This window comes from Oncorhynchus kisutch, linkage group LG8 (genome assembly GCF_002021735.2).
Source record: "Oncorhynchus kisutch isolate 150728-3 linkage group LG8, Okis_V2, whole genome shotgun sequence".
In the NCBI taxonomy this organism is placed as follows: domain Eukaryota; kingdom Metazoa; phylum Chordata; class Actinopteri; order Salmoniformes; family Salmonidae; genus Oncorhynchus; species Oncorhynchus kisutch.
In genome coordinates this window covers 58,282,849-58,427,027 of record NC_034181.2, presented here as the reverse complement: position 1 = coordinate 58,427,027, position 144,179 = coordinate 58,282,849, and the positions used below count along the sequence as shown (strand labels likewise).

The 144,179-nt window shown below is 41.1% G+C and overlaps 1 protein-coding gene across 2 annotated transcripts; it reads right to left on the bottom strand.

Moving 5' to 3' along the window:
- Window positions 1-41,759: 41,759 nt before the first annotated feature.
- LOC109895023 (cadherin-8-like) lies at window positions 41,760-129,585 on the bottom strand. Of its 2 annotated transcripts, none has more exons than XM_031830737.1 (12): window positions 129,361-129,585; window positions 126,573-127,030; window positions 91,034-91,328; window positions 68,815-68,934; window positions 62,451-62,618; window positions 62,066-62,253; window positions 58,254-58,501; window positions 50,603-50,739; window positions 48,633-48,754; window positions 47,884-48,001; window positions 43,931-44,182; window positions 41,760-43,797 (listed from the first exon to the last, which is right to left on the bottom strand). In XM_031830737.1, exons 2-12 carry the CDS (start codon window positions 126,825-126,827, stop codon window positions 43,316-43,318), a joined length of 2,385 nt encoding a protein of 794 aa, XP_031686597.1. In that variant the 5' UTR covers window positions 126,828-127,030; window positions 129,361-129,585; the 3' UTR covers window positions 41,760-43,315. The 2 variants fall into 2 exon arrangements, with proteins under 2 accessions (XP_031686597.1, XP_031686596.1); XM_031830736.1 differs by having other exon boundaries at window positions 41,760-43,803; window positions 129,361-129,584.
- Window positions 129,586-144,179: the final 14,594 nt, after the last annotated feature.

Genomic DNA, 144,179 nt, shown 5'->3' with positions numbered 1-144,179 from the left:
TTTAAACTTACACAATCAATAAGTAGACTAAATCATGACCAACTAATAGTCATCACCATGGTCAACCACTGTTTCTAGCAACAACAAGACTAAAATAAATATAATGAATAAAAGTCACACAAAAAATGACAAAAAGGTTACAATTTCCTAGTGTCAAGTCAAGCTCAACATCACGCACATCACAAAGTTTAACATGTTTGCGGAGACAATTCATTCACTCCTATTTCTATCAAGTGTCAACTTCCTCCAAACAGGACACCTGGCTGTGCTATTCAAACCCTCTAATTGAATGCCTGTCAATTCACTTTCTGTAAAGATATAATTCCGGCCTTAGTCTTTGTGATCCGACATTGTTTTCCTTTATGTTAAAAGAACAAAAATGTAATTATAACTGTATGGGTAACAATTGTTGGACTGAAGGACGTCCAATTCTTCAGGTTTTATCTTATCTTGCAGAGCAGCAAACCATTCATTAGATGTTGGAGTACCTGCATGGTGGGCTTGGGTGAAGATAGTGCTCAGGTCCGGGCAGTAGGGCTGAGAGGCTGGTGTGAGACTGGCACAGCACTTGATCACTGCACATTGGTAAGGTAGAGGCTATCTGAGGAAACCCCAGATGACCCTTGGGGGACAAGAAGAGTGCGTGATGCACCAAGAAGCCAGACGAATGCTCCTCTGGGTGAAACGGGGGCTGTCAGCTGCCCCTCTCCGCATGACCTGACCACCCTTCAGAATACAGATGCCACTCTACTCTCCCACCAAGACAGTTCATCAGCTTTCCCACAGGCCATCTGTAAATCTCTTTGACATTCAAGTAACTCATGAGACCATGGAAAGGAATAGATAAATAGCGAAGAAGGTAGACTTAGTTAAGCTCTGTTTCTTTTGACGTTGAAGGTTCGTACTCTCGAAAAGGGCAGTTGTATGTAACAAAACTGTGCTGTTTCTTGAATGCTCATTGACCCTTGCTGTGCCAGTCTCTAACCATGCCTCCAGAAATGTAAAAGCTCTCAACTACTGGTCTGCGGGAGACAATACATTCAAACCGAGAAGCATGTGTGATAAGGTAGACTTGCAAATGGACTTGGTGCATGCATTGCTGTATTTCATACACATGAATCAATCCCTATACTGCACATTCAGGTGTGCACATCGGAACAGTAATTGTCCATAAAACAGGACATTTGGATTATTGAATGTTTTCATGTGTGACGCGGTAAAGAAAGACTGATATGATGAGAATGGACAGTTTAAGTCCATATATATTGAGATTCAAGATATTGATTTCCTGATTAAAGGGTTGCACAAGAGACGTGAGGAGAGTGTAAACGACCTCCTTTTAAAATCTCAATTCAATTCTCACTTTGAAAAAGCACTCTCAATGTCAAGGCAGTGCTGTTTTCAGCTGTAAACAGTGACAAGACTCTAATAAACAATCTGCCACGGTTCACTCTGTATTAATAACTAACTTTCATCTACTGTCAATCTTAATACAAAGCTCCAATTATCCAGTCTTTACTGGAGTGGAAAGAATTGGTTTTATCCATACTTTCCAGAGAACTACAGAAGTCTACTAGCTCACTGGGTGAAATCATTTGACTTCTTTATAGTTGCTTCATTGGAATTATAATCTCACTGTTATGGCTGTTGGGAAGTACTGCTGGGAAGTAACAGACTTAATGTAGCTTAGTTGGTAGAGAATGGCACAATGCAAGGGTAGTGGGTTTGATTCACGGGACCACCCATAAGTCAAAATTGTATACAAGCATGACTGTAAGTCACTTTGGTTCAAACTCCTGTAGGTCTAAGCCCTTATATGGTGATATCTAGATAGACCATTTAGCTATCTGATTTAGAATTTTAGGACCCCTGTAGGTATAAAAAAAAAACATGTAAAAATGATTTGATCAGTCATTGAATTAGTAGTCCATAGAAACTCACTGAATACGTGGCAAAGGATAGTCCAAAAATAAATCAAAAGGAAGTATGGTTTGAAGTGTCTTACCTTAGATACAGGTATATAGGAAAGCATAACAAAAGGTGTTACATGTGTAACCCTGGTTCCTTTTCCAAAAAAATGGAACCACACAATCACTAGATGACCTTCTAGTGAGTCCTGTGAAGTGTGTGAGATTGAGACGCAGCCCATGCAAAAATCCGGAAGTCTCTAGCTTAAAACACAGATTTTGATGAACAGTACAGCGATGAAATGTTTATGCTAATTAGACTTAGACTCCACTTCCGCTAAATGGCGTACATTATTATATTATAATGATGACAGAATACATAACAGCAAAAAAGTGTAGAAAAGTTTCAGCTGACTGAAAAAAATGCATGGCGTTTGTTGTCTCAAGGTGTTCTCAGTTTGTCAGGATCTCCAAGACAACTTATTTGTTTTTGAGTCACTCTCTCCAATGTAATAACTACTAAGGGGATGTCACTGACAATATTGACAGAGTAGAAAAGGGAGCCTGGCAATCCACTGACAGTTTTTTAATCATGTCCTAATTAGAATATTCAGAAAATATGTTTTGTGTCGTCTTTACTCGACAGTTAACATTTGGAGATGTTAGTGGAGAGAAATGACAGATCCAATTAACCAAAGTGTCATATTCATATTCCCAAATTGTCTAAACAGTTTTGAACCTTTAATACAGGTGTATTTTGAGTCTTTGAATATATTGTTTTCTTGTCTGTATTGTGCCATGTAAGAAGGCTGTTACATGCATAGAATTAGTTCATTTAATTTATTATATTATATTAATTAATTAATTATCATCGAGAGTGATCTTTATAGTGTCATGTTGGGTGTAATTGGGTTGTGTTGGGTGTAATTTGGTGTTAATTACGTGTTTATTTCAGTAGTAAACACACCGATAGGTAAAACTTCATATTAACAGTACAGTTCCGAATATTGACTTTTGCCCTTCAAGCAGCCTCAATTTGTTATGGCACAGATTCTACAAGGTGTCGATAGCAGGTGTTCTTAATATTTCGTAAACTCAGTGTATGTGTGATAGACAGGTTTCTTTGTCTGGTCAAAGTGGAATACATAGACTCTCAAATGGTTTTATTAGTAGTTCAAGTGTCCATCCTTAAAGGTCCATATAATGTGGAGAGAAATGTAATTTACTGTGTGGGTTCAAGGCACAGTTTACGAAGAGGTGAGACTGTGAAAGAGTTGAATTAGCAGTGGTGTGATAGTGTACCCGTGCCCTCTTGAGGAAAATGAAGATCAGATATTCAAAAGCGTACTGATTTTTCATGTTAGGAACCCTTCATTTCCATGAAGGTTATATTCATAACAGATTCATTCATTAGACAATTTTACATGAATGACATTTTATGAACAAGTTTGATTTCATTAAATACATATTGTATAGTCGCTGAAAAATAACACAAATCACCGAATAATGGGTTGAACAATTTTATGATTCAGTGCTCCTAACATATGCTGTACTCCATTAGGGAAACTGAATGCAGTCCTTAAAGAGAGACATGACTGAAAGGATTACCATTGAATGTTGTCTGTACAAAGGAACATATCATTGTATCAAACAGAAAGAGAGTGAGAGATTAGGATCTGGATTTCCTTCACCAGGCAACCAGCAGGTAAAAAAAAAAGAAGGACCGATGATGATGGGGTTCAGTGATTTTCAATGCCATGCAATGCTTGGCACATATTGCTGGTACAAAGTGAAGGTGAAGAAGATTCTCCATCCAAAAAGAGATTATACGAACATAACAGCACAATTCCACAGATAGCCTCTGTGGAGTATAGAGACACAGAGGTGAGGAGGACCATGTTTTAAAGAAGCAATGGCCGAGAATAGTATTTGTCATTTTGTGGATACAGACAGCCTTCAGTGATGAAATACTGGTGACTGCCAAAACAGTACTGGATGTGAAGTAGAAATAACCCCTATGTGTTTTTCAAACAGTTGAAAGACCATTTAGTTTTGTTGATGTGTAGCATGGTCAAAATGTACACGCTGTAGGAGTGTGATGCTTTCGGCTGTTTTCTGGCTGCCTGCCTCTACCATTGCAGTGGCCCAGCTGCCACCTGAGATATTCCACGTACGACATTTATCCAGGGGAGGGCATTGACAGATGCTTCAAAGCGGATTTGTGCCATGGCCAAGAAAGGCCCCCTAGTCACATTAGATAAGGCAGGGGACAATCATATTAACCTGTGTGTGGCACTGCCATGTTTGAAACACACATCCCCCCCCCCCCCCCCCCCCCCCCTCATAGCCTGCAGCATCCGCCTCCCAGCACATAGGGCTACCGAAAACTGTTTTGACAAAATGCTGTAGACCTTTGTGTTCACAGGGACAGATTGGTCTTTGCTCGTATTATAACACGACTGATATTTGTGGTAATATGGATGACCTTTGTTGTGTGTCATGTCATGTTAGTTAGGTGATGCTTATTTTTAATCATGGTTTGCCATGTCCCTATTTTCTATGAAATGTCCTTGCATTTTTTCTGTTGTGCACCACAGGCTGGCAAACGGTACCAAATCCAATATTCTTGTTACTATAAAGCAGACACAAAATAATACAACACAACACTTGTTCAATTAAAAATCATATGCCCGAGTGCTGTTCTGACAGGGGGCAAGATAAAGCAATGAACAAAACACAAACCCGCTCGCAAACAAAACCTACGTTCGGAACATGACTCATCAATAACTCCTAACTCATGACAACATCTATAACATTCCTTTACTGTAAATGAGCTGCAAACTGAATGTCAGATTGTCATGGTGAGAGGAGCAGTGGGCTGCTCTCTGCGCTAAGGAGAGAGCCACTTTCTCCGGCGGTATGTCAAAGTCAAAGTAATCAATCCTGTCTTTATTTCCTGGCTTTGGCTCCATTTGGCCCAGAGTAGTGCTCCATCCATGCAGGACCCGTAGCCACTAACTGCCCACCCAGCATCTACGCAGCGATGTAGACTATTTGATCAGAGGCTGTCCAGGGGTAAAGACGTCGCACTGATTTTTTTCTGTGTTTACTTCCTGCCCTATGTGCCCTCTACAAGCTCCTGTCTCTATTGATCAGCAGTGTTTGTCGAGTGACATCGTAAACCTAGTGTCGTCCACGGCATTTAGTATGCCAGCTCCAGTTGACTTTCTAGGGATGTTTTGATGTTGCATTGATGTTGAGGGCCATGGCAACCCACATCAAAGGTCAAACGCTGTTGAGCATTGCCTACATAGCAAAACGACAAAGGACAAGAGTTGCAGTGAAAATGTAGAAACTTCCATCCAGTTCTTTGAACTGTCACTTAGAATGTGTTTGAAAAAGAGAGTCGAGGACCAATACATAATTATTACTGAGAAAACAAACTATTTTTTCCCACCCCTCTCCTTACTCTCAACGTGCTTTTCTTTCGGCCACACAGACATGGATTGTTATGCATAGAGTGACACGACCTGCAGGCATTGCTCCGATTCTTATCGCCATGCTCACATCTGATGAGAAAACAGCGCCTGACAAAGGCAGGTGTGCCTATATTCTGCTCATATCTGCTTTTTAACGATTCCATCAAAGCTGGATAAGCCGGATGGCAATAGACAAGATGGTAATATGTAGACAAATCTCGACAGCATCTGCTCACAAGAAAGCCCGATTCGAAATGCTGTCTGAACCGTTGAAGAAAGTGAAGAAAATGATGAGAGGGGAAAAGATATTGGCCATCAAAAGCAGGTCCACCTTTGAAAATGTCACTGCAATGCTTTGTATAGCTTTCTAATCTTTCCATAGATTCAAGCTGCCTTGACATTTCTCGATGTAATTAAATGAGGGATTTATTCAATCAAAATCCACATTGCAGTATTTACATAGTAGTATTGCTCTTTTTCCCATTGGTAGATACAATCACAACTGGCTTGGTAATGTAAAAACATTCTGCTCATTACTCTTAGGTAGACTACGCTGACAAGTGTGCTTCCAGTTATCTGAATAAGATATGTGTCTGCGTGGGCAGTAGTTTTGTATGCATAACATTCGCACATAAACAAAGACACTATATGGAGCAAAGAGTGTCACCGTCACTAACAGTCATACACTGACACACATTGCAGGAACATGCTGTACATTCCTTTCTGTTTCTATAGGTGCATTTTGGGGTTAAGGAAGTGTAATCATATTCTCAATAATACAGTAGAGATTTAAGAAAATAGAGGGTTACCAAAGATGAACTTTGCACAAAGATTCAAAGTCTGCCCCAGACTGTGATGCAGTGTTTATGGATGGATGTGTAATGTATTACAGGTAGTAATGTCCCATTGTTGGTCACCAGCAGTGTATTAAATTGCAGCTTTACACTCCGGTGCTGTGCACTGTTGGCAGAGTCACAGCGTCTGCCTCTCCGTGCCGCCACACGCAGACACATCCTGACTGACAGCACACTCCCCACAGAACTGAAGGTAATTGGCATTCAGGATCATCTGGATGATAGGGAGGGAAGTGAATTCGGGGGGACGTCGGCCCTGTTTTTTTATCCCGCACCACGAAGTTCTTCTCACCCACACCCATTTGCAGCAGAGACTGCTTTGCATGCAGTGAGTTGGCAGCCAGTCCCCAAGGGAGATATTGGCGGTGAGGGAGAACGGCTTTCTATGCAACAGAAATCTCCTTCAGGTTTGTGTTTCTCTCCCTGCATGTCTGTAGGGATTTATGACCCGTCGCCTCAGAACCCGCAGGGATGTGATCTCTCAACGTCACTCTCCCCCCCACGCGATGTGTCAATCTGCTGAGGGGTTTGCTCATTGAACCACGTCGCTGAAATCTCTGAAATTAACAAGGGACAGGGTGACAGAAGTTTATTGTGCTACCTCAGCTTCCTCAAATCTCATAGACGTACCACAAATATATTATTTGTTTTTGGTCTTATGTGGGTCATGCTATCAAGTTTGTTTCCCCTCTTCACACGAGGGGCAATCAAACAATATGAGGCTGTTTACTGAACAGTCTGACATCTGAATTCAAACCACCATATTCTCTATTAGTCTGTGGAGATTTGATGGAGGGTATTAACCTGCATTCTTGCCAGCTCAAATAAATGACTCAGCTGTACCTGTGCCCTAAGGTAGATCATTAAAATGGTTGATAGCTGTAATAGCCTTCTCCACTATACAACACTTTTGTGGCTTTGACATTCACGACAAAAGAACTTGCTCCAAATGAAGACCGAAATTAAGCTATCTGTCAAATAGAATAAACAATTATAAATGTGTCAGTGCAATATTTGATGTATTAGGTAAGTTGACAACATTTCCATTCTTTGGATCGCAATGGATGGAAATGATCAATACTTTTCACTTTCCAATTGCATCTATTTACTATGGAAATATAGCCACACAAGTATTAAGTCTTAAGAAAACTATCAACAGCTGACTTTGCTTGACTGGGTTAATGCCTGTCAGTAGTTGACCTCTGATGATAAAGACTTCCTTTTATTCCCGACTATCTGCTCAATAAAATCACAGAAAAGACTAATTTGAAAGACAGAAATCATGGAAAAGATATCAACTATGCCAGTACTATATACAGTATGTAAAATGATTAAGGGAATACCAGATAAATGCACAAATATTCCCATATAGCTACAGTTTAAAACATTCTCACGCCTGTCTTTTTAAATTCATCAGATTACTCAAACTCCTAATGTTAAAGTTTAAACACTGATGTAAACACTAATGCTCAGGCACTATTTGAAACAAAGAAAAACATTACAATCAATACAAAGAATCCTTTTTGCCTTCCAAGGAATCATCAACCAGGAGTTGTATTGTATGGTACACAGCAATTTGGCAAGTTCTACCTAGAGTTAATTTTTCAGTGTAAAAATGTCTAGTGTTGATTCGGAGTTAAATTAACTTAACACTCAGTGGTGTAGCATACCGACCTGCATACCACTGCTGGCTTACTTCTGATGCTAAGCAGGGTTGGTCCTGGTCAGTTCCTGGATGGGAGACCAGATGCTGCTGGAAGTGGTGTTGGAGGGCCAGTAGAAGGCACTCTTTCCTCTGGTCTAAAAAAAATATATCCCAGGGCAGGGATTGGGGACACTGCCCTGTGTATAGTGCTGTCTTTCGGATAGAATGTTAAACGGGTGTCCTGACTCTCTGAGGTCATTAAAGATCCCATGGCACTTATTGTAAGAGTAGGGGGGGGGGTTAACCCCGGTGTCCTGGCTAAATTCCCAATCTGGCCCTCATACCATCACGGTCACCTAATAATCCCCAGTTTACAATTGGCTCTTTCATCCCCCTCCTCTCCCCTGTAACTATTCCCCAGGTCGTTGCTGCAAATTAGAATGTGTTCTCAGTCAACTTACCTGGTAAAATAACAGAAAAGTAAAAAAGCTCCAGTTTTGGTGTTAATAACCAGAGTTGAGTATGATCATGTCATTTTTACTCGGTGTAGAGTAAAATACTCAAAACCATATCCCTCATTATCATCTTTCTCAACATGCTCTATTGCACATTGATTTTCAAAATTGTTTGTTTCAATATGTGTGTTTTTGCATGTACATAGATTGGTTGATTAATGTTATGCTACACAAAGATAAATAAGGGCCCGTACAGATCCGAATGTGACTGCTGCAGTAGGGAGAGAAATAGAGACATCTTACCATTTATCCTGCTGTTCTTGTTGCTTTTCAAGAGAGTGGAGCTTGGCACGTATAGCTTGTTGTTGTTGTTGGCCAATCATAAGATATCAAAGCGGCAATAGGCTACAGTCATAGAGCCTCCATGTGTGGCAAAAGTTTTTCGATATCTAATCAATGGAAGATGGAATGAAAATACTTGAACTCAAAGTTAAAGGAGAAGGAAAGTCTGCAGCAACCAAGCGCCAAACAAGTAGGCTACTGCTTAATATTCTGAATGGAGTTGTTGTTATTTGTAACTGTAGGATGAGAAAGTGCATGCACTGCAGCCGCTAACGCTAGCTAGCTTAACTAGTTTTTCCCAGTTTGAGTAAGTAGTACGTAATTATATTTATGATAAATAACCTATTTCAGGCAGCTATTCGTCTACTATAGCACGAGTCGGCTTGGTTGGCTACTGTCTCTTGTCTCTTCCTCCTCCCTACCCCCTTGTCACTCACTCACAGTACCGCATAATAGGGCGGTACCTTTCTCTCCCTTTATCAGCTATGGTTAATAAAGTAGCTTAAAAAATGTGATTTATGCTGCTTCCCTCGCTCAGATTTGACCGGGTCTGGGTCCGACCAGGTCAGAAAGTGTCTCTATATTTCAAAACTGTATTTATGCTTATCGGGTCCGGGTGAGAAAGCCGCAGGTCCATTTCGGAAGACCTCTACCTGACTGGTTGGATCCATTTGGAATTACACATCACTTTGCAAGCCAGAATAATGTGACTCTCAGGCCTTATGTGACCAGAAGTTAGGGCTTAACTATACCCTCAAAGAAAGGCCTTTTGATATACTGTATGTAATGTATTGTATAAAGAGTATAATTAGAAATGCTAATAAGGCTGGTGGAACCGTTCATAGAGGCTTCTAGGAAGAACCTTTAGAGGATAAAAGGGTTATTGGTGGAACATTTGTACAGGGTTCTAGGCAGAATCCTTCATATAGGGTTCTAGGTATAACCATTTACAGGAGGTTCTATGAAGAACCCTACATAAACCCTCTGCAAAGGGTTCTACATTAATACCAAAAAGGGTTGCCCTATGGTGACAAACAAAAGAACCCTTCATAGTTCTACTTAGTACCTTTTTTCTAGGAGTGTAAGGGATCTAGAAGACTCATTATCCATAGATGTCCATCAGTACCAAATTGATTGCTGGAGTGAGTATTTCTCTCTCTCTTACAGACTACAACCTCATTCTTCCTCTGTATTGGTAAAAAGAAATGGGAGCACAGCTAAATTATGCACAATGGGGATATCTATTTTCCTGTTTTCTTGCGAGATAACGGCTTGTTGTTCCATCCTTTGTTATCTATGGTGTTTGCCCATGGGATGATTAGTATAACAAAGGACGGGAGAATACAAACCTGCTTGTAGTTCAAAACAAGTTCTCCATCCTTTTGAAGATGCTTACTCACTCCAGGCAAAAGTGGGCTTGGAAATGGAGATATCTTGACACACACCAGAACAAGGTACTTATTAACCTGTGACCGTTTTGATCCGCAACGTGGTTTTTGCAACACACACGCAATTAGAGCACGCTTGAAAGGAAAAGTGCCTAAAGGTAAAGGTTATGAGAACAATGTTTTGCGAAGATATTTGATCCATTATACATTGTTTGTGTCTGCGCTGGCACAATGAGAAGGATAAATGTTGTATTAGCTCTGCGTCCTCTATTTCAGTCTCCTAGACAAGTTCACAAGGTTCTCGACAAGGGAGCCAGGGATACTCCTGCGGCTTCTTCACGTTCTCTTCAGTTTCAATTTCTCCTCATCAGAGAGATCAGTCAGTAAACGCCTAACGTTAACGTGCGACATGTGCACCTTCGTCAGGGAACACTAGCTTTTTTCATATGACCAATAAGCAAAATAGATTAAAAAGTATTTCAAATGGATCACGAGTTTGTTACCTCTCAAGGCATTGCAATTTGAAACAAAGGTGACACTTTAAATTACGTGTTGCTACTACTGTTTACATAATAATAATTACATTGTTAGGTACAGCGTAATCACAGTGTAAGAATAGCTTGTTATGGTTTTTCGTGACAACTATGGTTGTCACGAATATCACCGATGATGGCGGCTCCCCTTCCTGTTCGGGTGTTGCTCGCCGGTCTACTAGCTGCCACCGATCCCTTTTCCTTTTCGTTTGGTTTTGTCTAATTGTTTTCACCTGTTCCTTGTTGGGGTTTTCGGGTTGGTGTTATTTAAGTTCGATTAGCCCGCTTGTGTTTGTGCGGGCTTGTTGCTGTATATGTAAGAGGTGTATTATTTATTGTTTGGGTTTTCGATGTCCGGGTATTACCAGTGGTCCTTGGGTTGTGTTTGCGCCTGTGTTTTGGCTTCACCCATTTGTACGTGTTCCTGGTTTTTCCCTCGAATCTTCTGCTCTCTGCGCCTGACTCCACACCTATCACTCTTCAAGCGTTACAATGGTGAACAATATGCAACACTTTGATATTTCTAAAAACGTTTCAAATTGAAACCTCAAATGAACAACAAGAATCAAGTTCAAGAAGTAGAATTATTGTTCATGATAATGCATTAAGATGCCAGTGGGATTGATATGTGTTTACTTAGATAATGAGATTTGGAGGAGTTTAGCGGATTTATATTGGATATCCACTGCATCACATGATTGGGTTATGAGTTTAACCCTTGCTAGGTTAGTTAACTGAACATGTGCAGAACCACTCTGAGGGAAATCTGTTGGTATTTTAGTTGAGCTCTTGTTTTATGCATCTACACTTACAATGTACTATATCATCAATAACTCACTTACTGAAATGAATTGACCATTTTGACAAATAAGCAAATATTTGAAAATGAAATGATCTATTTGCTACTTCATAGTTTTTTTCTTTCCGTGCATTGGCCCAAAGCGTAAAGGGTCATGTTCAAGGTGCAATATATCCAAGAGAAATCCTGAAACCTGTTATTTACACATAATCCTTGACTACATAAGATAAGTAAAATGTAATTTCCCTGTGCAAATATGTGTGAAATTAAATACACAGAAAATGACAGCTCTACAGTACCACACTTGATTCTGACTAGATGTGCTTTATTGCATGTTCAGTTAAAGAGAGAGAAATATGGCAAGTAGGTTTATGACATTTCATATGTGGGTGATATCACATTTCTGTGTCAAAGCAGCTCTGTGAGAGATTCTGCATACTGGAGTCCAGTTTTGGCAGCGTCATACTTCACTATCACATGGTTAGAGAAGGGTTATGATCTCAACATCTGACAAATCATACTTTTATTTGTTATATCTTTATTTGGATCACCATTAGCTTTTGCAGAAGCATCAGCTACTCTTCCTGGGGTCCACAAAAAAAAACACAAAACATGTCAAGTAACAAAACACTGATACACTGATAGACAAGGAAGTCACACAAAAAGCCACTAAAATGTTGTTTGCTCAGGTGAAAATACACTTTATATACAAAAGTATGTCGACACCCCTTCAAATTAGTGGATTTGGCTATTTCAGCCATACCCCGGTTGTTGACAGGTGTATAAAAATCGAGCACACAGCCATGTGATCTCTATAGACAAACGTTGGCAGTAAAATGGCCTTACTGAAGAGCTGAGTGACTTTCAATGTGACACCGTCATAGGATGCCACCATTCCAACAAGTCAGTTTGTCAAATTTCTGCCCTGCTAGAACTGCCCCGGTCAACTGTAAGTGCTGTTATTGTGAAGTGGAAACATCTCGGAGCAACAACGGCTCATCTGTGAAGTGGTAGGCCATACAAGCTCACAGAATGGGACCGCCGAAGGCTGAAGCACGTAGCACGTTAAAATCGTCTGTCCTCAATTGCAACACTCACTACTGAGTTTCAAACTACCTCTGGAAGCAACGTCAGCGCAATAACTTTTTGTCGGGAGCTTCATGAAATGGGTTTCCATAGCCGAGCAGATCACCATGCGCAATGCCAAGTGTTGGCTGGAGTGATGTAACACTCTCCGTCATAGGACTCTGGAGCAGTGGAAACGCGTTCTCTGGAGTGATGAATCAAGCTTCAACATCTGGCAATATTTATGGACAAATCTGGGTTTGGCGGATGCCAGAAGAACACTACCTGCCCGAATGCATAGTGACAACTGTAAAGTTTGGTGGAGGAGGAATAATGTTTCTGGGGCTGTTTTTCATGGTTCGGGCTAGGCCCCTTAGTTCCAGTGACGAGAAATCTTAACGCTACAGCATACAATGACATTCTAGACCATTTTTGTGCTACCAACGTTGTGGCAACAGTTTGGTGAAGGCACTTTCCTGTTTCAGCATGACAATGCCCCCATGCACAAAGCGAGGTCCATACAGAAATGGTTTGTTGAGATCGGTGTAGAAGAAATTGACTGGCATGCATAGAGCCCTTACATCAACCCATTGGACACCTTTGGTATGAATTGGAATGCCGACTGAGAGCCAGGACTAACCACCCACCATCAGTGTCAACCTCAATGCTCTTGTGGCTCAATAGAAGTAAGTCCCCGCATCAATGTTCCATCATCTAGTGGAAAGCCTTTGCAGAAGACTGGAGGCTGTTATAGCAGCAAATGAGGTACCAACTCCATGTTAATGCCCAGATGTCCACATCATTTTGGTAATGTAGTGTATGTTGGTCAGGAGAAGGCATGCCCACTTAGACTCATGACCATGCATCACCAATTCAGTTTGTCTTCAGAATTTGTCTTCCAACATGTATTCAGACAACATATACTTTACTTTCAGTTTTCAGACACTGTAAGTGAACTAGAAAACAACATGGATTTGATTACTGTCAATAAAGCAACATTTCAAAATGACAGTGAGTGTGTGTAGCTTATGCTCATGTTCAATACCCATCCCTAGATGGGCTTTTGGGAAGATGACGAGTAGAATTCCATGGTGGATAACGGGTGGGGTGGATAAAAGCAATGCACTCAATAGACTCTGATGACCTTCATATTAGTCCCTCTTCTTCTTTAAAATGGGGCCGAGAGTGAGCTTTTAAGTGAAAATGCCCACCTTACGCGAAGCTTCTCTTGGTTTCAGACTCCTAAAAGAGCCGACAGGTGAACTACACAGGCACGCACGCAAGACAGCTGTGCATACAGACAGCTGTGCATACAAACATGAATCCAATTAGTAAATGTTTTATTTTATCAACAAATTTACCAGACATCATATACCAATCTGTTAAACTGTTTCCTTACAACAGTGGTTCCCAACCATGGGTACTAGTACCCCTGGCGGTCCTTGGCTTATCCACAGGGGGTACTTGAGAAGACTCATGAGACCATAGGCCTGCTGGTAAAATGCACACGAGGAGGTACTTCAGGGACACTCTGGGCAGAGCAAAATTATGTTGGTGGTACATTAACTGAAAAAGGTTGAGAACCACTGCCTTACAAAGACCATTCTGGACAAAGTCTACTTATGTATCACAGTGAAGCTACAATCTCTTGGCAGTTATACTGGGAATGTATTTTATGTGAATCCAAATGCCAAAATATGAAATATGTCACAGTACACTCAATTAATAATGTTGTGTGATTATAGACCTAATTTCCTAAGGGATCTTTTTGGAATGGTGTGCTAAGTATTCCATTTATGTGATTGATCAGGCCAAATGAAATGCAGAACCAATCAAACTTTAAATTATCTACTGTAATCCTTCCATACAACCTCAAAATCAATATTTCAACCAATGGGTATTCCATCTCCTGTGATATGGCATATAACTCCTCGATGGAAGCAGCATGCTACCAGTTAACACCTATCCAGGGGGTTTGTGTGTCTAATGTGTGCACCTCGGCACACTCCTCTGGCACTGCTGTGATGTGAGGGTCAGGAGATGACGAATCCATCTCTGCCTAGAATGCCCTTTCTGTCTGACTGCACCTGCTTTAGCACATTAAACAGTTCTCACGGGTTCCTCAGGCTTCAAGCTATAGGCAATTGCATGCTGCCATACACACCAGGCTTGGGGTCCTGCTGCTGATGGAAAGGAAGGTCCAGAGTAATAAAAATGATGTATTGAGTAAAGGTTATTCCGTCTTGAAAATGCTAATTGTTCTGTCAACAGCATTCATTTGCTACGGCTCCCAAAGGGCATGCATCCATTTTGTTTGTTTCAAGCAGATGGAGGGTTTGTGTCTGTGCATGCGTGCCTTCATGCATGTGTGTGTGTGTACAGGTCTGCATGTGTGTGATAATAAGACACACCTTGTTTGTCAAAACTGCCAACCAAATTTACAATGGGAGATGATCGGATGAATGGCTTTCACAGCTAACAATAGACAGTCCCTTTGTCACATCAGAGCTGTCAGCAAAGGTACCTTTCCATGTCTAGAATGTGGCAGTAATGAGGGATAATCCTGCTGCTGGGTCCTGCACTGTACATTTTTAAGGTTAAATGTTATGACAGCATTTAACTAAGTGTTTTAGCCTTAAATGTCAAATGAATATTTTATCCCTGACCATGCTGGATGTATTGACATGTTAATGTTAATGTAAATACCACTACAGCCAAAGCTGCGGGACAGCTTCAATGAGGGAGCTTTTCCAAAAGGTCATCCAGTCCCCCTCCCACCATCTCTCATCTCCACCTTACATGGCTTATGCAAAAAAAATTGTCACTATGTTAGGGAACATGGAAACACATCTCTTGGGATCTCTTAAAAGGATCTGCCCCTTTTTTTAAATTTTCACCTAAAATGGCATTACCAAATCTAACTGCCTGTAGCTCAGGAGCTGAAGCAAGGATATGCATATTCTTTATTCCATTTGAAAGGAAACACTTAGACATTTGTGGAAATGGGAAATTAATATAGGAGAATATAACAACATTAGATCTGGTAAAAGATAATACAAAGAAAAAAAAATGGAAATGCAAGAGAAGGCCATAATGTATTATTCCAGCCCAGGCACAACATATATTTTGGCCACTAGATGGCAGCAGTGAATGTGCAACGTTTTAGACTGATCCAATGAACCATTGCATTTATTTTCAAAATTTGGTATCAAGTGTGTCCAAATGTGCCTAAATGGTTTATTAATACATTTTCAAGTTCATAACTGTGCACTCTCCTCAAACAATAGCATGGTATTCTTTCAACGTAATAGCTACTGTAAATTGGACAGTGAGTTACACACCCTGATCTGTTTCACCTATCTTTGTGATAGTCTCCACCTCCCTTGACAGTTATGCATCATTATGTGTAGTATTATTTGTAGAGCATGCACCCAAAATGCCACCATGCCTTTAATAATAAAAATTAATATTTCAATACAGTTTGCAGTGAATGAAACATTTCTTAATTAATCACCCCCAAATACACCTTCTCACTGCATCTTTGGAGGATGGACAAGTTTGTCTGGGTAAAGTCCTTCATCTCAAAATAGCTGATGTACCTTGATAAAGATTTGCTTTGATATAGTGTTCATCAACAAATGTGGCGCTTATCAGAGAGCTGCACCTACTCCATCTTAATGACAGGGGGGAAATAATGCCTGCTATTAATGAGGCAAAGCTACAATCAATTACCTGGCGAATGATGAATGACGTTACAATAAATTGTTGTCTACCCCTGTTCCTCTAGGCTTTGTGCAGGTTTGCATGACATGATCTCCTTTGGCTCTTGAAGAGTGGAGATGATATGGCTATGGGTAAAACAGTAGTGGATAAAAATAGTAATGACTTGTGTTTGACATTCGCTCAGTCTCTGTCTCTGTCTCTGTCTCTCTCTCTCGTTCTTTCTCGCCTCGGTTATACCTGGTTGAAATATGTGTCCTGATTGTGTCCACATTTTCAGACATGGTATTAAAATGTGTCTATTTTCCGTCCACTATGTCCTCATTGTGACGAGATGAGCTTTGAAAAAGATCTGAAGTTAATGGTCAAAAGACCAATTGGGCTGCCTGCATGTGTAAACGCAGCGATTTAGATCTGATTGTGACGGACCTGGACTGTGAAACCATTTCAATCAGAATTATTCTTCCCTCTAAAATCATTGACAGGTGGCACCATTGACTTATGCCATCAATACGTGTCAACATAAATATTATTTTGAAAGAATATCTGTCAAATAACTTACGTAACTTGCCTGTGTAAACGCAGCCAACTTGTATTCTGATTGTCTACACCTGTCTAAAAATGTGGGCATTATCAGAATTTGGCAAAGATCAGGACAAAGGACACATGTTTGAACCAGAAATAAACAAACACAGTTTGTGTTTTTACTTTCTCTAAGCACAGTGGGGTACCCTGACCTCTCTCTCTCTCTCTCTCTCTCTCTCTCTCTCTCTCTCTCTCTCTCTCTCTCTCTCTCTCTCTCTCTCTCTCTCTCTCTCTCTCTCTCTCTCTCTCTCTCTCTCTCTCTCTCTCTCTCTCTCTCTCTCTCTTTGAGTAGTGTCAGCAAATCTTCTCCTGCGCTTCCTCATGGATGCAATCCAGGCTGAAACGCCACATATGCTAGGTGGTTGGGAAAGATGCTGACGGTGGTGTAAAAGCACGGAGCCCTGTAGAGCGCATCTGTGATTTCAGACCTCTCCGAGGCCATGTCACACTGCAAAAAAGGTACCCACTTAAGACAACATGCAACTATATAAGCGGTCTTTATTAGTTTGTATGCATTATCAGATACATTTATACATTTTGTTAGTAATGCTGACAGGTTTTAATTAAAATTTCTCAAAGCAAACGTTCAGTGTTAATTGGTTTCTTAATGATTTGATACATGTGTATTGTATGTGTTACTTTGATTGCGATTAAGATAAATAATTGAGATAAATAGTATTATCAGGTGAACAGTGGCTTGTATTCATGAATGCCAAGGGAAGCCAGGCTTCTGCCAAGAAAATGTACCATTACAAAAAGAAAAAACATAAAAGTATCTTTCGTCTATTTGTGTTTCATCATTTTCCTTCAATTCGTAAGAGGCTGAACGATTGTATCTCACCAGAGAAACCATCCATACGACCGAAACAGCGCCCCTCTTTCTCAGTATCTGTAGCCCGTCTATCTGATGCTGTCTGGTCAGAAAGAGTATACCAAGGCCTCCCGGTTGGCACAGTGGTTAAGGGCGCTGTACTCCAGCGCCAGCTATGCCACCAGAGACTCTGGGTTTGCGCCCAGGCTCTGTCATAACCGGCCACGACCGGGAGGTCCGTGGGGCAATGCACAGTTGTCCGGGTTTGGGAGGCTTTGGCCGGTAGGGATATCCTTGTCTCATTGCGCACCAGTGACTCCTGAGGCGGGCCGGGCGCAGTGCACGCTAACCAAGGTTGCCAGGTGCAGGTGTTTCCTCCAACACATTGGTGCGGCTGGCTTCCGGGCTGGATGCGCGCTGTGTTAAGAAGCTTGTGTATCCGAGGACGCATGACTTTCAACCTTTGTCTCTCCTGAGCCTGTACGGGAGTTGTAGCGATGAGACAACTCCCGTACGGGGGCTGAATAATTTTGCACGCCCAATTTTTCAGTTTTTGATTTGTTAAAAAAGTTTGAAATATCCAATAAATGTCGTTCCACTTCATGATTGTGTCCCACTTGTTGTTCATTCTTCACAAAAAAAGACAGTTTTATATCTTTATGTTTGAAGCCTGAAATGTGGCAAAAGGTCACGAAGTTCAAGGGGGCCGAATACTTTCGCAAGGCACTGTACTAACAATTGGATACCATGAAAAAGGGGTAAAAAAAAGAGTATGCCATTGTTCGTAGCATTGAATGCAAGTGAAGCCAGTAAGCATTTGGCCTCCCTTTGTATTTTTAAAACAATAATAGCCAATCAGCATTGAGCTAAACTGAGTGAGCTCAACTGTGAATGGCGCTGGTGCACCAAAAAAAAAAGTGGTAAGAGAAGCCAGTTTGTATTTGGCTTCACACCAATCACATCAAAAGCTAAATCTAATTGACAGAAAAAACTTGTTGCATCTCGTTGTGTCGTTATCCTCCAGTGGTTAGCTAGCTAACATTGTCCCTTTCCTAAATCATTAATGGAAGGAGATACTGTAGGTATTTTGACTTGTAGTTTTCCTTAATTATCCATACTGGCCAATGATTATAACAGCGATTCTGATCCAACCATAAATTCCTAGATTGTGCTCCTGGCCTGAAAGGATGGAAGTTCAATATGTAGCTATATGTAGTAGGCTAATGTTGACTAGCTGCCTAATCGTTGCCCATGAAAGGAAGTTAGGCTAGCGAGCATTTTAGCCAGGTAGCCTAGGACAACAAAAACTAAAAGCGTGTACTGCTTGACAGAGTCACGGACCATTTTGGCAACATGAAAGAGAGGAGGATGGCATTGCCGTTTCTCTACAAGTAGGGTGAGTCAGCATGTTTTTCTACTTGCACGCACGCACACACACACACACACACACACAGCGATAAATCAGGACCATGGACAGACACATCATATTTAGCTTATGTTGATTGGACTAAATAGCTTTTGGTATCTTTTAGTTGTCACTGTATTAGACTAAGAATAAGTGATTTGATGATGTAGAAATGTTGAAGTTGAAATGGTGCTGGAATAGTGCAGGCAGCTCCTGTTTTTCTGCCTTGGCTTCTCCAGTGATTTTACCCACTCACTGCTACTACAGGTGAATAGCCCAACATTTAAACGACACTATAAACCACAGTGGACAAAATGTACCCTGTATTTCACCTGTCTTTCTTAAAGATGCTTTGGCCGCACAGATTCAGATCAATAAGACAAATAGGGACAGTCTGGAAACAAAAAGAGAGCCGCCCGAGAACTCTATGAGCATATTTTTTAACCTGACTCCATCCATCGAAATAATGATCCTGCAGTGAGACTGAAGCATTCCTGCAATCTGTGATCCATATGTCTGCTAAATACCAGCACTGTTGGAACCATGCATGGAAGAAAAAATATATATTGGAATGGCTTCTAGTATGATTGACAGATTATTCAGTTGTGCATCTGGATTTCATTCATCTTTCAATGACAGGCTACCTTTTGTGTCTTAGAGAGCTTTGGTCAGCCAATGCTATCAGTTATATTTTCTTGAGCATTTTTTAACTCTTTAGGAATTAGTTTCCCAATATTGATGGATCGTTGGTATTAAAATGAACGATCAACTTAATAATGAACTTGAGCAACATACAGTATGTTAGAGTTGTACAAGTGTTTACTGACAAAACTGGGATTGACATGCTAGTTAAATTCGCTGTTAGCCCAACAAGGAATAGGAGTTCATTTGAATGAATTTGTCCAAGGCCACATGCAAATACAGTCCTTCGGTTAAAGATGTATAAGGTTAATGTTAAAATAAGTCCAATTCAAAACTATGAAGTACCTTCGATTCAAATTGAATAACTGTAGTAAAAAAACGCACAGTGCAAATATTTCACTTATGCCAGGAGTAATGTGGTTTTTCAGGGAAGACTAAGCACTTCAATATTAGCAAATTGAATAAATGTTATTTTCTTCACATCCCTATGAGGAACTAAATGCAGAACTTTTAATTTCACATTGTAGGTTTTGGTCTCTATTTCCATAATGTAGCCTTTAATGTAATTGGTTCTCTGAGAGTAGATTTTATATTTACATGTATCATTTGAAATTCAGATGGGTGCATTTGGAAACATGCTGACAAAATTGAAAGATAAAAGTGCAACACAAGGCTGTTTCACCTCATTTAATTAGAGGGAGCAGACATTGAGTGCCTAAAACACATAGAGAGTGGAAGGAAAAAGTCATACTCAGCTACTTTTTCATGGGGGGTTATCGAAATTAAAACCAAATAAGCAGCTCTATCTCTATAATGACACTATCAATTAAGCAAACATCCCATGCTCGCAGTCCCGCACAATTGTATTGAATGAACAATGCCTCAACCCTAATACAATATCATGGTAGAATGGTTACTGTGAAGGCTTTCAATGATGATTACACTATAGTTCAGTTATAGTTTATCCATTTATATACATTAGTATAACAAGAATGACAGCAGCATTGCTACATTTGAAACGAGATTGCCATTCTGTGAAATGTTGCAGTACTGACCATGAAGGATCATTTTTGAAGCTGGCTCACTGATTTATGTCAGTTTAGTCTTGGAAATTTGTCTGGAATTTGTCTGAACATAACTCTATAGGCCTTCAATTAAACATTCAGTTGTATCCATGGATATTGAGATGAGAGTTGGTATGCATGTTCCAATATATCTGCATGCTATTACTGCCCGCTAAATCAGTCACAATCAAAATGCACATGCACAGCCAGGAACACTCATTTACTGATAGTACCAAATCGAATGGCTTAATAGTGATTTTGTTCTTTATTAATGAGGCTTTACCTCAGAGTGTGCCGAGAATTTCAGACGTCCTGCCCGCCTCTAAATTGAATTGCAGGGTGCTTGGCTTAAGTTATGTTCATTCCCTCCCTAAGACAAGTGGTCCCACTCGAATAGGGTGCAATAACACAGCACATGCCAAAGACAGACAAACACTTTGCATACTTATCTAATCAGGGGACATGCACTCCAGTTCTCCAGTTCTGTTCTACTGCCTCGTGCACCAATGTCAATTTAGCACATTCCAAAACCATCTACGTGATCAGTTAGTACTTGTGCTGTCTAACTGCCAGGGACACTTTAAGAATGAATCATTTGCGGTCACTATGAATACTACTGAAAGGGGAGAGAACTCATTCTTGAGACATGTTGTTACACTGATGCATCTAACAGTGGTTTGGCTATGCAGTATGTTTACTGTCCTGTTTTTCTTTACAAAGTAAATATACTTTTTCTGCATGCACATATGCACACAACAGACATTTATCGTCACTTTGAATTGGTCTGTCTTGAACATTCACTATTTCTACCAGTAAATGATAACACTGACTTGTCCTTCAACAAGTTCAGAGAGCAGTCAATTGTGTTTAAGTACAATTTCTGCTCAACATCTGTTTGAAAGATAACTTGCATTTGCAAAACGTTTAAGGACAGACTTCAATTGGGGCTCCCGAGTTGCGCAGTTGTCTAAGGCACCACATCTCAGTGCTAAAGGCGTCACTACAGACCCTGGTTCAATTCCAGACTGAATCACAACCGGCCATTATTGGGAGTCCCATAGGTTGGCACACAATTGGCCAAGCATCATCCGGGTTTGGCCAGGGTAGGGTGTCATTGTAAATAAGAATGTGTTCCTAACTAACTTTGCAAAAGTTTAAATAAAAAAGGTTAAATAAAAATATATGTTATCGCAGTTAGTGGACCACGAGTCTACGTGTTGCTCAGGACCCGATAGTGTTCACTTGTTGAATATCTTCTGGGCTAGAAAGTGCAATCCCTGCTTCACCTAACGCTAACATCCATACATACATATTGGAAATCGATTCAACGTGTTCAATGACATCATACTTGAGGATTAATCCCATTGATGTGGCATTTAAGCAAAGAATTAAACCAATAAGCGAGACTAATTGGGTAAAAGAAATCGAAGTGTTAACATACATTTGAGTGGAGGTCTTTGGATGGGGACTGTAGGGAATTTGGGCATAATTGGGAGGAGTAGGTCTGTCTGCATCCGTCAGCCAGCAGCTGAAAGGAAGAGGTAGAGCTCACAGTGTCAGAGAGAAGTGCTGACGAAAGTCCCAGGGTCTCCTGGGACATAATTAGGTCTGAAAGGGCTAATCATCTGATGTAAAATACATTCTTTCTTCCTGTAATACCATGTTAACTCCCCATTCTACATTGGAACAAGGATCACTCAGTCCCACTCAGTCCAAATAATGATTTTGTTCTGTGTCTAATGGGTCTAAAAGGGAGTGCAAGAACATCCCACACCTATTTATCTCAATAAATGATTTTGTTATCCTGCATCACTCTATAAATATTGTTACATTCAAGTTTTTGGAAAGTGGTTGAAATGATCGCACTGGAGTGAAAATGTCAACGTGAAAGAAAATTGGGATTAGGCAGGTTATTCTACTCCTAGAGCAATAACCTGCCTACGTAATGAGCGGAGGGATATGTTTGGATGTTCTTGTGCGGAAGTGTGCGGAAGTGCTGTGGGTAAACATTCGTGATATTAGCCCACTGCTGAGGCAACAGCCTGGGTTTGAACTGAAATTCTCATGCAGTTTCACAGCCTCCATTAGTGTCTGTTTACGTTGTGGGAAACCTCCCTGATATCTTTCAGTCTGACTAGCTTGGCTTGCGAGCTTGTTCTGAATGCATTTGGACTGAGATCTGACACATCTCTATTTGAGTCATCCCTCTGCTCCAATTGAAAAGGAAGTATCAACCAATCAGCTCACAGGGGTGTCTTTGGTAAACCTCCCACTGGACATCCCACTTAAAAAAATGTATTTGACGGTGAATTCGGGTTGATTAACCTTGATCTTCATCTACACACATTGTTTTAGGGAAATAAAGCTTTCAAGTTGTCAGAATTACCTGTAATGGGATGAAGAGGTACCATATAAATAAGACTTACAACACAAAATAAGTGTAAAAAAAAGAGGAACACCTGCTCTTTACGTGAAATAGAATGACCATGTAAATCCAGGCTATCGCTATGAGCCCTTATTGTTGTCACTCAATTGACTTTAATCAGTGTAGATGAAGGGGAGGAGACAGGTTAAGTAATTATTTTTAAACCGCGAGACAATTGAGACATGGATTGTGTATGTGTGTCATTCAGAGGGTGAATGGAGAAGACAAAAGATTTAAGTCCCTTTGAACGGGGTATGGTAGTAGGTGCCAGGCACGCTGGTCTGTGTCAAGAACTGCAAAGCTGCTGGGTTTTTCACACTTAATAGTTTCCCGTGTGTATCAAGAATGGTCCACCACCCAAAAGACATCCAGCCAACTTGACATGATTATGGAAGCATTGAACATGGGTCAACATGGGTCAGCATCCCTGTGGAATGCTTTCGACACCTTGTAGATGTGGCGGTTCTGAGGATATGAAAAATGCAATATTAGGAAGGTCTTAGTAATGTTTTGTAAACTCAGTGTATATATAAATATATATATATATATATATATATATATATATATATATATATATTATGATCTTTTGGAATCGTGTGAGAACTCTGTTTCAGCACAGCAGGGCATAAATTGAATGCACTGGCAGTTACAGCTTATTGACTTGTCAAGACACATACCCACTTTGCAATCAATTATCCCCCGCACTCTATATTCAATTCTGCAAATGTTTTACTCCCTTGAATGCCAGGGCAAAATACCAACTTTACACTAATGTGAGCTATTTTTTGCAGACATCTGCATGACTTGCAGACAGCGATTAGAACGTGGGACATGTCTGCCTTAATGTCCACAATAGCAATCCTCAGGTTGTAATCTTAAATCTACAACGTGTTATCAAAAGAGAAAGGTAAATACCAGACTCTGTATATTGCCCTTCCTTTCTCTCTCTATTTCTACCTTCTCCCTCTGCCTCTCAAAATACAATATTTATCCCAGTCTGTTTGAGTTCACTCACCCTGATCATTGGGTCTACTCGCTCTGGCTCTCAGGTGGATTAGTATAGGACTCATTGACATTACATTGATCATGAAATATGCATGACCCGATCAACGGCGAGGGGAGAGTGAGGCTGCATCTCAACAAGACCTCTCAACCCGAAGTTGATGCAACTCATTCAATAATAAAGAACTCGGAACGATGCACTACTATGGACCACACCACAATGTAGCACGATAATGACTGAGCCTTTCTAAATATCAAAAAGGTTAACACACTTTAAAAGGTATGAATTAATTACAAGTGTGGCACAATAACTATTGATTTTGTATAGGGCCTTCAGAAAGTATTCACACCCGTTGACTTTTCCACATTTTGTTGTGTTACAGACTGAATTTAAAATAGATTTAAAAAAATATATATTTAACCTTTATTTAACTAGGCAAGTCAGTTAAGAACAAATTCTTATTTGCAATGGCGGCCTACCAAATGGCAAAAGGCCTCCTGCGGAGACGGGGGATTAAAAATCGAAATAAATTAAATTAAAATATAGGACAAAACACACATCACGACAAAACCCCATAATGTCAAAGTGGAAGTATGTTTTTAGAAATGTTTACAAATTAATTAAACATTTCAATTAAAGCTGAAATGTCTTGAGTCAAAAGGAATTCAGCCCCTTTGTTATGGCAAGGGTAAATGAGTTCAGGAGTAAACCGTTGCTTAACAAGTCACATAATAAGTTGCATGGACTCACTCTGTGTGCAATAATAGTGTTAAACATGATTATTTAATGACTACCTCATCTCTGTACCCCACTCATACAATTCTCTGTAAGGTCTCTCAGTCGCAAAGAATGGGACATAACTCAGCTGCCGGAGAGGAAGGAAACCACTCAGGGATTTCTCCATGAGGCCGATGGTGACTTTAAAACGGTTACAGTTTAAAGGCTGTGATAGGAGAAAACTGAGGATGGATCAACACCATTGTAGTTACCTAATTGACAGAGTGAAAAGGAAGCCCTTACAGAATACAATTATTCCAAAACAAAGTAAAACTGCAAAAAAAAATGTCAAAAACATCATCGAGTACCACTCTTAATATTTTCAAGCATGGTGGTGGCTGCAACATGTTATGGGTATGCTTGTCATCAGCAAGGACTAGGGAGTCTTTGATGATGAAAATAAACAGAATAGAGATAAGCACAGGCAAAATCCTACGGGAAAAACTGGTTCAGTCTGCTTTCCAACAGACACTGGGAGACAAATTCACCTTTCAGCAGCACCATAACACAAGGCCTTATTCTTATTATCTAAATTTGGGAGGTGAATTGATGTTGTGCAAGGTTATAATGTTTTTTGTTGATATTTCCTGTTTTACAGCTTCAATGCTCTAGAGCCTGGTGTTGTTGTCGCCAAGGAGCGTTCGGACTCAGTTGGGACCAGGTTTCAGCTGCTGCGCAACACTGACATCCTTCCTCCCATAGATGGTCTGCCTGTACAAGCACCACCTGGACTGGACACAGCTAGACAAACTTGTGTTTTTGAGAAGATATGGGAGTTTTGCAATGAAGAGTCTATGGACATAACATGCCCTGCACCAAAATCAAGGGCAGGACAGAAACAGGCTCTCCGAATATAGATTCACTTGTACATGCGTGGTGTCGGACGGACCAATCATCAGCACTATCTGCAGTGCCTCTATTCACATGACTCTCTCTTAACACACGTCAAATGTTGCTGCTATTTTTTATCCTGCTGCTCAGCCACTTTATGCCTGATTGTATGCATATAACTACCTCGTCTATCACTGATATTGTTATTGATATTGTTCTTGTACATACTGTATATTATTTTATTTATATTGACCACTATCTATTTCTGATATTGCTAATATGCATGTAACCTTTTGGCTGTACTGTTTACACCTTCTGTGGAGACCCATCCACTTGGCAAGATATGTCTGGGGGTTATAGTATTTCTTTCACATGACCCATCAATTTCTGTTACCTGGAATTTTTCCTTATTACAGGCTACTACTTTTACCATTTTTAGTCTTGATTTTACTACACTACTCACTGTTTAGCACATGACCTCACATGTGAATCATTAAAGAGATGGGTGGGGCTGGCTTAAGAGGTGAACGGCTGAATGGCTGTAGACAAAGGAGAGCTCTCCAGTAGTTACCAAAGCATTCAAAGGTCCTTTCCTCAAAAGTGAGTTTACAAGTTTATCAACTTTCAAAATATAATCACTTTCCCATTGTGCCTCAACAATGCAGAGTATGATATACCATTTTGCACCTCTGAGTCTCTACTTTTATTCAACGTACAATTTCAAATTTTCTACATTAGACCGATTTGAGCCCGTCGGTCACAAATATACGCTGGAGTTGTGTACCAAGATGATATTGAATGTTACTGAGTGGCCTAATTACAACTTTGACTTAAATATTGTAAGACTTGAAAATAGCTGTCAACAACCAACTTGACAGAGCTTTGAAGATTAAAAAAATAATAATGCGCAAATATGTACAATTCAGGTGTGCAAAGCTCTCAGAGAAAGACTCACAGCTGTAATCGGTGCCAAAGGTGATTCTAACATGTATTAACTCTGGGGTTTGAAAATGTACAGTTGAAGTCGGAAGTTTTCCTACACTTCGGGTGGAGTCATTAAAGCTCATGTATCAACCACTACACAAATTTGTTGTTAACAAACTACAGTTTTGGCAAGTCAGTTAGGACATCTACTTCGTACATGAAACAAGTAATTTTTCCAATAATTGTTTACAGACAGATTGTTTCACTTATAATTCACTCTATCACAATTCCATTGGGTCAGACGTTTCCATACACTAAGTTGACCGTGCCTTTAAAGAGCTTTGAACATTCCAGAAAATGATGTCATGGCTTAAGAAGCTTCTGATAGGCTAATTGACATGATTTGATACATACCTGTGTATGTATTTCTAGGCAAAAGGGGGAGGCTTGCAAGCCGAAGAACACCATCCCAACCGTGAAGCACGGGGGTGGCAGAAACATGTTGTGGGGGTGCTTTGCTGCAGGAGGGACTGGTGCACTTCACAAAATAGAAAGCATCCTGAGGGAGGAAAATTATGTGGAAATGTTGAAGCAACATCTCAAGACATCAGTCAGGAAATTAAAACTTGGTCTCAAATGGGTCTTCCAAATTCACAATGACCCCAAGCATACTTGCAAAGTTGTGGCAAAATGGCTTAAGGACAACAAAGTCAAGGTATTGGAGTGGCCATCACAAAGCCCTGACCTCATCCTATCGAAAATTTGTGGGCAGAACTTAAGAAAGGTGTGCAAGCAAGGAGGCCTACAAACCTGACTCAGTTACACCAGCTCTGTCAGGAGGAATGGGCCACAAATTACCCAACTTATTGTGGGAAGCTTGTGGAAGGCTACCCAAAACGGTTTACCCAAGTTAAACAATTTCAAGACAATGCTACCAAATACTAATTGAGTGTATGTAAACTTCTGACCCACTGGGAATGTGATGAAAGAAATAAAAGCTAACTATTAACTACTCTCAACTATTATTCTGACATTTCACATTCTTAAAATAAAGTGGTGATTCTGACTGACCTACAACAGGGTTGTTTTACTAGGATTAAATGTCAGGAATTTTGAAAAACTGAGTTTAAATGTATTTGGGTAAGGTGTATGTAAACTCTGACTTCAACTGTATCTAATCAATATATTTTAGTGCTTTATGTTTCATAATCTTTTTTTAAATGTTAGAATTTTTCTTTCACTTTGACATTACCGATTATTTTGTGTAGATTGTTGACAAAACAAATCAATCAAATCCATTTTCATTGTACTTCGTAAGACAACAAAATGTGGAAAAGTCGGGGGGTGACTACTTTCTGAGGAACGGTATGTGCTTTTTACAGTGAGCTCTTTACTCCAGCACTTTGGATTTTAAATTATATAATGACTATGAGGTTAAAGAGCAGACTTTGGGGGTATTTTCATCGATATTGGGTGAACCACTTGGAAATTACAACACTTCTTGTACATAGTTCCCCAATTTTAGGTGACCAAATGTATTGGAACAAATTCACTTATGTAGAAAAAAGTATTTGGTCCAATATTCATAGCACGTAATGAATATATCAAGATTTTTCCGATGCAATTACTGTTTGTTTATTTCTGTTTCAGATTATTTTGTTCCTATCACGACTTCCGCCGAAGTTGGCTCCCCTGCCTGTTCGGGCCGCGCTCGGCGGTCGTTGTCACCGGCCTACTAGCCGCCACCGATCCCTTTTTCGTTGTCTGTTTGTTTTGTCTTATTAGTTTCACCTGTGTCCTGTTGTATGTGCTTTAATGGGCATAATTATTTAAAGTACGTGTACCCGCCCTTGTTTTGTGCGGGATTGTATTTATGTTACGTGTGTGCGTTAGGTAGAGGTGATATATTTCTGGACCTGGCACCCTGTGTTGTGGGTGGTCCACATTATTGTCCGCGCCCAGTGTGTTGGGCTTGTTATTCTTTGTGCCACATTACAGTGCACCTTTTCCAGTGGAACTGCGCCTGATTCCTTCCTCACCCACCTAGACAGTTCCCAATAAAAATGAATGCTAAATAAAGTATTGTGTCAGTTTGGAGTCACTTTTATTGTAAATAAGAGTATAATATGTTTCTTAACAATTCTATATTAATGTGGATGCTACCATGGTTACGGATAATCCCAAATTAATCGTGAATAAAGATGGGTGAGAAAGTTACACACGCACAAATATCATACCCCCAAAAATGCTAACCTCCCCTGTTAGCGAGAGGTTAGCATGTCTTGGGATTTGTGCGTTTGGAACTTTTTCACTCATCATTATTCATGATTCATTCAGGATTATCCATAATGGTCCCTAAAGTGGGAGGTCTGTGTGCAAAAGTGTTCTAATTGCTAAACCGTTCATCCGATATGGATGAAAATACCATTTAAATTAAAGCTGACAGTCCACACTTCAATTGTATCATTTCAAATCCAGAGCCAAAACAAGAAAACGTTTGTCGCTGTCCCAATACTTTTCAAACTCACTGTATATCTGGAGAACTCTACCAGTGTACTTTGACTAGTGTCCCTAGTGTTACCTGGAATCCCCATAAAGATGACATAATTCCTTGTCAACCTGTAGCTCTCCGGTGGGGTTTTGTATGATCTTTCTAGAGATAAAATAATTAAAGGTACAATGCAAAGAGAGTGTAGTATTCAATTAATGGTGTTGGATCAATGTCTCTATTGAATCACGGATGGTGTGAGGCATCTTATCGTCATCAAGTTGATAAAATACTGTGACACCAAGATGAACTAAGTTCTGTAAATGCAAAGTAGTATAATGTTCTGCGGTTTGGGCTTATGGACCCACCCTCAGTCATTTAAGGGGCTCTTGAACGGGAGTAAGTGCTGCGGTAGAAGAGCTCTGACCAGACACTATTGATTTCCAGCATACTGCTCTTGTGAAGTGGTCGAGCTATACATCTATACAGCAGCAAGAACCAAGACTGCTTGCTTTACATTTCTCCCCATCTCTTGTAGATTCGATCAATTCGTAGTTTTGCTTAGGACCTTCCCATGTTTGAGCTAATCAAATCAAATCAAATGTATTTATATAGCCCTTCTTACATCAGCTGATATATCAAAGTGCTGTACAGAAACCCAGCCTAAAGCCCCAAAAAGCAAGTAATGCAGGTGTAGAAGCACGGTGGCTAGGAAAAACTAGGAAGGCCAAAACCTAGGAAGAAACCTAGAGAGGAATCTAGGCTATGAGGGGTGGCCAGTCCTCTTCTGGCTGTGCCGGGGGGAGATCATAACAGAAAATAGCCAAGATCTTCAAATGTTCATAAATTACCAGCATGGTCAAATAATAATAATCACAGTAGTTGTCGAGGGTGCAACAAGTCAGCACCTCAGGAGTAAATGTCAGTTGGCTTTTCATAGCAGATCATTGAGAGTGTCTCTACCGCTCCTGCTATCTCTAGAGAGTTGAAAACAGCAGGTCTGGGACAGGTAGCACGTCCGGTGAACAGGTCAGGGTTCCAAAGCCGCAGGCAGAACAGTTGAAACTGGAGCAGCAGCACGGCCAGGTGGACTGGGGACAGCAAGGAGTCATCATGCCAGGTAGTCCTGAGGCATGGTCCTAGGGCTCAGGTTCTCAGAGAGAGAGAGAGAGAGAGAGAGAGAGAGAGAGAGAGAGAGAGAGAGAGAGAGAGAGAGAGAGAAAGAGAGAGAGAATTAGAGAGAGCATACTTAAATTCACACAGGACACCGGAAAAGACAGAAGAAGTACTCCAGATATAACAAACTGACCCTAGCCACCCGACACATAAACTACTGCAGCATAAATACTGGAGGCTGAGACAGGAGGGGTCAGGAGACACTGTGGCCCCATCCAATAAAACACCCGGACAGGGCCAAACAGGAAGGATATAACCCCACCCACTTTGCCAAAGCACAGCCCCCACACCACTATCTACCACTACTACCACCAACTTACCATCCTGAGACAAGGCCGAGTATAACCCAGTCTTCAATATGAGTCATCCATACATCAATTGTCTTAAATCATGTATTTATTTCTAAGTAATTCAAGGAAATGCATAAACAAAGTAAATATGGTTACAAGAAATGATAGGAGAATGTGCCCTAGTGGGCTAAAACGGCATGGCGGCTTGTTAGACAAAAGGGGGAGTGGGGGTCACCTGAGAAGTCACTACAGTGTTGATAATTATAACAATTGAAATACTAATCCTTTGCACATGAACGCTCACTCATTCGGGAACAATTGCAATCAATATATATATTTACGCTCAGTGTGTCGTCTTGATCACTGTTGAAAAGTTTGTTTATTTTGTAGAATTGTCTGCCTCTCTCTCTCTCTGTCTGTCGTGGTTAGAGGGGACAGTTCAGAGCGACACTCATTCATGTTGTTGTAGAATGTATGTTTCGGCGGTTGTCGAATGATACCGAATTCCTAGCTGCAGACTAGTAATTAATATCAAAGACTTGTTCTTATTCTGTCGGTATCGATAGTCTAAGAGTTTAACCACGTGGTATGGTTAAAAGATTCAGCAATGGTCTGCAACCTTTGTCCCCTCGTAATGGAGAAAAAAATGGTCTACTGGGAATTTCTCAAAGTTGGGGTTTTATTCGGAATTGCGGAAAAGGGCCTGTCCCAGGATGTCCGACCCTAACTGGGCTCATGGGCGGTCCTCTGATTTAGTTAAACTCAAAAGGAAATCGGAGTTTCCTTCATTAAACAGTCCAAAATCACATTACACAATTTTGCAAACAGTATCATCCTCACTCATTCATCTTATACAACAATTAGATGTAAACCTCATATCTGAGGCTATTATATAAACAGTGTTGGGATAATGTGGCCGCACCATCTCCCATGAGCTTCACCAAAATGTAACAAACGGGTTGTTCGGACCTCAAGTTCTGTGAGGTGGATGAAATTTCTTTGTTCTCTATGAAAATTCACTCTGTCTCGAAACTGTGGCCATGAGGAGATAATCTCTTCGAGGAATTTACGACCTCTCTGACCACAGCAGCCTAGTTGTAGGAGGCAGGGAGAGGCAGGGAGAGACAGGGAGAGGGGGATAGGGCTTGCTGTACCCAAAGAGGGCAATGTCATGACACACACTTGCTCCTCACGGTCTCAAACTTATCTGTCATGGTTTGCAGATAGAGGTCTTGAGTACGGAGCGAGAGATTCAGTGATGAGATTTCCTCCTCTTGCTTAGAAATCAATATTTCCATCTTCATCACATGAGTTCTCTCATCATTCATTAGGTCAGCGACTTCAATGAGTTCTGCTGATTTGTCATCCAACTTTGTCATTGTGTTGATTAACTGATCGTCTTTGGTCTGCAGCATTTTGAGTAGAACCGTGTTACTTTGAGTAACATTCAACAGAACTGCATGCATGTTATCAAGTTGAGTGCTCCTGTTTGTAGATAACTCTTCAAATGTATCTAGTTTGGCGTGGACATCATCATATTTAGTTTTGGCTAAATCGAGATGTTCCTGTAGCATATGATTTTGTTCCTGTAGAAGACGATTTTGTTGAAGAGCTTGTGCTTGTTCATCGTCATACGTTTTTGCAAATACATTTAATTGTTCAGTTTTCAAGCGCAGTTCCCTAACTAGCACAATTTTTCCCTTTTGTATATTTGTCATTGGTTTCCCGGTTCTCTCCACCTGTCCCTTTATGTCTACCATTACCTGCTCGTGCTTCATCTGTGCACTGCGGTATTGGACAGATGCCAATCTCGGGTGACAAGACATCAGGGCTAGACTGGAGAGAACCTTTATGAGGCCTGCGCCCGATGGTTGATTTTGGAAAGCGGTGTTGTCTGCTTTTCCACTAATGGTGTAATTAGGGTTGGTATCGCTGCTGAGGTCAGAGATCAATCCATTTGCAGGTGGAGGTTCACTAATTAGTGGGCAAGTGGGGACTACCCCCTCTGATAGCTTGCACATTATTAGAACATTTGAAAGAAAAAAATGTTTTTCCTAATTTTCCAAAGTTTGGTTTTGCAATATATTGGGAGCTGCAAAGACGATTTTAATATATTTATAGATGTTTATGAACCATCAGTACTGGACAGTACTGTGGAAGTTGGACGTGAATGAATTTGCAAAAGCAAATGAAATTAATCAATGATAATGATTAATCATACCTGGATAGGCTGTCGGGAATTAAACTTAAAATTAAAGTTTTAAGGAAGTTGGGAAGTTGGTTCATCTAGGTTACTATTGCAAAGTGTCTTGCAAGGTGTCTCATTTAACTGGAAGAACCTAGAAAGGTATGTTCGACAATTTAAAGAAATAAATTGAATGAGACCCAAGCAATTGAGATTGCAGGAGTATTTTAACGTGATCCACGTTTGGATTTCCAACACTTCTTTTAAGAGATGTACTTGCGATTCTTCACCATCAGTGATGCAGAATGCTGAAATCAAATGTAAGTACCGAGGGCGGGACTTCCGTCGCGCAAGGCGCAGGAATTTAAATGGAACACAGGAAGTGAAAAATGTTCCCTCTCTGTTAGCTTAGCATCCCGTGCAAGCTAATTCTACATTGTTCAGAAATATCACTTCTATGCGCAAAATAGGGTCCTCTCACCATGGAAAGGGTGGGTTTACTAGTGACGTCGCACATTAAACCATTCGGCATACTTTGCTAGCGTTATGTTGACCTAAGCGACACGGTACATAAATACAGATATGCCTGTAGTCAGTCCACACTCATTTAGTACGGTAGGCGGACAAAATACTTCAGCTCGAACACCGAAGATCTATCCTCTAATTCCAAACCTTACTGGCTCTCTGCCCTTGCTCTAGAAGTTAATATTGACTGACAGAAATAGTACGTTTGGCCTAACGGACTAAATCTGGAATTTATCACTCATTGCACTGACGCTAACGACCACTACCGGAGGCGCTCTGTAGCCTCTTCAAATGGGAATACACGCACACAACCAATTTGAATGTATACAAAGCAGTCTGTTTGTACAATTCTGTTTGCACAATTGATATATAGAATTCCACAGCAAAGTCTAATTTTATTTTAGATTCCTCTTACGGGGGCGTCATATATGTCGTGTCTTTACTATCATTAAATGAAGACTTAGTTTTATCAAAGATTCTCTGAAATTAGTATTACGCGATTAAACTGATTAATCATGTAACTGTAATTAATTATGAAGTCGGGGCACCAAGGAAAATATTCAGATTACAAAGTTATAATTTCCTAATAACTTTTCAGATATTTTATATCTGATCAATTAGTCTTCGAATTAAGGAATGATTTACTTTACATCACGTTAGACTCATTCCAAACGTCGTAAATTGTTGGTTATCTGCACAAACCCAAATCAAATCAAATTTATTTATATAGCCCTTCGTACATCAGCTGATATCTCAAAGTGCTGTACAGAAACCCAGCCTAAAACCCCAAGCAGCAAGCATTGCAGGTGTAGAAACATGATGGCTAGAAAAAACTCCCTAGAAAGGCCAAAACCTAGGAAGAAACCTAGAGAGGAACCAGGCTATGAGGGGTGGCCAGTCCTCTTCTGGCTGTGCCAGGTGGAGATTATAACAGAACATGGCCAAGACGTTCAAATGTTCATAAATGACCAGCATGGTCAAAAAATAATAATCACAGTAGTTGTGCAAAGCTGTCATCAAGGCAAAGGGTGGCTACTTTGTTTAACACTTTTTTGGTTACTACATGATTCCATATGTGTTTAAATAAGTTCAGAAAACGTATTTGTACACAAGTGCAAAGTGAACTGCCAGGAATTAAGACTTGGGGTAATTTACATTGTCGAAAGGGCACAAAGAGCAAAGAAGTTTGAAGAAACTGTACCGGTATCTTTTCAATTAAACCAGAAAGTGTGAGCACCCCAGATTCCATCATTCTTACGGTGAATGATACGGACTCTCGAAGAGAATAGCCACTGCATCCAACGTAGCCAGACAGTTTTCAAGCAGGTCACTGCAGCAGTGACAGCAGTGCACGGTCCAAACTGCAGGACATCCAGTTTCAGCCGTGCTATCCGCCAACAGAGGTACTAATTAATGCTAATTACACGAGTGTGTCAATTACGCACTCCACAGTGCAGGATCAGTGCCACTGTGTTACGGCATTACCAATAACCACAACCATGCTCCTAAAAATAGATTCAATCAAAACATTCAAATTAAATAATACATTAAATGAGAACATAACCAAAGGTAAAATGCTCTTAATCATATAATGACTGCCACAATTTAAACTTAGTCTTGGCATGTGTATGCAGCCACCACCTACTACAGACAGTGTTGTTTGATGTTGTGAGACTGTTGATATACAGTAATCATTAATTGGCTTAACATGAAACCACATTAACGCTCTGGCCTAGGTGTCTGCTGTGACTACACTGTCTATGAATGAGCCTTTTCATATTTAGTAATAAATCCATCCTGTGATTGGATCTGTTCTCACATCCAGTGCAATCCAGTCACAGTAGACAGGATCTACTAATATCACCTTCCTGAGTTGGGCTAGGAGGCATTTTGGTCATTATACTGCCAAGTGTAAAGAAACCAGGGATAAACAGAATGGTAGTGATGGTATTGATAATATTAGTATAAATGTGGTCTATGGACAGTCAGACAGAAGGGTCATGATAGACAGATGGATTGGGATATTTAAAAATGCAAAACACACTATCTAATTCAAACTGTAGTCTAACATATTCCAACATTTGCATGTGCTGATGTTTTTGTGATGGAGGGCAGCACTTTAGGCAACGTAATTACAGTTTCCCCACACCATCAGGTGCCACCAGACAGTATTTAAACTCAGTAGAGAACATGTACAAGGTTGTCACCAGAGGGGCACTTCCATTACGTGACAAAATAGGGAAGATAATTAGATTTGCTGTTTAGTTAAGCAGCCTCTGTCAGACCTACAGACAAAACATAATTGTGACTGCAGGAACTGACTGCATGAACTGTGACTACATGAACTGTGACTGAAGTGAGCCAGTTTGTCTGCCGGGGTCACACAGGTTGGATTCACATTTCTACGGAGTATGTCAACACTAAGAAAAACAAATCAAGGAGACAAACCTCGTTCTAAATACATTAAACCAAAATATAAACACAAAATCCAATAATTTCAACATTTTTACTGAGTTACAGTTCATATCGAAAAATATGTAAATTTAAATAAATTAATTAGGCCTTAATATATGGATTTCTGTGGATAATCTGTGGCATTGTGTTGTGTTACAAAACTGCACATTTTACAGTGGTCTTTTATGGTCCCCAGCACAAGGTGCACCTGTGTAATGGTCATGCCATTTAATCAGCTTCTTGATATGCCACACCTGTGAGGTGGATGGATTATCTTGGCAAAAGATAAATGCTCACTAACAAGGATGTAAAAAATGTGTACATCAAATATGAGAGCTTTTTGTGTGTACGGACATTTTCTGGGATCATTTTATTTCAGCTCATGAAACATGGGACCAACACTTTACATGTTGAGTTTATATTTTTGTTCAGTATAATTTGCAGTAAAGTATACTAGTATTGCAGTATTTATGTGGTTTGAGTTAGCTTCATATTTAATGGTGAACTACTACAGTATATCCACATTTTTAACCGCCTATGAAGAATATAGGATTCAAATAAACAAAGACAAAAATAAATGATCCCCTACTCTCTTTCTGTGTAACAATATATAAATTAATTCAAGCACAGTCAGTAATTGACAAGATCAAGTTATTTTGCTATTCATGAACAGTCGTTGCAATATCAGATAAGATTGAACTCTAATCTTTCAGCAGGATTAACCACGAGAGAAGCTGACGCTCAAAATAAATCTCTCTTTTTAAGAAGATGTGAGTAAAAAAGGGAAAATTGCAATGCCTCTAAGCCTCTCTTTTGTTGTTAACACAATGAGGGACAGACTATTATTACTATATAACGCAGAGTTATAAAATGGAATTCAATTTCATTAATGTAATCAAGGTCTATTCATTCCATGAGGAACCTTTTTACATGAGTAGGTAACGTTCCCGAGATGGAATGATGATGGGTTTACTTTATTTGAAGAGAAATGAGTGGTGAGAGGTTACACATAAAGAACATCTGTTCAGTCTAATTGAAAAACATATTTGTTTAACAGACTTCACATTATTTATTTGCAGGTTGACGGGCTTTGGCAGATATCAAATTGAAGAAAATTGTCTAATGGCCTTGCATGTTCACCAAAACAGCTTTTTGAGACTGTCATTTTCATTTGAAATAATACATATTATACATGTAAAATACATATTCAAATGAGACATGAATAGGGGCACTTACTCATAAAAGGAAATTAGTTTAGTAACCATGAGATCGCACAGAACAGACCTAAATATGTTCCGCCCTCAGTTGCTGACGGTGACAACCTTAAATATCTGTATTCATACCTGAGTAGTCCTCTACACATTGTAATGGGACATGAGACATTTTTTTCATTGTAAATAGTTGAGAACATGTTGTGCAGAAATCCATTAGTCGCTTTTCTATGTAATGCCCTGGAACTCGAAATGGAATACAATATCTCAAGCCCTTGGAGGGATCTTTGTTATGGAAAGTTTCATGTTGTACCGTTGTTCAGAGCTGAGCTACCCAGTCTGACAATACAAAAGCTGTGAAGTTTACTTTTGGTTCCCATGTAAGTTCGTCACATTCAATAAACAAGCAAGTTATACAATGTATGTGATTTGTAAAGTTAAATCGACTTAATTCCATAATGTTAAACTGATAAAGTACTTATTTAAGACAGTATAGGTTGAGAACAATCCCAGGATCTTACGTGGATAAACACAGCACTTTTTAAAGAAAAGCTACTAGGAGCAACAAATGATAAGCAGTTGACATTTCCTGTTTTTTTTCTGCCTGCCGTTTACAATTTAGGTTCACAGTCAATAATCTTGATTGTAACATACTTTACTTTACTGGCTCAAATGTCAATGTTTTTCAAAAGACAGAATTCCTGAGGAAACACAGTCAGGCCCAAAATGATTGGCAACCAGGATAAAGATAATCAAAATGACTACATGTATTAAATCATAAAAATACTGAGCTATATGGTATTGTCACGTTCTGACCTTAGTTCCTTTATTATGTCGTTGTGTTAGTTTGGTCAGGGTGTGAGTTGGGGTGGGTAGTCTATGTTCTTTTTTCTATGTAGTATTTATGTGTTTGGCCTGGTATGGTTCTCAATCAGAGGCAGGTGTTGTTCGTTGTCTCTGATTGAGAATCATACTTAGGTAGCCTGTTTTCCCCATTTTAGTTGTGGCTGATTGTTTCTGTCTCTGTGTCTCTACCAGACAGAACTGTTTCGCTTTCGTTCGTTCTCCTTGTTATTTTGTTTTTGGTGTTCAATGTTAATAAATTATCAACATGGGCCACGCTGCATATTGGTCCGATCCTTCATACTCCTCGTCAGAGGAAGACGAATATCGTTACAGGTATGCATTTTTGGGGGGGTGAAAATTATATTATTTTGTACTAATATAATTGCTCAGAGAAAAAGATTCTGTATGCATGGCCAAAAAACTCTACATTGCTAAATGTCATTGGCACTTGGATTCGAAACATTTCCTGTGGACAGATGACGTGAAAATAGATATATTTGGCCAGGCACACCAGTGGTGGGTTTGGCATCGAAAGAAAGATGCATATGAAGAAAATAACCCCATGCCTACTGTATGGTGGTGCTGAAGGAGATGGCCGCCGTTTTACAATCCTGTAACCAATTGTGCTATTGTGTATGTTTTTTAAAGTTATTTGTAACTTATTTTGTGTCACGCCTGCTTCCGATCTTCCCCCCCTGGAGCTCGAGCGCACCAGGCTGTCCAGCTTTATGCGCTCCTGGCACTATCATTATGCACACCTGCCTTCCCTCGTCATGAAAATTTAAGATTTTGGACTCACCTGGACTCAATCACCTGTTTATTACCTCCGCTATTTTTGTCAGCTCCCCAGCTCTGTTCCCGCTGCAGCATTGATTGTCATCTGTCTTTGTGTTTCCCAGTTCTGACGCTGTTCCTGTCCTGTTGCATGTCTTTTTCAAATTAAATGTCAACTCCCCGTACCTGCTTCTCTTCTGCAGCGTCGTTCCTTACAGAATGCAGCAGCCCTCAAATGAAGCATCGGTGAGTGCTGGCGGTTCGGTTGGTGGTGACGTCGGGTCCGGGGGGTGCCGCCGATGGAACCAGGGGTGTCTTAGCTGGATCGTCGGGCTTCCATTCCCTAGCTGGCTCGAGAGGTTTCCTTGCCCCGGTTGGCTCGGAAGGCACCCCTCCCACGTCAGGCCTCAGCCGGATCATCAGGTTTATAAGCCCAGCCGGCATGTCATGCTGCTATGCCTCAGCCAGATCATCGGGCTCCCACAACCTCAGCGGGATCGACAGGCTTTAACATCTGAGCCGGATCGTCAGGCTCCTATGCCTCTGCCAGATTGCCAGGCTCCCACGCCTCTGCCGGTTCATCGTGATTTTACACCCAGCATTGCTGCCCAGCTTTACACATTCCTGCCACCATCATTATGCACGCCTGCCTTCCCTCGTCACGCGCATCAGCGATATTAGACTCACCTGGACTCAATCGACTGTTTATTACCTCTCCTATATTTTCCATTTCCCCAGCTCTGTTCCCCACTGCTGCATTGATTGTTGTCTGTCTTTGTGTTTCCCAGTTCTGACTCTGTTCCTGTCCTGTAGCATGTCCGTTCCAAATTACAGTAACTGTCAACTCCCCATACCCATTTCTCTTCTGCAGCATTGTTCCTAACAATTTTGTACATAATGTTTCTGCCACTGTGTCTTATGACCGAAAAGAGCTTCTTGATATCAGGGCAGCGATTACTCACCCAGTACTGGAGGAATTCCTCTTCAACGAGTCAGACGGGAAGGATTTACTCCTGACACCCGACAAGGACCTCATCCTTGTCATTCGCAGGAGGAAAAGACAGAGATGTCGTGGACAACGGTCGGCCCGGGTGTCTTGTAAGGATCCGTCGCCGAGAGGGTAATCTACCTTTACCATCGGCCTTATTAGCCAATGTACAATCAATCGATAATAAAATAGACAATTTACGAGCATGTATATCCTACCAGCGGGACATTAAAAACTATCAAATCTTATGTTTCACTGAGTCATGACTGAACAACGACATGATTACCATACAGCTGGCAGGTTTTAAGCTTTTTCGGCAGGATAGAACAGCGGCCTCTGGTAAGACAAGGGGCGGCAGCCTATATATATATATTTGTAAACAGCTGGTGCACGAAATCTAACGAATTCTCAAGGTTTTGCTCGCCTGAGGTTTAGTATCTCATGATAAGCACCTATATTCTTTGTATGTGTCTATATACCACCACTCCTCAACACTGGTGCCCCTCAGGGGTGTGTGCTCAGTCCCCTCCTGTACTCCCTGTTAACTCATGACTGCATGGCCAGGCACGACTCCAACACCATCATCAAATTTGCCGATGACACAACAGTGGTAGGCCTGATCACCGACAATGATGAGACAGCCTATAGGGAGGAGGTCAGAGACCTGGTCGTGTGGTGCCAAGACAACAACCTCGCCCTCAACGTGATCAAGACAAAGAAACTACAGGAAAAGGAGGACTGAGCATGCCCCCATTCTTATCTGCAGGGCTCTTTGGTTTCCACATTTTTTCTTAAATTAATGTTGGTTAAGGGCTTGTAAGTAAGCATTTCACAATTTGATTTGATCTTTGATGCTATTTAGCTTCCACTGCTCCCGGGCCCTTGTTAAAGCCAACGGCATCATGGACTTTACCCAGTACCAGGACATTTTAGCCAAAAACCTGGTTGCCTCTCCAGGAGGTGGAAACTTGGCCACAAGTTAATCTTCCAGCAAGACAATAACCCTAAGCACACACCAAAATCCACAAAGAAATGGTTAATTTACCACAAAATCAACATTTTGCAATGGTCATCTCAGTCTCCCAATTAAAAACCTGTGGCTGTCCATTCCATAAGCGCAGACAAAGGATTTCAAGGATATGGGCAGATTCTGTATAGAGCACTGGTCTAAGATCCCTTCCAATGTGTTCTCCAATCTCATTAAACATTTTAGAAAACACCTCAGTGCCATTATCCTCGCAAGGTGAGGTATTTAAAGGTAAAACAACATCTCTTTCCCTGAGCAACTGTATAGTATAGAAAAGACATAACAAATACCAAATCAAATTTTCCCCAAAAAATGTGCATACAATATAGCTCAGTATTTGTATTATTTATTTTATACAATGTTTTTGGCTTATTCTATGGAAGCCCTAAAGCAACATTGTTCTTTTTTGAATGACTTAGTCATTCAAACGAGATATTAAGTCATTCGAGATACTAAGTTCATCCTTCCGAAGGTCGCATGTTCAATCCCAGTGGAAGACACTTGTTTGATGTTTTTGTTTGAACCCTATCCCAAATCTTATCTCTTACTTTAACCATTCAGAATGAATGCCTAAACTTAAGTGTAGTTTTTTTTGTTGCCCTATCCAAAAATGTAAACCTTAACTTAAGCATTGAGAATTAAAGAAAGATGATGCTGAGCAACTCCAAAACGTTTGGAGAAAAGTGGATAAACGTCAGAATCTGAAGTCAAATTGGTAAAACGTGGGATCTTGTTTTCCCCACTTACAGGCCCTATCAAAGAACTGTCAATGAATAATCATATCAGTGGATGGCATCAGTAAATGAATGATTGCAGCAAAGGACAAACACAACTGGCCCTGCATCACAAAATGAGGCCTAATTAGACAATAACAATTAAGTCGTTCAAATTAGATACTAACTTGTTTGAACAAGATACCAAGGGTGCCAATAATTTTGGGTCTGACTGTAGGTTTTAAAACCAGTCAGTGCATCCACTGCCAAATAAATTCTTCCTAATTATAAGATATGTGACATGTTGACATATTGATATTGGTACTTCATGATGCACAATGACAGACATAGATAATTCAAGTAGGAACTGTGCAAAACTCGCTTATTCCAACCATCTTAGCTGCTGAAGAAAGCCAAACTCATTCAGCAATATTTATAAAAATATATTTCACAAAGTAGGAAACAATACAGGGTATCTTAGATTACATTACAGGGAGTAAATAATTAAACATACACATTTATAAGCGTTAAAGCACAGTAGAAAATATGATCTGCATGTAAGACTATTTCATATATATTATGAAGTCTACTGAGAACTGCCATATACTGTATCAGTACAAATTGAGTATGCACGCAGCTGTAGTGCCATTTTAGATTCTCATGTGCAAGAGCTAACGTGCATAGACAAAACCTACCACCTCAATGAAAGTTGAGGACATTATCAGTAACTCTATGTACATGTATTTTTTGTATAATATCATACAGTGTAGCACAATATGCAAGAGTCTGTATTTTATTTTTATGGGTTTTGTTACCCGTGGGTCCTAAATAAAATTGAGGGGTCGAATATTCACATCAATTAAATTATCCCAGCTATTGTGCTTATATGGTTACTGGTAACTCTGTATACAGAATAATGATAAACAGTATACATTAATTGTATGTGTAAAAGTTCCCTTTCCGTCCAATATTTTACTATACAGTAATTCGTGTTCTCTGTATACTATATTAACAGCAATATCTAAACAACAAGTTCAGCTGTGATGAAATAGCTTCAGTGGTGGAAAGAAAAGTTCTAGAATCATTCTAAACTCTCACTCACTTATAACCTGTAGCACAGAAACAAACGCAAATAAGAACAGATATATAAAACAAAAACAAATCATACAACGATAATGAGGAATCAACACGATCATTTTCAAAAAACATGTGAATACAATTGTATTTAATGCTTGCTTCTGTAAAAAGAAGGCCTCAAAGTTTCTACATTTCTCTTTTTTTGTCTTTCGCTTTAGTCTTTTATAGGCTAATAATATTTGCAAACCACACTTGGAGCGTGTAAATACAAATAGTTGTATAAAGCAAGCCGTCTGGCTCAGACAGTTTATAAATGTGGCCACCTGGTATCAAATGATATCTAAACTAATTAATTTTGAAGCCAATATTGTAGTTGTTCTCATTTCGCTTTTTCAAATCATACATACATTCAACATTGTAATGTCGATCAAATATTGCTTTTTCTTTTAGTTTCCTATTTTATCTTTGATTAGCTGGGTGGTGGGTAGAGATCTGAGATGAGGGCCACTCAGTAGTGCCATTGTTCTGTGGTTGAATCTCCACGTTGTCCAAGAAGGCTGTAGATCACACAATCCCTCTCTCTTCTTTCATCAGGCAACTACCAAGAATCCAGGTCTTTATGCTTCTGTCAGTCACAGCAAATGACAAATACCCAAAATACTGCTAGACACTCCACGACGGAATCTAAGTTACACTCCACAAGAATCATAGACCTCCTAATATAGACATTGTTAAGTTTGGCTCAACAATACAAAGCGCTTGATGTGATAGATGATGAACGTTATACTTCAATCTAAGAGTACGAAAGGTGGCCCCCTTTTTTAAACAGCTGTTTCTAAAAGCTGGCAAACCCTAGCATAATACACAAGTATGTGGACAAAATCAAAGGGTCTCTACAGATCAAAGGTCAAGTCTCCTTATCACTTTCACCCACTGAGTAGAGTTCCCCAAGTCTTCTGAAACGCGGACCCCACTCTCTGAGGTAGTCATAGTTCTGGTCTGAGTCTGAGGACGCAGTCTCGAGGGAGCTCAGAGACCCAGCAATGGAGCCCCGGCCCTCATAGCCATAGATCTGAATGGAGTCGTAGGGAGGGGCTGTGGGATCGTTGTCCGCCTCATGGAGTCTGACATTGATGAACTCATCCACGTCCACACCGTTAGGGCCACTACTCTGCCTTGGCATGAACTGCAGGTCCGGCTTGATATCCTTGCGGGGCAGGTAGCCATTGATTCCATCAGGGTTCTGCAGTGTGGCAATGTCAAAGGCCTCAGTGTCTTCTTCTCCACCCCCCTCATCGTCATAGCGGATGATGTTCTCCCTCACATCTTCGTCATCTTTGATGATAAGTGGCTTGTTCTTGTGTCTTCTGAGCGTCACAAACAGCACCACTATAACTGCCGAACAAGAGGACATGTCAAAGTCATGTGCTCACAAAGACAATGTTTGTAGAAGTTTACCAGTGTTGCACGTCGGTATTTTTCAGATGTAATCAAATGGCATAAAGTATCAGTATTATCTTACCTAAAAGTAGTATTATGCAGGCCAGAATGGCAATCAAAGCTCCCATGCTGAGGCCAATGGGTAGGACATAGGCCTCCACATTGCATGACTGGACTATTCCCTCCCTGCTGCATCCACACACCCGGATGGTCAACGTGTTAGTGCTGCTCATTGGAGGATTTCCATTGTCAGTCACAATTATGGGCAGGAAATACATCTCCTGTTTCTGGCGCCGGAAGGTGTCATGCTTGGCTAAAACACTGATGGAGTTGTCTGTGGGGAGAGAAAGCAGTTGTAAACAAAAAAACATCTAGCAAATTAGCTTCCGTTGAGTAAGAGCGTGTATTTTTGTAGTGACAAACCAAAATGTTTTGCAATCCAGTAACATTTTTTATTTTATTTATTTTATTTGGGCAATTCCAAATTGACGATAGAAAAACAGCATGTTGCATTGGCCTGCTATTTGTTTTGTGGTCTCACGTGTAGACTCTGCTGATGGCTTTCAGTCACCTTCCTCCTCACCATATTCTAATAGCAGAACTCTGTAAGCGATTGAATCCTATTCTGTCAAACCCATATTAAGATGTGGAAATGAAGAGAGGTGAGTGCGGCACTGACTTAGAAGATGGTACAAGGCAACTCCGAGAGGTGCCAGGGACTCTTTGATGACACTTCTGTGAGCTCTGTGTTCATTATCTAGCTAATAATATCCACTCACCCACATATTGTCAAACACTTTTATTCCTGTAAGAGTCTACTCAAGTTGGTGTAACGAAAAAAAAAGCAAAATGATTTCACGTGAAGGTTCACATTTGAAATCATGTGAAAATGTGCTTTTGGAACACTTTTATTTTTTTTACACGTGATCACATGTCAGCACGTGTAGTTTCATATTATCACATGTAGCCTTTACATGTTGCCGAATGTTATCACAATAACTTCACATGATATCACGTGTTCACATGTGAAATGAATGTGCTTTCTCCACGAGGGCAGTTCAATTGTCTACCCTCTGTCTGAGCATGCGTGACAGAGAGACGTGAAACATTAGCAATCAAGCCTGAAGGCCCACGTCGACTCCGATGCTTCCTACAGTCGTGTTGGCTGGATGTCCTTTGGGTGGTGGACCATTCTTGATACGCATGGGAAACTGTTGAGCATGAAAAACCCAGCAGCGTGACAATTCATTCAGTCATTCAACTGACTAGGTATTCCTCTTCCCCTTTCCCTTTCTTTTATTGACCCACTCAAACAGATGCATCTGGTACCCACTACCATACCCCGTTCAAAGACACTTCAATCTTTTGTCTTGCCCATTCGCACCTCTGAATAGCACACATTCACAATCCATGTCTCAATTGTCTCTAGACTTGAAAAAAATCCTTCATCTACAATGATTGAAGTGATTGAAGGGATCATAGCTTTCACCTGGATTCACCTGTTTTGTACAATCGGTGTATGTCTCTGTTGGTAGAGCATGGCACTTGCAACGGCAGGGTTGTGGGTTCGATTCCCACGGGAGACCAATACTGTAAGTTGCTTTGGATAAGAGTGCCTGGTAAAATGCTGGTTCCTATCGTGTCAATCTTAAGTGCACAGCGGTATCCCATTTATCACATTAGATACCTGAACATTTCTCTGAGGTATTGGGTTAAAGCCTGAACAGCTTGTGTGCAGTAGGATATCCTCGCTGGCTGACCCTGGCCCTGGCTAACCCTATCCTCTCCACAGCACATTCACTGCAATTAGAGTCACCGTCACAAACAAACCAGCACAAAGGGTCAAAGTTCAACGGGTCTGCTACTCTTCACTGGAGTGGCTTTGCCTGCTCTGTGCAGGTGGAAATAGTCGTATGTGCCTATATTTTTCATGTAGAATACTGACACTTCACAACAGCTAGATGTAGACATTTTTAAAACATATTTGTATTTATTTATTTATTTATATTGTATGTATTTATTTTATTGAATATCCGAAACATACAATATACTTGCAGTGAAGCCGCTCAACAACTACATGATACCAGTCATCCAACAGACTCCCATTCAGAGCGACACACAGAAGCAATGCCCTGCTCAAGGGCACGTTGACAGATCTCCCACCAGGCCAAAAAAAACGTGAACACGAACCCTCCAAGATCCCCCCCCCCCCCACAGTTCCCCAATAGCTGTCCCTCAACCATTCGAGACCCCTCCCACAGCCCCCCCCCAAGAAGAAAAATAATAAATACAACATTTAATGAATTCCATTCCCCACCCCCTAGAACCCCCCCAATGCTCCAACAACCAAGAGAATGAGGTAAAGAGAAAAAAGAAAAAGACAAGAAAACAGCAAACAATGCAAAAAAAAGAATCTACAAAAACATTCAAAAACAAAGGACATCAAGGACAACTAAAATCATAACAGTAATGCCAACTGTATATGTTTGTGTGCATGTCTGGCACTATTACATGTGTTCTTGTATGCATTTATTTGAATGAGAGTGTGTGTATATGCATGTGTACAAACACCTGCATGGCATCAGCCTCAGACAAACCGGCATCAGCTGTAAAAACACTGCCCGTCTGTCATTCAAACTGACTTTTTATTATGTTTTTTTAAAACAAAAAAACTTTTATCTTTGACCATCATTCTATCTCCCGCACAGCAACTTCACTCCCACTTCCAATTCCACATCGCAACCCTCAGCTTCCCTCAGCCCATCCCATCTATCTCTGCTGGTCACCCACTTTGTTTTTCTACTCAACACATACCATTCAACTATGCTGTGTTGTTTAACGTACAATTTCAATCTATCTAATCGAAACAGAATCCACAGATTGCGAGTTGAAGATAAATACTTTTCCCTTTTCAAACATCTTTCCCATAAATACAGGTATTTTATCAACCAGCACATTTGAGTTCAGCCATAATATTTGTTGTAATATTTGTTGTATCTTTTCAGGGGGATGAATTTGAAATTGTAGCGAGCTCTGCAATGCTTGTTTGAGAAAGAGAGATACTTTGGGAAAAAAAGTATCATTTTCAATTAATCGAAAATGAGACATGGCAATCTGCACAAAGGCAAAAAGGCCATTTTTAAACAATGGATGAGCTTTTCTTAGTAATCTACTTGAGAACCATTTAGGGTTTAAGTAAAACTTTTGAATGTAGACATTAACAAGAAGAGTGATTTCTTACACTATCAAATTTTTGCTGAGAAAATGTGATTAAAATGTAAAAACCTGTTTATTGTTATGGATAAGTATATATGTCTATTAGTTGTAGCAGTTGAATTCATATCATAATGATATCTACATGTGAAAATGTTGCTTCAATGTTGCCTGTGGTTTCTTATTTATTAATTCCTCTAGATTCAGCAACTTTTCCTATTTGTCTCTTAATACACCTGTTTCCATGGTGGCAGGTTTCCATTTAGATAAAGAGGCTGGTGCATTTAATGTCCTTATTCTATATTTTCCTTTTACTAACAACTAGACACAGCAGTTCCTCTTGCCTGCAGCCTTCGCATCAAAACAGTTGGACAGAACCAGATGAAGATTCTTCGCCCCAAGCTCTTTGAAAACATTACGCAACAACTTCAGGATGAGCGTGTGCTCTTCAGTGAGAGTAATGGAAAAGAGAGCGGGGGGGGGGGGGGGCAGACGGGGGACGGGGGGACGGAGGATGGACAGAAAGCCTGCTAAACCAATCACCGTATTTAGCAAACAAATGTAGTGCCATCTGCCATGCAGCAACAGCTCAAGAAGTCACCCTACAATGAGCTGCAAGACTACCCGCAGACGATTTGGATTCAACTAATTTACTTCCTTTCAAAATGCACTAGGGAGTAAAGAATAGCTGATGACCAGGCTATTGCGCATCTGCTAACCACTGGGTCCGGTAATCCAACTAGATTTCATCTTCAATTGGACTAATATGCTGCAGGATATAAGAAATGTTTTGTCATTCTAAGTCACATGTTCTGTCCTTACCTCCGTTGTTTTTTATCGTGAAATTAGGATTGTTTAACATCTCTGGGATGAGGCGGTATTCAAAGTAGTGTCCCTGTATTGGGTCATCCTTGTCGACAGCACTGACTGTCTGTATCACCTGTGGAAACACAGACAGAAAGAGAGGAGCCCAATACCATTAGAGAGATAGGTCATCCATTACTTTTTTTTGCCATCACAAAAAGCCTGACCGTGACATTGGCTAAGAGAAAATGAAAAATATCCTCCATTCATTCCAGGAATTTGAGATTGTTATCAATGTGGTGCTGTCTCACCTGGCACACTTTTGGTTTCTGGGTTCATCTATTTACCTGCCATCATAGTTATTATCAAGCTGTATGTCTGTGATTGATTAGAAATGAGAATTCAGCTATCTCGGTCATTGGTCTTTTTTTGTATTTATTATTGTAGTCGTCTGAATGAATAGGATTGATGTGAAGGAGAATGCAAAGCACTTGTCCAGAATTTTGGCCAGAGATCCATTGTGCCATCTGGAGGAGGACATGAAAGACAACTCTGAATTATGATTCACTCTGATCAATTCTGACTGCTCTCATTTTCCCTCCGTCTCTATGTGCTGTGTCAGGGGAGGAGAGTGTCTCAGAGAAAAGCCACACTCCTGCCTCTGTACTTTCCCAGTGAAATAAATAGGCTATAATTCACCATGGCTGATCATTACGGAGGAGATGCAGGGGGAGACGACAATAGCAGCCTTGATGAATGCCCCCTACCTGGCCAGGTTTGCCATTTTCACAGAGGAAAGCCTCGTATTCCGTCGCAAACTCTGGGGCGTTGTCATTTATGTCCAGCACTCGGATGGCCACGGTAGCCCGTGATATCTGGCTGTGGTTTCCTGATAAACAAAAAACCCAACAACAGACAATGAATACAATGACATTGGATACTATATACAGCGGGAAATTAAATCCCAGGTAAATTCCGTGACCCAGATTTTTTTTCTCCTTCTGTTATTTAAAAAAAAATAATCCCCTTGGCTGATAGAAAGGCAGATGAGAAGCCACATCAATCTGAGTTTTAGCTAATATCAAGAATGCAAAACAGAAGTGGTGAGAGAGAAGAAAAAAAACACATTCAAAGTGCTTTTGAAATCCCCTGAACACGCTCATGTTTCATGCATGAGGGTTAAAAAAAATGCATATTAATGAATCAACGGCAGCAGAAGTCTAAAAAGATAATAAAGGGCAATTTAATTAGATTTGATTTTTATTGGGATTATTCATCGCCCATAATTGACAGTCCCTTTTGAGATAAATGATCGTGTTTAATAAGTGTTGCAACCACTAACTTGTTAGCTAATAATTTGGTCCATGAAGCAATAGATGTCGTTCTGGCTGTTGACATCTTTCCTCTTTTTGTATGTTTGTGAGACCATACACATAGCTAACATTCAAAACAATGATGTGCATGATGCATGTTGTCACATAGAAAACAGAAAAACAGAAAATGGTTTTGAGATATAACACTGCAGCAAATGGAGGATTTTACACTTAAGAATGCTTCAGGACAAAATGCCCAGTGGTGAGCATAAGAGAGGAGAGAAAGAGTGGGAAACAGAGAGAAACTAAAATAGACAGTTTGCTAGAAGGTGATAGATGGACAGAGTGGGGAAAAAGAGAAGTGTCCACATTTTCTTTGTGCTCTGTTAAAGTGACTTTCACTCCACCGCAGCAAGAATTGCAATCTGATTAGTCAGATGTCAACTGGTGCAAGCAGTAGAACGCGACACCGTTTGGGTGGCAAATGGCAATGGAATTGGACTGGGAACACATTTCTTCCTCTTCACGCCAGAGAGGATTCCTGCTTGGCTCCAATCCACCAAGAATAGTAAACAGACATTTATTTTGGTCAATTTCGATTAAGTGCGTTCATTGATGCTGCTGTCTTGAGTCACAGTCACTTTAGCATAAGTCATGAAAGGCACAGTGAAATGTCTAACACCAGACATGACAAAAACTAGCATGAATATCAACAGAGACGCATTGCATTTACAATAACATGCCATGAATGTATGCTCTATAGCATCACTTTGATATAAAAAAACTGGGATATTTTTATTTTTATTTTGTTATTGCTGTGACAATTAGTGTTTCCCTTTGATTAAGAAGGGCGAGGGGGAGCAAGTTACAAGTATTTTACATTTCTCATTTAAGGTGTGCACTACATTTTATAACAACATATAGTCCCCCTGAAACAATCTGTTATGCAAATAAAGTTGTACATATGGTTTGAGTTGTTTGTCGTTCTACCTCGAAGATGTCAGTCAGTTTCCTGGATCACAGATGTTCCTGTATCCGTAATGGATGCTGGCTTTGGTGCAAACAATGTTGGCGTTTGTGTTTACAACTGTTAATTGGATACTTCTTAATGTACTCGCACTTCCAACAAATTGACTACTGAGCTGTATCACGCTCTATGGTCATCAACATGAGATAGGTTACAAGTGCAGGACTATTTTATAGAGGACTAGGAAGGCCGGTCACTCCTTTGTTGGAGGCAAGAATGAAGTTGTTCAAACTGGGTTCGTAAACAGATCTGAATGTTCACAAGCAGCTGTCTCCCCCCCCCCCTGAGTTGACACTCGTCCTTCATCATTGCATTGATATGAAAAGGATATTGCATTTCGTTAATTATGTAGTAGACCACAAACAGTGTAACAATTTCTATTGGAAATGTTACTTACTGATTTCAGTGGCTGTTACTGTGATGTTGTGCCACATATCTGTCTCTCGGTCCAGTGGTTTGGCCAACGTGATCTTCCCATCATCTACGTTAACATTGAACTGTCTCTCCAGATCGGTGTGGCGATCAATAAAGTACCTACACAAATAGAGAGAATCATCAGAAGTTCTACAAGCAGCACACAGCTAACCGTTCTCGACGATGCCTTGGGTGCACTGACTAATGGAGACGTATCCATCAAGAGGTTCCTGTGGATGAATGTAAGTGAAAAGCAGTAGGAAGTCAATAATTATAATCGAAGAATGAATTACAGGTCTCAGATTAGCAGGAGAGGACATTCAAGCCGCAATACGGTTTAGGAGGTTCTTTAAAAACTAAAGTGGTCGTGAGTCCGGTTTAGTCTCCCAACAGTGGCTCCTTAATGTCCCCCTCCATACAAATATGTCATTAGTGACACTACCATCCTCCTTAACAGTATCTCCTTTCCTTGTGACTTTACCTTGAACTCGTTTGAAAAACTTCACAGGGGTCATACTAAGGAGGGGTGGGAAAGTCACAAGATAGACGGGGTACAATGTAATGTTGCGTTTAAATTCAAATCCAAATCAACCATCCTCGTTCACGCTGATGTCCCTGTTCTGTGGATTGAAGCAAGACAGAAGAGCATTTCAAGGGCAGCAACCTTATATATAATTCAACAACCTCACCAATAGCAACAACATGATGACACATTGACCATTAAAAAGCCTCTTAAAGGTATTTATGTGCATTTCCAAAATCATTGTGACTGCAGAACTGGCTTTGTCACAGTGCATTGTGGGGGGCCAATCCCTCAAACGCTTTCAGAAAGGACACACGTGCACACTTGGCATGTGAAAAACATGTTATTGGCATGGAAACGGTTTTATTTTTCATGTTTATTTGAATGCATACACTCAATATTTTTTACGCATTCATTGCCACACATGTGAAAAACATGCCATCAACAACTGTGAATTGCCCTAAATTAAGGCTGCCAGTTAGAAACATCAAAGTCACCAAGAGCAACAAGGCCTTTAAGGTATATCATATGCATGTGAATGCATACATTCAATAGTTGAATGCTCTCAATGCCACACAGAACATACATGGATATTCCTTTAAACTAAATGCCCCTCCCTCTAAACATAGCCTCGTTCAAAGCAAAATCCAAGTCAAAAGTTTAGCCAATGCCTTGCTTTTTCACTAATCCAATTCCCCAATGGTCTTTGCAATCCTCCTCCACCCACCCTCCCAACCCCATCTCCCTTCACACATGACCTTGGGTCTCATCCTATTTCACTGTGGAACTGCTCATCTCTATCAGCACAGACCTGTTGACAGACATGCATTTCTGCATGAGAAAAATGGGAGAGAAAAAAAACAACAATGACAAAATAATAATGAAAACAAAGAGCTTACAGGAAATGAAATAAATAAGCCATTGCCCTAGATTCCAACTGTGGGAGACGTATTGAGCCATGACATTTCAATTTTTTTTTGATGAAATGGTGTAAATCCTCAGACGGCAGGCAGGAGGTCCAGGAGGACTCCTCCACAGACGCAGAGCACTTTCAAGACAGGCAGACAGTCCAAACCACCTGGGAGAATTCTCCAGGAGACGGAGTGGATTCCAGTCAGGCTTTGACAGCTTCACGTGGAGGGAGACCGACCCTGAAATGTTCTGCCACGTGTCAATCAAACTAACAATGTGATGTGAAAAGAATTAAATCAAACACAATTATCAGATGTTCCATGCAAGAGATGGGTGCTGACTGTCAAAGGTGTGAGGATGTGTTTGGGAGCGGATCATTGGATGTGAATAATTCAATGCCGGGAAAGGACGACATAAAATAGCACCTCATACTTTCCACTCCTTCAATACCTGACTCCAATTACATTGGGCAGCTCTCCACCTAAAAACATATTTCTTATTCAATCATATGACATGTATAACTTTTACACACTGTGTCAATATTATTTTTGGTTTGAACACTACATTTACTAAGCTGTCATCTGGGTCACAAAAAAGGGATGTTAGAAGTGATAGCTATAATTAGTGTTGGCTATAAGCCATAAAGCCAGTAATATGAGTGTGAGACAGAGAACAAATGCATTCATGACATTTCTGTCTCATATAAGGTCAGTAATTCTATTGGGAGGATCACAGATGTAGAACTAATTTCTCTGTCCTCCGCATGCTAACCAGATCTTTGTAAGGACACATTTATTTCCGTTTTCCCTGAACATGTCCTGAACCTGTTTTCTACAAGAAAGCCTACTTGACATTACATTTTACATTCATTTTTCATAATCTCTTTTACATGACTCCTCGTATTAACATTTGCAACATGTCAGCTGTCAAGGTAAGTAAATGATGTAGCGGGGCCTGAAGAAAGGCAGACAAGCTTACACAGTCACCTGACAGACCTGGCTCTCATTACCCATAACCTTTTGTTGTCCTATGATCCTCTTCTATACCCTCACCGGGTTCAGCGTTGTGTGCATGTCCCACTCAACTCCGTCAATGCGCAAATGTTTCTCTACATGGTATTTAGGGCAACTTCCTAGGTTAGCCATAACGTATTATTAAAAGGCATCATCAATACCAGGTACTGGAATGATACCCTTGATTGGCTCTTACTCTAGCCTTCAAAGCTATGGTGTAATGCCCAAAGTCTTGAGCATAATGATCATTCAAGATTAAAATCATATTCACAGAGTATGGGAGGACACTGAAGGAATTGTGTTGCATTTGATGAAGTCCACCTGAAACCTTGGTTGAATGCATAAAGTATAGCTTGAGGGTTGAGGTCTAAGTGAGGAACCAGCCCAAAGCCTTTGAGTCATCCTGGTCAGACTGAGAGACAGTGAGTCATTTCGGTGTGAGGGTGTTTACTCACAACCTGGACTTAGCGGTAGACATAACATAGTAAATATAAATCTGTCTCCCTCCATTCAGTATGCTTTGTTACATTTCATAAGGTATGTATACATTTGTAGATGTCCATCATCCATTTCATATGATAGAGTCCAAATTACAATTTGTATGATATGTTACAAATTATAATTCGTATAATATTAAGAATTTGCAATACGTTATGATATGTTACCAATTCTAATGTGTTGTTGCTAACGTTTGCTACAATAGGTGGTTAGGTTGTTAACACGAACGTTAGCTTGGAGGATAATGTTATCTTGGCTAGGGGTTGGGGTTACGATTAGGGTTAAGGTTAGGAATTAGGTTAATGGGTTAAGGTTATGATCAGGGGAAGGGTTAGCTAACATGCTAGTAGTTGCAAAGTAGATCAAAAAAAGTAGTAAGTAGTTGCAAAGTTGCTAATTAGTAAAAATGCTAAAATTATCCATGATGAGATTCAAACACACTAGACATTTGTGTTTACCTGGTTACATCTAGTCTTTCAGATAAAGCTATCAATGTTCTGCCTATAACCTCTGTGATGGTCACAACAATTGCTTATTATCACTCCATAGCGATGCACTCTATCCAACAGCATGGTATGTCAAGGATAACATTTGTCTGGGCATAAAAACAGTATGAGACTTCCATTGATTGTCTCTTCATGAGGTCTCTGAGAGACTACATACAGTTCTATGATGATGCATTATTACATATTCAAAATCACACACAAATAATATAAATAGATACTAAATTGTCAGAAATTATTACATTATTACAAGAAACTCAAGGAGATCAAATTGAAGACATTACAGAATAGAAGTTACATTTTATAAAAGTAATACAATAAACTAAACTGTCAATGGCGATATTGCATGTCATGTCATGTGTGGTGAAAAGCAATTGACATACAGGCACATTATATATCTGACACATTATGAAAACATACAGGGAAAATGTCTTGACTTAAAGAAACAGTGCAGTTTCCACACTAAGAGGTCGAAATAACATAGAAATTGTGAAAATTATGAAAATGCCCTTTTAGTGTAACAGCTTTTGAAGAAATATAAAAAGGTCGACAATTGTACCTGTCAAAAGATTTAGAACACCTACTCATTCAAGGGTTTTGATTTATTTTTTACTATTTTCTACATTGTAAAATGCTAGTAAAGAATTCAACTATGAAATAGCACATATGGAATCACGTAGTATCCAAAAAAAAGTGTTAAACAAATCAAAATACATTTTATATTTGAGATTCTTCAATTAGCCAACCTTTGCCTTGATGACAGCTTTGGACACTCTTGGCATTCTGTCAACCAGCTTCACGAGGTAATCACACGGAATGCATTTTAATTAACATGTGTGCCTTTTTAGAAGTTAATTTGTGGAATCTCTTTCCTTCTTAATGTGTTTGAGACAATCAGCTGTGTTGTTACAAGGTAGGAGGTATACAGAAGAAAACCCTATTTGGTAAAAGACCATATTATGGCAAGAACAGCTCAAATAAGCAAAGAGAAATAGCAGTCCATCATTACTTTAAGACATGAAGGTTAGTCATTATGGAACATTTCAAGAACTTTGAAAGTTTCTTCAAATGCAGTCGCAAAAACCATCAAGCTCTATGATGAAACTGGCTCTCAGGAGGACCGTCACAGGAATGGAATACACAGAGTTACCTCTGCTGCAGAGGAAAAGTTCATTAGAGTTACCAGCCTCAGAAATACCAGCCCAAATAAATGCTTCACAGAGTTAAAATAACAGACACATCTCAACATCAACTGTTCAGATGAGACTGCGTGAATCAGGCCTTCATGGTCGAATTGCAAAAGGACACCGATAAGAAGAAGAGACTTGCTTGGGCCAAGAAACATGAGCAATGGACATTAGACCGATGGAAATTTGTCCTATGGTCTGGAGTCCAAATGTGAGATTTTTGGTTCCAACCTCTGTGTCTTTGTGAGATGCAGAGTAGGTGAACGGATGATCTCTGCATGTGTGGTTCCCACCATGAAGCATGGAGGAGGAGGTGTGATGGTGTGAGGGTGCTTTGCTTATGACATGTCAGTGATTTATTTAGATTTCAAGGCACACATCTGGTTCAGGTTTAGTGAGACTATCATTTTTTTCAACAGGACAATGACCCAACACATCTCCAGGCTGTGTAACGGCTATTTTACCATGAAGGAGAGTGATGGAGTGCTGTATCAGATGACCTGGCCTCCACAATCCCCCGACCTCAACCAAATTGAGATGGTTAGGGATGAGTTGGACCGCAAAGCTGTCATCAAGGCAAAGGGTGGCTATTTGAAGAATCTCAAATATAAAATAGATTTTTATTTTTTGGGTTACTACATGATTCCATATGTGTTATTTCATAGTTTTGATGTCTTCACTATTATTCTACAATGTAGAAAATGGTCAAAATATAGAAAAACCCTTGAATGAGTAGGTGTTCTAAAACTTTTGACCGGTTGTATATATATCTCAATTTAATCCATTTTAAATTCAGGTCGTAACACAACAAAATGTGGAAAAAGTCAAGGGGTGTCAATAGTTTCTAAAGGTGCCGTAGCCACTATTGGCTTTAAAAGTCAAACGTAACACAATATCTGCCTATTTATTTCCATCAATATTGACCCTGTATATCTGTTAGACATAATGATATCTGTCTTTTGGGTAGACAGAAAGAGTTTCCCTAAAACATTCTCAAGGAAATGTTAGAAAGTAAACTAGAAAGTAGGCTCAATTATTAAGAATTATATAATGACTACTTGTATCAATCATGTGTCATGACATAATGCACCAGCAAAAACCTCACTAGACCAGCACAGTCCTCTCCTCTAAAGGGGTATTACATTCAAAAAGTATCTTCTGATGTGAATTAAGCATTGACATGGACTCACAACATCCAATTTCATTGTTTCTCTATGAATAATTGTAATATTTAGAGAGAAAAACTGAGAAAAGAAATCCCAAACCAGGTCAAGTAGAAGCGAGAAAATTGATTTTGGGAGAATACCAAGAGTGCCTATTTGAAAGCTAGGAAAAATGTATGAGTAGCTTGCGACATGTTTCATAATTTAAAAGTAGCTCTCATGCTTGAAAAGGTTGAAGGCCCCTCGTCTAGACGATCCTATCTGCCAATCAGGGCTGTGTATGTACAGTACCTATATTAACATGTGTGTCAACACCACACGATCAGACTGAGAATTTCAATGACAGCTCATGGAAACAAATAATAACAAATATTTGGGGAATTATTTTCATGAAATAAACACACATAGTGATTTATTAGAAATTAAATATAAAGACTGCATGGGGGCATTAAAGGTACAGTACATTCGAATCACATTTTATTTGTCACGTGCCGAATCCAACAGGTATTCACCTTACAGTGAAATGCTTACTTACTTAACCAACAATGCAGTTTTAAGAAAATACCCCCCAAAAAGTAAGATTCCATCTTGCAGCAATTTATCAGTATTGAGAAACAACACAAGATGGCATGAACATCTCAAGCTGTGTAAGAGCCATTCCCATTCCCTTCCTTCCCCTAAACAGAATGGCTTTACTGTTGAATGCCTTCCTTGACATTGGCAGACATGAGAAGCAATGTGACATTAACCACTTACGTGCTGAATATAATTCATTTTTATCCGGCTCCAAACTCTTCCAGCCTCAAAGTAGGTTCCGTAAAGCTTCCTTTAACTCTGATTGCCTGAAAGCTTTCGGACAGCCTTACATACACTGGCATAATATCCTTCAGCCTCAATTCACTTATCGAAATCTGTAATCTTATCCACAAAATAGTGAACACATGAAGTGCTCTTTCATTTAAAACAGAAAACAAGGAATCAGAAATATACTTTCAATGAGAAAGTCCCGAGTGGAAAAAACAACCTAATACATCATTACACTGAAAAATATGATTCCCAAATGCCAGTCGGACATGTCAATATAGTACAACGGATTACCGTTTATGACAATTATTTTGGCCACTTTGATAGACATGTTCACATAAAAATGAAATAGGGCCGTGCTTATCACACATAGATCAACAGCATAATATAAAGCACATGTCAATAAATATGCACAGCACAGCACAGTGATAATGAAAAACGTAGTGAAAGTACAACATAAAAGAGCATTGGGGGTCACAGAAGAAGAACTAAAGAGATACCCAAACATGAGAACAGGTTACGTTATCTTGGTATGCCTATTTGATTTATTTTTATGTAGATGGAACCAGGTTGAACTCCCCTGCTTTGGCAATAGCCAAATAATGATTACCAGCTTGCACTCTGTTCGCCATGAAATTACACAACCTGTTGAGTGTTGTCCGGGGGACGCGGCAAGTCACTGGAGAATTAATGAAATGCCGGGGTGGATGGAGAGAAATTGCCTGTATAACCTATACAAGGTGCCCTTGTGGTATTTCCAAGAATAAGTCACACAACTGAAACGCAGCAGGCAAAGTCATCACGGAGAGAAGTCTCCCTGTGCTGTGCTTTCAAGTTTACTACACTGTGGTCCTAAGGAAACCAGGGCAGCCGTCGGCTCACATTTCACCTCCAAAAGAAACATGCACAGTGGCAAGACTATGTTTTGAAATGCATATGATTCCATGGCGCAGTCCTTATATGGGTGTGAAAACAATAAGGTAAACAAGTGTTTGGTGAAATGAGGTTGTGAATAACATCTTGTTTCTTACCTGACCAGACTGCCAGTGACATCAGGATCGCGGGCTGTGACCGTTCCTACAACCGTGTTGATGGGGGCATTCTCGTCCACCTGCAGGACAAATGTGGGCTTGGAGAAGACAGGGGGTTCATCTGAATCTTCCACTGCAATCTTCACCGTGGCTGTATCTTTGAAGGGGGCGCCGCTGTTGGGATCAAATCTAATGTTGGCCGCCTCCACCTTCAGTGTATATGACTTTTTAGTCTCGAAGTTCAGGGGCTGTACAAAACGACAGAAACACATGCCTTTCACTGATGTCCAAAAAGCAACAGGGGGAAATGCAGCTGATGTCTGAAGCATTTCTGAAAAGTGTGATCTCTGATGCTATCAAAACATGTAGGGAAATAAAACAAACACAGGGTGGAACAACATTTGTAATTATTAGCAATAACCACAATCTCACCTCAAGTAATCCATGTGTTGGCAATTTGTTTTGTGACATCTGCTCTAGGATAGAATACGGCTGTAAATAAAGTTAATCTAATCTGATATCACACCGATCTGGTTCAAATGTGTTAGGCAATAATGAAAATAATGTTATTTGTAGGTTTGTGCTACCTGAAAATATAATTGTGTGGACATGCATTACCATGACGATAACACTGGTATAAGATTATTGCCACAATCATTTGAAGGATAGCAATTATTGAGGCATTATCATCACTTGAATAGAAGTGGATGTGTCGTCAGGAATTCTAACACAAACAATGCAATTTCCTATGGAGAATTGCATACCTACTGTATGTGTACTTCAGTGAGAAGAAACATACCCCTTAAATAACAGTTGGTCTCATTCCTATTTCACAAGGACATTGAGAAACAGTCCAGTACTTTTTTACACATGCTCATCATTGAATATTTGCAACATGTAAAATCATCACAATAAGTCTCTGGCGTCTCTGTAGGCATCCTAGACACAATTGTATTTTGAATCCCCTCTGGCAGCTCTTATAGTACTATTTTGAATCACCTCTGGCCTCTCTTATAATACTAGAGTAATGGGACCAAGTCACTTCCACACTCCAAAACCAGGATTTATAGGGAAATCAAAACTGGGCTTTGCCGCTTGAGGGGATTTGAGTTGGCTTTGGGAATGAGAGGGGTTCACAGAGGGATCAAAAAATGTATTCCAGCTTTTCACACAAAAAAATTAAAGAATCCAGTGGTCTCCTAGGCTGGGTTAGGCCAGTGTTGGGGCAGTGCCGACAGCAGGCCCAGCTGTGAGAGAAAAGCAGCTGGGGACGGGGACTGACGGGGGGCTTTGAAGTCCACACGTCTGGCATCAGGGCACCCGTATGGAGAGGGCCCTGCAGCCCAGTCTTCCGCAGTCCGAGAAGCTATTTGGACCATTTTCATTATTAACCGCTCTTCCTCTCTCTCTTCTCTCCCCACCTTCTTCTCCTCCTCCTCTATGCTGAGAGGAGTGAACAGCTGGACCAAGAGCAAACATTGGTTTCAATGGATTCCAGCCTAATACCAAGTATAAAGGAGCCCAGGGCTAGAAGTGGACAGTGGTCAATTGTCCGAATTACACCACAGACAAAGGATGGAATACCACAATAGTTAAACTAACTACTCAGCACTATTTCCTGATCACCTCTATTCTGTTTTTGTATTTGATTTACAACAACAATTAACAAGTCAGACTCCTTACTGCATTGCAGTTATAATTGTACTTTTAAATTGTAATGCATAATTGACCAAATCTTATAACAAAGAATTATGTATTTTTTTCCCCCTCTTAACACTGTATGATTGTTTCAACAAGCGACTCTACCTCGACAGTTTTACCTCAGAATATAACTTTGACAATAGTATTCATATTCTCATCCTCTCAAACGATCCTCAATGACATCTGACCTCTCCACTGAGTCAGCCATATTTGAATTGGCCCTCTATGCCACTCTGCCATTACTCATAGTTTTGGGGGAGTTCAATTCATGCAGCACTTGACTCTCTGTAATCCGGAGAGCAGCACTTTGGTTTTCATATTGATGGAACATATGCTTAGTGAACGTGTCGGACCGGCTTGTGTTGCTACAGTATGTGCATATGAAGATGGGACAGCTTTTTCACTCCATTTTCCCCCATGCTTGCCCCTTGCTGACATCCCCACCTCAGAGCCCTCCTGTGCCATGCTTCAAATTCCCGTAAATCTCAGCATAGGATCTGTATGTATACATATAGGCCATTTAGAGACATCAAAGTTCAGGGCTGGCTGGTGGAGGAAGCAGAACTTCCCACTAACATTCCCTGATAGGCCTGAGGGTTGGAAGATAAAAAGCTTAAACCCAAAACAACAAAGCCACTTCTTAGTTTGTGCTTCTGCAGTCGTGTTTAGATCAATATTTTGTAACCTTGCCGCAAAGAACCTTTAATAATTTGCACTTGGTATTTGACAGTAGTTTACAAAACTATTTTTGTTTTTGGGAGTGTCGTGGTGCTATTTGCTCCATTTAATCCTTTGTTCTTCCACATCGGCTAAGAAAAACTCCACGAGCTGGTGCAACAGGGCTCTGAAACCAAGAAAATGTTGTTCAGAGTACGGAACGGAAGCAGAAATACCAGTTCTGCTAAAGTAATCTGAACTTCACCATCTGGAGATGTGGAGGTGAGAAGAGAGTAGGCAGTTGATTTCCTGTTTTTCACATGCAATCTCATCCATCATGCTATTAGCAATGCAGGCAACAGATTCCAAGCCAAGTATACCGGAATAAAGTGATGAGGCAGAGCCACAGCGCTGCTGTCGCTGTGAAATACTAGAGGGAAGTATGTCAAAGGTCTTATTGATCATGTCTAGTTTGTTCTCAAGCTGTCTATTTTGTTTAGTAGAGTATAATCTATTCCAGGCAGATCATCAGAAAAAATATGATTTCATTTCATCCAATAGGAAGTCACAGTGGATGTCCTAATGTAATGTCATTTAGCATCCAAATGCAGTGACATACAATCACGTTTGAATGATCTATAGCACTAACTCCAGACATTAAACAAACCATGAGTCAAGACTTGAGCACACATCCATCAGTCATGCATACACTTCAATACTTCAGGCCTGAAGTAGCTTCTTCTTCTATCATCGCAGTTCTACGGAAACACGGTGACACTCCATATGGTTGTGTAATAGTAAATATTTAGATTGCTGGAGGCAAACATGCCATATAATTTGTTTTCCCTTTTGTACATTTAACCATCTACCGAATCAACAGTGTTCATTTTGGTAGTTGTTTTTGATATAGTCTTACAGATTAATTCAATGGCGAAGGTGCATTAAGATGGAGGAATTCAGATGATGATGTCTTTGTTTGCGCACTATCCACAGACTTTTTAAACTACGGCGTGTGACATGGTTCAATGTGCCTAGAAATTAGCGCAATCACATTTTTTTATTTCTTAAAATTGCCAAATTGCTAGAATTGGGATCATGTATACTGTGCTAATGCCAACACAAAAAAATTGTAACAGAGTGCACTGTACAATACGGCGAACCTAGCAAATGAGGCGTTTGTGGTAAGTACAGTACATGGGGGGCCGCCATCTTTCTGCATCTTCGCCATTGAAACTGCTTTGCAGAATATATGTAGTACAACAGCATTTTCCCCCCCATGGTCAATCTAAATTAAATCAGTCTACATATACAGCTCTGACCTGTAGCCTGTATGAACGACCTTCCTCCTTTGATATCCCATCTTGCAACCAACTATTTGGTCCTTGTTTAAGTTGAAGCTGTTAAGGATATCAAGGTGGAACCCTAGGACAGGGCAGTTTGCGTCAGATCCTTACCTTCTTTAGCCGAAGGATCCCCTCTTGAGTCTGGGCATCTGTAGTGATCTCGAAGACATCCCTCTCATCACCGTCAATGATGTTGTACGTTGATTTGGCGTTCTCTCCAATGTCCCTATCATTTGCCTTTACCTTGCCACCAGGTTGACCAATGGCAAGGTCCTCTGGGATCACAAACTCGTACAGACCTGAAGAATAGGACGTCATGATTATTTCACCCTAACAGTAGATGTTGTACCCTTATCTATGCATCTATATAACTAGTACAATTCTGATTATTAATAATAAAAATATTAGGCAGCAAAACAACAACAAATACATTCAGATTTACCAATGATGGGTTCTAACTATAGTATATGGAGAGAGAATTGGGCATTTTGTTTACTTTTTGAGAACTTCGGAGGGTTATCGTTGACATCTGTTAGTGTGACAGTAACTGTTGTTGTCCCTGACAACCCTCCCATATGACCACCCATGTCTTTTGCTTGAATGACGACCAGGTACTCCTCTCGCATCTCTCGATCCATCCCATGTAAAGCAATTTTAATTATTGCTGAAAGCAGAAGAATTAACACCAAATGTATTGTTATTGCAAAAAGTCAACATACACATAAATAAAAAAGAATGGGGTATGCAAAGGCATTCATAATGCTTGACAGGATCGCTTCATTGCCACTTTAAGAGTATTGCAATATCCTTCATAACAACCTTTCTTAAACAGAGGTGGAATTTCTGACAGAACACCTGGAGAGAAGCTCTAATCCTGTGGATGGCATTGCAAATCAATGTCTTTGTTTGCTGGAGTGTCTGCAAGTAATTTGTGTTCTGATTGAATGGGAATTATGCCGTCCAGGTGCGTCATGCACCCCGAAAGTCTGAGGGGACACCAAGTACGTGAGGATGGCTGGGGGGGTGTAGAGGATTTAGCATTTCTCAAACACCTGAAACTATTTTCTCCTGCAATCTAGAACCATAATTAATATGCTTAATTTTATGTGAAAAAAATGTGTTTATTTTCCTGCATATCTAAGCATACCTCTTGAGCTGTCTGTATCATCCTGACTGGTGGTTCTTTAAAAAAAGAATCTAACTATGATTCTCTGCATCTCTGCTAAAATCTGGGTAAAAGATTGAAAGAAATGTGTCTTATTCAGTGCATTTAGTATTTTGCTAGCTTTTCTAAAGTCTACCAACCTTGCCAGCAGGCATGCCAGCTAAGATAGTTAGACAAGCTAGCTGCTCTAACTTGATTGTGTAAGAACCGAAGCTGATGAGGAGAAGCAGGTATGGAGAGTTGAACATTTAATTTAGCACAGATATGGAAGATGACAGGAACAGCGTCAGAACCAGGTATACAAAGACAAACAAACATTAATGCAGAAGCAGGGAACAGAGCTGGGGAACAGACAGATATAGGGGAGGTAATAACACGGGTGATTGAGTCCAGGTGAGTGTAATGAATCGCTGATGCGCGTGATGAGGGAAGCAGGTGTGTGTAATGATGGTGGCAGGAGTGCGTAATGCAGGGCAGCCCGGCATTACGGGCTGCCCTGGCGCCCTCAAGCCCCAGGGACATTGCTAAGTAGGTAGTATTATTACAGAGAAGAATAAATACACAGTTCCAGTCAAAAGTTTGGACACACCTGCTCATTCAAGGTTTTTTCTTTATGTTGACTATTTTCTACACTGTAGAATACTAATAAAGACATCAAAACTATGAAATAACACATATGGAATCATGTAGAAACCAAAAGAGTCTTAATAAACAAATCAATTAAAAATTGATTTTAGATTTCTTCGAAGTAGCCACCCTTTGCCTTGATGACAGCTTTAAACACTCTTGGCATTCTCTCAGCCAAATCAAATCAAAATTATGTATTTGTCACATGCACCGAATACAACAAGTGTAGACCTTACCTTGAAATGCTTACTTGGAAAGCCCTTAACCAACAGTGCAGTTCAAGAAGAGTTTAGAAAATATTTACCAAATAAGCTAAAGTAAAAAATTATAAAAGTAACACAATAAAATAACAATAACGAGGCTATATACAGGGGGTACCGTTACCGAGTCAATGGTTAGTCGAGGTAATTTGTACATGTAGGTAGGGGTGAAGTGACTACGCATAGATAATAAAAAGCGATCAGCAGCAGTGTACAAAACAAATGGGGGGTCGATGTAAATAGTCCGGTGGCCATTTCATTAATTGTTCAGCAGTCTTATTGCTTGGGGGTAGAAGCTGTTAAGGAGCCAATTTGGTTCTAGACTTGGTCCTCCTGTACCGCTTGTCGTGTGGTAGTAGAGAAAACAGTCTATGACTTGTGTGACTGGAGCCTCTGACAATTTTTTGGGCTTCCCTCTGACACCGCCTATTATATAGGTTCTTGGATGGCAGGAACTTTGGCCCCAGTGATGTCCTGGGCCATACGCACCAACCTCTGTAGCGCCTTACGGTCAGATGCAGAGCAGCTGCCATACCAGGCGATGATGTAACTGGTCAGGATGCTCTCAATGGTGCAGCTGTAGAACTTTTTGAGGATCTGGGGGCCCATGCCAAATTTGTTCAGTCTCCTAAGTGGGAAAAGGCGTTGTCGTGCCCTCTTCACGACTTTCTTGGTGTGTTAGACCAATGATAGTTCGTTGGTGATATGGACACCAAGGAACTTGAAACTCTCGACCTGCTCCATGACCGCTCCGTCGATGTTAATGTTGGCCTGTTCGGCCCTCCTTTTCCTTTAGTTCACGATCAGCTCCTTTGTCTTGCTTACATTGAGGAAGAGGTTGTTGTCCTGGCATCACACTGCTAAGTCTCTGACCTCCTTCCTACAGGTTGTCTCATCGATGTCGGTAATCAGGCCTACCACTGTTATGTTGTCAGCAAACTTAATGATGGTGTTGGAGTTGTGTTTGGCCAGACAGTTGTGGGTGAACAGGGCGTACAGGACAGGATTATATACACACCCCTGAGGGGCCATAGTGTTGAGGATCAGTATGGCAGACGTGTTGTTGCCTACCCTTACCACCTGAGGAGGCCCGTCAGGAAGTCCAGGATCCAGTTGCAGAGGGAAGTGTTTAGTCCCAGGGTCCTTAGCTTAGTGATGAGCTTTGTGGGCACTGTGGTGTTGAACACTGAGCTGTATTCAATTAACAGCATTCTCAAATAGGTGTTCCTTTTGTCCAGGTGGGAAAGAGCAGTGTGGAGTGCGATTGACATTGTGTCATCTGTGGATCTGGAGTGGATCTAGGGTATCCGGGAGGATGCCATTGATGTGAGCCATGACCAGCCTTTCAAAGCACTTCATGGCTACTGACGTGAGTGCTACGGAGCGGTAATCATTTAGGAAGGTTACCTTCGCTTCCTTGGGCACAGCGACTATGGTGGTCTGCTTGAAACAAGCAGGTATTATGGTCAGGTAGAGGTTGAAAATGTCAGTGAAGACACTTGCCAGTTGGTCCTCGCATGCTTTGAGTACACGTCCTGGTAATCAGTCTGCCCCCGCAGCTTTGTGAATGTTGACCTGCTAACTTTGGCTACCGAGAGAGTTATCACACAGTCGTCCAGAACAACTGGTGCTCTCATGCATGTTTCAGTGTTGCTTGCCTGAAAGCGAGCATAAAATGCATTTAGCTCGTCTGGTAGGCTTGCGTCACTGGGAAGCTTGCGTCTGGGTTCCCCTTGTAGTCTGTAATAGTTTTCAAGCCCTGCCACATCAGACGAGCGTCAGAGCCGGTGTAGCAGGATTCAATCTTTATCCTGTATTGATGCTTTGCTTGTTTGTTGCTTCGTCTGTACGACGTCGTCAATGCACTTATTGATGAAGCCGATGACTGAGGTGGTATACTCCTCAATGCCATTGGATGAATCATGGAACATATTCCAGTATGTGCTAGCAAAACAGTCCTGGCGCGTAGCAGCCTCGTCATCTGACCACTTCCGTATTGAGCGAGTCACTGGTACTTCCTGCTTTAGTTTTTGCTTGTAAGCAGGAATCAGGAGGATATAATTATGGTCAGATTTTCCAAACGGAGGGCGGGGGAAAGCTTGGTATGCATCTCTGTGTGCTTTTCCAACAGTCTCGAAGGAGTTCCCACATATAATGAGCACTTGTTGGCTGCTTTTCCTTCACTCTGCTTTCCAACTCATCCCAAACCATCTCAATTGGGTCGAGGTCAGGGGATTGTGGAGGCCAGGTCATCTGATGCAGCACTCCATCAATCTCCTTCTTGGTAAAATAGCCCTTACTCAGCCTTGATGTGTTTTTTGGGTCATTGTCCTGTTGCGAAACAAATGATAGTCCCACTAAGCACAAACCAGATGGGATGGCATATCACTACAGAATGCTGTGGTAGCCATGCTGGTTAATAAGTGTGCCTTGAATTGTAAATGAATCATAGACTGTGACACCAGCAAAGCAACCCCACACCATCATACCTCCTCCATGCTTCACGGTGGGAACCACACATGCAGAGATCATCCGTTCACCTACTCTGCGTCTCACAAAGACACAGTGTTTGGAACTAAAAATCTTGCATTTGGACTTAGACCAAAGTACAGATTTCCATCAAATGTCCATTGCTTGTGTTTCTTGGCCCAAGCAAGTCTCTTCTTATTATAGGTGTCCTTAAGTAGTGTTTTTTGCAGCAATTTGACCATGAAGGCCCGATTCACACAATCTCCCCTGAACAGTTGATGTTGAGATGTGTCTGTTACTTGAACACTGTGAAGCATTTATTTGGGCTGCAATATGAGGTGCTGTTAATTAATGAACTTATCCTCTGCAGCAGAGGCAATTCTGGGTCTTCCTTTCCTGTGGCAGTCCTCATGAGAGCCAGTTTCATCATAGCACTTGATGGTTTAAGAGACTGAACTAAAACGTTAAATGTTCTTGAAATTTTCCGCATTGACTGACCTTCATGTCTTAAAGTAAAGATGGACTGTTGTTTCTCTTTGCTTATTTTAGCTGTTCTTGCCATAATAAGGACTTGGTCTTTTACCAAATAGGGCTATCTTTTGTTTACCGCCCCTACCTTGTCACAACACAACTGATTGGCTCAAACGCATTAAGAAGGAAATAACTTCCACAAATTAACTTTTAACAAGGCACACCTGTTAATTGAAATGCTTTCCAGGTGACCATCTCATGAAGCTGGTTGAGAGAATGCCAAGAGAGTGCAAAGCTGTCATCAATGCAAAGAAACGGTGGCTTCGTTCAAGAATCTCAAATATAAAATATTGTGTAACACTGTTTTGGTTACTACATGATTGCATATGTGTTGTTTCATAGTTTGATGTCTTCACTATTATTCTACAAATAGTAAAAATAAAGAAAAACCCTGGATTGAATAGGTGTGTCCAAACTTTTGACTGGTACTGCATATATCGAAAATATTGTACACAGAATGAACCTTATTGACTGCAGTGGCACGGTGCAGAAAATGAAGAGCTCAGGGCAAGGATAATCCGCTCAGCAAACAGAGGCCGGCAGGATAATCAAAAAAATGATCAACACTTAATAAAGGCCTGACACCCTTGGTCATATTATGCCTGAGACAATGCACTGTTCTTACCTGTCTGAAGCAGGTAAGAACAACTCTCCCTAAAAGAAGTGCACACACAAACACACACACACACACACACACACACACAAACTCACATGTACTCACGCACCACACCCACAGACACACATGCACACACACTTCAGTTATCCTCTGGTACTCACTCTACTGTCATCTCTGTTGATCATCGTTAGCTATTCAAATTAATTCCTCATCACTGAAAAGGGTGGAAAGACAAACACTAATTTCCATAGATATTCGGTAGGATTTTTTTTCTACCGTCCATTAACCAAGTGATGGATTGGAGCATGATGTTTATTTATTTATCAAATGCATTTCATTTCCTTCATGGTGTTGGAAGTGTCAAATGGATAATAATGTTTGTTTTTCCCTTACTTTTTATTTGTCATTAACATTCATTAAAACAGCTGGCTCACTTGAATGAGCCATCTGCATTTGCTCAGTAATCATGCAAAGCGTACACGCTGATCCTCAAATTGTCCTTTCATAGATTCGCTATACCTTCTCCATTTTATTGTGGTAGAGGTGAGTGATATAAACTCATAATATAGTTGAGGTGGAAACAGGGGTTCTACAGTATATGTAGAAATGTGCCTTCATATGTATTATGTACATAGGGTTTGGACGTTCTTGGAGCTTGTTTATTATATGTTGTTTTTCCAAATTGTGAGCAGTTGATTTCCATCTCATTGCTTATTAATGTAATTTCACCATTATTTAATCATGTTGCTTACAGACACACTGTTAACAAGTCGGCTGAAAATGCAATTAGGAAAACAGCAGAGTCAAGGTTGAAGAATAAGCGGACGGCAGATTGAATAAAAAAAGACGGCACTGTCTTTTAAATGTAAAGAGTCCTTGAATATCTTGTTGGGAGTTATATCCTCAAAACGCAACTATAATTTGTATGCTGAGTAATTGTCCATGTATGGATTTTATGCATTCAATCTGTACATTTCACTGAAACAACACTTGTTTTGACTGCCATCGAACCATACAGGAAGGAGTGTATCTGTTCAGGCTCAACAATGTTACATGCCATGATCCTGAATGTTACATGTATTTTGCACTGTTGAGGAAAGACCTGCAAGTAGGCATTTCACTGTACTGTTTACACCCGCTGGATCCTGTGCATTTGATTTGCTTTAGTATTTTACCATGGCAATCCACTCACCAGTGTTGGGGTCTATGGAGAAGTAGGGCTGTCCTTCCAGTATGCTGTACACAAGTTTAGCACTGTTTCCATAGACTGGGTCATCTGCATCTGTTGCCGTCACCCTGGTGACTGAGGTACCTGTATATGAGAAAGGGCATATAATTAAAAAGAGAGTGGACTTCTGACACCCATAATCACTCCTTACAGCTAGCTTCTCCCCCTGTAATCTTCCTGGTCCCACTATAAAGCCAGGGGTACTTATTGGTAAGGTTAAAGACAACATTATTGCCAGACACATGAATGACACAGCATACTGTGCTACAACGTCCCAGCAGAGAAAACAATCTTACAGTGAAAGCTTTGAAAAATGAACAATAAAGAGCAGGGCTGATGCTGATGCCCAACTCATCATTAGTCTGTGGCTCAGGTGGGAAGAGAATAAAAGGAGGAAAGCTGTTCGCAGAGGCAGCAACTTGACAGTACAGATGGTATGGTAATTTGTTTTGTAAAATGTGTTCTCAGGTGTTCTGACAACATCGGTAAATGTTCCTGGTTACAGAAGGCATCAGGCCTAGCCACAGGTATCCAGGCCTTCTGACTGCAGGAGACATAATGGGTCATAGTGGGGGACAACACTAGTTAAGGCCACCTCTGTGCCGGCCATTAGGCATGTGCCATTAATCTGGCACAAACAGTCTAATAACACCAGGCCAGTTTAACATGGTGCTTCTCAGTTTTAATATAAGGATGCTAACTCTTTTCTATTCTAGTAGATTTCTCTGCTAATTGTTGTTAGGACCATTGAAAGAAAATGTGTGGAATAAAGGTGGAGATGTTTCCCTTATGCAGCTGTTGGCAGGGAACAAACAGTATGTTGGTCTAAACCCCTCTGTTCTGCCTTGTATCACCTGGCTTTGGGGCTTGGCAAATGGTTTTGAGGCAGAGAGCATGAGTTGTGCCTTTGAAGATACAGACAATCTGCAGTTCAGAATATGTGGTGCTCATCATCTGTTTTACAGGTACACTTCTCTGGTAGAGTTCAGTGTGTCAAATCGGAGGGCCTGTTGTCCAGACCTCTGGCAGTCTCTATGGGTGTGCCACAGGGTTAAATTATCGGGCCGACTCTCTTCTCTGTATACATCAATGATGTCACTCTTGCTGCGGGTGATTCTCTGATCCACCTCTACGCAGATGACACCATTCTGTATACTTCTGGCCCTTCTTTGGGTACAGTGTTAACTAACCTCCAGACGAGCTTCAATGCCATACAACTCTCCTTCCGTGGCCTCCAACTGCTCTTAAATGCATAAAACTAAATGCATGTTCTTCAACCGATCGCTGCCCGCACCTGGCCGCCCGTCCAGCATCACTACTCTGGACGGTTCTGACTTAGAATATGTGCACAACTACAAATACATAGGTGTCTGGCTAGACTGTAAACTCTCCTTCCAGACTCACACTAAGCATCTCCAATCCAAAATGAAATCTAGAATCGGCTTCCTATTTTGCAACAAAGCATCCTTCACTCATGCTGCCAAACATACCCTCGTAAAACTGATCATCCTACCAATCCTTGACTTCGGCGATGTCATCTACAAAATAGCCTCCAACACTCTACTCAACAAATTGGATGCAGTCTATCACAGTGCCATCTATTTTGTCACCAAAGCCCCATATACTACCCACCACTGCGACCTGTACATTCTAGTTGGCTGACCCTCGCTTCATACTCGTTGCCAAACGCACTGGCTCCAGGTCATCTACAAGTCTCTGCTAGGTAAAGCCCCGCCTTATCTCAGCCCACTGGTCACCATAGCAGCACCCACCCGTAGCACGTGCTCCAGCAGGCATATCTCACTGGTCACCCTCAAAGCCAATTCCTCATTTGGCTGCCTTCCCTTCCAGTTCTCTGCTGCCAATGACTGGAACGAACTGCAAAAATCACTGAAGCTGGAGACTCATATCTCCCTCACTAGCTTTAAGCACCAGCTGTCAGAGCAGCTCACAGATCACTGCACCTGTACATAGCCCATCTGTAAATAGCCCATCCAACTACCTCATCCCAATACTGTATTTATGTATTTATCTAACTCCTTTGCACCCCAGTATCTCTACTTGCACATTCATCTTCTGCACATCTATTCACGCCAGTGTTGAATTGGTATATTGTAATTACTTCACCACCATGGCCTATTTATTGCCTTACCTCCCTTATCTTACCTCATTTGCAGACACTGTATATAGACTTTTTTCCCTCTATTGTGTTATTGACTGTATGTTTGTTTATTCCATGTGTAACTCTGTGTTGTTGTATGTGTTGAACTGCTTTGCTTTATCTTGGCCAGGTCGCAGTTGTAAATGAGAACTTATTCTCAACTTGCCTACCTGGTTAAATAAATAAAAAATAAATAAACTGTATAATATTCTCATGAGCCTGTTCATATGACATGTTACAGAATTTCAAGATTGTTTCATGAGAGAGGGTCATTAAATATTGTACATGAGGGGAATGCATTTCCTTTTTATACAGCCAAAACATGTCTAACAATGATTAATAGGAACACTGTCCTCCCTTTTACAAAAACAAAACATATAGACCACCATTGCACTCTGACTAAAAACCTGCTTTGCTATTGCTACCCAATTATTTAACATAGAGAGCCTCAAGTGGCCCTTTGAGACGTGTTTGTTAGTTATTCATGTGCTGTGATGACCCTTACCATTGCCAGGGCTTACTAAATCACTCAACAGTTTCACGTGCTGTTACAATACCAGCACTTTAGTAAACCTAGATTATTTGAAAGTGTCACAAAGTCCACGTTTAGGGATCAGGGAATGTAGGGAAATAATACAAATTAGTTACAATTGAAGTACTATTGATGTATGCAACAATAAAAATGTGTCTATTCCTGCAACGCTGGTTGAGAATAATGTACTGTATATTGTATCTGCTATAGGTATTTGCCAATTGTCAAATGAAATTAGGACAGGACAGGAAATTGCTCCACTTTTCAGAGATAATAAGTCTTATCTGCCTAAAAGTTAAATTGCTAATACTACAGTGGCAGTGGGAAAATGGAGCCATATTTGCATTTAATTATGAAGGCACCTTCATACCTCTGATTCCTTGAAAGGTGTGACTGCAGCAAATAGCAAATCCAAACTATGTGACAATACATAGGGATTGAAGTGTGGAACAAAACAGTGGAACTAGTGGGCCATGAAATAGCCCCCTCTACCTTTTTCTTTTCAGAGGGGTACATTCTCCACTCCTCTGATAAAAAAAAGGTGAGGGATTAAAAAAGCTTCTGTTTGGCACTGTTTCAAATCAGTACAGATTAGCTTGTCCAGCCTGGATATTGTACCGAGAATTCGGGGACACTCATGACTGCAGAGTTGGATGCACCACTGGGCCCTTGGTCGAGGAAACTCAATTGTGGGAATATTGTCTCTGGTTTGATTTGATGCCTGTAGCCCACCGGTGCAATTACAAATATGTAACACCTATAAACTTCAGGTGATGAAAAATAACAATTTCTTATACAAATTAAATTCCAAAGCTGATTTGGGTCTGTGACAAAACCTCTGCAGGTTTGAGGCCTAAATCGACTGACGTGTGCAGTCACACTACTGACGTTAATTCTCAAACAAATGTCACTTACAGTATGTGGTAGTTTCTGAACTACTTTTGTGATGGATGAACGAATCCATGCTATCCCCCTGTCTAAAGACACTTTTTTTTTGTTCCAGCCGTCCACAAACACCCAGAGATGCTACAGATTGTGTTCCTATGGTAAACCTAATGTATTCTCATTAATATTAACTAGATTACTGAGGACTTATTGCTACACAAATTATAAAAAAACAAATGTTATGTCCGCAGGTTATGAAACTATTAGGCAAATAGGAGTTATGGTCATGGTCTTTATGGTGCAAAAGCTAGCGTTTCAAGAGCGAGGGCGGGATAAAGTTGTTGGGGTATATCCCTTTGTCTCATCAGATGAAAAACTAAGAGGGCACTTCCCATTTACTGTGTACATTCCTACAGTGATAGAAAATCAATAGGAATCTTCCTTGAAAACTGGAGGGGATAAATCCAGAGGCTTAGTGATGTCAGTTGTGGCATGATGGCAGTGGGAGTGGGAACTCTTTGTTAGTGCCATGGCTTTTGTTTCCCAGTGTCATAATTGTCTCTGGCTGATGCTCCAGTGTTGCCAGGGGCCCATGGGGCTAACAGGACCTCAGACGGGCTATCCTGATTGGCTCGCCACTGACAGTAAGGGAGAATGTAAACGTCCTCTCACTGTCAACGCCGTTTATTTTCAGGAAACTTAACATGTGTAAATATTTGTATGAACATAACAAGTTTCAACAACTGAGACATAAACTGAACAAGTTCCACAGACATGAGACTCACAGAAGTGGAATCATGTGTCCCTGAACAAAAGAGGGTTCAAAATCAAAAGTAACAGTCAGTATCTGGTGTGGCCACCAGCTGCATTAAGTACTGCATTAAGTCTCCTCGTCATGGACTGCACCAGATTTACCAGTTCTTGCTGTGAGATGTTACCCCACTCTTCCACCAAGGCACCTGCAAGTTCCCAGCATTTCTGGGGGGAATGGCACTAGCCCTCACCCTTCGATCCAACAGGTCCCAGGCTTCGCTGGCCATGGCAGAACACTGTCTTGCAGGAAATCACGCACAGAACGAAGCAGTATGGCTGGTGTCATTGTCATGCTGGAGGGTCATGTCAGCATGAGCCTGCAGGAAGGGTACCACATGAGGGAGGAGGATGTCTTCCTTGTAACGAACAGCGTTGAGATTGCCTGCAATGACAACAAGCTCAGTCCAATGATGCTCTGACACACTGCCCCAGACCATGATGGACCCTCCACCTCCAAATCGATCCCACTCCAAAGTGCAGGCCGCGGTGTAACTCTCATTCCTTCGACGATAAACGAGAATCCGACCATCACCTCTGGTGAGGCAAAACCGCGACTTGTCAGTGAAGAGCACTTTTTCCCAGTCCTGTCTGGTCCAGCGACGGTGGGTTTGTGCCCATAGGCAACTTAGTTGCCGGTGATGTCTGGTGAGGACTGCCACTGCGAGGTTGATCAGCTGTCCATCCTGTCTCCCTGTATCGCTGTCTTAGGCGTCTCATAGTACGGACATTGCAATTTATTGCCCTGGCCACATCTGCAGTCCTGGTGCCTCCTTGCAGCATGCCTAAGGTATGCTCAAGCAGATGAGCAGGGACCATCAGCATCTTTCGTTTGGTGTTTTTCAGAGTCAGTAGAAAGGCCTCATTAGTGTCCTAAGTTTTCATAACTGGGACCTTAATTGCCTACCATCTGTAAGCTGTTAGTGTCTTAACGACCGTTCCACGAGTGCATGTTCATTAATTGTTTATGGTTCATTGAACAAGCATGGGAAACAGTGTTTAAACCCTTTACAATGAAGATCTGTGAAGTTATTTGGATTTTTACAAGTTATCATTGAAAGACAGGGTCCTGAAAAAGGGATGTTTCTTTTTTTGCTGAGTTTATATATATATGCAGTCACGTAGACATCAGGAAAGTAGTATCCAACTCTACAACCTTGGATACACCCGTGCTATTTATCTCACTGTGTCTGCACTGTGGAGTGCACATAGACTAAAGAGTCTCCAAGAACACCATGTTCAGTGGTTAGAATAGCAGTATTATTTACTGTATGTCTAGCCTCATCTGAGATTGTAAATAATATACAAATAAATATTATGAAAATAATGTCCTTGAAATAATTGCTATTTTCTATCTTCACCTATTTATACTCAAATGTATTGAAAAATACCGTATGTGAATTAAGTTTCAGTGACTCATCATGGTGATGAATGGATATTCCCCCGGGCCCATCATCTCCTCTGGTTTCTAGGTCAAATCAAATGAGTGCCAATCCTCAACTGGCTGACCGGTAGTGAATGGTCTATGAATGCACTAGCCTTGTGACAAGAGAATGACCACGTATTAATGATCATCAGATAGATGTTGGCGCTGTTATCTTTTCTGGCTGTGCCACAATAGAAAAACAGCTCATGGTCAGACTAAGAGACTCATGTGGATTGGCTTACCTTGCTGTAGTGAATGCGGCTGCTGTATGACCCTGTTGATTGAAATGCATAGACTGGGAAACACATTAAGCAAAGTCAGGACTGTGTCACATGAAAACAGCAGGCCCAAACTCTTGACTATAGAAATAGGATAAACAAGGTTCAGTAAACAACCATGTACTGTAGGTGCAATGCCATATTTGGAATGCTGCCAATGTATTCTCAGGGTTGACAACCAGGTTCCATATGGGTTACATATTAACTTTGATGAGGCAGATGGATCTGATGGAAATTCTGAAACAAATCAGTATGGAAACAACTTGAAAGAGTGAACTTTGTCATCTGCCACTCAACATGGCAGTCCAATTTCCCAACCAATGTTCAATCCAGTATGATTTACCACTAGCACTGTCACTGAAAATGGTGTTACATTCCATATTGCTCATGAGGAGACAAGAACATGGTGTAAAAGTCTGACGAGAAATAATAATCCGTCAGTAAAGCATTCTCTCCCTCAACAGATCACTCTTCATAACCCAGGTAATGCATAACCATGCTTAACATTGTGTGTGAGTAGGGCTACTTCAATGGATAGGAGAAAGAAATGAAAGACAGTACGGCCAGGGCATTATCAAAATGCATGTGTTTACATCAAAGATGCTTTGTGATTAACGGCTCATGGTGTAATCACAACAAGATACAGGAATTCAAGTCCCTCTGCTCATCCGATCTAGAATGAATTACAATCAAGTGCCGGCCATTTTACCTACCAAGAAAATTCTTGTCATTTATAGTCACAGCTGTGTACATTCCCCCTCAAGCAGACACCAAGATGGCTATCAAGGAACTTCACTGGACTATACGCAAACTGGAAACCATACACCCTGAGGCTGCATTTATTGTAGCTGGGGATTTTAACAAAGCAAATCTGAGAACAAGTCTACCTAAATGCTTCCAGCATATTGACTGCGCAACGCGCATGTGCAATACCCTCGACCACTGCTACTCTAACTTCAGCGATGCATACAAAGCCCTCCCCCGCCCTCCCTTCGGTAAATCCAACCACGACGCCATCTTGCTCCTTCCGTCTTATAAGCAGAAAATCAAACAGGATGTACCATTGACGAGAAACATGCCATGTTTGAAGGACCAATCGGAAGCCACGCTTCAAAATTGTTTTGATCGGACTGGAATATGTTCCGGTCAGCCTCAGAGAACAACATCGACATATACGCTGACTCAGTGTGTTTATAAAGAAGTGTTTTAGAGATGTTTTACCCACTGTTACTATTAAAACCTAACCTAACCAGAACCCATGGCTTGATGGCGGAATTTGCGCAAAACTGAAAGGGCGATCCACTGCATTTAATCATGGAAAGAGGTCTGGGAATATGTCTGAATAAAACAGTGAAGCTATTCCCTACGCAAGGCAATCTAACAAGCTAAATGCCAGTACAGGGACAAGGAGGAGTCGCAATTCAATGGCTCAGACACAAGACATATGTGGCAGGGTCTACAGGAAATCACAGACTACAAAAAGAAAGCCAGCCACGTCATGGACACCGACGTCACACTTCCAGACAAACTAAACACCTTCTTTGCCAGCTTTGAGGATAATACAGTGCCACTATCGCGGCCCGCTAACAAGGACCATGCCCCCCCCTCCTTCTCCGTGGCTGACGTGAGTAAAACATATAAAGGCATTAACCCTCGCAAGGCTGCTGGCCCAGACAGCATCCCTAGCCGCATCCTCAAAGCATGCGCAGACCATTTGGCTGGTGTGTTTACGAACATATTCAACCACTCCCTATCCCAGTCTGTTGTTCTCACATGCTTCAAGATGGCTACCAGTGTTCCTGTACCCAAGAAGGCAAAGATAACTGAACTAAATGACTACCGCCCCGTAGCACTCACTTCTGTCATCATGAAGTTCTTTGGGAGACTAGTCAACATACTGCACACTGCCCTATCCCATCTGGACAAAAGGAATACCTATGTAAGAATGCTCAGCATTCAACACCATAGTACTCAACCCCACCCTGTGCAATTGGGTCCTGGACTTTCAGACGGGCCACCCCCAGGTGGTGAATGTAGAAAACAACATCTCCACTTCGCTGACCCTCAACACTGTGGCCCCACAAGCGTGTGTGCTGAGCCCCCACCTGTACTCCCTGTTCACCCATGACTGCATGGCCATGCACGCCTCCAACTCAATCATCAAGTTTGCAGACGACACAACAGTGGTGGGCCTGATTACCAACAATGACAAGAAAGCCTACAGGGAGGAGGTAGGGGCACTCAGAGTGTGGTGTCAGGAAAACAACCTCTTACTCAATGTCAACAAAACAAAGGAGATGATCGTGGACCTCAGGAAACAGCAGAGGGAGCACCCCCCTATCCACATTGAAGGGACATCACTGGAGAAGGTGGAACGTTTTAAGTTCCTCGGCGTACACATCACAGACAAACTGAAATGGTCCAATCACACAGGCAATGTGGTGAAGAAGGTGCAACAGCACCTCTTCAACCTCAGGAGGCTGAAGAAATTTTGCTTGTCGCCCAAAACCCTGACAAACTTTTATAGATGCACAGTCGAGAGCATCCTGTCAGGTTGTATTACAGCCTGGTACGGCAACTGCACTGCCCTCATCCGCTAGGCTCTCCAGTGGGCGGTGCGGTCTGCACAACGCATCACTGGGGGCAAACTACCTGCCCTCCATAACACCTACAACACCCGATGTCAGAGGAAGGCCAAAAAGATCATCAAGGACAACAACCACCTGAGCCACTGCCTGTTCAAACCACTACCATCCAGAAGGCGAGGTCAGTACAGGTGCATCAAAGCTGGGACCGAGAGATTGAAAAACAGCTTCTATCTCAAGGCCATCAGACTGCTGAACAGCAATCACAAACTCAGAGAGCCTGCTGCCTGCATTGAGACCAAATCACTGGCCACTTTAATAAATGGATCACTAGTCACTTTAAACAATGGCACTTTAAATAATGCCACTTTAATAATGTTTACAAATCTTACATTACTCATATCACATGTATATATAGTGTATTTTATACCATCTATTGCACCTATACCGCTCGGGCCATCACTCATCCATATACTTATATGTACATATTCTCATTCACCCCTTTAGAAATGTGTGTATTAGTTAGTTGTTGGGGAATTGTTAGATTACTTGTTAGATATTACTGCACTGTCATAACTACAAGCACAAGCATTTCGCTACACTCGCATCTGCTAACCACGTGTATCTGACAAATAACATTTGATTTGATTTGAAGACCTGTTGAATATCAGATACTGTGTTCCTGCCCAGAATATCCAGAATACATAGTTGTCAGTATCACAAAAATTGCTCCCCTGAGCCATTGCTTGATCGGGGACATCAGGCATGTGAAGTGTAAGTAACTGTCACACATAACCCCTTTGTGGTCATTGTCATTTTTGCAGTACAATTCATTGCCTTTTTTAAGATACAGCATTCACTGAGAAACTGGAAGGGAATGTGTGTGTGTGTGTGTGTGTGTGTGTGTGTGTGTGTGTGTGTGTGTGTGTGTGTGTGTGTGTGTGTGTGTGTGTGTGTGTGTGTGAGTGTGTGTGTGTGTGTGTGAGTGTGTGTGTGTGTGTGTGTGTGTGTGTGTGTGTGTGTGTGTGTGTGTGTGTGTGTGTGTGTGTGTGTGTGTGTGTGTGTGTGTGTGCCTACATGCGCGGGTGTGTGTGTTGCAGGAGGAGTGACAAGGAAAACTTACATAACAAGCAGGCTGTGGAGTGTGAGCCGTGACAAGCCGTTTACAGGAACCACAGGAACAAAACAATTAAGAGTGTCCTTTGTTCACCGCTGATGGATGTGACATATGCCGCCATTTTGAAGTGTTGTGTCATTGATTCACTTTAATTAGTTCGCAGGAAATGTATGCAACATGCAGATAGTTTAGGGAAGGAAGTTAGAGACAGAATGGGACACTTCACATATTTAATTGCTCCCAGGACAGTTATAATGGCTGGGCAAAAACAAATAAAAAACATTGGTATATGTTCTTATGAATATATTCATCCTGAGTAAGTGACCATAATGGTGTTCTTCCAATACTCTAACAGCAAGGAGTGTAAATATTTAGTACACATTATGTTTTTGAAAAACAAGTTACAATGTGCTGTAGGAACTGTTCTGGAAAATGATAGTGTGGTTAAGGGTTATTCAATAGACAGAAGCTGTCCATGGTCAACAGAGACTTGAAACCAAGAATGACTGTGTTACAATAATGACCAATGCACTACGCTGACATAGACAAATGCACTGTAGCACATTGTTTTTAACATAACTAGATTTGCACTGTACATTTTCTTTGCATTGTAAAATGTATCCAAATGACCCAAACTGCAAGACTGCAGTCAAAGGTCCCATAACCAGGGGGCAGCAGCCTGAGGGTGAAACAAGGGAAATGGGGCATAGGACTTCTGAATATCACATAGGACCAACTACCACAGGTATAACCTTTTTTTAACTAGGCAAGTCAGTTAAGAACAAATTCTTATTTACAATGACAGCCTACCCCGGCCAAACACGGACGACACTTGTGCGCCGCCCTATGGAACTCCCAATCACGGCCAGATGTGATGAAGCCTGGATTCAAACCAGGTACTGCAGTGACTTAGACCACTGTGCCACTTGGGAGCCCGCTTTGACATTGGTCAGACACCTACTAGAGAACTGAATCAAAACATGCACCCTGTACTCAGAGGAAATGTGAGGGTAGGAGGGAACACCGGAGAACTTAGCTGAACTGCCATCAGATACAAGATCGTTGAGTCCAAAGGGTCAACATGATTCCCGGAGGAATCTGAAAGGTAAGACCAAATGCACTGTACGTGACTTGGGACTCAATGCATCAGTCAGGCATACCGAGAATTCCTACTCCCTCCTGACGAGCAATCCATCATTGGGAACACACAGAAGCTTGTGGTCACTTACACTATGTCCCTATAAAATTAGCGCGCACGCACGCACCTGACGGATATCACATAGAAGAAGAGAGCAAATACAATGGCTAGGGCCTCCAAACTCCAAGTCATCTCCTGATTTGTTTATCCTCTTTGAAGTGAGTTGAAATTTTAAAGGCCATCTCTGCACTGTGTTGCAGAGCAGATTTTGCCAATTACCCAGAAGCGCTGAAGTGACATAGTCAACCTGTTCACTGACTGCTGCTGCATAGACTACTGTGGACACCAGCCTATGACTGTGGAGAAACCACAGACTGGTTAAATCCATACTCCGGCGTAAGGAACAATGCAACTGTCAATATTTCACTAACAGTGAAACCAGAATAAGGCACTGTGCTGAAACAAAACAAGCCAAATACCAATATGAGCAGAGAGGTGAAGAAAAACACTCCTCAAAGAATAATCATCATCTACAGAACATGTAACAGCCTGAGTGCTGTTTAATGGTTTCCACACACAGGTTAGAGAAGTGTTGGAGAAAGCATGAGCAGAGGCAGTGTAACAGAGCATTGGCTTTGGTTAATGGGACAGGCATCTGTGAGGATCACAAAGGCTCCACATACAGGAGATTTACCACTTGATCTCACATTCTTATCTGTTCCTTTTTCAAATGACCTTGCTGCATGGACTTTTATGCCTTCCCTTTATTCTCTGCTGTGATTGGATGGGCCTCCTTGCTCAAGTCTCTGCCACCTTGATGAATGTTTTTCCCTCCCATTTATGTGTCTGTGTGCAATTCCCGCCACCAGCAGTGCCACATGAATCTTCTGCTGGGCCCCTTCGGGAAATGTTAGCATAGCAGTGACACTCTCATGCACAAAATAAAGCCTCATCCCTGTGTTTACTGAAGTGATACCCAGAAAGCTTTTTACTTTTGTGCGTGTGTTCTTCACTAAGGAGATGCATACTACTGTGGGTAGAATCATGGACCTTTTTCTTCTCTCGTAAGTATTTACTTGGTGTACTGCCTTTAGTAATTTGAAAATGCCTTTTAAAACAACTATAAAGATAACAGTTTTTTTTTTCTCTCCACAGGATGCAATCAGTGCTTTTCATTTGGGAGAGCGCGGTTGGGTGCCTGCGGGGACCAAACAACAATGGTTTGTACCTCTGACAATTAATAATGCAGACAGAGAACGATGGGAGGGCATAGGATCCCGCACTCACTGCTGAGTACTCTACAATCACCAGGAGCAAGAAGAGCACGAGCATAGACAACTGTTCCCCCAACGCACCCTCCCACACACTACAGTCCTTCAAACACACACACATAGGAAAGAGTTTGGGGGTGAAAACAAGTGAATTATAGTGAGAGAGATACACAGAGATAGTGGGGAAGAGAGGCAGGGAGTAAAAAGAGGGAGGCTTGCAGAGCAGAAGCGAGAAGGAGAGCGGCAGAGAAAAAGCCTCAACGCAACACTACATATCTGCAGCTCTCCTGCATAATTAATGGGACGGAGCAAGATATTTTGAACTGAAGAATGTCTGTGAGAAAGCAACCTGGCATCCTATCAGATATGAATAAGCGTTGCCAATGCTGGGCTGCGAATTAGAACACTTCAGCATTCAGAAAACACTCCCCGCCTCGCTCTGTGCTCATTTACAGACCTCCCACCCATCATGCAGCCTTTGGGTTTCCCTGTTCACTTCCAATCAATTCATAATAGGGTTGGAAGGTATCCAGATTTTTAGACCTTTTCATACCGTTTCTGCACTATACACTGCACTATAAGGTATTACCTAATGTGCACACAAGGGGTGTTGTAAGCCTGCCACACACACTATACGATACATTTATTAAACTTAAGAATGAGTTTCAGTTTTTGTCACAACCCGGCTCGTGGGAAGTGACAAAGGGGCTCTTATAGGACCAGGGCACAAATAATAATATTATAATAATCTGTAATTTTGCTCTTTATTTAACCATCTTACATATAAAACCTTATTAGTTCATCATAAATGGTGAATAACTCACCACAGGTTAATGAGAAGGGTGTGCTTAAAAGGATGCACATAACTCTGCAATGTTGGGTTGTATTGGAGAGAGTTTCAGTCTTAAATAATTTTCCACATAATTTGTGCCTGTACTTACTTTTCATGCTAGTGAGGGCAGAGAATCCACTCTAACATAGGTACGTGGTTGCAAAGGGCATCAGTGTCTTAACAGCGCGATTTGCCAAGGCAGGATACTCTGAGCGTAGCCCTCTCCAGAAATCTGGCAGTGGCTTCTGATTAAATTCAATTTTCACAGAACCGCTTGATGCAATTTCGATGAGGCTCTCTTGTTCAGATATCAGTAAGTGGACTGGAGGCGGGGCATGAAAGGGATAACAAATCCAGTTGTTTGTGTCATCTGTTTCGGGAAAGTACCTGTGTAATTGTGCACCCAACTCGCTCAGGTGCTTCGCTATGTCATATTTTACATTGTCCGTACGCTTAAGTTCATTTGCACATAACAAATCATATAATGATGGAAAGACCTGTGTGCTGTCCTTGTTAATGCAGACAGAGAAGAGCTCCAACTTCTTAATAATAAGCCTCAATTTTGTCCCGCACATTGAATATAGTTGCGTAGAGTCCCTGTAATCCTAGATTGAGATCATTCAGGTGAGAAAAAACATCACCCAGATAGGCCAGTGATGTGAGAAACTCGTCGTCATGCAAGCGGTCAGACAGGTGAAAATGATGGTCAGTAAAGAAAACTTTAAGCTCGTCTCTCAATTAAGGATCCGTCCCTTTTCTTAAATTTTCGCCTAAAATGACATACCCAAACCTAACTTCCTGTAACTCAAGCCCTGGAGCAAGAAAATGCATATTCTTGGTACCATTTCAAAGAAAACACTTTGAAGTTTATGGAAATGTGAAGGGAATGTAGGAGAATATAACACAATAGATCTGGTAAAAGATAATACAAGACAAAAACATCATCTTTGAAATGCAAGAGAAAGGTCATAATGTATTATTCTAACCAGATGCAATATAGATTTTGGCCACTAAATGGCAACAGTGTATGTGCAACGTTTTAGACTGATCCAATGAACCATTGCATGTATGTTCAAATTTTGTATCAAGACTGCTCAAATGTGCCTAATTTGTTTATTAATAACTTTTCATGTTGAAAACTGTGCACTCTCCTCACACAATAGCATGGTATTCTGTCACTTTAATAGCTACTGTAAATTGGACAGTGCAGTTAGATTAACAAGAATTTAAACTTTCTGCCAATATCAGATATGTCTCTGTCCTGGAAAATATTGTTGTTACTAACCGCTAACTGCATTAGCCTACATTAGCTCAACAGTCCCGTGGAAGGGACACCGATCCCGAAGTAGTAAAAAAAAAAAGTGTCAATACCTTGCCCCTTGATAACCAGTGCATGCACTTCTGAATGTTGTTAAAGTGTTACATGGTCGCTGCCCATATCATTGCATAATGCAGAAAATATACGAGAGTTCAGGGGCCTTGCTTTAACAAAGTTAACCATTTTCACTTTAGTATCCAAAACGAGCCTCTCGGTGGATGCTGCAGTGTATCAAAGTGTCGTCGGGAGCAACTGCTTGCACATGGGTTACCACTCTACTATGTCTCCCTGTCATGGCTTTTGCGCCATCAGTACAGATACCAACACATATTGACCACCAAAGTCCATTTGATGTCACAAAGCTGTCCAGTACTTAAAAAATATCCTCTCCTGTTGTCCTGGTTTCCAGTGGTTTGCAGAAGAGAAAGTCTTCCTTAGTTGACCCCTCATAAACGTCACGGACCTATATCAGGAGCTGTGCCAGGCCCGCCACATCTGTTGACTCATCCAGCTGTAACGCATAGAATTCACTGGCTTGTATGCAAAGCAGAAATTGTTTCAAAACATCTCCTGTCATGTCACTGATGCGTCATGAAACAGTGCAGGTGTAGTACTGCTGGTAGTAGCAGAACTACCAGTAGAGCTGGTACGTGTCTCTATGGACGCAGTCCTTACTTTTTTAAACCATTTATCAATTTTCGAGCAAACAGAATGAGCAGCAGCTACGTTTGGCTACATACTGACTGTTAGCTCAATTCCTGCGAGAGAGTAACGATTAATGTGATTGGATGTTAATTATTTGACTAGGCTACCTGTATTTGACATTGTGTTGTTATTTCACTGAACACTAGATGGTTTAATTTTATTTTTGGCAGTGATACGAGGCTACTCAGGTGAGAAAAAAAACATCACCCAAATGTATTGCCCTGTTGGAAAATCTAAATGGACTGTTTGAAATCACATTTTTAGTTGGCGTACCCCCGACGGCATTACACGTACCCCAGTTTGGGAATATCCGCAGTAGGGGCTTGAATGTCTCTGCTGTAACCAAGAACCTTGATCTTGAAATCTAGCCACTAGCTAGCAAGATAGCAAACCAAATGCATAGCTGGAGCCCTGAGCTGGATATAATCTGAGCTGGATATAATTTATCTTAGATTTCTTATATTTATACTTAACTTAAAGTTAGATTCGATGGCTTTCTCCCAAAACCGAAAAAATGTAAACATATATACGGTTTTAAATCATACCAACAGGATTTCAAAATTCCCTGGCCGGTATACGGTACAAACGGTATATCACCCAGGCCTAATTCATAATATGCTTTATAACACTTTGCTCATGTAAAACTGCATTCTTACATAGTCATCTATTCCATGCAAATGTCCATAATGTTAATTAACACATCAAAATATATATATATATTAGGAAGGTGACATGAGCACCTCACTGTGTTTTTACATGTGAGAACTGAACTACGCTTGCCACCTAAATGAAGTATGTAAAAAGCTAGGCAACATAAAGTGTAACACCCTGATCTGTTTCACCTGTCTTTGTGTTGTCTCCACCCCCCTCCAGGTGTCGCCCATCTTCCCCATTATCCCCAGTGTATTTATACCTGAGTTCTCTGTCTGTTGCCAATTTATTTTGTTTGTCAAGCATACCAGTGGTTTTCCCCTTGCTGCTGTCTTTTTCTAGTTCCTGTTTTGACCATTCTCTGCCTGTTTTGACCCTGAGCCTGCCTGTTGTTCTTTACCTTGTCACACCACACTTTATTATTGACCTCTCCCTGCCCTGACCCAGAGAATGCCTGCTGTTTTATACCTAATAGACTCTGATCTGGATACTGACCTCTGCCTGCCCTTGACCTGTCGTTTTGCCTGCCCCCTGTTCTTGTAATCAACTTTTGTTACTTCGACACTGTCTGCATTTGGATCTTCCCCTGAAACGTGATATAAAGGTAATATCAATGTAAATCGTATGTTGGCAGCTATACACTGGGCCTTTATTAGGCTTGTAGTACCACATATAGCATGTTCCACTCTCGGGATGCTCTCCATCCCTCCCGTCTCCATCATGAAAGGGATAATGTCAGTGTCCAGCATTGTACTGGTTACCCTGTCAAAGGGGATCAGTCGCATCACTCCAGCCGACACAATGCTGCCCCGACTCATTAGCACTGGCCTTGGGTGTTTATGTACCTTCCTCTCACCACAAGAGCTGCCCAGACAAAAACACACTTCAGCTCATTCATTTCCCTGTCTTTTATCACGTTGCCTCTTATCTCTTCATTTTTTGTGGGCTTCATGGCCGCCACGAAAAGGGTGACTTTTGAAAAGAGCCAGTCGGGGGTTTTGTCCTTCGTTTCATTGAGCTCTTTACCATTCATCCGTAAGAGCCAATCTTATGCAGAACATATTGAAGGGCATCGTTACCTGGGAGCCTGGAGTTTTTGTTCTCTCTTCAAGGAAGACCAAGCTGAGGTATTAGAGAGGGAGAGTTCAGGCTCAGCCACACAGGGGGGCAGGACAAATGACAGGCACCAGCAACCTTGGAACTGCAGGGTACAATTGTGTTAATGCACAGCTAGGTATGTTATGTGTGCCACAGAGTGCATGCTACATAGAAAGCCTACATACGGTATCCTACAAAGAATAAATGCCTCAGGAGGCTTTGAAGGACCAGAGACTGATCATATTACATGCATAATTCAGAGTTACGCCGGATAATAAATAACATGTGATGAATAAGTAATGTGTGAGTCAGTGTGTGTGTGTGCGTGCGTGTGCACTTTCATTATTTTGGTACAACCCGACAGATGCGTCAGCTAGGTGATTGATTAAATTGAATGATGGCAGAACCAGTCCAGACACGCCCGTTGTCTCGGCATATTCACACTGTTTGTCTGACAAAACAACACATTCCCAAAACTTGAAATTGTTTTCTATCATCCAACAAGCCATATCAAAAGGCTGTATCGAAAGACGAATCTAGATTTGTATATAAGCATAGGCACCCATATAGAGGGAGAAATAGCGCGAGAGAGAGAGAGAGGACTCTCCAAATGCAGAATGAGGTGAAATAGAAGGAGCAAGTTATTTACAGCTAGGCCCAGCTTGTCTGTGAAATCTCCTCTGCCTTGGACTCCTGTCCTGTCCCTATTTAGCAGCACCGAAAGGGCTGGCTGGGCTGAGAGAGTCACACCAGGTTCACAGGCCTGACCGCTGCCTCAGCTGAGGCCATTGGCCTTCTACAGCACCGTGCCTGGCCTGCACGGCAGATGTGACTCTGCGATGGTCCAGCTGCAGACAGTGTTAAAGGCCCACAACCTCCTGCCTCCCTGCCCATCTGCCAGAACCTAGAGTCCTGAATCGGAGAGGCGAGTCGCACCAAACAGAAGCCCTCCACCAACGTTCTCCACCAAGTTGTTACAGTTGAAGACCATGGTCTAAAAATGAATGTTTTCAAAGGTAAGACGATGACCCTCAAATTAAGCTACAATGTTCCCTTTGCCACTTCTCCAAAGCCACGGTTTTGTTCAGAATTGACAGCAAGATCAGCGTTAAATTACAAAGACCATATGTTCGATGAAATCAAGGCAGTCAATGTATTGCACATCTGGCCTAAATGGAGCGTGGAAGGGTATCAAAAATAGTCCAGCTGTCCTGTAATGTGTTGAAGTATTGTGTGTAAGATCATCTCACAGGTGACTAATGTGGCCCATATCTGAGTTCACCTGCGTCCCTTTGCTTTTTTTTGTAAAAAACATGTTATGTTTCACTCTGTACATGTTTAATTTATGAAGGTGTGCTAATATTAAAATGAGGGGTCTAATGTACGTATACTGTATGATTGGAAGCCCAATGGATGTCTGCATGTAGCACTCATTTCCATATGTCTCTCCTTGATCAAGTCAAAATCAATGATGACAACTCTTTACTTATTTCCCAAGCTGCCATCATTGATCAGTGCATAATCAAAAATATCATTAGAGCCACAGACCGTGCCTGTTAGTCCTGTTACCGATGTTCATAATAACTCTCAAAATGCAAATGAACTCCAGGTAATCTATTAATGTCACTTCAATTTTATGTCTGCGCTCCAATTTAGCAGATCCTGACACGTTTGCACGCCTGGTGCTTCTGTACACAGGCTCATTTTACAGGGGGGTTGAGAGCGGCCGCGCTGCGAGGAGAGGAGGGCTGAGAAGCGACATGCCATCTGTCTCTCCACCAGCTTTATTAATCGCCTTGATAATGAAGCAGGCTCAGGCAAGGCTCCCGAGGCCTCACGTTGGAGTTTGAGACGGCAAAACAACTTTCCAAGTTTATTTCTCTGTGTAGCAATTATTGTCATTCACACCCTTTCTCTGGTAGAGAGGAGGGTCGGACGACCTGATTCTCATTACCTGAAACGTCACTTTAAGCAGACTCTGTAATTTAAACTACATCACAATCCCCTTGTTAGCTCCAGAAGGCAGGGAGCTCTATAATTCCGGCATATGGTTGGAGGACCTAGTGAGGGAATTTGCCTGCTTGTCTTGGCCTTAAAGTCAAAGACCCCATTAACAAGAGAACGGATCCAATAATCCAATGAGATTTGTCCAATCCGTGCAAATGATACATAATTCCCCTTGTAACAAACTCATTTAGAATTTAAGACCACTTTAAATATATAAATATTGTGAATATAGATACAGCATTTTCAGCTGTCCAGTATCAAGAAATGAATGGATGAGGATAGTGTATTAAATATTAATATATAATCATATAAAACCTTTAACCTTTAAGGATATTTTGTAATGGTTTTCTTCATCTGAAGGAGAGGCGGACCAAAGCGCAGCGTGGTGGTTATTCATATTCTTTAATTTATAAAGAAACTACACATGAGATAACTAACAAAAACAACAAATGTGAGAAAACCTAAAACAGCCCTATCTGGTACAAAACACAAAGACAGGAACAATCACCCACAAACACACAGTGCAACCCAGGCTACCTAAGTATGATTCTCAATCAGAGACAACTAATGACACCTGCCTCTGATTGAGAACCATACTAGGCCGAAACATAGAAAACCCCAAATCATAGAAAATCAAACATAGACTACCCACCCAACTCACGCCCTGACCATACTAACTAAATACAAAACACAGGAAATAAAGGTCAGAACGTGACATATTTGGTGCTTGTTTGATTGTTTATTTGCCCACACTCAAAGGTTAATATGAAGATGTAAGCAATATTAATATGACAAACACCCCAACAACTTCCCATTTGAGATAATGTTGAATGTTTTTTTTTTTTAATACTCTAATGTCCTCTTAGAATGAGATCATTAAGTGTTACAGTCAGGGAACAAGATCAGAGTAAGATAAGAGGAACATCTCCTGTAGGTTGAATGCACATCACCAAGGAAGTAAGTAAAATAAATGTCATGACATGTACTCTGCACTCTTTCATCTTCAATGGAGAATGTTTATAAGGGCACAAGGCGAGACCCAAATGCAGACACAGGAGGCTTGAGCGCCGATATTTATTACACCAAAAGGGGTAGGCAAAAGACAGGTCGGGGACAGGCGAGAGTTCATAAACCAGGTCCAAACAGTACCAGGGGATAGGCAGGCTCGAGGTCAGGACAGACAGGGGTTCAGTGAACAGGTCCGAGTCCAAACAGTACAAGGGGATAGGCAGGCTCGAAGTCAGAACAGGCAGAATGGTCAGGCAGACGGATTCGGCGTCAGAACAGGCAAGGGTCAAAACCAGGAGGGCTAAGAAAAAACAGAAACTGGGAAAAATAGGAGCTAGGAGAAACGCTGGTTGACTTGGCAAAACAAGACAAACTGGCACAGAGAGACAGGGAACACGGGGATAAATACACCGGGGACTAATGGGGAAAACAGGAGACACCTGGAGGTGGGTGGAGACAATCACCAAGAAAGGTGAAACAGATCAGGGATTGACAATGTCAGTACACCAATAAACAAAACCCAAACTGTAAATGGCTTTATTTGATTTGTTTTTCAATAAATGACATAACATGAAGTGAACAAAGCCACGTTTCTTATCCAGCTCACCTTCAGAAAGAACAAGGCATTCTCAGGCATGTTCTATTAACCTTTGTGCTCACCTGCACACTGGAAACATGAAGCCCTTACAAGCACATGTCACATATATATTTTTCTAGCGGTAACTGCCTGCCAAGGTAGTGATGACACACTGAGGCATTGTCAAGCCTGTGTTTCAATGTGTACTATGAGAGGCATGTCAGCCCAAACATGTTAAAAGCTCACCTTTGTTTGTTAAAGCTCCATATAACAGCTACCGGTTATTGAATTTACTTCAAGCCCTTTTTAATAGTTTTGAGTTACATGTTTTTGTCAGAAATCCAACAGTCTATGTTCATAAGAGTTTCTTTTCCTCTGTTTTCGCAGTAGACGTTATTGGAATTTTAAAGCACAATTAGAAAATAGAGTATGAGTGAGTTCTGCATGAAATCTTATTTTAGTGTGACAGAAATGAAACACAAATGATTGATGAATATGAGACGGGAGATGAAAAAAGACTCCAATGTTTGTTTGTGTCTTTATGTCCAGAGCTTTTGATAACGCCACAACACATAAAAACTTAACAAGACCAAAACAAGTCCTTTCAAAAAGCCTTTCAAGCTAACAAGAGAACATTGGTGAATGTTTAATTAATCAGCAGTGACAAAGCAACCATCACAAAAGCCACCAACTTCAATTTTTATATTGCATTCCCTTTGCCAAATCCCAGTCTCTGCAGTCAACTAGCACTTTGCTTTTCACCCCACTACTAACAATTCCATTCACTTCACTGTCAAAACCCTTGGATAAATACAATGAGCATTTCAATTGAGAACAACACACTAAGAGAAAACTGCAATGTTGGTGGCTGCAATATGTGTTTGCAGTCATAGTAAAATCATATCTGACTTATGTCAGCATCATGATAGGGAACAACAGTACCCAACAAATAACCACACCACTATATGCCTCTTTCTGAAGGCAGCATGTCAAAAAGATGAAGAGATGCATCCTGCTCTCCCACTTGTTTCTGATTTTCTACAAAATACTCACAGTTAGGTAACCATTCCAAGGTCAGTACTGAGACCCTCGAAATACATGAGCCGATTCATTTTCAGGTACTGCTAACTTTGTGTGCTATATTTGAAATGTGTGGTCAGGCACCGCTAATTTGAATGCTTGGCTGAAATAAATATGTGAATATATGAATATATTAACATACTGTTACATACAAAAGGTTTTGTAGTGGTTATATACAATATTGTTAAGTAATATGTCAAACGTTGTGTTGAAAGCATATATGCTATCCCCTTGCAGGAATTGTTACTACTCAACACTGAAGACCATACTTAATATTAGGGTCGGCAAGTAGCCTGGTGGTTAGAGCATTGGACTAGTAACCGAAAGGTTGCAAGATCGATTCCCCGTCCTGACAAAGTAAACATTTGTCGTTCTACCCTGAACAAGGCAGTTAACCCACTGCTACTACGCTGTCATTGGAAATAAGAACGTGTTCTTAACTGACTCCCCTAGTTAAATGAAGGTTAAATAATAATATGACAACATGGAATTCATGATGGTAACATGCAATTGAAAAGTCAGGCAAAAAGTGTGTATTCCAATGATGACCAATGTTATCAAAACAGAAATGTGGGTATTACATATCACGACAGTTACCCAAATACCCTACAATTACACGTAAATAAAGGTTATATTTTCAAATGATGTAGAGGTGAGTTTGTATGCCCGCAGAAAGAGAAGTTGAAGGCCTTCACTTGACTTACCCACTTGAGACGTCTCTGGGACAGAGGCCCGGTAGGGGCCTTCAACGAACTGTGGCGGATTGTCGTTGATATCCTGCACCTTTATGATGAACTCTGAGGGCGGTTCCAGGGGTTGATCGGTGTCTCTGTTCGTGACTTGTGCTGTAAGCGTGTACTCTGCCTTCTCCTCTCTGTCCAGTCTCTTCATGGCGTGAATGTCTCCCGTAATCTCGTTGATGGCAAAGATGGTACCCGCCCCCTCGCCAGCCAGGACATACTTTATTGGTGTGCTGCCAACATCCAAATCTGTGTGTAGCTGGAAAAAAAAGGAATGAATTGGTAAGCGTCACAATTTATTCTTATATCACTGGCATAATCTTTTAAGTTAATTGATAAGAGTTTTATGAATGTTGAAAACCAATGTTGGCGCGACTGGGGTAGTTATAAATGTTTTTTCGTACACTGAGAACAAAGTTTATGGTGAACTGATACACTATAGAAAGTGGGTCATGTCTACCTTATTATCTTATCATGAGGCACAGTATACAAATAGTAATGCCAGTACACATTAGTGCGAATAACACTCTATGGCCAGAGTTTTTTTTTCTTTCAAAACAACCTCAAACACTTTCATTTCCTATAAATCTGTGGTGTAAAGTACTGAAGTAAAAATACTTTACAGTACTACTTAAGTCATTTTTGGGCGTATCTGTACTTTACATGACTACTTCTATTATTGACAACTTATAGTTTTACTCCACTACGTTCCTAAAGAAAATATGTACTTTTTACTTAATATATTTTATCTGACACCCAAATGTACTATTTAAATTTTGAATGCTTAGCAGGACAGGAAAAGTGTCTAATTCACAGAATTATCAAGAGCACATCTCTAGCCGTCCCTAATGCATCTGATCTGGCGGACTCACGAAACACAAATGCTTTGTTTGTAAATTATGTCTGAGTGTTGGAGTGTGCTCCTGGATATCCATACATTCATAAAACAAGAAAATCTTGCCATCTGGTTTGATTAACATTTACTTGAACTTTTGATACATAAGTATATTTTAGAAGTTACATTTACTTTTGATACTTAAGTATATTTAAAACCAAATACTCTCAGACTTTTACTCAGGGAGTATTTTACTGGGTGACTTTCACTCTTACTTGAGTCATTTTCTATTAATGGTGTCTTTACTTTTACTCAAGTATGAGATTTGAGTACTTTTTCCCATCACTGCCTATGTATAGAGTCACCTGTCAAGGTCTTTGACACTGCCATCTGGCAAGCGAGCACACATTGTGTGAACATTAGCGGATTCAAGTACAGACACCCCTTTTCATGTTTAAAACGACTAAAGAGATTCATAGGGAATAAGATGATAAGAGAACTGGAGCTCCAAGGTAAGAGACAGTTGGAGGTTTTTTTCTTCTTCCTCAAATGAGGAACGGATATGGCTGGTTTTATTCTATCCATATATTAGGAACTTGATCCCAAAGGTAAGTAACTAAGGATTGCAGGGGGGATCTTAAAGTAGAACATTTGCAAATTGGACAATGTTCAGCATTGGTCTGAAACATGGCCAGAAGAGGTCCTCTTTCTAATTTGTATTTTTGTAAAGATCTTGCGCCAGAACATCCTATTCAGCAACTTCCATTTCATTTTCTGCCCTGAAATTTGCCAGAGGTATTCCTTTGAGACCATGTTTGGGGACAGAGTAACAAGGTAAAATGTGTGTACAGAAATCCAGACCTCTATAAAGCCTCCACGATTGTTTTATAAACCTGTTTTTATGCATATACTGTCTCAAAGGTGCTGTTCACAGACACTGACAAAGCATATTCACTTAAATTGTCACACCTTGCACTTTTGTTTTCCTAATTGTGCCATCATTTCACATGAAAGATGTGGCTCATTAACACAACAGCTTCACAACATTCCACACACTACGAAGCCCCTTAAATGAGCCCAAATGAATGCATGTCGGTTTACTTGGAGGCTGTGTGTGTGTGTGTGTGTGTGTGTGTGTGTGTGTGTGTGTGTGTGTGTGTGTTAAAATACAAAGCCAGCAAAGAAGAACCATACATGGTACGAAGTCTTCTTAGTATAATTGTATCAATTATTCTAATCATGGAACAAAAATAAATATCAACCCCCCCCCCCCCCCCCCCCCTCCCCCCCTCATAGTACAGTGCCTTGCGAAAGTATTCGGCCCCCTTGAACTTTGCGACCTTTTGCTACATTTCAGGCTTCAAACATAAAGATATAAAACTGTATTTTTTTGTGAAGAATCAACAACAAGTGGGACACAATCATGAAGTGGAACGACATTTATTGGATATTTCAAACTTTTTTAACAAATCAAAAACTGAAAAATTGGGCGTGCAAAATTATTCAGCCCCCTTAAGTTAATACTTTGTAGCGCCACCTTTTGCTGCGATTACAGCTGTAAGTCGCTTGGGGTATGTCTCTATCAGTTTTGCACATCGAGAGACTGACATTTTCCCCAATTCCTCCTTGCAAAACAGCTCGAGCTCAGTGAGGTTGGATGGAGAGCATTTGTGAACAGCAGTTTTCAGTTCTTTCCACAGATTCTCGATTGGATTCAGGTCTGGACTTTGACTTGGCCATTCTAACACCTGGATATGTTTATTTTTGAACCATTCCATTGTAGATTTTGCTTTATGTTTTGGATCATTGTCTTGTTGGAAGACAAATCTCCGTCCCAGTCTCAGGTCTTTTGCAGACTCCATCAGGTTTTCTTCCAGAATGGTACTGTATTTGGCTCCATCCATCTTCCCATCAATTTTAACCATCTTCCCTGTCCCTGCTGAAGAAAATCAGGCCCAAACCATGATGCTGCCACCACCATGTTTGACAGTGGGGATGGTGTGTTCAGGGTGATGAGCTGTGTTTCTTTTACGCCAAACATAACGTTTTGCATTGTTGCCAAAAAGTTCAATTTTGGTTTCATCTGACCAGAGCACCTTCTTCCACATGTTTGGTGTGTCTCCCAGGTGGCTTGTGGCAAACTTTAAACAACACTTTTTATGGATATCTTTAAGAAATGGCTTTCTTCTTGCCACTCTTCCATAAAGGCCAGATTTGTGCAATATATGACTGATTGTTGTCCTATGGACAGAGTCTCCCACCTCAGCTGTAGATCTCTGCAGTTCATCCAGAGTGATCATGGGCCTCTTGGCTGCATCTCTGATCAGTCTTCTCCTTGTATGAGCTGAAAGTTTAGAGGGACGGCCAGGTCTTGGTAGATTTGCAGTGGTCTGATACTCCTTCCATTTCAATATTATCGCTTGCACAGTGCTCCTTGGGATGTTTAAAGCTTGGGAAATCTTTTTGTATCCAAATCCGACATTAAACTTCTTCACAACAGTATCTCGGACCTGCCTGGTGTGTTCCTTGTTCTTCATGATGCTCTCTGCGCTTTTAACGTACCTCTGAGACTATCACAGTGCAGGTGCATTTATACGGAGACTTGATTACACACAGGTGGATTGTATTTATCATCATTAGTCATTTAGGTCAACATTGGATCATTCAGAGATCCTCACTGAACTTCTGGAGAGAGTTTGCTGCACTGAAAGTAAAGGGGCTGAATAATTTTGCACGCCCAATTTTTCAGTTTTTGATTTGTTAAAAAAGTTTGAAATATCCAATAAATGTCGTTCCACTTCATGATTGTGTCCCACTTGTTGATTCTTCACAAAAAAATACAGTTTTATATCTTTATGTTTGAAGCCTGAAATGTGTCAAAAGTTCGCAAAGTTCAAGAGGGCCGAATACTTTCGCAAGGCACTGTCTGTATGGACAGTAAACTGTGAGAAACCCATTCTCACCAGAATGTTTCTAGATACAGTGCATACTGTCCAGTGTAAATGGTACCTCTTTCCCTCTCGTAGGATGATCTTTTCACCACAACCTTAACCTTTTAACCTTAACCGTTTTGTGTTCATTAAAACTGTTCTGTCCACATTCGCAATTGCAACAATAACGTTATATGGTACAGACACTCAACCACTCAAACCCTCAAACTGCACTTTGAGTTAAATAAAGTTTAAACCAAAAATAATAATAAAAAAGACTAAGTCTGCACTAAATAAGCATAAGTAGATTAACGACTGGAAAATAACCCAATAGCAATGTCACAACCGCAGCCTTGCATGATAAGGAAAACTGCTCACATATCCGGACTTCCCATCATGCATCTATGTATCTATGTTTATTAGAAACCCCTCTACATGTAAGAACTCAGACATCATGCTTATTGGCCTGCGTTATAGTTCACTGCTTCATTGTGAATCCCAATGAACAATGAGGGGAATCAGACCCCCTTCCCACTGTACCCTCAATCACTGCCACATGTGGCTGCTTTACTGTCAAGCTCAGGAGAAAACATGCCACTCCATACTCAAGATGAGCTTTCATAGCAGTCGGTGGAACAATAGTGCATTCTAATGAGGAATATTTCATTCCCCTCGGCCTCAGGCTCCACACTTAAGTGTAGCGTTAAGCCCTACATGGCGAATTAATGATTTTGCTCCTTGTCAGGGCAAGTGGTGGAGAGGGCATGTGCTACTCCTCTCTGCAGGGTGAGGGAGTGTGAGGGAGAGGGGGCCCTGTCACCCTGTAAGGCTGGGTGTCAGCTGGCGTCTAGCATGTCAGAGCAGTTCCCCATCTGAATCTCATCGCAAGGCTCAATTAGCCAGGGTTTCTTTGTGCAGTTCGCCCTGGAAGCTTAAATCCTTATATGCTGATTTGTGTGGTGAAATTCATCCTAAAATACTTGCTTTTTACATCCTAAGAAATTTGGATGTGGGCTATCTGTGTGTGGTTCACAAACTGACATGAAAAGCAACATATGAGCAAGTATGATCAGACTGAAACCCTGTTTACAACTGATAAGATAATGAGAATGACTATTTCCTATACGTTCTTATTTGATTAGATCACAGATCACTGCACCTGTACGTAGCCCATCTGTAAATAGCCCATCCAACTACCTCATCCCCATAGTGTATTTATGTTTTGCTCCTTTGCACCCCAGTATCTCTACTTGCACATGCATCTTCTGCACATCTATCACGCCAGTGTTTAATTGCTAAATTGTAATTTTTCCGCCACTATGGCCTATTTATTGCCTTATCTCCTTTATCTTACTTCATTTGCACACACTGTATATAGACTGTTATATTGTGTTATTGACTGTATGTTTGTTTATTCCATGTGTAACTCTGTGTTGTTGTTTGTGTCGCACTGATTTGCTTTATCTTGGCCAGGTCGCAGTTGTAAACTTGTTCTCAACTGGCCTACCTGGTTAAATAAAGGTTAAATAAATAAAAAATTAAATACATAAGATATCCCTATTTGGTGAAAGACCAAGTACATATTATGGCAAGAGCAGATTAAATGAGCAAATAGAAACGACAGTCCATCATTATTTTAAGACATGAAGGTCAGTCATTCCAGAAAATGTCAAGAACTTTTAAAGTTTCTTCAAGTGCTGTTTCAAAAAACATCAAGTGCTATGGTGAAACTGTCTCTCATGAAGGACCGCCACAGCAAAGGAAGACCCAGAGTTAGCTCTGCTGCAGAGGATAAGTTAAGTTAACTGCACCTCAGATTGCAGCCCAAATACAGTAAATGCTTCACAGAGTTCAAGTAACAGACACATCTCAACATCAACTGTTCAGAGGAGACGGCGTGAAACAGGCCTTCATGGTTGAATTGCTGCAAAGAAACCACTACTGAAGGACACCATTAATAAGATGAGACTTGTTTGGGCCAACAAACACGAGCAATGGACATTAGACTGGTGGAAATCTGATGAGTTTAAATTTGAGATTTTTGGTTGATCTCTGCATGTGTGGTTCCCACCGTGAAGCATGGAGGAAGAGGTGTGATGGTGTGGGGTGCTTTGCTGGTGACACTGTCAGTGATTTATTTAGAATTCAAGGCACAACCAGCATGGCTACCACAGCATTCTGCAGTGATGCGCCATCCCATCTGCTTTGCACTTAGTTGGACTATCATTTGTTTTTCAACAGGACAAAGCATACCTCCAGGCTGTGTAAGGGCTATTCGGCCAAGAAGAGTGATGGAGTGCTGCATCAGATGACCTGGCCTCCACAATCACTCAACCTCAACCCAATTGAGATGGTTTGGGATGTGTTAGACCGCAGAGTGAAGGAAAAGCAGCCAACAAGTGCTCAGCATATGTGGGAACTCCTTCAAGACTGTTGGAAAAGCATTCCTCATGAAGCTGGTTGAGAGAATGCCAAGAGTGTGCAAAGCTGTCATCAGGGCAAAGGGTTGCTGCTTTGAAGAATCTAAAATATTAAATATATTTTGATTTTTAACACTTTTTTGGTTACTACATGATTCAATATGCGTTATTTCATAGTTTTGATGTCTTCACTATTATTCTACAATGTAAAAAATAGTAAAAATAGAGAAAAACCATTGAATGAGTAGGTGTTTCCAAACTTTTGACTGGTACTGTATATATAAAGCATATTCCACTTTACCTTAAGGCTACGCTAAGGAATTACTTACTGTAGTTACTTGATTCTGAGCAAGAAATCTACCAATTTATACAGACAGTTTTTCATTAGAAGATTTAATTAGTTAATTACACCTACATGAATAATCTGTAATTCTAAATATTGCAATAACATTTGAATATAAGGAACAGATGGCTCGATGCATGATATATGATACACTTAGCTATTCTTGGGGACAATTTTCCCTGCAGTCCATCCCATGAAAGTACCATTTTAATCAAATCTGCCAAAAATGTCCTCAGTGAGAACCACACTACTCCAACAATGAGAGTTACAATAAATAAAGTCAGATCCACTGTCTTGAATGGTGCAACCTCTCAAAGCAGAACCCTATTGAGGAGGAGAAGAGGAAGAAATGGCAACCGTTGTGTTATTGTTGGGCCAGACTATTGCTTCTCAAGATTAATTCAAAGGCAAAAGGATCACAGAGCAAATAATTTGGCTACCTTTAGTCTAAGAGGCCAATGCAATTAGATGTACTCATCCATGAAAATATGTTGTTTGTGAGTGTGTATGTGTGTGTGTGTGTGTGTGTGTGTGTGTGTGTGTGTGTGTGTGTGTGTGTGTGTGTGTGTGTGTGTGTGTGTGTGTGGTGCGTGTGTGGTGTGTGAGGAGTTTGTAGTGTGTGTGTGTGTGTGTGTGTGTGTGTGTGTGCATGCATGCGTCCGTGTGTGTGTGTGCATTCGTGAGGAGTTTGTAGTGTGTGTGTGTGTGTGTGTGTGTGTGTGTGTGTGTGTGTGTGTGTGTGTGTGTGTGTGTGTGTGTGTGTGTGTGTGTGAGAGGAGGGTGTATTTCAGGCTGCCTGCTGAGAGAAACTTGGAAATGGAAAATGATTTTGCAGTACACTTTAAAGGCCTTACACGCTATAGTGAGGGAATAACCTTTGGTACGTAAGAAACTATCCCTATTGTGTCATTCCCACTGTTCATTTAATTTGTTACAATTTCCCAACCTGAGCCAATCAATCTGCTATTGACGCCTTCACACGTGTAAAGTCAAGTCAATGCACTTGACGCAATGAGTATATCTATCCATTGTATCGCCATTCCATATGCATTCTCTGAGATTCTGTGTAACAAGGTCTTAGCCCGGGCAGAAACCTCTGCATTATGTAGAGTGCAGAGACAAAGGAGCCGCAGCAGTAAAAATTCATTAGGAGATGGATGCTGTGCGGTCTGTTAAACGGGGGTAGGTTTTTAGCTTTAACCTCCTCCACAGTATGATTAGCCTACCTATGAGCCTAAATATACACACCACAGGCTAGGGGAGAAGCCAGGGGAGAAGCCAGAACCAAACAACAATAATCAAGGAGCAAATTGTTTTCTTTTTTCCACGCAGCTGACCTACTCAAATCAGAATGAGATTGATTTCGCAAGGTACAGATGGAACCTGTTGCAAGTGTAATTTGATGCATCATTTCGTTATGATGGATTGTTATTGTTGTCCAGATGGCGCTGCTTGGGTTTCTAATTCATATTTCAACCATCTTTAGTTTTTTAAATATTAAACAACTGAATGAATTAGTTAGAAGATAGAAGATAGGCATCTCATTCTCCAGTACAACATGCAATGTGATCTTGTAAATGACACCACTGCAAAGCAACACATTTTTAAGGGTTGAGTGCTTATCGGAGTCCAAAAACGAATACGCATCCACACACCAGTGTTCTTGAATATTGGACCGTTAACTTGAATACTTTTCAAATTCTTGCACGTCTCAAGCCATTTCCCCAACCGTCGCCATGTCGGTTAGGAATGTTGGGGAGGTGCACGGTCGCGGCTGTGTGTCTAAGCGAATGGTGGTTGCAAAGTCAGATGGATTTGTCACAATGGACCACAGGGCAAACCACAGCTTTGGATTCTGAATTGCCCTTTAGACAATGGAGCTGCTGTTCTTCATGTTGGAGTGTTGAGTAGAAACGTAGCTGTGGCCTACTGTAATTTACAGAGTATTATACAGGATTTTTTGTTCTGTAACTTTCTCACCAAAAATGGTCAACAGTTAAACACACTATTATTACGTGTGTCAATTAAACTCAGAAAACTATGTTTTAAATGCTCTTTACCCCCATGTTCTGTACAATGAGTCATGTCATACATTACCAACCACTAAGAGAGACATGCAGTGCAACAACTTTTATTTAGGGCTCCCTCCCACGGGGGGAGAAAAAAAAAGAGTCAGAACATTGCGCAACATTTCAATAATGGAAGAACAGACTTTTGAGTCCTTGACCAGGCGTCATGGACAACTTGAGTTAAAGAGTTTTCTCTGTCGGGAATAAATTGTAAGTGTGTCCTACTGAAAAAAAGTAATCCACAAGTGCACTAAAAACATGTATCTGTACCCTGTGGCGGGCTAGCAGGAATATTAAACTAAGTACGCCAATCCAGCAATAAACACACAGCAACACCTGGATTTCATATAGAAACAAGGCTTGCGTATCTCTCCATTGGGATATTTCATGTACAGGTATCAGAGAGAAATGTATCTACAGGCATGTAATACATCTAGAAACATTGCTGTTATTGGTTAGATTTATATCCCCCGCCCCCCTTAATTAAGAAGCTTAGCTTTTCGACTCTCATTAGATATGCAAATAACAGCATCGTTTTATGTTCTTGGATGGAAAACAAAAAAAAGGGATGCTTTGCTGTAGCGGAAAACAGTTAAGCAGTGCTCTTCACAGCAGCAGCTGGCAACTCCCTTCAGATAGCTAGGGGATGGAAAAGGTCCCTCGATTAGGTAGCACCGTCAACGCAGGTCGTCGAGTTGGAACGTGGGATTACACCAACCTGTGTTGGAAGACATCACGTCACTTCCGTGTGGACGGCCGCTTACAGGCTGAAGCACTGTCTGCGTGAGTCATGCTTGTGTGCGTGTGTTTCACACTGCTGAGAAGAAGGGACCATTGACCAGGGAGAGAAACATCACCATACCCTCCCACAGACAGCAGTTTTTTTTTTGGAGAAACTCAGCCATCTAAGTACATTATCGTTGTAGCTCTGAGACACAGTTCAGGACCTATCCAAAATTACATAACTTTATCCCAATGCAAAACGGCTGACCTTTTACATCACACTGCACCACTCAAAAGAATGCAGCAAAATAACAGACAAGGTCCTGAACATTCATATAAAGTGCTCCCATTTTAGTCCAGCACTTCAGTCGAGATCATTTCAACTAAATATTGTTATATGCTACAGAAAGAGAGCAATTTCTTCCTCCCTACGGTGCCGAAGAACGTAGAAATTGCTTCATGTAACTCATCTCCCTAGCTACCTCACTTCATTTTAAAGTTATCTGCTTTTCTCTCCCCATCAAATCTGGGAAATATCTTAGTCTGTTTAAAAGGTTACCCAGGAAAAAAGAAGAAAACGGGTTAGGTCTTTGGGGTATTGTAAATGTAAGAACGAGCAGGTAAATTAGGAGTTATTTTTATAACTAGTTACTGTCAGGGATGGTGTCCTCAGTTCTGGGAATGTGCAGATGACAGCTGGTAAATAGGAAAAAGTCGAGCCTTTTACTGTAATTAAATTCAGTTCCATAGTGAAAGAGACAGGAGTCAAAACTGACTTTTTGAATTGTTCATGTGTCTTTTTTTCTCTCTCTCTTTCTGGAATTGCCCATAAGGTAACGTCAACAGAGATTTCACGGCACACTGCTGGTACATCAGCCAGGCTCAGGGTCCCCTTACCTGTGATTTACATTAGAGTTGAGCCACAAAGGGATTTTCCTTGCCACTGACAGGACAACACTCCAGGGCTCCAGAGTTACACACCCGAACAATGCTGTTCGGCCACAATGCATAGAGCTGTTTTTACCACCAAGAGAGACAGTCTACATGACTGCAATTAGCCATTTTATTTACTACAGTATTAAATAACTTAGATATGATCTGCTGAAAGTACCCTATGAAACAGAGCTTGTCTAGTAATGTTATCTTGGGATAAAGTACAGTACAGTACATTTCAGAAGATACATGCATTACCGTTTTACCTATTCATGGAAATACATTACCAAACGTAATGTGGACACCCCTTCAAATGAGTGGATTCGGCTATTTCAGCCACACCCGTTGCTGACGTGTATAATATCGAACGCACAGCCATAGACGAACATTGGCAGTAGAATGGTTCATACTGAAGAGCTCAGAGACTTTCAGCGTGGCACCGTCATAGGATTCCACCTTTCCAACATGTCAGTTTGTCAAATTTGTGCCCTGCTAGATCTGCCCGGTCAACTGTCAGTGCTGTTATTGTGAAGTGGAAACGTCTAGGAGCAACAACGGCTCAGCCACAAAGTGGTAGGTCACACAAGCTCACAGAACGGGACCATCGAGTGCTGAAGCACGTAGCGTATAAAAATAATTTGTCCATGGTTGCAACACTTATTACCAAGTTCCAAACTGCCTTTGGAAGCAACGTCAGCACAATAACTGTTTGTAGGGAGTTTCATGAAATGGGTTTCCATGGCCGAGCAGCCGCACACACGCCTCAGATCACCATGCGCAATGCCAAGCATCGGCTGGAGTGGTGTAACGCTCGCTGCCATCGGAGTCTAGAGCAGTGGAAACACGTTCTCTAGAGTGATGAATCATGCTTCACTATGGGTTTGGTAGATGCCAGGAGAATGCTACTTGCCCCGATGCATGGTGCCAACTGTAAAGTTTGGTGAAGGAGGAATAATGTTTTTCAGGGTTCGGGCAAGGCCCCTTAATTCCAGTGAAATGCTCTACCAAGATTATCCAGCATATAGCTTTGCCTACTACAGTTACTATGTTGGTCTACTGTACTTCAAACAATGTGTAGGCAGGTTGCTTAGGATTCAAACCTTCTCAAACAGCCTATCAACCTATCGACGTGACAATAGGCTAAAATACATCTATCAGAATAATAATTCCAGAAAAATTAAAGACTGTTCTAGGATAAATTTAACCAGTACACTTCTAGGGGACTTTACCCTCATGTTCTGTACAATGAGTCATGACATACATTACAGAGCACTAAGAGAGACATGCAGTGAAACAACCTTTATTTAGGGCTCCCTCCCACGGAAAAAAGTCAGACCATTGCGACTGCAGACGCCCACCTGTGCAACCTCTCAATAAATAACAAAAGAATAGACTTGGGTTTGGCGGATGCCAGGAGAACGCTACCTGCCCCAATGCATAGTGCCAACTGTAAAGTTTGGTGGAGGAGGAATAATGGTCTGTGAAGGGAAATCTTAACACTACAGCATACAATGACATTCTAGACGATTCTGTGCTTCCAACTTTGTGGCAACAGTTTGGGGGAGGCCCTTTCCTGTTTCAACATGACAATGCCACCATGCACAAAGTGAGCTCCATGCAGAAATGGTTTGGCGAGATCGGTGTGGAAGAACTTGACTGGCTTGCACAGAGCCCTGACCTAAACCCCATCGAAAACCTTTGGGATGAATTGGAACAGCGACTGTGTGCCAGGCCTAATCGCCCAACATCAATGCTCGACCTCACTAATGCTCTTGTGGCTGAATGGAAGCAAGTCCCCGCAGCAATGTTCCAACATCTAGTGGACAGCCTTCCCAGAAGAGTGGAGGCTGTTACAGCAGCAAAGGGGGACCAACTCCATATTAATGCCCATGATTTTGGAATGAGATGTTCGATGAGGAGATGTTCACATACGTTTGGACATGTTGTGTATATTTTACTACACTATGGAATCAGTGTAGTTACTTGAAAGCAGCAGTCTTTTACAGAGAAAACGTGTCAGAAAGCATGCCATAAGTCGTCCTAATCATATAAGAGAGCAGACCAATAGCCTACTGGAAGATACTGAAACAAATAGAGTCCTTCCTGGAATGATGGCTAGAACAGGAAGGGGGAGGGGGTTGTCTCTGTATGAGTGCCCCTCCCTATTACCCCTGACTGGGAGATGGATTCTGGCTGTCACACCTGCCTGACTCTGTTCCTGCCAGATGCGGAAGGGTCACAGGAAAAACACCCAAACACTCGTCAATCTCACCATTGTCCAATGCTTCTTTGTCTTCTATAACAGGTTCCAATATCCAAGTCGCTCCAGATGCTTACAAAAATGCTTACGTGCACAGAAATGGGGTGATGAAATCTACTGACCTGTAATACCTGTGCGGGAGGATAAAAAAACAAATATGGAGTTGTACATAGGGGGAGAGAAAAGAAGAGTTACATGCCATATCTTGATACATTTAGAGCAAATAAATGGAGATATAGAGATACTTCTTCCAAGACATTTTAAAGCCAGAAACGATCAATTCCAAGTATTTTAGGTCAAAAACCAGATCTTATTTGGGGCCTGTGTGGTCATAATCGACGAAGAACAGCGTTTCCTTGTGTGGTGTATAATTTGTCTAACATTGTTACTGCTGTAAAAAGGCTCTGCAACAATAAAACATGAAAATATTGCATTTTTCCCTCTCCCCACCCTTCAGTTCCCTCTCTTCCTTTTTAATTCTCTCAACTCCTAGCTCTCCTGGGGTTGAGAATAATGTACACAAGCACAACAGCAGAATTGAGAAGTGCTCGTGTTGTTTGTGCCTGGTGAAAGAAATCATCACAGCATGCATTTTTTTTCCCACACAGACTTAATTGCAGAGAATCAGAAAGTTGGAGAATTCCCCCAGTATGCAGATCCACTTTGATGCTGTCACTCACACTGTGGAGCTTTTGATTAGCCATTGTTCAAAACAGCCTGTTCATGACCATGCACGGTTACCAGGCGCCCGCCATTAAACTAACTTACAGTAACTTCATGCCTTCTCTAACTGGGGCACCAGCTAGACCTCAAACAGCTTGTTATTGGAGGGATCACAACATAATACTTATATTCAAGGGGCAAAGCTGGTAGAAAGAAAACTAGCAAACAAACAGGGATAATTCAGTCACATATGGGAAACCAATAGGTTTCTGGTGCCTACATGAGGCATAGCTTTAATACATGACATACAATAGATACAGTCAATTTAGTTGAAGTTACAATGGGGCAGATCTCCTCATATCCTATTCAGAAGATCAGAAGCCAATATATAAATTCCCCTGACAACAAATCAACAAATCCACGCACAAAATCTGCAGTGATTTGTTGAAAATGGATTGTTATTTTCGGAACTTGCTGTATATGGCAGATGGTGCTAGACTAACCTCGTCTTCGTAGCCACCACTCTATGTACCAGTGTGTGTGTGTGTGTGTGTGTGTGTGTGTGTGTGTGTGTGTGTGTGTGTGTGTGTGTGTGTGTGTGTGTGTGTGTGTGAGAGAGAGAGAAAGTGTGTTTGCGATAAAAAGAGAGGAAAAGAGAAAGCCCATGACACTTTCCTGCTAACACCTACTCCTCATGCTGTACAGAGGGAGTCCTTGCCTGAGGACAACCTTTACAGTGTCAGTGTCAGAGCAGACGGATTACTTGTTCTTCAGTGGCTTGCTAGTCCTCTCAGAAAGTGAAGTCACACTGCCTGGCATTCCCAGAGTTGCTTGCCAGAGTGCCTGGCCCGACCCAGCTCCCTGATTTACACACATCAGAGGGCTAGGTCAGTTGAGATCGTCACTTTACACTTTAACTGCCTGCAGAAGACTTCTCCCAGGCTAAGTGACTAACTCCACAAGATTGGATTCATATGCTAAAGGTCAGGACAGTAGATCATATGGCCTACATGGTCTGAGCCGGAAATGAATCCCAAGGCATCAGTAGCATGTTAAATGAAGCTATACCGAAATGTGTTTTATTCAACACTATTGTTAATTACTACCACAAAACGACAAGTGAATCGAGAAGGAAATTAACAAAAACTATTGTCTAATTAATGTGTTTTGGGGGATGGAATTTGTTTTTGCTATTTGGCATTCACATTTTAATGGGACACTTTTTGCTCATGGTGACAAATGGCTCATATCACAATGCTCCCTAAGAGGATACTTGTATTATTTGACAGATTCTATCTTCTATATTCAACACTTCCACAAATACAGAGGCATTTCCGCTCCAATTAAATATGCAAAGAACTGTAACTGTGCAAAGACACTATAATTAACAATATTGTATATTTTTTTGCTAAAAGGCTATATTTGTTTTCAGATATACTTTTCTGGTCATTGAACAACGACGACAAAAATATGATTTGTCCTGAGGCACTAATTGTATGCCTTCCATAACTTTCCCCACTAGTCATTAAATACATCAGTAGTTGTAACCAAAGCCAGACAATGATAATAAGCAGCTCACTAGTGTTTGTGCATCATAAGGATTGGGGTATAAACAGGAAAACAAAATCAGACATAAAACAAATGCTGCCCCAAGACAGAATGCAACAAACAGAATATTCAGACACAATGGATGGGGATAAAAATATCTTGCCTGGAGAATTCCAGATTTGCCAATATACAACAAGCACTCTATAAATCAAAGTTTGCCACCAATTTGCACTTGTTCAGATATCTGGGGGGAACTATGTTTGTTTATTTTCCCCTCAGAGTCTGGCAGTTAACCACTCGAAATTAAGCCTGTGACAAAACACAGAGATGTATTATATGGGAAAGCAGGCATGTCAGCTTTGGAGAACACCATTTATACTCATACATTATATTCTATTTACAAACCGCATTAACACCCATGGCAAAATCCCCCTCTCCCATAAATCTAGAGTATCCCTTCTCCTCCTAGCATCTAACGGGCCCACCGTTTTCAATTTCTGGAGCAAGAAAAGGACAGAGGTATAAAGCTCTTTCGACTGTTACATCTGTTCTACTTTATTACCAGTCTTTTGGGAAAAATCGGAGGGCAAGCTTTGCAGCCAGCGATCTGTTTACATTTTCTCTACAACACTGTATTGGAATTATAATTGTGTTCTATAGTGCCTTCTTTTGGTGCATAGGTCTGTTTAAAGGTCCTTTGGTCCAAGAGAAATGAAGAAAAATGAAACCCTTTTTGAGGGATTCGATTACTTGGTAGAAAGCGCAGCTGCACATATTTTTCTCTCTCTATCTTTCCTCGTGGTGCTACTCTCACGGGAAGGATGATATTAAAGGGGGAATAGGGCTGATGCAAACACATTGAAAATATTTCGCAATTAAGGCTGATGCAGACAAAGGAAATGTTATTATTGATGGAGGATTATGAACGGGATAATTACAGCGGATCTAATGTCCACAGTCACAATTCTAAGTGCCTGGCCAAAGTGATATTAATTGCTTATTGACTTTCGTGACTCCCAATGTTCAAGGTTACAGGGGGGTCATCGTGTTCAAGGTTACATGGTACATTTGGTTGGCTAGAGTTGCCTTGGAGTCCAGCCATCACCAGATTGGATATGTGGGCCTGGCAAACATGCCTTAGGACATTGGTGAATAAAACAAATATTATTTTGTGCGCATGTTATTGTCCCACATTTTAGTGTTGATTGTTCATAAAGATTGTATGCATGTTAGGAGGTGGAATATCTTCAGTTTAAAGTTTGACTTCACTTGTGAAACAGTGTTACCAACAAACGTTGGCCTGCAGTTGAAGGTGGACGGGATGCTGATAATGATGATGAGTCTCAACACGAGGTGAATCTGAAGCAGCACAAAGTTAATTATCCAGTCTTGATTGGCAGTGATCTCTCTCGCAACTCATGTCCACCTATTGATTAATCAGAGGTTTTCAACTTGGCCCCGTTTCCACCTCATGTTATAATTTCCTCCAAAATATGAGTCTGTCAATAAGTAATTACTTGCTTGGCAAGTTGCTATGCAAAATGTTAATCTGACAGTGGAAGATCCATATCAATTGTTCATTTACATATGCAAATGAATCTAGCAGGAGGAAAACCAACAACAGTGACATCGACACTTGAATGCGAGAGCTAAAAATCCAAGGTGCTGCAACAGAGAAAAACAATTGTCTGCAGAGTGAATTTGGAGAAATGTCAAAAGCCTGAAACTTATATCAGGGTGGAACAAATGTGTCCAGATTTGATGACTCTTGTAAGCGGTTCCGTATGTGTGCTGTGCATTAGTGGGAGATGGACTTTTAGCTGCTCCATTAGTCTTCCCCAGATAATGCAACACATTTTAGCCCCCCGTTTACTTAACATTCAGGATCCGGCCCCTCTATTTGCTCTAATCAACTGATAAGACGGAAGCCCTTTCTCCAACCCCTGGAGGGTGAAAACTGAACTCCTAATGGTCATTAGTAGTAATTATGTTCTGTAACTGGCACATCCAGCCCCTTTGCTGTGTTGATCCCATTCGGGCACAAGGGACCCAGATAGCTGATCCAAGGCACTTCTGGGCATGTCGTTATCTGCCAGGCCAACCTCAGCTTGTATGATAAAAGTCAAGTTAACTTTCCGGTATGATGAGACATACTGTGTTGTTTAGGCCAACGTGATTTGAGCAACACTGTTTCTTTTGTTTGGGAAAGTGTGCGGAGGTGTGTGTGGGTGTATATGGATAGATCAAGAGGAAAGATCTAGCACTGTATCACCATTGTATGAGCTAATTGTTGACAAAGGTATCCTGAAGACACAATAAGCTGGGCTAAGTCCAGGGCTGGGCATGTGACAATAACCTCAATCAGTTGACACAGCCTTTTTCAAAATGGATTCAGTGGAGTTGTGATTTCATGCAAACCGTTTCCCTCTCCTCTCTCAGATCAAGCGCCTCTGCCCTAATCCCAAGAGCCGAACCTGCAGAGTGTGATCCTTATCGACAAGTGCAAATCTAGTACAGACAGAGTGGGATTCAATTACATATGCACAGACCTTTTTTGGAATGCAGCATCCTTGCTACTAGTGATGCAACAAAGGATGGAATCTCCCTTCTATTCCATTGTAAATGTTTGATAATCCAATCCAAAAGACTCATCCCGATTCTTCAAAGGTCCGACCTTTCAGATGTGTTGACACGAACCTGTCGATGAGCAGGCTACCTTGCAATTAGTATCTCTCACTAAGTACATTGTTGAAAAGGTAATTGAATTCGTAGTTTAATGTCTGAACATCATCGCCATGATTAAATGAAAAGAACAGAAACTAACATGAATAATACAACAGCCATTGTCAGCTAGTCATAACCTCAGTGTTAATTGGCTTTGCCTTTATCCTACTTGATATTAATCAGATGCAGTGATAGAGCTGTATGATTACAACGCCCACAAGTTCTATTGTGCCCTTATTAATGAAACAAGACGAATATATGTAACTCAACAGCCCTTAAAGTGAACCTAAATCTAGGCAGAATGTGTCCCACTGAATATGCATCTTTAAGCAATAGCTTAATCGAAAGCCCTCGAAGAGAGGACGACATACGGGGGATCATCTTTGTATATACAAGACAACACGAGTGCGTTTCCTACCCGCCGGCTGTGACGAGGCAGGCCATTGTCAGAAAACTAATAAAGAGGCTCCCGTGTGTTGTAGTGCGGTAATTACACAGCCTGGGATATCAGTACGCTATTTATGAAAACATTGTGCATCAACAAAAAGAAAAGGTCATCAACATGGACACACCCCCAGCATTAGCATTTTCACAGCACACACACTGTGTATCTCCATAAATGGGAGATAAGAAAACATGACATTCTTTTCTTGAGTGCAAGAAAACATTGATAAACATGGCACATTTTAGCAGTGGGGATACAGGCTACTGGGATTCAGCAAACATCACCAGGCAGGGGACTACACAAATAGTGAGAAATACGGGGCTGTGTGGCAGCATCGATCCAGAGGTCGCAATCGGTTTGCTAGGTCATCCCCTATGAGTGAGTGTGATACATTTTAAGATCAATGAAGATATGAAGTGACGAAACTATCACAGCAACTGTACATACAGGTACTGCATCCCCAGGTATCTGTTCCTCATATGTCGATGATCAATAAACATCATACATCTACAATATTGGGGCAGCAGGTGGTTAGTTGTTAGAGCGTTGGGCCAGTACCCGAAAGGTTGCTTGATCGAATCCCCGAGCTGACAAAGGTAAAAATCTGTCGTTCTGCCCCTGAACAAGACAGTTAACCCACTGTTCGGAGGCCGTCATTGTAAATAAGAATGTGTTCTTAACTTACTTGCCTAGGTAAATAAAATAACAAAAATATGAGTAGTTCCAAGAAGATGTATCTGTAATAGACATTGGTCACGCTATTTAAATGATAATGCACATGAGGTGCATTATCATTTAGTTCCATTTCTCAATATGTGGTGGAGCAGGTGAACTCCTTGATGTTTGTTTTCAGTTCCAGGGTAACCAGATGAGCTCAGGATATGGGGGTCAAGATAAACATCAGTCCACATGGACAGTGATGTAGAATAATGTCAACGGACTTTAAACATATGAACATTTGATCATTGGACTCTCTACTATTGATAACAAAACTGTATGCTACAACGGTAAAGAATGAGGAAATTAAAAATTAAAAAACAATTTTCAGACTTTCACCATAAACTCAGCAAAAAAAGAAATGTCCTCTCACTGTCAACTGTGTTTATTTTCAGCAAACTTAACATGTGTAAATATTTGTATGAACATAACAAGATTCAACAACTGAGACATAAACTGAACAAGTTCCACAGACATGTGAATAATGTGTCCCTGAACAAAGGGGGAGTCAAAATAAAAAGTAACAGTCAGTATCTGGTGTGGCCACCAGCTGCATTAAGTACTGCAGTGCATCTCCTCCTCTCACTGTCAACTGTGTTTATTTTCAGCAAACTTAACATGTGTAAATATTTGTATGAACATAACAAGATTCAACAACTGAGACATAAACTGAACAAGTTCCACAGACATGTGAATAATGTGTCCCTGAACAAAGGGGGAGTCAAAATAAAAAGTAACAGTCAGTATCTGGTGTGGCCACCAGCTGCATTAAGTACTGCAGTGCATCTCCTCCTCATGGACTGCACCAGATTTGCCAGTTCTTGCTGTGAGATGTTACCCCACTCTTCCACCAAGGCACCTGCAAGTTCCCAGACATATCTGGGGGGAATGGCCCTCCGATCCAACAGTTCCCAGACTTGCTCAATGGGATTGAGATCCGGGCTCTTCGCTGGCAATGGCAGAACACTGACATTCCTGTCTTGCAGGAAATCACGCACAGAACTAGCAGTATGGCTGGTGTCTGATGAGGACCTGCCTTATAACAGACCTACAAGCCCTCAGTCCAGTCTCTCTCAGCCTATTGCGGACAGTCTGAGCACAGATGGAGGGATTGTGCGTTCCTGGTGTAACTCGGGAAGTTGATGTTGCCATCCTGTACCTGTCTCGCAGCTGTGATGTTCAGATATACCAATCCTGTGCAGGTGTTGTTACATGTGCTCTGCCACTGCGAAGACGATCAGCTGTCCATCTTGTCTCCCTGTAGCGCTGTTTTAGGCATCTCACAGTATGGACATTGCACTTTATTGCCCTGGCCACATCTGCAGTCCTCGTGCCTCCTTGCAGCATGCCTAAGGTGTGTTCAAGCAGATGAGCAGGGACCCTCGGCATCTTTCTTTTGGTGTTTTTCAGTCTTTAGAAAGGCCTCTTTAGTGTCCTAAGTTTCCAGAGCTGTGACCTTAATTGCCTGCAGTCTGTAAGCTGTTCCACAGGTGCATATTCATTAATTGTTTATGGTTCATTGAACAAGCATGGGAAACAGTGTTTAAACACTTTACAATGAAGATCTGTGCAGTTATTTGGATTTTTATAAATTATCTTTGAAAGACAGGGTCCTGAAAAAGGTCAGTTTCTTTTTTTGCTGAGTTTACATGTCCTTTTCAGTTGCATAACCAAACTGATGATATACCATTATAGCTATGCCCCAAGAACAATGCATTTCACTGTACGCTAAGTCATAGCTTTTCACACAATTGTTGGCTTACTCCTATTCCTCCCATCCCTCTTGCTTACTATCAGCCAAGGGCACATGTCTGAACAACACAATACAGCGAAGAGATGGATAATGGCATGTGTGTGTGTGTCTAAAACAGAAGCCCATTACCAACACAATTGGCAGCTAACAAAGAAAGCCATCGTTCTTTGAGCACAATTCCAAGACCCTACATGTTCAGTCCTGATTTCCATTAAGGATTCATGACTCATCTGGATATTATATTACAACGTTCTGAATTTATCATGCATGCACCCACCCCCCGGCCCCCCCACCCCCCATCCCCTCATCCAGAACTGAAAAATCTGCAACTATTGTGTATCCATAGGTTTCACACATTAAGCCTGCATTTCCACCACTACCTGCTAGTAGGGCCTTTCTAAATGCTGGACTTTTTCATTTGTAAGGCTTTGCTGTTGAGTCATGGACACGAGTATGAGTTTGTGTGTGCACTGGGTTGTTGAGAAAAGTCTGCTAGGTTGCCCTTTTAAGGTGTTTTATACTTTCAGCAATTATTTCAGCTATTTCTTTCTTCTCGCAAAAGGATCATTAAACAGAAATAATTCATTTGGGATAAAGGTCAGAGGCACAGTCTGTTGGCTGAGGCAGTTTCGCAGAGAAGTGCCTGGGCCATTGATTCTCCATGGATACTTTCTTTCACAATTTTTCCTGCTCAACTCACCATAATAGCGACAAAACAGTGATTAAGGTTAGCACCCTTTCTTCCTTTCCCTCTGCTATGATTATCATCATCTTCACTAGTGGAGATTGGTAAAGAAATGGCTCCTCAAGCAAATGTCAGCGCCATTGTTCATTTCATCTTTGTTGTTGTTTTGGATCATGAGGGTGAGATGCGAGGAGGAAGGGGGGTGGTTGCTGTCATCTTAAAAAATTCCAGAAATAGGCTTTCCACCCACCCCTTCCCATATTGTCTTCTTCCGGCAGCCCACGTGTACTCCTAGCTAACCATGAAGCCAAATGCACAATAACAACATCCATTCTTAACAAGATTACTTTGTAGTCCCAGTTTTGCTCCTGGGCTGTGTATGGGAGCAGAGGCACAGGGATAAGCTGTGATGCCTGCAGCTACTCAGGCTGAGGATGCCATCCATAGGAGAGGGATGGCGAGCTGAGCCAAACATCTACTGGCTCAAAGGGTTTCTTAGCTGCCCACGATCACTGCAAGAGGCCAATTAGTAGGTTTTAGATCATTATAATCGTAGATTTGAATAATTTGTAATTATGGCAAATTGATCCTGTCTGCCCAATGTTTAGCACATGTCTTGAACGAATATAGGCCCATATTACATTCACCCATAGAGGGTGACATAAAGGTCACGTCCCAACATGTCACCATAACGAGCTCTCTATAGTGGTACACATAGGGCGCATGTATAATATCCCCAGAATAATTGGGATTAGTTAACTGGTATATCTAGAAGACAATGAATGATGGAATGTCAATAAAAGACTGTGAGACTGAAAGCATTAAGCCTGTTAGGATTAAACAAATGGCTTTTTTTTGGTTTGGGGAAAAGCGAACAACCCAAAAAAGGGACGATTTAGCCAAAGCAATGTACAAGCAAAGCATTAGAGGTGAACTACTTCATTCCAATGATTAGTTTGAGCAGAGTTCACGGCACTTTGCCAGCCAACTCCGTTGAGCCGCTCAATGCACCAGCACCGCAACTTCAGATCGAGCCGAGGCCAGGACGCAGGAAGCAGAGCCGCCAGTCGCTAGAGGAGAGGTTAACACCACATATCAGCTCGCAAACACTGACATGGGAGCGCTAATCACTGCAAGCCTTTCCAAGGTTACATCACAAATACCCATTTATTAGGAATCTGCACTAAACCATGAAAATACCCATGCACTCACTAACTCAGCACCTTGGTGTGAACAATGGCAACCCTGTTATATCCTCAGGGTTTCTGTGGCAACAGACCTGGACACCGGATGCATATACTGTAATATTTGATGCATGTATAGGGAATTAGCCTATACATGACCTTAAGAGTATATCTCATAAGCGTCTGTATCACTGCGTCTGAGGGATTGTGCCTTCTCCTACCTCTGACGATAAATGTACGGCCAAAAGGTAACAATACCTGGAGAGAGGAAATGGAGTATGTGCACGTACTGTATGTGGATTTGAACATTATGTAAGGATAGAGGATTAACGCAGGCAACATCTCAGTGTTACTGCCATAAAACAAGGTTGAGGTGAGAGAGAGAGAGAGAGAGAGAGAGAGAGAGAGAGAGAGAGCGGGAGCGAGAGCGAGCATTAAGAGAAATAGAACGCCAGCATTTAGTTGTTTAAATCCTGCGCTGTATGCATTTTTAATGATACAACACCTGGTCAAAAGCATTTGCAATGGGATTTTTGCGATTGCACTCATGACCGTGGAGTTTTAGATTATACTTCCTACTCATTTTTGGTTTTGTCCCTGTGCCCCTCCACACCACACACATACACCTTGTTAACGGGGAGCAAGACGACAACACAGAGCAATAGACAACCTGTCAGCCTCTTCCAAGGAAGCAATAATGTGATCCCACAGCTCAATCAGACTGTTTTATTACAGTCACTGTAGAGAGGGAATGGGGGACTGTGCTCATGTTCCAATGATATAAAGGCCTCCATGATATATACTAGCAGTAACATAGTAAGATAACACACAGAAGAGAGATACTACAAGGAGAAAACACCAGGGAGAGCCCAGGAGAGGCTGTGAGGAAGAAGTGGATTGGAACTAAAACCATAAACGTCAAGTGACTAATTTTCAAATGGTTGATGCTTAAAACGTTGTACCTACATTAGTCATCAATGTTATACTTAGGCTGATTCTGTAGCCAATACCTATCATTTCAGTCTCAACATTAGCTTTCATAAATGCAGAGTAATACTCTTGTTAACTCCCACTACGAAGCCTTCAATCAAGGGCGAAGCTCGATATCCACTAGAACCTGCGCTGACTCTGTCCTAACCTTAGCAAATGCAGATTAACGCGTGAGGAGGACCTTTGATCTACTAAAAAAAACCTTGTCAAGAAGCTCCAAGGGTGAAGTTGTCTACAGCAGCGCCAACACTCAGAGAGAGCTTCGCGCCACGCATTATTGAAGTTGAATACGATGAAATTTGAACGCCGTCGCCCCCCACTCCATCGCCTCTGAGGACAAGCTTTCCAGGACTCAAGAGTCCCTCTCACTTTACTAACTATATCATACAGAAGGAGAGAACCAAGCCCCCAGCACTGACAGACGTATAGGAGTATAACTTCAGTCAGCTCTTTTGTACTCTTATGGAATAAACAAACATCTGGGACTTGACTGGATAGCTGATGGGTGTCTCTTCACCTGTGAGGAGCAGTGCACTAACAGTTGTTGCCTGACATAAAAATATATTCCATGACAATATTTCAAAATGACAGTGATGCTGAGAAACTGTTGATGAAACAGTTAGCATCAATACAGTGGTTCCTCTTTTAACCCTTGTGTTGTCTTAAGGGTAAAAAAAGGATCCGCCACTATGTTTATCAGCAGAGAAAACCTCCTAAATTATGTTTTTTCAACTTGAAATTTGATGACTTTTCCTAGAGAGACACCGACATTAGAAAAAGTAAAACATCGCCTTTGTTCATATTTCCATGAAAGCTGTACACCACCGGGGTACAAAGATTGTCTTAGGGTCATTTTTTAAATCATTTACATGCCACAGAAATCACAAAGACACACACACACACACACACACAGATACACGTGAAATTGTTGATTATGTGTGCTACGGATTGAACTCACCTCCACGACCCCACACATGACTCAAATTCACAGACAAAATAAACAACATTTCAGACAAAATAAACAACATTTCAGACCAAATAAACAGTTCTTGGAAGCATTGTTTACTAATGGGGAATGCAGTTAGAGGCTATAAAGGTGCCCAGATCTCTCTTTGCTGAAGCCATGAGTGCACGTTTCAGTGCCCAACAGGTCATATATCTTATTTTTTCAGATGTCCAGGAGGGACAAGAAAACAATGATTTAAAAGAGGAGGAGGTATCTGAAGAAGAGGATGGGGAAGAATACAACCCAGAGCACGACGCATCATCTTCAGATGAGCTGAAAGAGAGATATGTTTGTTAAAGAACAGCAAAATAACATGGTCCAGGTCACCATATGACAACCAGGGCAGGATGGCAGCACAACATGTCATAAGGATAACCCCAGGGCCCACAAGACATGCAGTTGCCCATGCCCAGGACATCGCCTCATAATTCAACATGTTCACCACACCAGCCATAGAAAAAAATCATCCTGGGTTTCCGTAAATATGGAGGCATCTGGAAAAGGATGGGTGAGATTGACCTGCGTGCCTACATAGGGCTGCTAATCTTAGCGGGTGTGTATAGGTCCCGAGGCGAGGCTAAATGTAGTCTCTGGGATGCAAAGAGTGGAAGGGCAATTTTCCGTGCCACGATGCCACTGAGAGTCTTTCACACTTTCTCAAGAATACTATGATTTGAGTCACAGTGAGTCAAGACCTGCAAGACATGTGAGAGACAAACTGGCGGCCATAAGAGAGGTCTGGGAGAAGTGGGTGGAGCGTCTGCCATACCTCTACAACCCTGGGCCTGAAGTAACAGTGGATGAGCAACTGGTTCCATTCAGAGGTACATTTTTATGTTCATATCTGTAATATACGTGCTTTTCACTGTTAAATTATATTATGTATTGCTGTAATATCATTGATTTATGTGATTGTTTTCTGTGACACTGATACAAATTACTGATAGTAATCTCTTTTGTCAAAAGGTCGCTGTCCTTTCTGGCAGGATATGCCCAGCAAGCCAGAAAAGTATGGCATCACGCTTGGAAGATGCAAGTCTACACATGGAAGCCAACCAGTGGAGGCCCAAAGAAGAACCAGGGGATGTGGGTTGTGCTTGATGTGACAGATGGACTAAGGGGGCCCAATATCCCGTGTGACAATTTCTTCACCTTTTATGAACTCAGCCAGCAGCTCCTGAAGAGGAAGATCAACATGGTTGGCACAGTTAGAAAGAACAAGCCTGAGCTCCCCCACCTGCACTCCTCACAACATGGGGGGAGGAGCCTTCTTATTAAAGTTTGCCTTCACCCCCACCACCATTCTAGTTTCTTACATCCCAAAGAGGAACAAGAATGTGGTCCTCCTGAGCACACTGCACAAAATGTCTGAGATCAGTCATTGTGAGGACAGGAAGCCAGCCATCATCATGGACTACAACCACAGCCACAAAGGAGGCGTGGACAAGCTGGACAAGGTGATTGGAACTTACAGCTGCAGGAGGATGACTGCACACTGGCCCCTGATCATCTTCCATAACATCCTTGATGTGTCCTCATACAATGCCTTTGCGATATGGAACAAGAGGAGGGTGTTCCTGGAGCAGCTGGGAAAGGCACTTGTAACCCCGAAACATTCAAAGAAAGGAGCGCCTCCTCCGCACAGCAGCCTCTGCAGCGCTTGTGAAAGCTGTTCAGGGGAGTGAATCTTGTCCTGATCCACCTGAGGCTGCAGCTGGGGCAGGCAAGAGGAGGAGATGCCAATTCTGCCCCCCAAAGAAGGACTGTAAAACAAATACTATGTGCTGCACATGTGAGAAATACATCTGCAAAGTCCATGCACTCAAACTTGCATACTGTCCTACATGTGCTAATTGGAGTTTATTGATTTATGTTCTTCACTTTTTAATTTTGTATCTATTATCTTATCTTATTTTATTCTTATTTATTGTTGTTGTTTATACACTTTGTGGGTAGGGGCAATGGTAAAAAAATGCGAGAAGACTATTTTGTAGTTGAATTCCTCATTGTACAGTATATAAGAATATACTGTATCACTATGTGGCCAAAAAAGTTCAAGACTGTTATTGTTTCCTTTCAAAAAGATTGTTAGGCTTTACAAGTGCTATCTCTTGCAAAATTATATTTACACCTATGCAGTACCTTTAGCAATAATAATAATAATGAAAATAAAAATCGCATTGATTTATCAAGACCAGTCCCCATGCTTGTCTCAGCGCAATGTGAAACGATGCTGAAATAGCTATTGCTTCAAATCCAATTGCTTCTAATTTCAATATGCTTTTTAAATAAATAAGACCTACATTACTTTGAACAGCACATTACTCAACAATAGTGAGACTCATTTCACCTACAGTAGGCCTACAGTATATCGAAAAATATATAATTTTTTTCAACGATGAGATTCTCCGCCAAAAATTACATTTAGAGGATTGGAGGATTCTAAATTAATATCTAAGGGGAATTTTTCGGTATGGCAAATCTGGTCTGTGAGAATACCGAAGGGGCTTTTATTTAATTCTAAATTCATTAATAATAATAATAATCACTTTGTTTAAAAATTAAGAATATTTTGGAGATTTCGTTTTCATTTAACCTAGAGTGAGCAAAGGCCATTCTTGAACAGGGGGTAAGACATTCTCACTAATTTGTAAATAAAGCAACCCTCATGGGTCTCGAACCAGCATCTGTAGCAACGCAGTCTGCACTGCGATGCCGTGTCTTACACCGCTATGCCACTCGGGAGGGCCCCATTCACAAAGTTTTTAATGCAGATAGATTGTCTTGAACAAAGTATCAAAATACCGAAAGGTGTTGGAAAAGATATATTGTCCTTCTAATAGCCCATAATCTGCTATTATAATGCTTTACATTGTGTCCAGGTCCAGATAACCCAAACATTTCTTTATTAAAGACTGTCAAAAACATTTGTTTCTGTTTTTAGAGAGAGAGAAACACTGGGGCAATTGTGCACTGTCCTAAAGGACTCCCAATCACGGTCGGAAGTGATACAGAATAATACTAACAAAAATGATCCATTTTTTATTTTTATCAATTAGGATATTTGAGTTTAATCACAATGTGTGTTGTATTATTTGTTCTGTCTTTTCTGGTGGATTAAACTGAAAATGCAACCAATCACGGCCGGTTGTGGTACAGCCAACCTAACTAAGAAATACATTTGAAGAATTCTCCCCCTACCCTCCTTCTAGGCAAGTTGATTGTCCTGCTTAATAGCCATAATGGCACTGTGCAACGTGACCGTGTGTGTTGGAAATAGTATTTTCCAATAAGCAACAATTTGTTTATCTTCATTAACCTACTATGTTCCAATATTTCTGTCATTCAGTGATATTTATTCCCGTAGTAATTTCAAAGTTTATCCAACATTTTGAGGTTTCATGAGCTTGCCCACACGCACTTTAAACATTTAGATAATAAAGCATTTAACAGCATTATGAAGATGGAAGCGGCCCAGCATTTGTTTATTAGGCTACTGTGCAGTCTGACAAGTAAACATAGCCTACAGTACATACTGTAGTTAACATGGTAAAGTGTCTAATTCCTTACATAAGGGAGAGCAGGCCATGTCCAAACTTTCTCATGACCTCAAGTACTCATTAACTCTGTCTTTAATGCTTTTTTGGGTTGCATCAGTCATGGACAGAAACGTCTGAGACACAGTATTAATGAAGAACACCCGGAGGTTCACTGGTAAGCCATATCTGCCACGGGATCCATCCCAGTTGGTATTCTGTGTCCACTAGTGGTATCTCTTCAGTTACACATCCTTGGAATAGCAGAACAGCATAACGGTCCGGATGGCCCTTGCTGTGCCTGGTGAGTAGTTGGTCAAGATCTGTTGTCAGAGGAGGAATGGAAATGTCAGGGTGAACCAATGACCAATGACGAACCCGCCAGGTATGTTGACTCTGCCTGTCGGACGTAGAGTTTCAGAGCTCACAGGTGTACCTCGCATGGATTGTGACTCCATCTCATTCCTCGCCTTCTTCAACGCGTCATTCTCCGCCGGACTCTCCGCCAATGACGAGTGACTTTCTGCCAGTACCGCCTGGCTCTGGACCAATACATCAGTTGTCACCCGTATCTCTGCCCTCATTATCTACTGTTTCTCATTCTGCTGGTCTGCCTTCAATGACTCGATCTCGGTCTTCAAAGTTTGAATCTGATCCATGTGCACATTCATCAGAGGAGCAGAACGGTACCGCTCTGAGCCCCCATCGATTACAATGGCCAATGATAGAAACGGTAGGTGTTCAACGGAATGTTGTCAGCATGGCTGTACGCTCTGCAAAAAACACAAGGTTTTACAACACAATATTTTTGTAAAAAATGTTTTTATTTAACCCTTATTTAGTTATCGATTATATTACATAGTATGCCTTGATAGGCTATTTCATTTTTTAACAGAAAAATGCACCGAAACCAAAATACCTTGTTTTGGTGATCCCCTCATTCAGGCTCATTTTCAAGTCCTCTGGTGGTTATGGTCCGAACCCTGGAACGGGTAGTAGCATAGAAAGAAGCTGGCTTACTGAAAACTATGTCCATTTCGTCTGTTCTCTTTAGTCGAAATGTCTTTTTATTTTAGATAAACAGCTTGTTTTTGAATGGCAACTGTGTTAAGGTGTTACAGGTGGAGTTTGGGGCAAGGTGAAGAGTACTGGAAAGGTACTACAGTACACTTGTGAAAAACAAATGCATCCAGCTGTCCATCATTACTGTCGTTTACATCCTGTTTACATTGTATATTGCAACCACAATAACACAAATAATTTGTATCTACCTTTCAATTACTTTTAGTTTGGGATTACAAATGTGCGCTTTTCATGTCATTTTTTGTCGGAAGTTCAAACACATCTTAGCCAAAAACATTTAAACTCAGGTTTTCACAATTCTTGACATTAAATCCTAGTAAAACGTCCCTGTTTTAGGTCAGTTCGGATCCCCACTTTATTTTAAGAATGTGAAACGTCAGAAGAATTGTTGAGAGAATGATTTATTTCAGCATGTATTTATTTCATTTCTTTCAGTTTACATACACTCAATTAGTATTTGGTAGCATTGCCTTGAAATTGTTTATCTTGGGTCAAATGTTTCAGGTAGCTTTCCACAAGCTTACCACAATAAGTTGGGTGAATTTTGGCCGATTCCTCCTGACAGAGCTGGTGTAACTGAGTCAGGTTTGTAGGCCTCCTTGCTCGCACACGCTTTTTCAGTTCTGCCCACAAATTTACTATAGGTTTGAGGACAGGGCTTTGTGATGGCCACTCCATTGCCTAGACTTTGTTGTCCTTAAACCATTTTGGCACAACTTTAGAAGTATGCTTGGGGTCATTGTCCATTTGAAAGACCCATTTGCGACCAAGCTTTAACTTCCTGACTGATTTCTTGAAATGTTGCTTCAATACATCCACGTAATTTTCCAACCTCATGATGCCATCTATTTTGTGAAGTGCACCAGTCCCTCCTGCAGCAAAGAACTTACTTTGGTGCAAAAAGTACAAATCAATCCCAGAACAACAGCAAAGGACCTTGTGAAGATGCTGAAGAAAACAGGTACAAAAGTATCTATATCCACAGTAAAACAAGTCCTATATCGACATAACCTGAAAGGCCGCTCAGCATGGAAGAAGCCACTGCTCCAAAACCGCAATAAAAAAGCCAGACTATGGTTTGCAACTGCACATGGGGACAAAGATCGTACTTTTTGGAGAAATCTCCTCTGGTCTGATGAAACAAAATTAGAACTGTTTGGCCATAATGACCATCGTTATGGTTGGAGGAAAAAGGGGGAAGCCGAAGAACACCATCCCAACCGTGAAGCTCAGGGGTGGCAGCATCATATTGTGGGGGTGCTTTGCTGTAGGAGGGACTGGTGCATTACACAAAATAGATGGCGTCATGAGGCAGGAAAATTATGTGGATATATTGAAGCAAAGTTTCAAGACATCAGTCAGGAAGTTAAAGACTTGGTCTCAAATGGGTCTTCCAAATGGACAATGACCCCAAGCATACTTCTAAAGTTGTGGAAAAAATGGCTTAAGATCAACAAAGTCAAGGTATAGGAGGGGCCATCACAAACATTTGGGGGCAGAACTGAAAAAGCATGTGCGAGCAAGGAGGCCTACAAACCTGACTCAGTTACACCAGCTCTGTCAGGAGGAATGGGCCAGAATTCACCCAACTTATTGTGGGAAGCTTGTGGAAGGCTGCCCGAAATGTTTGACCCAAGTTAAACAATTTAAAGGCAATGCTACCAAATACTAATTGAGTGTATGTAAACTTCTGACCCACTGGGAATGTGATAAAATAAATAAAAACTGAAATAAATAATTCTCTCTACCATTATTCTGACATTTCACATTCTTAAAATGAACTGGTGATCCTAACTGACCTAAAACAGGGAATTGTTTGTAGGATTAAATGTCAGGATTTGTGAAAAACTGAGTTTAAATGTATTTGGCTAAGTTGTTTGCAAACTTCCGACTTCAACCTTATATTGTCCTGCTAGAAACGATGTTTGCAGAATTCACAGCCTGCTTCTCTTGTGAAAAACAGTGTTAAATAATATATCTGTGAGAATATCCAAGGGGTTTTATATCATTCTAAATTAATTAACAATAATAATAATAGCTTTGTTTTAAAAAATAATGATATTTTGGAGAATTCTTCAATTTAAAATAACGTAAAGTGAGTGAGAAACTGGACATTCTTGAACATGGTGTGAGACATTGTTACTAATTTGTAAATAAAGCCAGTTTGTTATTTAGAATGATTTATTTCTGTTTTTAGAAGGAGAGAAATCAAAAGCCCGGTCATGGCCGACACAGGTATTGAACCAGCATCTAGTAGCAGCGCAGTTTGCAATGTGATGTGTGAGACCGCTACAACGCAACCATTCAGGAGTAGGCTACAGTACTACAGTAAGAGAAAAATTATGACATTTATTATTGAAACATTTCCACAAAATAATTGGTCTATGTTTCTCTTAGAATAAAAACCTTATTGTAACAACAGTTTTAGTAAGTAATACTGACGAGTAGTAACAAAAAAAACAAGTCTATTTTTCCTGGTGTGCGCTGTAGGACAGCGGAATAGAAATTCTTACTCTATTGTTCTAAATTCAATCACCTTCTTCATCCTCATCATTCAGTTCATTGAAATTCCATTTTGAAGTCGTTCACAATTATCAGTTTCCCTGTGGCTTATGTCGCCCATTCATTGTCAGTTAGAGACACAGTAGCGCTTTGGGATCCAAAAGCATAATCAGTGCTCTAACTCCCCCTTGCGCTGGTCTGGAGCAATGAAGTAGTGATGCAGGGTACCGTAATAAACCTCAAACGACCTCTAAGCACCGCAGCATAATCGCAGAACATTTAGTGGAGCAATATCACCCACTGTATATGGGTGATATTAATCAAATCAGTTGCTATTGTATTGTTTATTGGTGATAAAGATCTAAAGAGAAGGTAGCAGGGATGTGAGAGGTACAGGATTTGTATCCAAGACCACACTATTGCAGGCCTTGCATGCTATCCATCTTATGGTGTCAGATATCTTGTTTTGGAACAGCAAAAGGAAACGTTTTCTGTCACCAAAAATACATTAAATGTTTTTTTCCCCCCTGCATTAATAATCAAAGGCAATTACTCTCTTTATTACTTGCGGTCCTCGCAATCTTAGTAGTATGAATTGTTGAATATGAATGGCTTATTATCAATTCTCTTTGTGCAAAACACACAATTGTATCAGAGATAAAAGCATCGGACAATAAGAAACAGGATCAGTCAGGAGCTGTTCCATTTGGATACATCTGCACCTCAATGGGAAGAATGGAGTCCATTCTTAAAAGCATTATAATACATGAGATCAAAAGGAAAGGAAAGGGAAAGTTGCATCAGTGTTATGTGAGATACAACAAACTGTGACACAGACTATAATCAATTTGACCCTTTACAAACAGAGTCTAATTTTGCTTAGGTTGGGAGATATGTTGATTTGTTGAATATGTCTCTCTCCTTTCAGTGTGATGTTTTGTTTTGTTTGGTGGATGACAATGAATGTGCACTTTGTAACATTAAATAATTAGACTCACAGAGAGTTAAAACTAAGGATGAAAAGTAGTAAAAGTAATCATGGAAACGTACTATCCTGGATTAGACTAGGATTTGTGATGAATTCAGATGTCACGCCTTGGTCTTAGTATTTTGTGTTTTCTTTCATTATTTGTTCAGGCCAGGGTGTGACATGGGTTTATTGTGTTGTCGTATTGGGGTTTTTGTAGGCATTGGGATTGTGGTTGATTAGGGGTGTGTCTAGCATAGGCTTGGCTGCCTGAGGCGGTTCTCAATCAGAGTCAGGTGATTCTCGTTGTCTCTGATTGGGAACCATATTTAGGTAGCCTGGGTTTCACTGTGGGTTTGTGGGTGATTGTTCCTGTCTCTGTGTAGTTTCACCAGATAGGCTGTAATAGGTTTTCGCGTTCCGTTTGTTGTTTATGCTGCATTTCGGTCCGACTCTCCTTCAACAGACGAACGCCGTTACATCAGACAGTAGTATGAAGAAGATTTAGGAAAATATATATATATTTTTTTTAAACGTCATGCCAGAATATACACTTTATGGCTTTAATATGACATTCTAGAAATCTAAATCTAATCTCACACCTGCACTCACATTGCTCTTAATGAGTCGTTATTTTTGGAGACATTACTCAGTCACGGTTAATCTTAAAATCCCCCGCACACCACTTCTACATTGGAGCAACAAGCTTTCACAGCTGTCTCGTCAGCTTCAGTTTTACAGGTACTGCATTTCCTTCAAATGGGAGTGACACAGGGTGACGCAGATCCAGCTCAGTGAATCACAATGTCAGAAGGGCGGTGCTGTAAAGAACAGCAAGGATGACGCCGTCACGCATTGTGACCATCTCACACTCCCACACCGCCATGCTCACTTTTGCATTTATGCTAATAGTCTCCTTCCAATGCCAGCAGGAACTCAAGAGGAGCTCGGTCTCTGACAAGACAGGAGATCTATGTATAATTAAACATCAGAGTGCCGCACAATGAAATGTAAAGGATGGAATGAGTCTAATCTTGGCCTGGGGTTCCCTGATAATCAACCCACAACCACAGGCTGCACTGAAAAACTGAGATCTGTATGACCCATTTGAATCACACCTCCCACTTCCATTTGATCATTTTTTTAAATTAAGCGTGAGAAAGAGAGAGACCGAGTGAGAGTGAGAGAGCGAGAGAGACATCATACATGTGTAGGATCTTAATTTGACCAGTTTCTCACAACAGGAAAATAATCCTGCAGCAACAGACTCTAACGTGAATTATTGGGTGGATTAAAATGAATGGACATTTTTGTGGAGGTTGATGCATTTTTCGTTAGGAAATTAAAACATGTAAGAAGCCTTTTTAAACCTTGAACACACTACAAGTTAGCATTTCTTGCCATGCAGGACATTTCTTGCAACAACAGGGTGATCAAATTAAGATCCTACACCTGTATCTTACTGCAATATCGAACTTATCTTTGCTCTGCCAGCCATGCTCATGAGTACTTAACCTTATGAATAATAATGCAACTCATCAACACTGTCTTTCAAATGCGAGACAAATCCATCCTCAACCAAACTAACTCCTACAATCCTTGCAATGTCCTTCAGCCTACACATGCTAATTATTTTGAGTGACAACGGCTAAATATTCTTAAAACAATCCCCGACCAAGAACAGAGGCTTCATGCACACCTAAAACCAAACAGATTTGAGTGCTATCCTTATTTTCCATGAACCCTTGTGACAATCTCTCTCCAGCAGTGAGACCAACTCTATATGCATGCCAAAAGCTAAATCAGTCTATCTCAAAGATACACCTAGGAGATCATTACAGCGATACAGTGTGTTTGTTTATTTCGGCTCTCTGACGAAGAGCCATTGGAGGATCCGACAGAGGCCGTTTAATTGAGACTCGTGAAATATGAATGCTGCATTTAACGACATTTGTGTGTTCGTTTGGTATTTGGAAACACACAGGTGTAAACACTGCATGAGAGCATGTGATTTATTGATATACCTACGTGACAATAATCCCCCAAAGAAATCAAGTTAGAGTGCTAAGTTATGTGACATTCTGCCAAACTTTGGGCATTCAGGCAGTACTATAGGGCTCCATTTTCCACCTCATGAATATTTAGAGACTGCTACCTATCCATGCTTTATAGTACCATGGCGCCATAAATTACGATCAGCATGAATTCCTTCTTTATCACTGTTATGTTTGGCAATGATTGGACCTGAAATGGTGTGTTTTACATACCGCAATGGTGGGATAGGGATTGAGATATAGGTGCAGCAATCATTCAAATGATATAATAGCTGCCTCGTCATGTCAGCTTGCCTCCATCTACTAGTTGTAAATATCATGACAGCATTAAGCTACGACATATACAGCAAGAAATAACCTCATCAATAAATAGATAACTGCTGTACGGTATGTGTAAATCATGCTAGTGTGAGGTCAGATATTATCCTTGATGGCATATTCTGGTGCATGTGCCAGAGTGGTTGGGTAATGGTCAGAGGTAGTAGCTGCCAGGTTGAGACACCCCAGGTGCGTTCTTGCAATGAGCTGTGAACAAGCTGCTTTGGCTTGCCTTATCAACAACCCTCACTGGGCCCCGGGCCCTGGTCCTTGGCCCTGCCACGTCTACACAGGCCAGGTACCAGGTGTCCCTTGTCCTTTGGATTATAGGGCTCTATCAAATTCTCAACAATGAAACGTAGCCAAAAATACCCCTTTTTATCCTTGTGTTCCTATGACGAATACTTCAAAGGAAAACTACACCCAATACCCTGGCCAACAAACAAAAGAAAACACAAAATAGAAAAGAAAGGATAGAAAAACACATTGCGTAGATATTTCCACTGTATATATGGTTGTACTGTAGGTCATTCCACTGCAATGTAACGCATCATTAGTTATTCATTTTCACTTTCTTATTCCATATTTCAGGGACACGACACAAAACGCCTCAGCGCAGAATTTGGTAGCTGTGGATTTATATTTTCTCTCCAAAACCCTGCATGAGATCAGGCCAGTGTCTGTCTCTCTCTCAGCACTAAAACTATCCCACAAAAATGTTTTTTTTTTTTAAATGGTGGAGCATTCAAATGGCTGAATTAATGTTTCCAAACGATAAGCAAGCTTAATATACAGCTGACAATTACAGTACTCACCCTGCCAACTAGAATTGGATCTGGTCCAGAGAACTCCTCCAACACAAACATTTGGTTCCAAACCCATCCTCTCTTGGCTCGACTAAGTATTCTTTGTCCTTCGACGAGGCCACGTAGGAGCGCAGTGGAACCCGTTTGTAAACTTTTGGACTGGCTGATGATGGGGGTCATGGATGTATAAGGGACACACGTAATCCACACAAGCATCAAGGAAGTCCACACGTCTGTCAGCATCTCCTCGGACCGTTTGGGCATTGTTATGACACTTATTTTCCCAAGATCAACAGCTCTCCCTTAGATGATAAACAGAGGTTACTTCTTACTTCTTTGAACGTCAGAGCTTGCATTCATTGTCTGATAAAGGTCACTCACATAGCTTCATTTGCCTCCATTGCAGATGGTGAGGAGATGTAGTACTCAATACACCATCCATTTGGTGTTCCAGCAGTGTGAAAGTTCTACAAGGGAGCAAACAGAGGTGATCAGTATTAACCATATAAATTACAAGCCAAGTGCAGAATTCAAAGGAAGAAACCTGGGAGAGCAAATCAAGGTCCTCACTTTAGATCAGTGGAACCTGACTTGTAACGCGATATTTAAGGAGCCAACTCATGCAAACAATCACTAGATTTAGTTGATGATAATCAATGGATGATCCCGATGATATCAACCGTTTATCAACCAAAGGAAATAAACACATTGCTGTCTGTCATCTCTATGGCGATTTTGACAGGTGCAGGAAGAGCTTAAGAGTCAGTCCTCTTCATTACAAATGGTATGGAGTAGCAGAAAGCATTACCCTGTGTGATCCATTATCCTGTGATTCTATTCGACTGCTACAGTGTAGGGTAAACGATTGTGTCTCTGGTCTAATACATCTGGTCAAGTCTGATACATGAGATTGCCTATCTTTAATCTGATGTTCTGGAGATTATCCTAGAAAGATTTGGAGCAATTACATGTTGGTTATGATTATTGTTTTCACGTTACTTTGGATAAATGTATTTACTAATATGCTTTTCAGCAAATACCCTCGCCATATGAAGCAAATGTCCCACATGTCACTGTAATTGAGGCTTGGAAAGATCCCACAGACCAGGTATTCTATTTCAGCAATGCTGCAAGTACTTATATTCCTGATGAGATCATGATTGGAGTAATATGATATAATCTTGTTTATCAACTCATCTATAACTTCTATACAACCAGTGATTGAATGAAAATCAACTATTATTCTGACTGTGAGGAGAGAAATCAGTGTTAGCATTGTGGTACACAAACTATTTTACAAATATACCATTCAGAGTAATTAAATCTAATATACAAGAAACATCTACAGATATTGATGTTAATTTACTAGGAAAAGTAAAAGAGTGGCATGTTGCAATGTGCATACAGATGCCAATTTTAGTCCTGCAATCACAGAATTCATAGGATTTTAAATGGCCTATACAGACCAATGAGAGAATCTTCCACATCATGTCAATTGAAATGAAAGAATATGAAATGGTAAAAGACCAATCATTCTCCTCATTAATAAAATAATTGTAAAAATCCCACGGGTAAATGCACAACCTCAAACACGGTCTGTCCATTTATCAAAGTTGGTCAAGTTAAAAGACAGCAGTGACAGCATTGGAGTTCATACGGATTTCTTGATAAAGGTCTATGTACGACATAGCTATTAGATATTACTCAAATCAACTGTGATAAACAAGCCAGGCATAAAAGCAACGCTGAGTCAAATAACGACATTCACAGACAGTAGACAGACATAATCCCTCTATGAACTGGACGGATTTCATATACCTACTGTTAGTGCCAAGCAAAACATCACAACATACCCTGTGCCAAATAATAATTGAAGATAGTCAACCGTGGTTATTACAGTTGAATATATATATATATATATATATATATATATATATATATATATATACTGCATAAACAAACTTGCCATGTCGTCTACATTGAAACATGCTTATAGCTATGTTAATTATTCACCCGAGAAGCCTAACAATGCATCTCTATGACTGCTGCCTAATAACGTTCGCTTGCTGTTATTGAAATAAAGGAATAGAAATATCAGAAACATCCAAACATTGATATGGTGCTTAATAATGATGACTGAAACTGCATTGAATTACATGGAGACCGGTGCCGTATTAGCGCGTTGCCGGTTGGTTTCAGCACCACTCGGAGTGGATAGCTCCAAATGAGGTAACGTTGGGCTACAACTAGTAGGCTACACGTAGCTTGCATCGTCGAGAAACAGATTAGTCTACAACACGTAGGCAATAAACAGTTCTGCATAAATGTCCAAAGTGACAACATAACGCCTGGTCAACAATGTATGATTGTCTCATTCATTTGAAATGGTTGGTAACCACAAAAAACGAAGACAAGTTGCTAAGTTAAACTACTTACATACTACGAAAATGGCCAGCGTGTCGTCTCAAATGCACTGCCTGGTAGGAAGTTAAGGTTTCAACAAATGTAGTTTACATTTCTATCCATCAAAGCGAGGGAAAAAAACACGGAGCTGAAAATAGGCTACGATATTGGAAAGCTGCACTTCCTAAATAGTTTTCACATAACGTTAGATAGTTAGCCGGTCAGTTGCCAACCTTTCTTTCGACTCAGTGTGCAGTTCTCGTGCACAAGCTAATCTCTGGGTGATTTTGATATGCAGAACGAGATGTAAACATGCAAAAGAAAAATCAAACAAAAGCCCCGTTCTCTCCCAAACATGTTCATGCACCTGTTAATACATTTCCGCGTTACTTACTACAGTATCTCGCATCCTTGTGCTTGCACCATTTCACCCTTTCAAAAATGGATTAAAAGCATTGCAATTGCTTTTCTCTTTTCATTCGAGGAGAGACGTTTACAAATTTTAAAAAATGAGCAAAAAGTGTGAAGACACGGTGGAAATCCTTGCAGTTTAGCAACCCCGCAGTGGCACTACTTATTGTAGCTCCGACAGGCTTGCTTGCTGACTGGAAAAGTGAGGAGATGGAGGAGAAATGTTCGGTGTGAAGAGCCTCCCCTTTTACCGCGCTCATTGGACTGATGAGGAGGCAGGTCAACAGCCTCGGAAATTAATGCACGCGATCATACACTACACAACTTTAATGGTCGGCCAGTGGTAGAGTATTGTTTCAAAGATACACTCCATAACCAAAAGTATGTGGACACCTGGTCGTCGAAAATCTCATTCCAAAATCATAGGCATTGGTATGGAGTTGGTCCCCCCTTTGCTGCTATAACAGCCTACACTCTTCTGGGAAGGATTTCCACTAGATGTTGAAACATTGCTGCAGGGACTTGCTTCAGGAGCATTAGTGAGGTCGGGCACTGATGTTGGGTGATCAAGCCTGGCTCAATTCCTCGTTCCAACTCATTGCCACAAAGTTAGAAGCACATAATCGTATAGAATGTCATTGTATGCTGTAGCGTTAACCGGGACTAAGGGTTCTAGTCTGAACCATGAAAACAGCCCCGGACCATTATTTCTCCTCCACCAAACTTCACCGTTGGCACTATGCATTGGGGCAGACCCATATTAGTCCGTGGGACTGCCAGATGGTGAAGTGTGATTCATCACTCCAGAGAACGTGTTTCCACTGCTCCAGAGTCCAATGGTGGCAAGCTTTACACCACTCCAGCCGAAGCTTGGCATTGCACATAGTGATCTTAGGCTTGTGTGCGGCTGTCTGGCCATGGAAAACCCATTTCATGAAGCTCCTGATGAACAGTTATTGTGCTGACTTTGCTTCCAGAGGCAGTTTGGAACTCGGTAGTGAGTGTTTCAACCTGAGGATAGACGATTTTTACACGCTACGCGCTTCAGTACTCGGCGTCCCGCTCTGTGAGCTTGTGCGGCCTACCACTTCTCGGCTAAGCCACTGTTGCTCTTAAACGTTTCACTTCACAATATCATTCAATTGGTTGTTTTAATTGGTTGCTTTACTTCAGTTATATGAGCTTTTGAAGCATTTGTTATTGGGTTTTCCTTCCCCCATACGTTTTATTAGTGAAATTAAATATTTCAATGAACCTGGCTACTCATTTAGGTAGGCCGGCAATGTCACCTGATACCCAAACAGTAAAAGTGAGACTGAGAAGTGCACTTTGAAAATGTGTATCGTGAAAATGCATTTGGCCAAATACTTCTACTTTTTAATTTAATGGAAACCATTTCCAGGGACACGTTTGTATTTTCCATAATGTGGGCTTACTGCTGTGTTTTGCCTCAGTTATAGCTGATTATATAGAAATGTGTTTATACAGACAATTTACTTAAAAAAGCTAATTCATGTCTAAGCCACACTTTCCTTTGACTAAAAACACTGTTCCCTTCAGAAGAAAGGTTACTCCCTCTCAATTATTTGTAGCCAGAGGTGCTGAAATGATGGAGAGAAAACAAGATTTCTTATATTGTTCTGCAAAAAGTTATTCATCAAAGTAACATAAACAATAATTATAAAATTTCAAAAAAACTTGATCTAGATGATATGAGCAGGCTATAATAAAAGGTATATGCATAAATATGTTGTCAAATAATATGTTTTCACTGTAAGGGCCCTCTATTTGCTTGACTAAGGATGAAATCGTTGCTGTACTCACACAATGCAACACACAAGGGATAGTATTGCAATTCTTGTTTCGTGCAAAGCTATTGTCGCATGGAGATAATAGCTGAAGGGTAAAACAACAGATAAAATATTACCACTGCTAACTTAACCACAACTTCCATGATTACTGGTTGTGGTAACGCTGTAGATTCTAATATACGAATGCTCCATGTTTAATGTGAGATATCGGCCTGTGCACCAGCAGAATAGGTCTGCAGTGTAGTGTCGAGGGGAGAGCCCTCTAGTGTTCAGCAGCATGTTAAACTGCAGCCTTGACAGAGAGACACAGACCGATCAGTCCTTCAGGCCTTCAGGGAATGGGCTTTATTAGTCAGAGAGGATGGTCAGGTTCAACAGACTCTCAGGGACGCATTTGTGTTTTTCAATTGTGAGACCTCCTTATTAAAATCTGTGCTGCACATAATGCATTAACGCTGCATAGGCCCTACTGTTCCTCTGATATTCATGTGAGGACTGGGATTACATTAGCTCTATTTCCCAGTCTCATTCAATATCATTTATCAATATTATTGGTTCATACTTAATAATAATAGTAGATGGAATAGCAGCAGTAATAGTGGTAGAAGTCAATCTATCTTTTACCAGACATTAACTCAAAACGTTTTACACTACATCATTTCTCCTTATCCACTAAAAATGTTCCCCCTGACTCACTACTTAGGGCCTTTGACCGAGATGCCATAGATCCCAATTAACAAAGATATCAACTCTACTATTATTTTTTCTGAGCCATTTAATTTCCCACCCACTTTGATGTTGCAGCATATTTCAGATGGGAATTCAAAAATTATATTTTTAAGAGCCTCTGCTATGTAGGAATGTTTTCCTTATTTTATGTTCAATCCATTTGCATTTAATCTGCTTATGCTACAGTATGTAATTAAACATTGGAGTGTCTATTTAAAATTAAGAGTAAAACATCTTTATGCTTATCCAAAGTTAATATATCATTTTCTTACTAAGCAGAACTTTAGACTGATTAAACTTGTTTGGGACCAGAGAGAGGATGAAGTTTTGGTGAAAGTATTCAGACCCCTTAACTTTTTCCAAATGTCATTACGTTACAGCCATATTCTAAAATATATATATAAAAAAAATCTGTACACACAATACCCCATAAACACAAAGGGAAAACCTTTTTTTTTTTTACATTCCTGCTCATTTATAAAAAATATATATATATATATATTTTCAAAAGTATTCAGCCCCTTTGCTATGAGACTTGAAATTAAGCTCAGGTGTATCCCGTTTCCATTGATCATCATTGAGATGTTTCTACAACTTGACTGGAGTCCACCTGAGGTAAATTCAATTGATTGGACATGATTTGGAAAGGCACACACCTGTCTATATAAGGTTGACAATGCATGTCATAACAAAAATCAAGCCATTAAGCCTAGGGAAGTGTTCATAAAGCTCAGAGACAGGATTGTGTTGAGGCACAGATCTGGGGAAGGGTACCAAAAAATGTCTGCAGCATTGAAGGTCCCCAAGAACACAGTGGCTTCCATCATTCTTAAATGGAAGAAGTTTGGAACCACCAAGACCCTAGACCTGGCCGCCCGGCCAAACTGAGCAATCGGGGGAGAAGGGCCTTCGTCAGAGAGATGACCAAGAACCCGATGGTCACTCTGACAGAGCTCAACAGTTCTTCTGTGGAGATGGGAGAAACTTTTTGAAGGACAACCATCTCTGCAGCACTCCACCAATCAGGCCTTCATGGTAGAGTGGCCAGATAGAAGAAATCCTCAGTAAAAGGCACAACAGTCTGCTTGGAGGACAGTCTGCCAAAAGGACTTTCAAACAATAAGAAACAAGATTCTTTGGTCTGAAGAAACCAAGATTGATCTCTTTGGCTTGAATGCGAAGCGTCACGTCTGGAGGAAACCTGGCACCATCCCTACAGTGAATCATGGTGGTGGCAGCATCATGCTGTGGGGATGTTTTTCAGCGGCAAGAACTGTGAGACTAGTCAGGATCGAGCAAAATATGAAAGGAGAAAAGTACAGAGAGATCCTTGATGAAAACCTGCTCCAGAGCACTCAGGACCTCTGACTGGGGCGAATGTTCACCTTCCAACAACCCTAAGCACAGAGACAAGACAGCGCAGTAGTGGCTTCGGGACAAATCTCTGAATGCACTTGAGTGTCCCGGCCAGAGCCCGGACTTGAACCCAATCGAACATCCCTGGAGAGACCTGAAAATAGCTGTGTATCGATGCTCTCTGTCCAACCTGACAGGGCTTGAAAGGATCTGCAGAGAAAGAAAGGGAGAAACTACCCAAATACAGGTGGGCCAAACTTGAAGTGTCATACCCAAGAAGCCCTGAGGCTGTTATCAATGGAAAAAAGGTGGCTTCAACAAAGTACTGAATAAAGAATCTGAATACTTACGTAAATGTTATGTAAATATTTCCGTTTGTTATTTTTTATAAATGTGCAAACATTTCTTACAAACCTATATTTGCTTTGCCATTATGGGGTATATTGTGTAGATTGATGAAGGATTTTTTTAAAATCAATTTAAAAATATATATTTTTTGTAATCAATAAAGTAAAATACAAAAATAACTTAAGTAGTATTTCAAAGTATTTTTACTTAAGTACTTTACACCAATGGCATTTACCCAATATTTTTCTCCACACTTTGAGTGATGGTCATGATGGTTTTAAATAAGATTAACATCCTACACTTTTTTACAGATAAAATGTAATATAATGAAATAAGTGAACATCATCTCAGAAATCACTAAAACGCTGTATACCATCTAAATGCAGACAGGCTCTTGCTCAGCTTTAAATATGTGATTAATTATACTGACATGGCCCTAACTGGTGATCAAAATATCAGATGGCATTGAAAAAGGCAAAGTAAGTGAAGGGGAAATGGTCTTTAGCACCCGGGCATTCTCAATCGATCATTAGTTACTGCTTTGTCAGAGGAATTAATTACAGAGCCATTGTTTTGTGTACTACTGGCATCCTAGACGGGGACTTCAGCATGTCACCACTGCAGGCCTTAATTGGGAGGCTCCATTAGCACACAGGAAACAAACCATTCTTTGATTTTCAAATCAAATACATTTTTATTTGTCACATGCTTTGTAAACAACAGGTCTAGACTAACAGTGAAATGATTACTTTTGGGGGCCCTTCCCAACAATGCTGCGAGAAAGAAATAGTGAAATGATAGAAAAGTAATAACACGTAATAATTAAAGTAATAATAAATCCACAATTAGTAACGATAACTTGCCTATACACGTGGTACCAGTACCGAGTCGTTGTGCAGGGGTACACGGGAATTGAGATACCCTCAATAGTGCCTTGAGATGCCAAGCAGTTGCCACACTGCGGTGCCGCATGCCAGCAAAGATGCTCTCAGTGATGCAACTGTATAACTTTCTTAGGATCTGAGGACCCATGACAAATCTATTCAGCCTCCTGAGGGGGAAGAGGCATTGTTGTTCCCTCTTCATGACTGTGTTGGTGTGAGGGGACCATGATAGATCCTTAGTGATGTGGACACGGAGGAACTTGAATCTCTCGATCCAATTCACTACATGCTGGCTTTGAGGGAGAGGTTGTTGTCCTGGCACCACACTGTCAAGTATCTGTTCTCTTCCCTATAGGCTGTCTCATCATCATCGGCGATCAGGCCTACCACTGTCGTGTCGTCAGCAAACTTAATGATGGTGTTGGAATTGTGGGCAGCCACACAGTCATGAGTGAACAGAGAATACAGCAGAGGACTAAGCATGCCCCACTGAGGGGACCCCTTGCTGAGGGTCAGCATGGAGGATGTGTTGTTGCTTACCCTCACTACCTGGGGGAGGTCCATCAGGAAATCCAGGATCCAGTTGCAGTGGGAGGTTGTTAGATTAATGAACAGCATTCTCACGTAAGTGTTCTTTTTGTCCAGATGGGAAAGTGAAATGAGGAGCGCAGTAGAGCTTGCATCATCTGTGGATCTGTTGGGGTGGTATGTGAATTGTAGTTGGTCCAGAGTGTTGGTATTTGTGAGCAATGTCCAGCCTTTCAAAGCATTTCATGAATACAGATATGAGTGCTACGAGGTGATAGTCATTTAGACATGTTACCTTGGAGTTCTTGGGGACAGGGACTATGGAGGTCTGCTTGAAACAAGGTACATTCAGGCTTGGTCAAGCCGAGGTTGAAAATGTCAGTAAAAACACTAGCCAGCTGCTCTGAGTAGTCATCCTGGTAATCCATTTGGCCCTGCGGCTTTGTGAATGTAACCTCTTTACAGGTCTTTCTCACATCGGCTTTGGAGAGAGTGATCACGCAGTCATCTGGAAAAGCTGATGCTCTCATGCATGGTTCAGTGTTGCTTGCCTCAAGCGAACATAGAAGGCATTTAGCTTCATACGAGCATAAGTAGGAAATCGATCTTATTCCTGTATTGATGCTTTGCCTGTTTGATGGCTTATCAGAGATTGTAGCGGGATTTCTTATGAACACTTGGATTACTGTCCGCTCAGTGCAGATGTTGACTGTAATCCATGGCTTCTGGTTGGGATATGTACGTATGGTTACCATAGTGACGACATCCTCAATGCACTTACAGTATTAATGAAGCCAGTGACTGATGTGCTAAACACATCGGATAAATCCCAGAACATATTCCAGTCTGTACTAGCGAAACAGTCCTGCGGCTTAGCATCTGCTTCATTGGACCACTTCTGTTTTCCAAATGTGCCAGTGGACTTCTGGCAAGTATTCTTTAGTGAGAATGTGTTGGGATCAGGTACAACTAGGTTTACCCACCCACAAAATGAAAATTGATGAGCATTTCCCCCCACCCACAACTTCTCACCTTAATGTATTTTTTATGTTATTTGAAGGGGTTGGGTAAAGACTGAAATTGGGGTTGAGAGTTACCCTTTAAGTATATTTGATCAATTACATTTAGACTTTTACTCAAGTAGTATGTTACTGGGTGAATTTCACTTGAGTCATTTTCTATTAAGGTATCTTTAGTTTTATTCAAGTATGACAATTGGGTACTTTTTCCACCACTGAATGTTTTTGCCATCGTTTCCTATGACCAAAAAGAGCTTCTGGACATCAGAGCAGCAATCACTATCATGGATTTGGATGAAGATTTCTACTTAAATGAGTAAGTAGCGCATGACATAATGCTCACCCAGGACCAGGCCATAATCCCAGAGAGACGGAAAAGGATCAAATGGAGTAAGAGAGACCGACATGTGGGAACCCTGACAAAATTATGTTGGCTAATAAATAAATAATGCAAATAGTCCGGGGAGTCATTTGATTAGCTGTTCAACAGTCTTATGGCTTGATAGAAGAAGCTGTTAAGAAGCCTTTTGGACCTAGACTTGGCGCTCCGGTACCACTTTCCTGCAATTCGAGGCGTTCCTGCATGTGGGCATTCTTGCATCTGCAGGAAGACCCCCCTCGAGCATCCCATTGGTTCCTTCATGAAACCCCCCCCCCCAAGCATCCAATTGGTTTCTGCATGAACATCACCCCTCGAGCACCCCATTGGTTCCTGCATGAACGTACAACATCATCATGCTTGTGACACATTTGAATTTAGGTCAAAGGGGAGTTTCGTTTTTTCAGCCCCTCTTCCCAGAGTTCTCCTTGCTAGACACCAGTAGACAGTGTCATTCGCTCCCGCCTGGGAGAGCACCTGCTCTCTCCGTCGTTAACAGAATTGTGGGAGAATAGTGCCCGATAAGCGGGGGAGAAGGACATTGTCTACCGGCTAGCACAGCAGGTGGGAGGCTAGTGCGGAAACCTGTGCCAGCTAACTAGCTAGCTTGTTAAACAACAATGTATGCTAGCTTGCTAGATAGCTAGCACATGGCATCGCTCCCGCCTGCTGTGTAAAAGAGAATACCATGTCCGACGCTCTCTACCGGTCGCCCCCACCTCCATCTAGCGCAGCAGGTGGGAGGCTAGGTTGACACTGTGTGTTAGCTAACTAGCTAGCTTGCTAGTTAGGGACACTATGTGCTAGCTAGCTAGCATGCTAGTCAGCTAGCACATGGTGTCACCCCTGCCTCCCGTCAACTGTGTACCAGACTAGCTGGTTAAGCTAGCACACAGTGTCCTTCGCTCCCACCTTTCGAACACCTGCCCTCGCCGTCGTTAACATAACTGCGGGAAAACAGTGCCCAACGGGCAGGGTAACTACCGCTATCGCCCCTTCTTCTGTGTAGTTCATTGGCGGCTGGCATCCAACGTTATTCTGCATTAACGCCACCTATGGGACTGGAGCGCCCCTACCTCCTAGCTTAAAAATGTACCAATAGAAGTATAAAGAGAGGTTCCTGCAGATGCAGGAATGCCCACATACAGGAATGCCCCAAAATGCAGGCTGCAATTGCACCCTTCTCCACTCCGCTACCAATGATTAATAGATTAATTGTCAACGATTTCTTGTAATGATGATGTAGCTATGAATATGAACAAATAATCCTCATAGTCTACATGTTTGTTTTTTTCTTTTGGTAAAAGCACATAGATTTGTATGAAACAATAAAAACGTTGAATTTGGTCATGTGTACTTGACTGCCTTTTTGAATTTTGTGTAACGTTAGAAGTCAAGGAAGCATCATGCTAAATATATTGGTATACTCCATTTACCAAGATCATTGCCAAATAAGGCGTGCTGTCACCTGCTTTTATAGTAAGTATTGAGGTGATACCACCCAGGACATCTAAAGGGGACTGTATGTCAAACCCCTCCATTGAGACGACGTAGAGGAGCCTGTACAGTACATCATGGTTTCAATGGTAGAGTTGAACCACTAGGAGCAAAAAGAGCTAGATTTACTACTAACATACACTGAGTGTAAAAAACATTAGGAACAACTGCTCTTTCCATGACATAGACCAGGCAAATCCAGGTGAAACCTATGATCCCTAATTGATGTCACCTGTTAAATCCACTTAAATCAATGTAAATGAAGGGGAGGAGACAGGTTTTTTAAAGCCTTGAGGCAATTGAGACATGGATTGTGTATGTGTGCCAGTCACAGGGTGAATGGGCAAGACAAAATGTTTCAGCGCATTTGAAAGGGGTATGGTAGTAGATGCCAGGTGCACCGGTTTGAGTGTGTCAACAACTGCAATGCTGCTGGGTTTTTCACTCTCAACAGTTTCCTGTGTGTATCAAGAATGGTCCTTCACTCAAAGGGTAACCAGCCAACTGTGGGAAGCATTGGAGTCAACATGGGCCAGCATTTCTTTGGAATGCTTTTGACACCTTGTGTGGGGGAAATGTGTAACTCAATATAGTCTCTATGGGGGTGCCACAGGGTTCAATTCTTGGACTGACTCTCTTCTCTGTATACATCAATGAGGTCGCTCTTGCTGCTGGTGAGTCTCTAATCCACCTCTATGCAGACGACACCATTCTGTATACTTCTGGCCCTTCTTTGGACACTGTGTTAACAACCCTCCAGGCAAGCTTCAATGCCATACAACTCTCCTTCCGTGGCCTCCAATTGCTCTTAAATACAAGTAAAACTAAATGCATGCTCTTCAACCGATTGCTACCTGCACCTACCCGCCTGTCCAACATCACTACTCTGGACGGCTCTGACTTAGAATACGTGGACAACTACAAATACTTAGGTGTCTGGTTAGACTGTAAACTCTCCTTCCAGACCCATATCAAACATCTCCAATCCAAAGTTAAATCTAGAATTGGCTTCCTATTTCGCAACAAAGCATCCTTCACTCATGCTGCCAAACATACCCTTGTAAAACTGACCATCCTACCAATCCTTGACGACTTTGGCGATGTCATTTACAAAATAGCCTCCAATACCCTACTCAACAAATTGGATGCAGTCTATCACAGTGCAATCCGTTTTGTCACCAAAGCCCCATATACTACCCACCATTGCGACCTGTACGCTCTCGTTGGCTGGCCCTCGCTTCATACTCATCGCCAAACCCACTGGCTCCATGTCATCTATAAGACCCTGCTAGGTAAAGTCCCCCCTTATCTCAGCTCGCTGGTCACCACAGCATCTCCCACCTGTAGCACACGCTCCAGCAGGTATATATCTCTAGTCACCCCCAAAACCAATTCTTTCTTTGGCCGCCTCTCCTTCCAGTTCTCTGCTGCCAATGAACTACAAAAATCTCTGAAACTGGAAACACTTATCTCCCTCACTAGCTTTAAGCACCAACTGTCAGAGCAGCTCACAGATTACTGCACCTGTACATAGCCCACCTATAATTTAGCCCAAACAACTACCTCTTTCCCTACTGTATTTAATTAATTTATTTATTTTGCTCCTTTGCACCCCATTATTTGTATTTCTACTTTGCACATTCTTCCATTGCAAATCTACCATTCCAGTGTTTTACTTGCTATATTGTATTTACTTTGCCACCATGGCCTTTTTTTGCCTTTACCTCCCTTATCTCACCTCTTTTGCTCACATCGTATATAGACTTGTTTATACTGTATTAATGACTGTATGTTTGTTTTACTCCATGTGTAACTCTGTGTCGTTGTATGTGTCGAACTGCTTTGCTTTATCTTGGCCACGTCACAATTGTAAATGAGAACTTGTTCTCAACTTGACTACCTGGTTAAATAAAGGTTAAATAAAAAAAATAAAAAAAAAATATTAGGAAGGTGTTCATAATGTTTTGTAAACTCCGGGTATATCACTTTTACAACAAACTGTCAAATGAATACCAGAATTGACGTGTTTCACATCTGCTTTCCAATTATTTATTTGTATCTTCATGAAAGTTACTCTTTAAGTATCAAAAGTAAAAGTATAAATGATTTCAAATTCTGTATATTAAGCAAACCAGACGGCACCGTTTAATTTTTATTTACAGATGGCCAGGGGCACACTCCAACACAAACTTTACAAACGAAGCATGTGTGTTTAGTGAGTCCGCCAGATCAGAGGCAGTAGGGATAAGTGCATGAATTTGACAATTTTCCTGTCCTGCTAAGCAATGAGTACTTTTGAGTGTCAGGGAAAATTGTAAAAACGAAATACTAAAAAGTTCATTCTTTTCTTTAGGAATGCAGTGTAGTAAAAGTTGTACAAAATGTAAATAGTGAAGTACAGATACCCCCAAAAACGACTTAAGTGGTACTTTAAAGCAATTTCACTAAAGTACTTTACACCACTGGAAACATTATGTACAAAAAAAACATTAAAATCAGGGCTTAAAAAGGAGCCCGTAAAACGGCAGCTATCTATTGCCATGCCATTTTGTCACCATGCATTGCTAACTAATCTAATACTCCACATGTTGCTTGCAGGTTGTTGAACCATGTATAAACCATGTATGTTTCCTACCAACCTTACCCTGGTTCTTTAGATATTTTCTACTTATTTGTTAACATACGTTTCAGTGCTCGGCACTGCAACTTCGAATATTGAGTGTGAAATGTGAAACCGCTTTTGAAACTCTTATTAGTAAACATGGCACAATGTGCTCAACAAGTCCCACTCAAATCACTCACATCATTTTACCCATTAACCTACCAGTGCATAGTGCCAAATGTACTCTCTATTTCACCAGACCCAAAACAAGATACAAAAAACACCCAATCGAGAAAGGGAACACTGCATGAGAGTAATATTTATGCTAGTTGAAGTGCCTCCCTCCTACACACATATCTGCATTTTCACACAGAGGGCTTTTGGGTGACGTGCATGTTTTAAAAAGCTGCATTGGTATAGCATAATGCTTGGCATATTAACATTCTTAAAAGTCACATTTTAATTGATAGCAAATTCAAGTTAATTGCTTTTGCGTTGATGGTTGTAAAGCCCCACAGATAATTAAGTGCAGTGTTGAGATTTTTGATAAGATGACATTTTCGGAATGAACTACCTGTAATGTAAATGAACAACATAACTAACATCTTAATCATGCAAATTGAAAAACACAGCAGATTTAATTATCATGGGTTTTTAGGTTGGTTCCCCATATTAATTACATGTCCCTTATTTATTAATACCCACATATCTATTCACTTATTTCCCAATTATGTGGCCAACATTGACTTTCCTATCTGTCTCATCAGTCAGTGTACGCTATTGTGGCAATGAGATGACATGTCTACCTACTGTAATAACATTAACAACCCACTATTGCAAATGATCATGAAATAGACACAAATTATTTTTGCAAAATTTGTGACAGACACGCAATAAAATGTATAATTAATGTCCACCACACGATTTTGTAGACGGTGGATTTCAACGACAGATGAAAGCAGTAGGATACTTATTAAGACAGAAATGATAGGAGGGAGATTGGTCGAGGAGGATGGGTGGGTGTATAGCGCAAAGGTGTAGCAATTAAAATGTTACGTGTTCGAATCACATGATGGACAACTTTAGCATTTTAGCTATTTAGCAACTACTTACTACTTTTTAACTACTTAGCTAGCATGTTAGCTAACCCTAACCTTAAACCTTTAACTATTTAGCTAGCATGTTACATAGCCCTACCCCTAAACCTAACCTCTACCCCTAACCCTCATACCTAATCTTAACCCCAAACCCTAACCTTAACCCCTAGCCTAGCTAAAGTTAGCAACTTAGATAACATAGCTAACGTTAGCCACAACAAGAAAATTGTGTCCTGGACACAAATGCGTTCAGAAGAAGATGGTGTGGTGGACATGAAGAATAGTTTGCTGGACACAAAGGCATTATTTCAAAAATCGTGTGGTGCACACGAAACAATTTACTTTTTTGTGTCTATTTCATGATCATCTGTGATAGTGTGTTGCACAATAACTAATATGTAGTTGCATACTATTACGCACGCAAACTGTTAACCATCAAATGGTTTCTATCTAGGTGCAGTGTAAGAGCTGTATTAGACAAAACCTAAAACCAAAACACACTGTGCTTTGGTTTGAATCAGATTAAAGACTAGTTAAAGTGGGCCTTAGAGGTACATATCCATGTTAAAATCTGTCTTTTGATGAAGATGACAATCTACTGTACAAGCCTACGGTTACAGAAGTCAGATTTAGGACTTAAGAAGTAATTGGACATTCATATATGGTAATGATGTTTTATGTGACACTGAGTGTTGAGATTTGTTCTAAAAGTAGACATTGATGGTCGTAATAAATAGAAGAGGTTCTGTAATAATGACTTGCGTTACCTTTAATAGCACTCATTAAGAGAGACAGTCACTCGAATATGGAGGATGGGACGTGTCTACAGGCAGTGTGGGAGATTATTGTCAATTTATTTTGTGGACAAAAGCTGAAATAGAAAGGTGTGGAAAATGGTGAAGCTTTTTTTCTCCAAAGCAATATGAACAGTGACAAAATACGGCACAGATGTTAACAAAAAAGCCTCAAATGTATAATATCCAATTTGGTTGAATTCTGTAACATTGAAATGAATTACAACTAAACTAAACTCAGCAAAAAAAGACCCTGTCTTTCAAAGATAATTCGTAAAAATACAAATTACTTCACAGATCTTCATTGTAAAGGGGTTGAACACTGTTTCCCATGCTTGGTTAATGAACCATGAACAATTAATTAACATGAACCTATGGAATGGTCGTTAAGACAGAAAAACAGCTTACAGGCAGCAGGCAATTAAGGTCACAGTTATGAATACTTAGGACACTAAAGAGGCCTTTCTACGGACTCTGAAAATCACCAAAAGAAGGATGCCCAGGGTCCCTGCTCATCTGCGTGAACGTGCCTTAGGCATGCTGCAAGGAGGCACGAGGACTGCAGATGTGGCCAGGGCAATAAATTGCAAATTGACTATGTGTAACAACACCTGCACAGGATTGATACATCCGAACATCACACCTGCTAGACAGGTACAGGATGGCAACAACAACTGCCCGAGTTACACCAGGAACGCACAATGCCTCCATCAGTGCTCAGACTGTCCGCAATAGGCTCAGAGAGGCTGGACTGAGAGCATGTAGGCCTGTTGTAAATGCAGGTCCTCACCAGACATCACCGGCAACAATGTCATCTATGGGTACAAACCCATCGTCGCTGGACTAGACAGGAAAGGCAAAAAGTGCTCTTCACTGACAAGTCGCGGTTTTGTCTCAGCAGGGATGATGGTCGGATTCACGTTTATCGTCAAAGGAATGAGCATTACACCGAGGCCTGTGCTCTGGAGCGGGATCGATTTGGAGGTGGAGGGTCCGTCATGGGGCAGCAGGGGTTAGAGTGTTGGACTAGTAACCGGAAGGTTGCAAGTTCAAACCCCCGAGATGACAAGGTACAAATCTGTCATTCTGCCCCTGAACTGGCAGTTAACCCACTGTTCCTAGGCCATCATTGAAAATAAGAATTTGTTCTTAACTGACTTGCCTAGTTAAATAAAATAAATGGTCCAGGGTGGTGTCTCACTACATCATCGGACTGAACTTGTTGTTATTGCAGGCAGTCTCAACACTGTGCGTTACAGGGAAGACATCCTCCTCCCTCATGTGGTACCCTTTCTGCAGACTCATCCTGACATGACCTTCCACAATGACAATGCCACCAGCCATACTGCTAGTTCTGTGCGTGATTTCCTGCAAGACAGGAATGTCAGTGTTCTGCCATTGCCAGCGAAGAGCCCGGATCTCAATCCCATTGAGCACGTCTGGGAACTGTTGGATCGGAGAGTGAGGGCTAGGGCCATTCCCCCCAGAAATGTCCGGAAACTTGCAGGTGCCTTGGTGGAAGAGTGGGGTAACATCTCACAGCAAGAACTGGCAAATCTGGTGCAGTCCATGAGGAGGAGATGCACTGCATTACTTAATGCAGCTGGTGACCACACCAGATACTGACTGTTACTTTTGATTTTGACCCCACCTTTGTTCAGGGACACATTATTCCATTTCTGTTCGTCTCATGTCTGTGGAACTTGTTCAGTTTATGTCTCAGTTGTTGAATCTTGTTATGTTCATACAAATATTTAC

Excerpts from the sequence above, each read along its gene's own strand:
- LOC109895023 (XM_031830736.1), bottom strand. The coding sequence starts at position 126,827 with ATGCCCAAACGGTCCGAGGAGATGCTGACAGACGTGTGGACTTCCTTG. Across the intron at positions 58,502-62,065 it reads GGATCCTTCGGCTAAAGAAG|CCCCTGAACTTCGAGACTAA; the intron begins GTAAGGATCTGA and ends CGTTTTGTACAG. Across the intron at positions 50,740-58,253 it reads GTCACTGGCAGTCTGGTCAG|GTACTTTATTGATCGCCACA; the intron begins GTAAGAAACAAG and ends CTATTTGTGTAG.